The sequence below is a fragment of the Bombina bombina genome, chromosome 3 (genome assembly GCF_027579735.1).
Source record: "Bombina bombina isolate aBomBom1 chromosome 3, aBomBom1.pri, whole genome shotgun sequence".
NCBI classification, from domain to species: Eukaryota; Metazoa; Chordata; class Amphibia; order Anura; family Bombinatoridae; genus Bombina; species Bombina bombina.
The window spans coordinates 438,880,842-439,025,020 of NC_069501.1; positions in this window are offsets into that span (position 1 = coordinate 438,880,842).

The window sequence follows — 144,179 nt, forward strand, 5'->3', positions numbered from 1 at the left end:
TAACAAACTGGGAACTACGCTTTACAGAAAGGCCACGGATCGAAACTCCATCTTACACGCTCATAGTTTTCATCAACCCAATCTGATCAGAAACATCCCAAAGGCGCAGTATCAGCGAGTGATACGGAACAATACAGATGAAAAGAGATGTTCAATTCAAGTGGAAGAAATGACACAGCGGTTCAAAGATAGAGGGTACGATCGTAAAGTACTAACAGAGATGTTAGAACTTGCTAATACTCATGAGTCAAGTGGGTTACCTGAGCATCAGCAGACACAACAAATGACATTTGTGACCACTTATACACCTGATAAAAATTTGATTGTTAAAACCGTGAAAAATTAGTGGAAATTGCTTAAGGCTGACCATACTTTGCCTTTTAAAAAATGGAACGCACCACATATTGGCTACAGAAGGGGTCGCAGCCTACGAGACCTGTTGATGAGGACTGACATAATGGATAACACACAGAAGACTTGGCTTGGAAGAAAAGCGGGATGTTATAGATGTCTTGGATGTGTTACTTGTAATGCAATGATCACTGGCACACAGTTCCAGCATCCTGAGCGAAGGAAGCAATATAGAATCAAACATGCAGTAACCTGCACTACCACACACATTATATATTTGCTGAATTGTCTGTGTGGCAAGTTTTACACTGGGAAGACCACCGATGACGCCAGAACGAGGATGGCCAATCACAGATATAGCATTAGATCTGCTATCAACAACAGAAAATCAGACCAACCGGTGGCCCGCCACTTTATGGAATCTGGACATTCTGTCACAGACATGAGATTTAGGATTATTGACCATGTCCCGAGATTAAGTAGAGGAGGTGATAGGGCAACTATCCTATTGTAAAAAGAGGCAAGATGGATCTATGAACTTGGAACCACACAACCCAGAGGTCTCAATGTCCATACTGGTTGGAAATGCTACCTTTTATATGATTAGGTCTTCATATGATTAGGTCTTCACTTGTACAGTCAATTTTGTTCCTATAGATTACATTTAATTTTAATTTTAATTTTTCAACGTTCTTTGGGTCCACTGTCAATTTGGTGGAGTATTGGATAGATACTATATTGGTCAATGATATCTGGATATTTTAAGCTACAAGTTTGTGATAAATAAGATTGGTAGATCGTCTTTTGGACAGATATAATATCTGTCAGTGATATCTGGGTATCTTAGATATACATTTGTGTTATATATGTTTTGAGGGTTGTTTTTAGGTTATATTCAATGATTGCCTTTTACACTTATTTGTGTACTACTGTATGGGCTGGACAATAGGGGGTTCGATTAGCACCTTTTAATATTTTTTTTGTCATACTATGTCACACTATGTTGTTTTTAAGAAGTGGCAAATCTTTTTTCAAAATGGCGAGTTTATTGCCATGCACGATGCACTGTTCTTTTGATCTTTGAATTTTTTTGGTTTACTGTTGCGGATGAGCGCTGCAAGATCACAGCAGTTTATATTTCTGACAGGGCAGGCCTGGATGCTGTGCTTTGTATTTTTCTGTGGTCTTGATTTACACTAGCCACTGACAGGTGGGAGGTAATTTTGCACTATATTTTACTATGTCGCTTATCGCATATGGTCTGACAGTTTCATCCCATTTGAGAATGTGGTTTGTTATTGGGTGTCTCGGCGGTTTTCTATTATTTATTATTTATATGTATTTGTATTTGCGTTAATGCTTATTTTTTATTTTTTCGTTATGGCAGATTTTGACAGATATGGTTGGTTTCTATGTTGGTTTTTCTGTTGGTGCTGTTAGGTGTAGTGGACTGGTACCGTTGTTGACGAAAATTTGACAGGAGGGATGACACATCACACAGCGCTTTATAGCTGATTGGTGTTTTTACGCTATGCGGTTTAATATTTTCATCCCATTGGGGGAGGTAATCTGGTTTTCAGTGCCGATATTGCGACGCTCCTATTGGTCAGTGGGCGTTGATACCCAGCCTATTAGGTATATGGGCGAGCAGTCTAAGTGCACACTATGATAGGCACACGAGGGGGTGTGTTGCTATAGTGTTATTCCATTGGCTGTTCGTGTCGTCATCAAAACATATGGCTCAGCTAACATAGCTTTATTTTTATTTTTTTGTTTTTCACATATGATTTGATCTTGATATTGTGATCCATATTATTCAAAATATACAATTTAAGTGTTGGTTGTGTTTGACTTTTAAACGATCTCTCATTTTCTGAATTATTATGTAGTTGATTAAGAAGGGGGCCGGATCAGTGACCGGTCTTTGTTTGGCCGCTGCTGATAGGTGGTTCCATAAGGGATTTTGTATGCACAGTTTTGATTGGTCAAATACGTTTGACAAACGTATAAGCTTATGTTCCATTTTTCATATTAATTATGTTTTAATTTTGGTCTGATTATTGATTAACATATTGTGGACCCAGAACGTTGATTTTAAACTTTATGCACACTAAGGTTATATTAATACATACAGTTTTACTCACTACTATCACTTATGTCCTTAGCCTATCAGGCGGGTTTTAACAGTATTACTGTCCTATCAGAAGACTTGGCTCTTCTGTCCTCACACATTCATTTTGTTCTTTGGTGCACTATTTGGGGGTGGGTTTCATTAGCCTTTATAAGGCTGCCATTTGTGTTTGTTGTTTGTCAGAGGAAGGGACTGTTTGGTGTCCTGAAACGTCATAGAATAAAAGTTTTTTTGTCACTGATTACTGAAGCCCAGTGAGTGCTTATTTGATCTTTGAAGTTATTTGCTACATTTAGAGCACCCTGGCAGTTGAAGACAGGTGGTGAGAGTGCATACACCTACAAAAACAAATATATATATATATATATATATATAAACAAGAGGTGGGATAACGCTACACAGGTATACTATCTATCGGCTAGATTACGAGTCTTGCGTTAGCCTTAAAAAGCAGCGTTGAGAGGTCCCAACGCTGCTTTTTAACGCCCGCTGGTTTTACGGGTCTGGCAGGTACAGGTGTACCACTCACTTTTATTCCGCGACTCGAGCTTACCGCAAATCCCCTTACGTCAATTGTGTATCCTATCTTTTTAATGGGACTTGCATAATGCCGGTATTAGGAGTCTTGGAAGAAGTGAGCGGTACACCCTCTCCTGTCAAGACTCCTACCGCATTTAAAAGTCAGTAGTTAAGAGTTTTATGGGCTAACGCTGTACCATAAAACTCTTAACTAAAGTGCTACAAAATACACTAACACCCATAAACTACCTATTAACCCCTAAACCGAGGCCCCCCACATCGCAAACACTTAAATTAAAAGTTTAACCCCTAATCTGCCGACCGGACATCGCCGCCACTGTAATAAATATATTAACCCCTAAACCGCCGCACTCCCGCCTCGCAAACACTAGTTAAATTTTATTAACCCCTAATCTGCCGTGCCTAACATCGCCGACACCTATCTACATTTATTAACCCCTAATCTTCCACCCCCAACGTCGTCGCTACTATATTAAATTTATTAACCCCTAAACCTAAGTCTAACCCTAACCCTAACACCCCTTAACTTAAATATAATTTAAATAAAACGAAATAAAATTACTACTATTAAATAAATTAATCCTATTTAAACTAAATACCTATAAAATAAACCCTAAGCTAGCTACAATATAAATAATAGTTACATTGTACCTAGCTTAGGGTTTATATTTATTTTACAGGCAACTTTGTATTTATTTTAACTAGGTTAACTAGGTGCAATAGTTATTAAATAGTTATTAACTAATTAATAACTACCTAGTTAAAATAACTACACATTTACCTGTAAAATAAATCCTAACCTAAGTTACAATTACACCTAACACTACACTATAATTAAATTAAATAAACTAAAGTACGAAAAAAAAATTACTAAATTACAGAAAATAAAAAAAATAATTACAAGATTTTTAAACTAATTACACCTACTCTAATCCCCCTAATAAAATAACCCCCCCCCCAAATAATAAAATTCCCTACCCTATACTAAATTACAAATAGCCCTTAAAAGGCTATTGCCCCAAAGTAATCAGCTTTTTTACCTGTAAAAAAAAAATACAATACCCCCCAACATTAAAACCCACCACCCACACACCCAACCCTACTCTAAAACCCACCCAATCCCCCCTTAAGAAAACCTAACACTAACCCCTTGAAGATCACCCTACTTTGAGCCGTCTTCACCCAGCCGGACACAAGTGGACCTCCAGAGGGGCAGAAGTCTTCATCTGATGGGGGCAGAAGAGGTCCTCCAAGCGGCAGAAGTCTTCATCCAGATGGCATCTTCTATCTTCATCCAACCGGAGCGGGTCCATCTTCAATCCAGCCGACACGGAGCCTCCTCTTCAAATGAAGTCCAAGCGAAGAATGAAGGTTCCTTTAAATGACGTCATCCAAGATGGCGTCCCTTGAATTCCGATTGGCTGATAGGATTCTATCAGCCAATCGGAATTAAGGTAGGAAAAATCCTATTGGCTGCTGCGATTGGAACAGCCAATAGAATGCGAGCTCAATCCTATTGGCTGATTTTTCCTACCTTAATTCTGATTTGCTGATAGAATCATTCATTCTTCGCTTGGACTTCGTTTGAAGAGGATACTCCGCATTGGCTGGATTGAAGATGGACCCGCTCCGCTCCGGATGGATGAAGATAGAAGATGCCGTCTGGATGAAGACTTCTGCTGCTTGGAGGACCTCTTCTGCCCGGATTGGATGAAGACTTCTGCCCCTCTGGAGGTCCACTTGTGCCCGGGTGGGTGAAGACGGCTCAAGGTAGGGTGATCTTCAAGGGGTTAGTGTTAGGTTTTTTTAAGGGGGGATTGGGTGGGTTTTAGAGTAGGGTTGGGTGTGTGGGTGGTGGGTTTTAATGTTGGGGGGTTATTTTTTTTTTTTTTTACAGGTAAAAGAGCTGATTACTTTGGGGCAATGCCCTGCAAAAGGCCCTTTTAAGGGCTATTTGTAATTTAGTATAGGGTAGGGAATTTCTTTATTTTGAGGGGGCTTTTTTATTTTATTAGGGGGATTAGAGTAGGTGTAATTAGTTTAAAAATTATTTTTTATTTTCTGTAATTTAGTGTTTGTTTGTTTTTAATTGTAGTTAATTGTAGTTAGTTTAGGTAATTAATTTAATTATAGTGTAGTGTTAGGTGTAATTGTAATTTAGGGTAGGATTTATTTTACAGGTAAATTTGTATTTATTTTAACTAGGTAGCTATATTGTACCTATTTAAAATAAATACAAAGTTGCCTGTAAAATAAAAATAAATCCTAAACTAGCTACAATGTAACTATTAGTTATATTGTAGCTAGCTTATGGTTAATTTTATAGGTAATATTTAGTTTTAAATAGGAATAATTTTAAACTTTAATTTCAAAAAAGTTATTTTATTTAGATTTATTTAAATTATATTTAAATTAGGGGGGTGTTAGGGTTAGACTTAGGTTTAGGGGTTAATAACTTTATTATAGTGGCGGCGACGTTGGCGGCGGCAGATTAGGGGTTAAGAAGTGTAGGTAGGTTGCGGTGATGTTGGGGGGGCAGATTAGGGGTTAATAAATATAATGTAGGGTTCTGCGATGTTGGGGGCAGCAGATTAGGGGTTCATAGGGATAACGTAGGTGGCAGCGGTGTCCGGAGCGGCAGAGTAGGGGTTAATAATTATAATGTAGGTGACGACGATGTTGGGGACGGCAGATTAGGGGTTAATAAGTATAAGATTAGGGTTGTTTAGACTCGGGGTTCATGTTAGGATGTTAGGTGTAGACATAAAATTCCTTTCCCCATAGGAATCAATGGGGCTGCATTAGGAGCTGAACGCTGCTTTTTTGCAGGTATTAGGTTTTTTTTCAGCTGAATCTGCCCCATTGATTCCTATGGTGAAATCGTGCACAAGCACGTTTAGCCAGCTTACCGCTACCGTAAGCAACGCTGGTATTGAGGTGAGATGTGGAGCAAAATTTTGCTCTATGCTCACCTTTTTGCGGCTAGCGCCAGGGTTAAAAAAACGTGTAATACCAGTGTTGTCTTAAGGGAGCAGTGAAAAAAAAAAGGCTCGTTAGCAACGCACCCCTGTTACCGCAAAACTCGTAATCTCGCCGTATGTGAATAGTATTACAAATAGTAATAGAACAAACAAAGTTAAGAACACATAAAGTCCACAATTTAAAATACAAAGAAGTGCTTCTGGAAAAAACACCCAATCTCAGAGAAGTGTCAGTTCGGATTCAAGCCCCGCTCAGATGTGCACTTACTTCAAAAACCCTCAATCAATATGAGATAAGACAGGTCGTATCGGTAAACTTGGCACCTCCCAGAATATGGAGCAGGATGTCTGTGTCGTTGTGGCTCCTCCGATTCAGTATGAGAAACTTTTAGCAACCAGTTGTAACTCCGCCCAGTATGTCTGTATTTTGATGGATCTCTGTTCTTGTCTTGCAGGTTGGAACAATGAAGAGGTCTTGTTGCGCTTCCAAGGCTCCAAGGTGGTTTGTTGAAGAGTAAGAGGCACAAGGCTCTATTCTGCTCTCCTGTAGCAAAGTAAGACAAGAAGTCAACTAACTAACAGCTCGGAATATTACTTATAACTCGGGTCTAAAGAGGTTATTCTTTGGACTTCTGCATCTAACTCCCTTTAGAGCAGGGACCCCACCTCTGTCAACCCTACTACTCCCTATATGCTTTTAAAATTTAAGAAACTTACAAACTCCTATAGCTCTACATCCATTACACTGGGGTAATAACTCTCTATAGTCCTAACCTAAATGTTTATCTATTGTATCTGTGATATTTGATATTTTCAATTGATAGTTACTCTTAAACATATACAATTTCCTTGCTATTAGCTTATATAACTTACTTAAACTGCAGCTATAAGAGCATGTTATATATCTTATAAAATGAGAAAATTAAGATTCCCCAGTTGAGACCCAAGAGTGGTCTCCTACTGTTGCTGGTTGGCTTCTTTAGCTTCATATTTTTTCTATAGCAATGAGAGGTCCAAGAGTGGCTTCATAGGTTACTTTAAAGGCTTATAGTCCGATGGTCAAAAATTGTGTATTCTAATTCTACAAATGTCTCATAACTATGCTATGTATTTCTTGCTTAAGATTGTATTGGTTGGGTGTATGGAAATGACTTATTTGTATCATCTGAACTGACATTTATGCTTTGTATGCCTCAAATTGAATCTCAATTAAAAGGAAAAAAAGTGAAATATAAATGGGAATATATTTCAAATATATTTTTCTCATATGAATTCATATGGGTGCCAATAATTGTGCCCCACATATATTTAACAAAGATTATTTTTGGGGGGATACATCTGTGTTGTGTTTGCCATTGCTTGATATCTATGAAAGCAGAATATTTTTTTTTACCAAGGGGGCCAATATTAGTGGAGGGACGCAGTAATCATTCTAGCATTAATCATGATTGTGCTCACAAGCTCGCATTTGCTTTTAACTTGTAATACAAGTGCTACATCTGACGTGCGCAAACAGCCATGATAAATTCAATATCACCCCCTCTCGTAACTGTTAGCACCAGGTGCGAAACTACCAGGGCCCAAGCAGGGCCGGACTGGGAATTAAAAGCAGCCTTGGAAAAATTGAAGACCAGCCCTATATTCCATCAAATGCATAGAATGGGCACACCTTATTTAGTGGCATTTATTTACACAGTCCTTATTTATTGCTATATTGCTTAATTATATCTAGATGTTCAACCTTGCAAAGGAGTTAAACACATATTTTCAATGAGCTCTGGTGCAGCAGTGGAATATTGGTCCAGAGCCAAACACAGCTACTGAGCCAATAAGGGGCGGCATATTTGCATAGCTGTGTTCAGCTCAGGATTTGCCAATCTGAACATGATTTTAATTATGGTTTTTTGGCTTTTTTTAAAGGTTAAACAGACAAGTATAGGCAAGCAATAGTGCAATATATCCCTTTAATATTTACTTCCACAATGGCTTATGTATGTAAGGCTGTGTATGCTTTTCTTGATGGGTGAAAATGACAGCCTATTCCACAATTTGGCTGCAGAATATAAACAGACCCAGAATGTTAACCTTTGAACAAACATCTTACACCAAAAGTAAAAAGAATTTTTACCAATTGCTCATTTACACAAAGAAAACGCTTACACCATTCAGCAATGTTTAGCTTAGCTTGTTATTATATAGTTGTTTTTACAAGTCCAAGAAGTTGCACTGACATCTTTTTGGTAATCTAGCAACACTTTGTATGGCATATGTGAAACCACCACAAATAAGTATCAGAAGCTTTTAATGCTTTTTTTCCCTCTTCATAATTTAGCAAATACATATCACAAACATACAGTATATAATTTATTTATTTTTTGTCACAAAAAAAGACTGTCTGGCTGCTTATTTGGAAAACACATACACTTAAAGGCCTCTATTTATCAAGGTCTGTCGGACCTGATCCGACAGTGCGGATCAGGTACGACAGACCTCGCTGAATACGGCAAGCAATACGCTCGCCGTATTCAGCATTGCACCAGCAGCTCACAAGAGCTGCTGGTGCAATGCTGCCCCCTGCAGACTCGCGGCCAATAGGCCGCCAGCAGGGGGTGTCAATCAACCCGATCGTACTCGATCAGGTTGATTTCCGGCGATGTCTGTCCGCCTGCTCAGAGCAGGCGGACAGGTTATGGAGCAGCGGTCTTTGTGACTGCTGCTTCATAACTGTTGTTTCTGGTGATCCTGCAGGCTCGCCAGAAACACGGGGCATCAAGCTCCATTCGGAGCTTGATAAATATGCCCCAAAGTCTCTTCTCAGGGAAGAATGTAAAACAACTGAAGCAAGTATACAAACAAGCAGACTTGCTCTGAGCAGGAAGAGTCCTCAGTCTGAGGCTGGGGATAAGGCTAAGAGTGTTCACCCATGCACGCAGCACACATGGGTTTTAACATAAGATAAATAACAGACCTGGCAAAACTCAGCTGCATCTGCCATCTTTTCAGTAGCTCATTTTGTGTGAGGTGTCAGTGCTCCTGCAGTGCTGCTTCATGGTAAACATACACTAACTGAACCGCGCAAGCGAAAAGAGAAGAGAAGGGGATGGAAGGGAGGGAGGGGGAAATTTCCTGTTAGGCAGTTTAAAAGATTACTGCTGTCAGACACTGTAAATATTCTGCAGCACCGCTCTGTGGTAGTTCTGTTATTGTATTGTTTCAGAGCTGCAGTAGAAGATCTGTGCTGCGCTCCGGTTTCCCGCCCACAAATGCTTCAAGCCTTAAAACAAAATCGCCTTAATAGAAAGCACCGCACCCCTTAGAAGTGCAACTTCTAAAAGGCTTTCTCTAAGGACTTTTTTTTATATATAGTCTTCGTAGCAGCCTCAGGCAAATAGCCAGATGCACAGCAAAGTGAGGCCAGAATCATGAGTGCGTCACTGCGTGTGAGTTTGCCTTGCACCTCCTTGTATGTGACCAGACAGTCTGATCCCCAGATGCTGCGGCCCACCGGGAAAAGTCCCGGCGTCTCAGTAGCCCAATCCGGCCCTGGGCCCAAGTCCTGGAGGGGGTCCATAGCAGTGATGAGTCTACACATACGCATGTGCAGAAAGTGTACTTTTCTTATACAGGGAAGCATTTTATTAGTGCACGTTCTATCTATCTTTCTATAATCAAAATCATAATATAGAACATCATGTACAGTATCCCACAAAAGTGAGTACACCCCTCACATTTTTGTAAATATTTTATTATATCTTTTCATGTGACAACACTGAAGAAATGACACTTTGCTACAATCTAAAGTAGTGAGTGTACAGCCTGTATAACAGTGTATATTTGCTGTCCCCTCAAAATAACTCAACACACAGCCATTAATGTCTAAACTGTTGTCAACAAAAGTGAGTACACCCCTAAGTGGAAATGTCCAAATTTGGACCAATTAGCCATTTTCCCTCCCCGGTGTCATGTGACTCGTTAGTGTTACAAGGTCTCAAGTGTGAGTGGGAAGCAGGTGTGTTAAAAAAATTTTTTTTTATCGCTCTCACACTCTCTCAAACTGGTCACTGGAAGTTCAACATGGCACCTCATGGTAAAGAACTCTCTGAGGATCTGAAAAAAAGAATTGTTGCTCTACATAAAGATGGAAAAGGTAGTAGCTTTAGCGCCAATTGATTGTACCTATAAGCCTTGGTGTAGTGACCCCTAGCTGTCACCGGTGTAAATTAATAAGAAGATGTGTATGTAACCAAAGCCCCTGTCCTAATGGAGGCAAAGGTACTTCTAGTAATAAAGTTTATTCATACATATAAACATATGTTAACAATATTCATGGATCCATGCTTAAAAATACTAAAACAAATTATTAAAAATAATGAGGTATATTACAATGTGTAAATGATGCAATACTGGAAATACAATAAAATCATCAATAAAAACTTGATATAAAACTGGGATATTCCTTAAAGGGACAGTCTAGTCCAAAATAAACTTTCATTATTCAGATAGGGCATGTAATTTTAAACAATTTTCCAATTTACTTTTATCACCAATTTTGCTTTGTTCTCTTGGTATTCTTAGTTGAAAGCTTAAACTAGGAGGTTCATATGCTAATTTCTTAGACCTTGAAGGCCGCCTCTTAAGAATGCATTTTAACAGGTTTTTCACCACTAGAGGGTGTTAGTTCATGAATTTCATATAGATAACACTGTGCTCATGCACGTGAAGTTACCTGGGAGCTATCACTGATTGGCTAAACTGCAAGTCTGTCAAAAGAACTGAAAAAAGGGGCAGTTTGCAGAGGCTCAGATACAAGATAATCACAGAGGTAAAAAATATATAAATATAACTGTATTGCTTATGCAAAACTGGGGAATGGGTAAAAAAGGGATTATCTATCTTTTAAAACAATAACAATTCTGGTGTAGACTGTCCCTTTAAGATATCAGTCCTCAACACATGATTTTTCACTTGGTTGGGTGAATATTTGTGTCCATTGTAATATACGTGGTGACTCCAATAGTAGTGGCCACTGATTCCAATAAGTGGTAAACAAGTGATAAAAATAAGTGATAAAAGATTAAATATATATATCTCTCTCACACTGTCCAAAAAATATATTAAAAAAATATATGTCCAAAAAATATATATCCAGAAAAATATCATTGTAGTGGTGGGTGCAGAAAACCAAAAATACAAATACAAAAAAGATAAAAATTAAAAAAAGAAAATAGAAAATATAGGGAATATCCTGTGACCAAACATGAATTTGGATGTGTTTCTTAAGCAGCTCCTAAAGTGAGTGCATGAGTGTCCTATTTAAAATGACATGATGTGTTCCCACAAATAAATTTCACAGTACCCTTTAAAGTTGAAAGTGATGTAAAAAATGCCCAATATCAGATATCGATTAGCCTCCTGTGGAAGAAAGATATAATAGTGTAGATCGTTTGGATAAATTAAAACAAATAAAATAAGGCTTACCAGTGCTTTGGTCTACGCGTTTTGGCCTTTAATAGGCCTTTATCAAGACTGCCGGGTCGAAACTGGGCCTCAGGGCAGTATTCCAACATAATGACCCCAAACACACCTCGAAAACGAACACTGCCTTGCTATAAAAGCTGAGGGTAAAGGTGATGGACTGGCCAAGCATGTCTCCAGACCTAAACCCTATTGAGCATCTGTGGGCCATCCTCAAATGGAAGGTGGGGGAGCGCAAGGTCTCTAACATCCACCAGCTCTGTGATGTTGTCATGGAGGAGTGGAAGAGGACTCCAGTGGCAACCTGTGAAGCTCTGGTGAACTACATGCCCAAGAGGGTTAAGGCAGTGCTGGAAAATAATGGTGGCCACACAAAATATTGACATTTTAGGCCCAATTTGGACATTTCCACTTAGGGGTGTACTGACTTTTGTTGTCAACGGTTTAGACATTAATGGCTGTGTGTTGAGTTATTTTGAGGGGACAGCAAATTTACACTGTTATAGAGGCTGGACACTCACTACTTTACATTGTAGCAAAGTGTCATTTCTTCAGTGTTGTCACATGAAAAGATATAATAAAATATTTACAAAAATGTGAGAGTTGTACTCACTTTTGTGGAATATTGTATATTATTATTATTGCTTATTACTGAGTTACTTTTTGGAGGCCCAAAAAAAGTTTGCACTAGAGCCCTCTGCTGAGTAGGTCCGCTACTGGTTAGCACGCCACTCATAATCTGGCCCAAGGTGTTTTTTTCTATCTTTAAGCTAGTGTTGAATATCTAGACACACTGCTTAATAAAGAATACTGAGAGAGCAATTATTTTTTGATTGCAAATATCCAAGCATTGCATGTGAGTAGTAGTAAGCAAAAGCGAAACCGTGGGTGTTACTTGCTCTTACTCTGAACCACCTGTTGCAGCCTCCCTCTACAGGTTTTTTGCATAACATTATTACATGCACTACTGCTACATAGTGCTCAAGAGGCACGCTCCAGAGCCTACTTCAGGGGCCAAGCTTCAACCAAGGAGAACATGTCAAATAGGTACATTTGATATCAGAAGTAAACTGGAAAAATCTCTAAAACTATTATCTCTATATTAATCATAACATTATAATTTGGACTTCCATGTCCCTTTAAACACTTACATATATTGTACATTCATACAAGCTTACAATCTATTTTATTCCGTTCAGTTCTGGGAATGTTTTGCCGGAAAATTATTTAGATAGCAGACATGTTCCGAATATTCAGGGTAATTCCTTCCCCCGAATATTCAGTGGCTTCAATATTTGGTATTTGTTTTTATAAAAACGAAACAAAAACAGAATTTCCGTTAAACATTTACATTAGTTTATTTTAAAACATTAGTAAAAGGTTTAAAGCTACAGGTGAAAAGTTTACCTGTTGCTATAATACTTACCCTAACGCGCTCTGGAGAGCATAGAGTGCATGCTAAGGTAAGTATTAACCACTTAAATAAATAAAGGAAATTAATGAATACTGATGATTTTTCATTTTCATTATTTTTGTTGGTGCATTCATTCGGATTTTCTTTTTGTTAACACAAAGCGAAAGTCCGATTTTCGTGACGAATGTGCCTTCCTATGAAAACGAATGCACATCTATAATAGATAGTGAGAGGAAGAATATTTAGGATATTTACTCAAAAGTCCATTTGAAATAAACTGATATAAGTCTTTCCCAAAACAAATTATAAAGAAGTTCAAAGAGAAACATTCGAAGAAAGTTTCTCAGACGCAGTGTTTGCCACAATCCTTTAAAGCTTCAGCTTCCGAGTTCTTTGTTACATCAGTTTCTAGACAGAAAGAGAAAAAGAAAAGACAGAATGAACTTATCTCACTTTGAGACGTTCAAAGAAACGGCTGTGTTGCATTTATTTGAACAGTTTATATGAAGATATGTAGTTTTTTTTCTCTTTTACAAAATTTCATGAAAAAATTATTTAGTTCAGGCAATTGTGTTTTCTGAATAATTCATTCAAATATGTTTTTGAAAAAAAAAAAACAGATAAATGAACTAACACTATAGTAACACATTCTTCTCTACATAATTAAAAGTTAAAAGTAGCCAATCTATCCCACATTCAGGTTTAAAGGTATTTTTTAAAAACATTGTTCATCCTACCAATAAATGAGAGCTTACTGTGTGAAAACCTTTTGCTCAACTTGGGCGATTTGTGGCTTAATAGGAGCACCGCTGTTGAAATTAGTTAAGTCACATGAAATGCATACATATTTCTGGGTAATCTGCATATTTTAACTTCAAACTGGTTAAAAACACAATTAATGGCCAGTTTTTAAGTGGCACGCTAATAATAGTGTGGGTTGCTATAAGCAATATTGCTGGACCACTTTAACATTGCATGCAACTTGATATTATAAGTCCATGTTAAATCCCATTTACCAGAGAAGTGTTAGCGTGGCCTACAGGTGAAACTCGAAAAATTAGAATATCGTTCAAAAGTTCATTTATTTCACTAATGCAACTTAAAAGGTGAAACTAATATATGAGATAGACTCATTACATGCAAAGCAAGATAGTTCAAGCTGTGATTTGTCATAATTGTGATGATTATGGCTTACAGCTCATGAAAACCCCAAATCCACAATCCCAGAAAATTATAATATTATGGAAAGGTGCAATATTCTAGGCTCAAAGTGTCCCACTCTAATCAGTTAATTAAGCTATAACACATGGGTTCCTGAGCTTTTAAATTGTCTCTCAGTCTGGTTCAGTATGAATCACAATCATGGGAAAGACTGCTGACCTGACAGTTGTGCAGAAAACCATCATTAACATCCTCCATAAGGAGGGAAAGCCTCAAAAGGTAATTGCAAAAGAAGTTGGATGTTCCCAAAGTGCTGTATCAAAGCACATTAATATAAAGTTATGTGGAAGGGAAAAGTGTGGAAGAAAAAGGTGCACAAGCAGCCTGGAGAGGATTGTCAGGAAAAGGCCTTTCAAAGGTGTTTGGGACTTTCACAAGGAGTGGGCTTAGGCTGGAGTCAGTGCATCAAGAGCAACCACACACAGACGGATCCTGGATATGGGCTTCAAATGTCGTATTCTTCTTGTCAAGCCACTCCTGAACAACAAACAACGTTAGAAGCGTCTTACCTGGGCTAAAGAAAAACAGACCTGGTCTGTTGCTCAGTGGTCCAAAGTCCTCTTTTCTGATGAGAGCAAATTTTGCATCTCATTTGGAAACCAAGGATCCAGAGTATGGAGGAAGAATGGAGAGGCACACACTGCAAGATGCTTGAAGTCCGGTATGAAGTTTCCACTGTCTGTGTTGATTTGGGGAGCCATGTCATCTGCTGGTGTTGGTCCACTGTGCTTCATTAAGTCCAGGGTCAACGCAGCCGTCTACCAGGAGATTATGGAGCACTTCATGCTTCCTTCTGCAGACAAGCTCTATGGGGATGCTGACTTCATTTTCCAGCAGGACTTGGCACCTGCCCACACTGCCAAAAGCACCAAAACCTGGTTCAATGACCATGGGATTACTGTGCTTGATTGGCCAGCAAAGTCGCCTGACCTGAACCCCATAGAGAATCTATGGAGCATTGCCAAGAGAAAGATGAGAGACATGAGACCGAACAATGCAGAAGAGCTGAAGGCCGCTATTGAAGCATCCTGGTCTTCCATAACACCTTAGCAGTGCCACAGACTGATAGCTTCCATGTCACGCCGCATTGAGGCAGTAATTGCTGCAAAAGGGGCGCAAACCAAGTACTGAGTACATACAGTATGCATGCTTATACTTTTCAGAGGTCTGATATTGTTCTATGTACAATCCATGTTTTATTGATTGCATGTAATATTCTAATTTTCTGAGATTGTGGATTTGGGGTTTTCATGAGCTGTAAGCCATAATCATCACAATTATGACAAATCATCGCTTGAACTATCTTGCTTTGCATGTAATGAGTCTATCTCATATATTAGTTTCACCTTTTAAATTGCATTAGTGAAATAAATGAACTTTTGCACGATATTCTAATTTTTCGAGTTTCACCTGTATATCACTCTAGCACTACCTATACTTTTAATGGATATTGCTACCTCACTAAATAGCACTGGTATTACAAGTTGAAAGTTTCAGGTTGCGCTTGAGCAAAAAGCAAAACTGTGCTAGAATATTTATTTCAGACCTGAAAAAAGTGTGAGTTGAAAAAATAAAAAAAAAACACATCAAAAACATAACAAAATAAACCATTACACTAATAATTTAAGAATGTGTCTTTTTTTTTTTTTGAGACCCGGCTTTAATAATATAAGTGCATAGTCTGACTCTGTCAACAGTCATGTGCTGCTTTTGACTGATGAGTGAGCCAACCAAACAACTATGGTACAGACACTTAACGGGTAGGGCTGAGTTTGTCTCCTTAGGCACTGAGTAGAGTAGCCGTCACTTGCACCACGCTTGCAGTAGTGGAAAACAGGAGTGAGCCCCTGGATTCAGAATGACTTTTCAGGTGGGTCATGGTCTGTTAAGTGTTCTTGTTTTAAAGTTTTTTGTATACAAGGTAATGATATACTATGCTGGTGCACCACCATCAGTGTTTTTTATTTTTTTAGTAGACGCCGGCAGCGGCAGATAACAGAGGCTGCTACACAGCTTGTTTCCCACTCAGCCGCGTGGCCCTGGCCTGCCTGACTCTTATGGAAAGGTGCAATATTCTAGGCTCAAAGTGTCCCACTCTAATCAGTTAATTAAGCTATAACACATGGGTTCCTGAGCTTTTAAATTGTCTCTCAGTCTGGTTCAGTATGAATCACAATCATGGGAAAGACTGCTGACCTGACAGTTGTGCAGAAAACCATCATTAACATCCTCCATAAGGAGGGAAAGCCTCAAAAGGTAATTGCAAAAGAAGTTGGATGTTCCCAAAGTGCTGTATCAAAGCACATTAATATAAAGTTATGTGGAAGGGAAAAGTGTGGAAGAAAAAGGTGCACAAGCAGCCTGGAGAGGATTGTCAGGAAAAGGCCTTTCAAAAGTGTTTGGGACTTTCACAAGGAGTGGGCTTAGGCTGGAGTCAGTGCATCAAGAGCAACCACACACAGACGGATCCTGGATATGGGCTTCAAATGTCGTATTCTTCTTGTCAAGCCACTCCTGAACAACAAACAACGTTAGAAGCGTCTTACCTGGGCTAAAGAAAAACAGACCTGGTCTGTTGCTCAGTGGTCCAAAGTCCTCTTTTCTGATGAGAGCAAATTTTGCATCTCATTTGGAAACCAAGGATCCAGAGTATGGAGGAAGAATGGAGAGGCACACACTGCAAGATGCTTGAAGTCCGGTATGAAGTTTCCACTGTCTGTGTTGATTTGGGGAGCCATGTCATCTGCTGGTGTTGGTCCACTGTGCTTCATTAAGTCCAGGGTCAACGCAGCCGTCTACCAGGAGATTATGGAGCACTTCATGCTTCCTTCTGCAGACAAGCTCTATGGGGATGCTGACTTCATTTTCCAGCAGGACTTGGCACCTGCCCACACTGCCAAAAGCACCAAAACCTGGTTCAATGACCATGGGATTACTGTGCTTGATTGGCCAGCAAAGTCGCCTGAACTGAACCCCATAGAGAATCTATGGAGCATTGCCAAGAGAAAGATGAGAGACATGAGACCGAACAATGCAGAAGAGCTGAAGGCCGCTATTGAAGCATCCTGGTCTTCCATAACACCTTAGCAGTGCCACAGACTGATAGCTTCCATGTCACGCCTCATTGAGGCAGTAATTGCTGCAAAAGGGGTGCAAACCAAGTACTGAGTACATACAGTATGCATGCTTATACTTTTCAGAGGTCCGATATTGTTCTATGTACAATCCATGTTTTATTGATTGCATGTAATATTCTAATTTTCTGAGATTGTGGATTTGGGGTTTTCATGAGCTGTAAGCCATAATCATCACAATTATGACAAATCATCGCTTGAACTATCTTGCTTTGCATGTAATGAGTCTATCTCATATATTAGTTTCACCTTTTAAGTTGCATTAGTGAAATAAATGAACTTTTGCACGATATTCTAATTTTTCGAGTTTCACCTGTATATCACTCTAGCACTACCTATACTTTTAATGCATATTGCTACCTCACTAAATAGCACTGGTATTACAAGTTGAAAGTTTCAGTTTGCGCTTGAGCAAAAAGCAAAACTGTGCTAGAATATTTATTTCAGACCTGAAAAAAAGTGTGAGTTGAAAAAATAAAAAAAAAACACATCAAAAACATAACAAAATAAACCATTACACTAATAATTTAAGAATGTGTCTTTTTTTTTTTTTTGAGACCCGGCTTTAATAATATAAGTGCATAGTCTGACTCTGTCAACAGTCATGTGCTGCTTTTGACTGATGAGTGAGCCAACCAAACAACTATGGTACAGACACTTAACGGGTAGGGCTGAGTTTGTCTCCTTAGGCACTGAGTAGAGTAGCCGTCACTTGCACCACGCTTGCAGTAGTGGAAAACAGGAGTGAGCCCCTGGATTCAGAATGACTTTTCAGGTGGGTCATGGTCTGTTAAGTGTTCTTGTTTTAAAGTTTTTTGTATACAAGGTAATGATATACTATGCTGGTGCACCACCATCAGTGTTTTTTATTTTTTTAGTAGACGCCGGCAGTGGCAGATAACAGAGGCTGCTACACAGCTTGTTTCCCACTCAGCCGCGTGGCCCTGGCCTGCCTGACTCAAAGGGAGGGAGAGGGGGGCAATTGCACACCTAATACATGTTAGTTCAAACATGTTTTCAAGTTTTTTACTTACTGTTACTGGAAAGTGACAAGAAAGCCAAACCGCTTTAAAGCGGTTTTCCATTTACATCAGCACCCTGGTCCCTAACCTGATGTATCAGCGAGGTCTATGTATATTTATCTATATATGTATCATATAGATATAAAGTTTTAAAGAACATAGGAATATAAAGTATTCCTCACCCACCTTCGGTTTTAGTGCAGTTGATTGTAATAGGCTGTTCTAATTTTTACTTTGAGTGCAGTTAGCACGCAAGCGGGAAAAACAATAGCTGTCACTTGTAATCTGGCGCTATATGTGTAAATGCCCCTTTCTTTGTCTTTTGATTGGTTTTCAATGTGTTATAGGACTTGTTACAGGTTTTAATGGAAGAAGGTCCTAAAGAAGCCAATAGTAATTAAATGGTGTAGCTGTTTAGTTAAGAGCTTAACTATAGCTCTCCACTCTGGCTAGATTATCTAAACAGTCTCATCAGTGCTGCAACATCCCTTAAATAATTTTAGAAAGGCATTTTAGCTTGAGAGCTGTTTATCTAGCTGTGCAGGATTCTGCATGTATGTACAGACAGTGGGGCATATTTATCAAGCTCCGTATGGAGCTTGATAAATATGTTATGAAGCAGCGGTCTTAAGTCATGTCCGCCTACTCTGCTCTGATCAATAATTGGGTTGATTGACAACCTCTGCTAGCGGCCGATTGGCCGCGAATCTGCAGGGGGCGCATTGCACCAGCAGTTCACCAGAACTGCTTGTGCAATGCTGAATGCGGAGAGCTTATGCTGTCCGCATTCAGCGATGTCTGTCGGACATGATCCACTGATCGGATCATGACGGACAGACATTTGATAAATAGGCCCCAGTATATGTTCTACATATATTACAATATAAGGCTCTAAAAAAAGTTCCACAAACATTTTTCATGATTTCTCTTCATGCTGGTGAGTTTTGGTCCTGGGACCCCTATAGAGTGAGGAATATGTTTATTTATTTGTATATTAATTTTAGAGATTTATTTTACACACATTTCATATGCATGTATAATATAACAGTCCATAAAGTTTTGTTTGTACAGCCTCAGGTACATATTCCCAAATCCAGAATTCTAAAATCCAAACTTATTCTAAAATCTAAACTTATTCTAAAATCCAAACTTATTAATTCATATTTTTTTTAAAAAATAAACTTTTTAAAAACTACTATTTTCCCTGCCTGTAAGACACAAAAGTATTAAAATGATAAAAAAAACTACCTTTAGGTTGCATCTATAAGCTGTATTTTGACATTTAAATGTTGCCTAAATGACATAAGGTATGGTCCCATCCCTTCCCCCAACTATAAAGATGCAAGTATTCCAAAATACAAACCTTTTCATTCCCAAGCAGTGTGGATAAATTGTTTTCTACCAGCATATAAAGTCGTGAGCGGTGTTGTGAGAGAGTGTAAAAGAGATGTAGAGAAATGGGAAAGGTAGTTCCGTAGAGAGATGAATTACAGAGAAGGAATGACAGAGGTAGTAAGAGATAAATAAGGGGGCACTGAGATAATGAGCAAGAAGAACAGTAAAATGGGGAAGAAAGGAGAAGAGGGCAAAAGATTTAACGTTGGCAAAAATGCATGTTTATTTAAAGATTTTATCAAACACTGAACATATTGTTTGGTGCACCAGAAATGTTAGCTATCAGTGCAAAAGGAAATGCTGTAAGAAGGTATATAATAGATTGTGGGCTAGATTACAAGTGGCTCATTTATTGCGCAAATGGGCAAATAACTAGCCCTTACAAGTTTATATATATATATATATATATATATATATATATATATATATATATATATATATATATATATATATATATATATATAATGTATATATATATATATATATATATATATATATATATATATAATGTATATATATATATATTTATATATATGAGAATATACAGTGAGGAATTCCTCCCTTTCATGGCCATCTGTGTTTATGGACTGCAGTCTTATCTCGCCATCACTCACTGGCCCAACCTCTAGTATCCAGTCACCACCTCTATCTATATTCTGGACCCCTCACTCTCTCCATTTCACTGGCCCAACTGCAACAGTTTTATTTTCCCTCCCAATTTATGTATTAAACACTGTGCAAATGGGGTTCTCATCTTGAAAACCTGTTTGCACGGCTTTGTGCTATACGAGCAATGGACCCTGTACATCCACTGCCATATGTACAATTACACACACAAGCAAGTGGGTAATGTTGCCCCCTTTCCTTGCGTGACCAATCTTGAATAAGAAGGTCCTGTCATTCACCCTGAGCGCATGTGTTCAGGGTGATATCTCTCCACCAACTCAGAGGTGGCAGAGATTGTAAGAAGCAGTGGTCTGGCGACCACTGTTCCTTACATTGCGGGAAGCAGGCTCGCAATGCACAGGGTTCCAAAGCAGCTTACTCTGCTTAGTACATACAGCTCCATCTCTTATTAGATTAGTCCCTGCTACTTACTGTCCTCTCATGCTTACAAACCAAGCTCCACTAACAAAAAGGACTCTAAAAACTCTGCTCTGCTTTAATGATTAAACTCCAAACAAAAGCTAAGCCTCAAAGAAAGCTGTCATTGAAAATAGCACAGGCCCACTCATTGGTTCTACCCCACTCAATCTCATTCTCACAGACTAAGCCATTGATATATGTTGGAACCTGCATGTTCTACTCACTAGCTCTAGCCCAACACTTGCTCTAGGCCACAACAGTACATAACAACCATAGCTATATACAGCTTGTCCATTTAACTGTTGTTTTTTTATAGTGTCTTAGGGCCGCATGTATTAAATGGATCTCCACTTGAGAAGCTGTCTGCACACCTTCGCTGCATATGGGCAGTGGATCTATTTTTCCGCTGGCCCATATGCATCATTACACACTCCACTGACCAATTGCCTGAGAGAAGGGACTGTCAATCACATGGAGCAAGCAAGCTCTCAGTGATTTCTCTTCATCACTTCAGAGGTGGTGAAGAGTGTAAGAAGCAGTGGTCTAATGACTGCTGGGTCTTATATTGCTCGTATTTGTGCAAACCTGCCCAGCAAGGGCTCCGGAGAAGCTTATGCTGCTTCGTATATAGAGCCCTCAATATGTACACTAGATAAAAATATGTGCAATATAAAACGAATTCAATTTTGTGACATTAATATTTTCAAGGAAATAAATCGAAGACTACCAAATGTCAGATTGATACATTTTGCTATAATTTGCTGTCGAAATGTCATTTTCTCTGCCTGGAAGTAAAAAAATGGTCCTGGTTTTGTACAATTTATAGATAAAATGAAGACTAAAATGTTAGTTGAACAATTTGATTACTTGCTTTTTTTTTTTTTATTTATATCCAGCAATATATACCATTATACAATTCTTTAACTTTCCGCACCACGCAGGGTGCTGTATTATATACAAAATAACATTTAACACATACAATTAATTACTTATCGTCATTGTGTTATACATATTGTGTGATTACTTGCTAAATTCAGAATTCGATATTAGTTTTTGTTTTCAAAAATGGGGAAACTATTAAGAGCTATATTACGAGTTGCGTTCTAGTGAAAATAGGTTTACAGTGGCGGTTTGTTTGCGTCTGCGCCTGTTTTTCACTCATATTACAAATTAAAAGAAACATATATAATGAAAAAATACAATACAATTAGTATATCCCTGAGGGGGAGGGGTAAAGTCCTCAGAAACATATATAATGAAAAAATACAATACAATTAGTATATCCCTAAGGGGGAGGGGTAAAGTCCTATCCATCAGGTGGTGCTGGATGCAAATATGAAATCAATTAATCAAAAGAAAGTAGCATCCCCAAAGCACTCAAAAAAGAGTCAATATTTACTAGGTTTCTAAGGTCTCACCCCACAGTTAGAGGAAAAAATATTAATTTAAAACTTAACTTTAAATGTAAATAAAACATAGGCATGTGCGATCAGATAGACAATTAGTATCCTAATCATGATTCATTAACAATCATCAAACATCAGTCAAGTACAAGGTGGATAACTATCCCCATTAACCTGTGTTACACGAAACAAAAAGACCCTTAACTATGGTCTAGCTGAGACTCATAAGCCTCCTAAAGGAGCAAAATGGGGGGCGATCTGCTAAGCTCACATGTAACCACCAGTGCAATTATTTAAAAAGAACAGGTGTTCCCGTACTAGCCTGAATAAAAAACATAATTTTTAGCAAAAAAACATATTACCAAACAGGTGTAATTCAGAGATACCGTTAATTAGGACCTGACCATGCCATAAACGCCTGCCGCATGTTTCGCCTTTGATAAAGCTAAAGTAACGTATTTTACCAAAATACCATCAAATATGTATATATATATATATATATATATATATATATATATATATATATATATATATATATATATATATATATATATATAAAAATAAACAGAACATATTCTGTTATGTACAGAATATTGGAATGGGAAATATTCATATTTTCATGTCAGTTTAGCACAGTTAATGCTTGAGCGGGAGCCTTGCGCCACTTGTAATCTGGCCCTAAATCATTGTCAGCTAATTTACAGAAGCAAACTATTGCCCTCCTTTATAACTCAGTTTATTTACAAAATGACATTTTTTTTAATATTTTTATTTGTGATCCAAAACATGTTTAAAGACAAAGTAATACATTTATTATCATGCACACTGAGAAAATAAAAGATATTAAAGCATAATATAGTCTGGCAATTTTACATAAATTAATTTACACAGTACTGTGTTGATTCACTTTAACATACATGCATAAAGTTATATTTTATACTATTCAGTGTATTAATACAACATAATCGTTTATTCTTTAACAGTGCTTTGGGGGTTTACTTTTTTTCCCCCTACCCCCTTCCCCCTCCCCCTGTGTGGAGCAAGCAATCGACAGAAAACAAAACAAAAAACTTGTTCCCATTTACTCCCTTCCTCCCTCCCCGTTACCAGTTCCCTAATAAAACAATTTCTGTATTTCTAAAAGGGAAGATTATATGGTTTATTTCTGTAGGAGAAAATATTTTTAAAAATACTGCCCAGTTGTTAAAGAATTTTTTAATATCATGCTCGTTATCTATATTCATTATTTTTTGTTCTAGTATATATTGCTTTTTCATGCAATTTTTAATTTCGGAGATGCTTGGTATTGCTCGGCTCTTCCATTTTTTACAAATTAAATATCTGGTGGCAAGAATAGTAGAGATTACTTCTTTTTCACTATTTTGTTTACCAGGCTCCTCCTTTAAGCAGAGTATTATCTGATATAGTGTCAGCGAAAGAGGGGCTATCTTTAATACGTTCTTTAACCAGTATTCCACCTTGATCCAGAGATTTTTTACTTTTGGACAATGCCATACCATATGTAGGAAATCAGCTGCAGGATATGAACATTTGGGGCATTTATTGAATCCTAGATTAGCACATCTGAAGCCTCTCTCGGGGGTGAAGTATGCCCCATGAAGGAGTTTAACATGGGCCTCTCGCCAAGTAGCAGAAAGTGTAACTTGGGCAATTGTTTTGATTGATAGTTGAATAATTTTTGATTCAATATTGCTCTGGGTAATTAATGTACTCCAGTAAGATACCAGTTTTGTTAGGACAAAGGCTCCTTTGTTTATACCCAGAAAATTATAACATGGGGCAATCGACATATGCCCATTCCTAGTTAGTACAAGCCAGTCCTCTAATTTACCCAGTCCCCATTTCCAGCCTGCTTCTTTAACTAGCTCTAGGGCAAAATGTCTTAGTTGCAAATATGCAAAAAAGTCATTATTGGACAGACTGAATTCCACTTTCAGTTCCTGAAACGTTTTAATACATCTCCTCTCTTTGTCTATTATTTGATATACCCTATTCAATCCGGCAGTGTGCCATTTTCTAAAGACCTCAGAATGTATACCTGCTTGAAATTTGGGGTTTCCCAGTACAGGTAAATAAGAGGAGGCACCACTATTAATTGAAAGAATATTCGTAACTTTGTGCCATGCCTTGAGTGGATTAAGAATTGTTTTAAGTCTCTTAGGCCTAGATTTAGAGTTCGGCGGTAGCCGTCAAAACCAGCGTTAGAGGCTCCTAACGCTGGTTTTGGGCGCCCGCTGGTATTTGGAGTCAGTGATTAAAGGGTCTAACGCTCACTTTTCAGCCGCGACTTTTCCATACCGCAGATCCCCCTACGCCATTTGCGTAGCCTATCTTCTCAATGGGATCTTTCTAACGCTGGTATTTAGAGTCGTTTCTGCAGTGAGCGTTAGAGCTCTAACGACAAGATTCCAGCCGCCTGAAAATAGCAGGAGTTAAGAGCTTTCTGGCTAACGCCGGTTTATAAAGCTCTTAACTACTGTACCCTAAAGTACACTAACACCCATAAACTACCTATGTACCCCTAAACCGAGGTCCCCCCACATCGCCGCCACTCGATTAAAATTTTTAACCCCTAATCTGCCGACCGCCACCTACGTTATACTTATGTACCCCTAATCTGCTGCCCCTAACCCCGCCGACCCCTGTATTATATTTATTAACCCCTAACCTGCCCCCCACAACGTCGCCGCAAGCTACTTAAAATAATTAACCCCTAATCCACCGACCGCAAATCGCCGCCACCTACGTTATCCCTATGTACCCCTAATCTGCTACCCCTAACACCGCCGACCCCTATATTATATTTATTAACCCCTAATCTGCCCCCCTCAACGTCGCCGACACCTGCCTACACTTATTAACCCCTAATCTGCCGAGCGGACCTGAGCGCTACTATAATAAAGTTATTAACCCCTAACCCGCCTCACTAACCCTATCATAAATAGTGATTCAGAAAAAAGTGGAGTCAGAAATGTGAGTTTCTGGCTCCAAGAGCAGATTGCATGTATTAGCACTTACTGTCCCCTACATTAAGTATCAGAAAACCTTGAAAAGGAAGAAAATGTGGGTGGAGCAGCGTGTATCTATAATTAAAACCTAACTTTTATTTCAACACTTAAAAAAAGGAAATAATAACATACAATTAAAAACACAAATTCGCGTAGAACTTGAGAATTGGGGTTAAATTGTACCCTTAATTTAGTATTAGGGTGAAGTAACGAAATGAAAGAGGGGTATCAATGTTCAGATATTAAGATACTGAAATACGTTTATCTGAAGGGCTGATATATGTGTGGATTCTCTTGTCTCTAACAACTACGTTACTGTATCAAATTATTGATGTGCATACGTATGGTGTTGCTCTGGGTATTATATCTCTCTAATAAAACTAAATGGTGTACACTTCCTTTAATGAGCTTGTATATTCGATTGAGAAAAATATAGTATCTTATTTAATTGAATTGATAAGAGAATAAACTTTTATGATTTATGATTTGAGTGTTGTGTACACGTGCAGATGTAATTCTGCTGAATAAGCTGGAATTCAAGTATAGAGAAAGAATATATATATATCTGGCTACAACATGCTATAAGGGAAAAAGCCTTTAGATAGTGTTTAAACAGCAAATTTTATCTTAGTCCATTATAAGCGCAATAGGAGCATATATATATATCTGGCTATAAAGCGCTATAGGGATAAATGCCTTTAAATGATGTTTAAACAACAAATTTTATCTTAGTCCTTATAAGAGCAATGGGAGCATTCCCCTTATTTCTGGGGCATTGAGGTCTGTACACAAGCTGTTGTATCTTATCTCTTAATCTTGTTTAAGTAAATATATCTGCAGAATTAGATCGTGCATATAAACACATACATACATATGCAGTTTGTTATTTTAACTCGTTAGTGCAGATACTTTGTATCAATAGATGGAGATTATATAGGTTGATACTTATGAAATATATTCTAAAGTAGCAATGTCGCTTAATTGTTATTGTGCTTCTTTTTCAACCTCTTTTTTCTATTACATATGAGTATTTGTAAAGTGTTGTGATTACAAACTTAGAACAGAGTAGTTCTTGGTTGTTTTATTATTGTAGAATCAAGTTAATGTGGGGCTGATTACGCTTTCCCCTTAGTATATAAATATATATATTGACTTTGACTTAATTATAGCTTGGTGTGATTCAGTGTGTTGTATATCTTTGTGTATTTTTCAGAAATTTTCTTGAAAGTCACTACACTTGGCCTTATGTATTATTGCTTGATTTACTGAAATTATTGTGTATATTTGGTACATTCAGTAATATATCCTGCCTGCTGGTGCAATATTTGTTCACATTAGCGTATATACATTCTTGAAGTTCGCTTGTATTATTCGGTAATACTGCTAACTATATAATACTGTAATAGTTTTATATAGCTTGCTTAGATAATTTCACTCATTTTTTCGAGCTCTTAATACTTATATTGTTGGGTGGGCTGTACCAATATGGGTCTTAGTTTGTTAACCGTAATATCTAGGCTATGTTTGCAATTGTCACCCGATTTCCAGCAGTGCTGCTTGGGAGCCGGTATATTTTAAATATAATGGTTTTATGGTTTTCAAAATATTGACTAGCGTCTGATAAATTGTATAATGCTGCAACTTATAGGCCAGCGGTTACTTAGTAAAGTTCTGAGTCACACTTTTTTTCTCATTCACACTGTATTGTTTGTTTGATTATCCTGCATTCACATCGTTTGTTTGTATTACTGACTGTAGAAGCATCCACATCAGCCTTCCCCAGCTTATTTTAAATTATTCCCCAATACTTATTCATGCATTCATATTGTTAGCTAAGTTCTACGTTCTTTTGCAACTTTAAAAAAAAAACTACAAATAGGTTGAAATCGAGATGTCAACCTCTCCCTAACATGTTTCGCCGTTTGTGATTCCGGCTTTTTAAAAACTGATTGGCTGTTCCGATCAGCCAATAGAATGCGAGCTCAATCTGATTGGCTGATTGGATCGGCCAATCGGATTGAACTAGATTCTGATTGGCTGATTCCATCAGCCAATCAGAAAATTCCTACCTTAATTCCGATTGGCTGATAGAATCCTATCAGCCAATCGGAATTCGAGGGACGCCATCTTGGATGACATCCCTTAAAGGAACAGTCATTAGTCGGGAGACATCGGAAGAAGAGGATGGATCCGCGTCGCCTGCTTCAAGATGGACCCGCTCCGCACCGGATGGAAGAAGATCGAAGATGCCGCTTGGAGAAGATGTTTGCCGGTCCGGATGTCCTCTTCTTGCCGGATAGGAGGAAGACTTTGGAGCACCGGATTATGGATCGCCAACCCCCGCTTGGGTTGGATGAAGATCTTGGAGCCAGGACGGATCGGTGATACCTGGATGGTGAAGACAAGGTAGGAAGATCTTCAGGGGATTAGTGTTAGGTTTATTTAAGGGGGGTTTGGGTTAGATTAGGGGTATGTGGGTGGTGGGTTGTAATGTTGGGGGGGGGTATTGTATGTTTTTTTTTACAGGCAAAAGAGCTGAAATTCTTGGGGCATGCCCCGCAAAGGGCCCTGTTCAGGGCTGGTAAGGTAAAAGAGCTTGTAACTTTTTTAATTTAGAATAGGGTAGGGAATTTTTTATTTTGGGGGGCTTTGTTATTTTATTAGGGGGCTTAGAGTAGGTGTAATTAGTTTAAAATTGTTGTAATATTTTTATTATGTTTGTAAATATTTTTTTATTTTCTGTAACTTAGATCTTTTTTATTTTTTGTACTTTAGCTAGTTTATTTAATTGTATTTATTTGTAGCAATTGTGTTTAATTAATTTATTGATAGTGTAGTGTTAGGTTAATTGTAGGTAATTGTAGGTAGTTTATTTAATTATTTTATTGATAGGGTAGTGTTAGGTTTAATTATATCTTAGGGTAGGATTTATTTTACAGGTAAATTTGTTATTATTTTAACTAGGTAACTATTAAATAGTTCTTAACTATTTAATAGCTATTGTACCTGGTTAAAATAATTACAAAGTTGCCTGTAAAATAAATATTAATCCTAAAATAGCTATAATATAATTATAATTTATATTGTAGCTATATTAGGATTTATTTTACAGGTAAGTATTTAGCTTTAAATAGGAATAAGTTATTTAATAAGAGTTAATTTATTTCGTTAGATAAAAATTATATTTAACTTAGGGGGGTGTTAGTGTTAGGGTTAGACTTAGCTTTAGGGGTTAATCCATTTATTAGAATAGCGGTGAGCTCCGATCGGAAGTTTAGGGGTTAATAATTGAAGGTAGGTGTCGGCGATGTTAGGGAGGGCAGATTAGGGGTTAATACTATTTATGATAGGGTTAGTGAGGCGGATTAGGGGTTAATAACTTTATTATAGTAGCGCTCAGGTCCGCTCGGCAGATTAGGGGTTAATAAGTGTAGGTAGGTGTCGGCGACGTTGTGGGGGGCAGATTAGGGGTTAATAAATATAACATAGGGGTCGGCGATGTTAGGGCAGCAGATTAGGGGTACATAGGGATAACGTAGGTTGCGGCGGTTTACGGAGCGGCAGATTAGGGGTTAAAAAAAATATGCAGGGGTCAGCGATAGCGGGGGCGGCAGATTAGGGGTTAATAAGTGTAAGGTTAGGGGTGTTTAGACTCGGGGTACATGTTAGGGTGTTAGGTGCAGACGTAGGAAGTGTTTCCCCATAGGAATCAATGGGGCTGCGTTAGGAGCTGAACGCTGCTTTTTTGCAGGTGTTAGGTTTTTTTTCAGCTCAAACAGTCCCATTGTTTCCTATGGGAGAATCGTGCACGAGCACGTTTTTGAGGCCGGCCGCGTCCGTAAGCAACTCTGGTATCGAGAGTTGCATTTGCGGTAAAAATGCTCTACGCTCCTTTTTTGGAGCCTAACGCAGCATTTGTTTTAACTCTCGATACCAGAGTTAAATTTATGGTGCGGCCAGAAAAAAGCCCGCGGAGCGTTAACAGCCCTTTTACCGCCGAACTCCAAATCTAGGCCTTAATTTCTACCGTAATTTCCTTTGGCACTGAATGTATCAGTGCAGATAGAAAATACGGATTGCATACATTAGTCTCAAGTTCGTTATTTAAAACATAGTTGTTAGAGGAGATCCAGTCTGCTACTATACTGGCAAGAAAACAAAGATTATATAGCCTTATGTCAGGTAATGCAAGCCTTCCACACTCTCTTGGTACTGAGAGTTTCAAAAAAGAAATCTTTGATCTTTTCTTCTGCCAGAGAAACTGTATCAATGAACTATTGATTGAATGAATGTCTTTCCCTAGAAGAATTATTGGTGTATTTTGAAGAATATAGAGCAGTTTTGGAATCAGGGCCATTTTAAATAATGCAATCCGACCAGAGAGTGATAATGGTAAGTTTTGCCAGATCCTAAGTTTTTCTTTAATCAGTTTCACTACTGGGGGGATATTAAGGTTATCAAATCTGCAGTTTTAACCGGGATATAGATCCCTAGATATTTGAAAAAAAATCTGTGACTTGTCGGAAAGGGGTACTTAATATAGAGTTATTATTTTTCCTACACCAGAATATTTCAGATTTTGTCATATTTACTTTATATCCAGAGAAAGAACCAAATTGGTCCATTATCTGGAGAAGTTTTGGCATATTCAGTTTGGTGTTTGCCATATATAAAAGCAAATCGTCCGCATATAACCCAATTTTTATTTCAAAGTTACAAATTTTTATGCCATCGAGATGATGCCTTATTTTTATTGCCAGAGGTTCGATTGCAATGTCAAACAGAAGCGGGGAGAGAGGGCAGCCCTGTCGCGTCCCTTTACCCAATGAGATGGGGAGGGAGACATTATTGTTTACTATCAGTCTAGTGGAAGGTTGGCTGTATAAATTTCCTACAAAATTAAAAAAATTACCCCCAATGCCAAAACACCTTAGTGAGGTATTTATGTGCTCATAGTAGATTGAGTCGAAGGCTTTTTCGGCATCTATTGATATAATGGCAAGATCAGGTGCGCCCTCTCCCCTGCTATCTGATCCAGACAAAGCCTCAAAATATTCTGTCACAACCAAGACCTCTCTGATTTTTGCAGCGGAGTTGCGTTTGTTTAAGAATTCTGATTGATCAGTATGGATGATTTTTGAAAGAGCCCCTTGAAGTCTAAATGCTAAGATTGCGGTTAAAATTTTGTAATCGGAGTTCAGAAGAGCTATTGGTCTGTAAGATTCCTTGCAGGTAGGATCTTTTACTCCTTTAATTATCAAAGTTGTATAAGAATTGGAAAATGAGGGAGGGATCACTTTACCATTGATGTAGAAACTATTAAAAAGAGTACAAAGATGCGGGGCGACTTCACTAGACAAGATCTTATAAAATTCACTAGGAAGACCGTCCGGGCCTGCTGCTTTATTTGAGGATAGCTTAGATATTGTTTTCTCAATCTCTTGCATAGTAATAGGAGCATTAAGACCATTAGACATTTCTGATGTCAGTGTAGGACACGTGATTTCACTCCAGAAATCCATAAATTTCTGCATATCACTTGTTTTAGACATGTACAGCTCCCGATAGTATTCATAAAATGCATCCAAAATATCGTCAGATTTTAAAAGATGATTCCCTTTGTGTTGAACTTTATCTATAACTGACTGTTTTTTCTCACTTTTAACTAGTTTGGACAGCATTTTGCCAGATTTATTGCCAAACCTATACATTTTGGCCTGGATTTTTAACTCTCTTTGTGCTTTTCGGGATAATACAAAAGTATCTATTTCATTTTTTGCTCTAACATACTTTGCCCAAATTAAAGGGGTTTAATCAAGCAAATATTGGTTGTAGGAATTAATAAGAAATTTACACAATTCCTTTTCTCTGGACCTGATTTTCTTGAGTAAGGCACCGCTGTATGCAATCATTTTCCCGTCTCATCGGCGCTTTCGCAGTTTTCCAGAATACTTCAGGATGGTTCAAATAATATTCGCTGAATTGTGTATATTCCTTATATTTGTTTGTAAGCCATTTTTTAAATTTTAAATCCGACACCAGATAATAGGGAAAAAAGAAGCGTGATGAAGTAGAGTGTGAATGTAGGGGCTGGAGCTCAAGGAGAATAGGTGCATGATCTGAGAGTAAAATTGGCATTATTCCAGATTTTGCCCCTGTTGTAGATATACGTTCGTCAATTAGAAATATGTCGATTCTGGAGAGTGTTTTATTCGCCTTAGAAAGGCAAGTAAGATTCTGAACAGAGGGGTTCTGAAGTCTCCATATATCACGTAGTGCTAGATTCTGCATAATTTTTTTAAACCTCTTGAATTCCAAATTGTCTTTTTTTTTGTTTCAGCTGCTTGACATCCCAGCTATTGGACATTGTGGTGCCATATTGAAATCACCACCAATGATCAAATAGCCCTCCGTATATGGTAAGAGTTTAGACTGGAGAGTGTTCCAGTATTTTGGATCAAATACATTGGGGCCATATGTGTTGCACAGCGTATACATCCTCTGTGCAATCTTCATCTTCAGCAAGACATATCTCCCCCCGGATCAGCCTCAAAGTGTACAACTTCAGTGTTGATCTTTTACCCTACTAATATTGCTACCCCCCTCTTTCTCTTGACACTAGACGCATAATATACTTCTTTTATTGAGGCTGTTTTTAATTTGAAAGATTCTTCTGTGGTTAAGTGAGTTTCTTGGATGAAGCCTATATCAGTTTGCATTTTCCGTAACTGAGTAAGAATCGCCTTCCTTTTAATTGGCGTAGATATACCTCCTACATTCCATGACACTATTTTACATTTATCACCCCCCTCGGCCATTTATGTAATAAAGGAGGGAGAGAAGAGAGAGAGAGAGAGAAAAGAAAAAAAAATAATACTTCTCCACGCAGGGGGAAATTTAGACCCATGACTCGTGCCTGCCAGAGGGCACGGGCCTTCCCTAAAGTAAAGACCTGCATTTTTATTTGTTCTTCTATTATTCTTTCCAGGGCTATATAGTTCAAATATTTTATTATTGAGCTGATGAGTCTAGTGTATTATAATTTTTTTCAGCCATATGGGCTTCTTCAAAGAAATGTGTTACCTCCTTTACTGTGACCTTAAGTTTATAGGGATATATTATAGTTGCTTGATAACCTTTTTGTATAAACTTAGAACAAATAGGGGCTAGCTCCCTTCTTTTTGCTGCTGTATCAGCTGAAAAATCTTGGAACATAAGAATTGTAGCCCCCCCCCCCCCCGACACTGACTGGCTGTTGTCTACGGTAGTGCTGAAATAGAGTAAGTTTATCCTGATAGTTTAATAACCTAGCTATAACAGGTCTAGGTCTAGTTGTGCCTTTATTGTCTGCACGGGGTGGACCCAATCTATGTGCTCTCTCAACCAAGATAGATTAATAGGTAGATGGTATCTTTAAAATTTTAGGTAGTCTTTCTGATATGAAAGATACAATATTTTCATATTGCTGTTCCGCTGGAAGACCTATGATTCTTATATTGTTCCTTCTGGAACGATTTTCTAGGTCCTCTAACCTATTTTGCATTTTTTGTATATTAGTATTTGCAACCTCGAGTTTAGAACTATGCAATGTTATTAGGTCTTCCAGGTCCGACACCCTTTGTTCGGCTTCTTGTAATCTATTAGAGAATTGTCGAACTTCCTGCGTTAATTAAAGAATATCTTGTCTAATTTCAGTTCTGAGAGCATAAAATTTGGGAGAGAGAGCATCGGAAATACTAGCAACCAGATTTTGAATATTAGTTACTTCTTGCGTTGCTGATGTATTTGCCAATGTTGATTGTGCATCCATGACAGTCTCTTGATTATTCTGCTATTTCCTGTCCCTCTGTCTGGCTGCCATGGCTGGAGAAGGAATCTTAGGTGCGGTGTGAAGGAATTTGTCCATGTGCCAAGGAAGGAAAAAGTGAAAAAAAATATTGCTGTAGCGTGTGAATTGATACAATTAGTTGTACAGTGAGGGAAATGGTGAGGTTAAGTTAGAAGAGGTAGATGAGACCTCAAATTAGACAGGTGGGGACGGGTACATGTCAGGTGACAATCAAGTGAGGGAAAAAAAAAGTGAAGAAATGGGGGAGTGTTTAATTGACTATGTGAGAGGTCCAGCCACGGAGGCAAGGGGGAGGAGATGCTCTTTATTTAGAGCTGTGTAAACGCTGTCACGTTGAAAATGTACAACAATATCAGCAGAATAGACACTTGAGGTTTCTGAGGTAAGATACATATGTTTTATAATTTATAAGAAATTAGACCACAAAGAGGTTATAACTTTAAATAGCTTTCTGTTTATCTCAGCAGATAGTAGAGTAGGCCGAGTAGGCCTATTAATAGATATAGTGCATAGGCTATTTATTTCAATAGACCCTTAATATTAAACAACTAGAGTGATAGCAATATACTTTAAAGACAGATAGGTATACTCAGACAATCTATCTAAGTCCTTCAACAGCTGGACATTCTTTATTATAACTCATTATCCTCAGAGAGGAGGAGGATTCTATTTTTGAAAAAAAACTAGTAGATAATATAGTTACAGTTCTAAGTTTAAGATATTTTTATATTTATTAATGACTGTAGCTGTACCTTTATGCATATGTATTTGCATTTGAAATCTTAGATTTATCTTAGGTAATTTCTCTCTTTCTTCCCCCTCCTTTCCTTTCCTCCTTCCCCCCTACCCTCCCTTTCTCCTTGCCCAAGGGTGAGGATATATAGGCGCGCGGGCAATGCAAGGACTGTTTTCCACTGTTACAGGTTTTTAGCTCTTTAGCAACAGAGTAGAGAGGCAACGTTAAGAATTAAACAAAGGCAAGCGAAAACAAAGAGTTATTATACACCTATCTTGGTCTGCCACATGTATATCTCTATATAAAACCATAGAATTAATTTTTAAACAACTGAGTTGATATGTTCGTGTTTTTTCTCTTTTTTTTTTTCTCATTCTTATCCCCCTTCCCTCTCTTCTCTTCTATCCTTCCCTTCCCCTTTCTTCCCCAAACCCCTCCTTTCCTTTCCCCTACCTCTCTTTTCCTTTTCTATGTATATTTTTTTTTATTTATTTTTTTCCTCTTGCTTTTTACCACAATGTTAAAAGAGAAAGAAAATCATAGGTTTAGATTCACTTGGAGAAAAAGCTTAAGCTAAAATTTGCCTAAAATTTAAGCAGAGGAAGCAAATCCAACTGAGAAACAGATACAATATCTCCAAATCACATTTATGCAGGTTAGACTTCTCTCTTTCCAACTTCCCCTTTTTTTCTTTCTTCTCCTTCTATTTACATAGACCCCAGCATTTTCTTGTAAGGATGAGCTGGATAAGTTGATAAACCATCTAACATAGTCCTCCAACAGTTTCTCAGCCGACTTTATTGTCGGTACATACCAACTCCTCACCTCCCATCTCAGAGGGCGTCCCAGTTTAAGAGCGAGAAAGTAATATCAATATTGTATAACCTGGGAGAGCAGGGAAAGGAAAGTCACTGTCGTTATGTAGCAGCCATATAGGATTGTCTCCGTGAGAAGTAAATTAAGTGAATTGAATGACACCACTTCTTTGATCAGCTCACAGTATGTGGTCTGTCAAATTCAAACATCTCCCTCACTCACACTCCTTGTCACCTTACCTGGGTTCCCAGCATACCAGCATGCAACTAGAGGGTAGGTGGTCGAGAAAGTCCCAGGGCTCAGGAAATGTCTGACTGCAGCCTCCACGGCAAACACAGCACCAGCAGACAGCAGTGAAGGGCCGCCAGCCACCGCAGCTCTCACTCGGTGTCAGGAACGATATCTCTCCAGGGCAGCAGGCAGCGTAGGCAGACCTCCGGAAGCCTCCATCCCTCCTCTCATGCAGCACCGGTGGGAGAGGAGGAGACCACAAACTAAGCACCAGAAGAGTCCACACTAGGCAGCCGTCGGTCTCGCCTTCTTTCCACGACTCAGCCCCAGCAGCCTCTGAAGGGGATCGACAAGTGGCTTGAAAATACACAGGTTAGAGTTCAGAGTGCCTCTCTACTGAGTCGGGAGGGTGTATGAAAGTAGCCTCTGCCTCCCACGCAGCACCGGTGGGGGAGGTAGAGGGTTTGCAAGAGATCGACAGCCGGCTTGGAAGTACTCACAGCAGGATTCAGAATGGCTCTCCAGTAAGTCAGAGGGGTGTGTGCAAGTAGCCTCGACCTCCCGCGCAACACCAGTGGGGGAGGGAGGGAGACGGAAAACCTCCGCAAGCCTCCTTAAGTGTCTAAGTCAAGAGTTAGCAAGCCGTCTGGTTGAGTAAAAAACTTTTGACAGTATGGTTATCTCTCCTCTCCTGCAACACCAGTGAGAGAGGTGGAGATTTTAGATATATTAGCATAGGAATGCAAGTCTTTACAAGCTGACTTGTAGTGTCAGCACAGTGGGATAGATATCCACTGTAAGGCTCAGAGAGCGATAGAATCAGCTGTCCAGGTAGCTACCCAAGGTTCTGGGCTCGGCACGAGAGAAAAGAGAGCTCCGCCAACAGCTGGATAGAATAAGAGCTACTGATATTCTATTGGCTGATTTAATAGCCAATAGAATTACAGTAGCTCGTATTCTATTGGCTATTCAAATCAGCCAATAGAATTACAGTAGCTCTCATCCGATTGGCTGATTTGAATTTGAAGGCTCAAATCAGCCAATAGGAATTCAAAGGACCCCATTTTTAATCGCGTACCTTGCATTCCTATTCAGTGTACGGCGGAGATCGTATGAAGAGGATCCTCCACGCTCCATGGCTCCGTGGTCTTCAGTTCCAGCGTCGCCGATCTTCAGTTCCTGCATCGCCGGTCTTCAGTTCCAGAGTGGACGGTCTTCAGCTCCGCGGTCATCGGTCTTCAACTCCTCCGCTCCGCGCCGGCTGGTTCCTGGAAGAAGAAGATGTCGCCGCTTGGATGAAGACTTCACCGCCTGGAACAGGACCTTCTCCGCCGGTCTTCAGGACAGGTAAGGAGCACTTGGGTGTTAGACTTAGGTTTTTTTAAGGGGGGATCGGGTGGGTTTTAGAGTAGGGGTGTGTGGGTGGTGGGTTGTAATGGGGGGGTTGTTCTTTTTTTTACAGGTGAAAGAGCTGATTACTTTGGGGCAATGCCCCACAAAAGGCCCTTTTAAGGGCTGGTAATAGAGCTGATTACTTTTGTAATTTAGTTTAGGGTAGGGAAATTTTATTATTTTGGGGGGCTTTTTTATTTTATTAGGGGCTTAGATTAGATGTAATTATCTTAAAATTCTTGTAATCTTTTTTAATTTTTTTTTTAATTTTTATTTTTTTGTAATATAGTTTAGTGTATTTAATTGTATTTTAGTTGAGATAATTGTAGTTTATTTAATTAATTTATTGATAGTGTAGTGTTAGGTGTAAAGGTAGCAGGTTAGGATTTATTTTACAGGTAATTTTGTAATTATTTTTACTAGGTAGCTATTAAATAGTTATTAACTATTTAATATCTATTGTACCTAGTTAAAATAAATTCAAAGTTACCTGTAAAATAAATATAAACCCTAAAATAGCTACAATGTAATTATTAATTATATTGTAGCTATCTTAGGGTTTATTTTATAGGTAAGTATTTAGTTTTAAATAGGAATAATCTAGTTAATAATATTAATATTATTTAGATTTATTTAAATAATAATTAAGTTAGGGGGTGTTAGGTTTAGACTTAGGTTTAGGGGGTAATATAGTTAATATAGGCTGCGGCGGTGTAGGGGGCTCAGATTAGGGGTTAATACATTTAATATAGGTGGCGGCGGTGTAGGGGGCTCAGATTAGAGGTTAATAAATTTAATATAGGTAGCGGCAGTGTAGGGGGCTCAGATTATGGGTTAATAAATTTAATATAGGTTGCGGCGGTGTAGGGGGATTAGATTAGGGGTTAATATATTTAAAATTGGTGGGGGCGGTTTAGGGGGATCATATTAGGGGTTAATATATTTAAAATAGGTGGCGGCGGTGTAGGGGGATCAGATTAGGGGGTAATATAGTTAATATAGGTGGCGGCGGTGTAGGGGGATCAGATTAAGGGGTAATATAGTTAATATACGTGGCGGCGGTGTAGGGGGATCATATTAGGGGTTAATATATTTAATATAGGTGGCGGCGGTGTAGGGGGGTCAGATTAGGGGGTAATACATTTAATGTAGGTGGCAGCGTGGTCCAGGAGCGGCGGTTTAGGGGTTAAGCACTTTATAAGGGATTGCGGTGGGGGTTTGCGGTTGACAGGTAGATAGACATTGCGCATGCGTTAGGTGTTAGGTTTTATTTTGCAGGCAGTTTAGGGAGTTACGGGGCTCCAATACTCAGCGTAAGGCTTACTACGCCTGCATTTTGTGGCGAGGTGAAAATGGAGTAAGATTTCTCCATTTTTGCCACGTAAGTCCTTACGCTATATATTGGATACCAAACTGCACAGGTTTGGTATACCAGTCTATGGGCCAAAAAACTATGGCCGAAGGGTGAAATATATGAGCGTAACTTCTATGTTACGCCGTATATAGGATACCAAACGAGCGCAAAATTTGGCATCGCCGGCTTTTGCGGGCGACGCTGCATATCGGATCGGGCCCAATATGTAGGAATTACCTTTTTTTGTATTTTACTGGATATTGTGTCACTTCCATTACAGTGAGTATTTTATTCTACTTTTTAATTTTTAAATGTATTTCTAAATTCCAAAATGTTTGAAATGCTTAAAAGGGCATAATACCACAACATTAACATGATATGTTATTCTACCGAACAAGCAGATTATAGATCCACCCTCTGTCAATTTGAAAAATTAATAATTGTGTCCTCAAAGCTGAAGGCCAGGACAGTCAAGGAAATTAAAGTGGTTAAGAATCTCTTTGGAAATTCTTAAAGGAGTTTGTTTCTGTCATAACATGTTAAATGTATAACCTATATATATGGTGTATATATATATATATATATATATATATATATATATATATATATATATATATATATATATTGAATCCATGCTCCTTTTTTCAGTTCTTTTGCAGAGTAACCAGACTTAAAGGAACATGAAAACCCAAAAAAATAATTTAATGATTCAGATAGAGAATATAATTTTAAACAACTTTCTAATTTACTTCTATTATCTAATTTGTTTCATTATTTTGGTATCATTTGTTAATGGAGCAGCAATGCACTACTGGTTTCTAACTTAACACATAGTTGAGCCAATGACAATCGTTATATATGTGCATCCACCAATCAGCAGCTAGAGCTTAGGTTCTTTGCTTCTCCTGAGTAGGGATGGGCGAATGTTTCTAAAAAAAAAAACATTCTATTTTCGAATTTTAATTTTCGAATTTTTCAATAAAATTCAAAAATATTCGTTAGAATAATAGAATGTTTAGCTATGTATTCATTCAATTTCGAAATGTAATATTCAAATTCGAATTTGACATTCAAATTCAAAATAGTATTTCTAGTCTACAACTGTGTTTAATAAATGTAATATTCGAATTCGAATGCTATATTCGAATGTCACATTCGAATTTGAAATAGTATTTCTAGTCTTATACTGTGTTTTGAATGTAATATTCAAATTCGAATGTGACATTCGAATTTGAATGTCACATTCAAATTCAAAATAGTATTTCTAGTCTAATACTGTGTTTAATAAATGTGATATTCGATTCCAATGTGACATTCAAATTCGAAATAGTATTTCTAGTCTAATACTGTGTTTTATAAATGTAATATTCAAATTTGAATGTGATATTCATTTTGAATGTGATATTCGATTCGAATGTGACATTCGAATTCGAAATAGTGTTTCTAGTCTACAATTGTGTTTTATAAATGTAATATTCAAATTTGAAAGAGACATTTGAATTCTAATGTGACATTCGAAAACTGTAAATAACATTCAAAAATCAATTTTTTTAGAATAATCGTTCTTATCAACATTATATTATGTAAGTCGAATTTCTACAATAACATTCGTTCTAACATTCGATTCGAATATAAACACATTCGCCCATCCCTACTCCTGAGCTTACCTAGATAAACCTTTCAGCAAAGGAGAACAAGAAAAGGAAGCAAATTAAATAATACAAGTAAATTGGAAAGTTGTTTAAAATTATACTATCTATCTAAATCATGAAAGAAATTTTTTTGGTTTCATGTCCCTTTAAATGGAAACGTCAGTTTTGCTAAAAAAGTATGAAATTTTGGTGCATAGTCGAACCCATTATAAGATTCCTGAAAGGCCTTGCATAGGTTTTAGAGGACTCTTCACATTTGACATGTGTCAAGTTCATAAGAAAACTCGATTTTCACATCTTAAAAATCATTTTACATTTTTTCAAATGGCTTATATTGTTTTACACAATTCAAGCACTATTAAAGTTTCACACATGCTCACTGCAATGTATAGCATACATATCTAGACCATAGATTCTAGATGAATAAAGCAATTAATTAAGAGATCTTTTCATCGTCCCTCCCACAGCTCCCCAGGGCTGGACAAATATCTCAATATCTGGGGACTTCCCAGCCCCACCCACACATTCCTGATTCTCCCAACCTTGTCCATCATAAACCCACAGACCTGACCCTACTGCCATGGCTGTAGAAAGCATGTAGGACATTTTGGGCGTATTCATTTTTGTCCAAGCTCAGAATGAGATATAGTCATATGTGTGCAGTCACCTATCCGCACCTAGTTTCCAACAGTGCATTGCTTCTCCTAAACCTGCCTAGGTTTGTTTTTTAACAAAGAATACCTAGAGAAAAAAAAATATATGATAACAGAAGTAAATTAAAAGTCTTTTAAAATGACATGCTATAAGCTCAATGTACTAAGCAGCATATGCTACTTTTGATCCCTTGCAGGGTACGGTCATTCAGAGTGATTCACAGGCCCTTCTCTCGCACAACCATTGGGTAATGATACATACAAGCAGTGGGCACTTAGGGCTAGATTTATCAAAGCTGAGGCATACAGGGGCACGTATACATGCCCCTGTATGTCTCAGCTCACCTGTGGCGGGACGAAATTACCCGCAGGTAATCAACATTGCACACGAGCGCAATTTTGCGCTCGCATGCAATCCCGCCCCCTGCCTGCGCACAGCCAATCACGGGCGGGCAGGAGCTGTCAATCTCCTTGATCGGATTCAACCGCGGAGATTGAATTTCACCACCTCAGAGGTGGCGAAGACTTTAGGGAAGCAGCGGTCTGGTGGCCGTTGCTTCATAAATTACGGCGAGCAAGTTCTTGTGAGAACTTGCAGCCGTAGAGGCTTGATAAATTGAGCCCATAGTCTGCTGCCCATTCACCTAGAAAAAGCCGGGAGACAGACAGATTCTCAGCAACCTTGTTTCCCCCGGTGTCTTAAATGGAGCCCTATATCAGAACCACGACATCTAGACTTTCATGTCCATTTAAAGCGATATGGAAGGAAACTATCCATACATTTTTTAAGGAATAAAATTTGTATCTGTTAAAATTTGTTCAAAAGGAACAAAAAGGTAAACAGATTATAATAATACCCATTATAATATCATATCATTGCTAGTTGGACATCATATCATTGCTAGTTGGATCCTTTTGCCACTGGTGCTTTAAATCCAAAATAGTCCACATTCCGTTACTGTAACTTATCGTTAAAATGTAAACATCTCTAAAATTCAAAGCAGCACTCCCATGTAACACATTTACAAATATTCCATTAAACAGAAGGTTTCACAGTTGGAAGTAGAGACAGGGTCCCATGTTTCTAATTATGTAAAATAAAATTGATTTAAAATATTGCTAGGGTTGCTGATTTAAAGGAATACATGTCTAATCCATTTGGATGCAGTCCAAAGCAATTTATTTGCTCATTGTTAATGCATAATGACAAAATAGAATGATCTCTAATCTAAGTTTCACTTATTTTAAACTATAAATCCTGGCTAGTAGATGTGGAGTTGTGTAATGGTTTATCACAACAGAGAAATATAACAATATAAAATATATAAAGACTGTTTAGGACTTGTCTTTTTTGCCACTCCTTTACCATAATTTAAATATTTGCATACATTGCATTGTTTGTTAATTGCTCTTTCTTTCCCAAAATGCATCTGAAAGAAAACAAAGATTAAAGTGCCCTTCCAGTTAGCACTCTTATTAAACTGCATGGCTGTGTTCCCCCAAAACATATATATGTTGTTTTATTCATAATTAACATAACATCATACCTTTGCTCTCTACTATCACATTTACACACAGGCATACACTCAAGCACACGCACACACATACACATGCGCACACACAAACTCACACGTGGATGGTATACTATGGTACTTTGATTTTTTTTTTTAAAGCAAATTCCTGTGCTGCATAAAGTCAGTTGTCTATTAGCCAGTAAGCAATAGAATCCCAAATGAATATGCACTTCCTGTTTCCTTCACTTTAAATTTAAACAGTTTTTCCATAACTTTTTTTCATGAAAAACATATTTTAACAGCTGTCTGTATCTAACTATCTATCATCTATCTAGCTATCTGTCTGTTTGTCTGTCCAGCTGTCTGTATCTGTCTGTCTGTCTTCTTTAGTTAAATAATTCTACCATTTATTTCCTTCTAATGCTTGAATTGTATCTTTTAAATGAGAAGGAAAAAGGAGAATCAAATAACATATAGATTAAACACATAGTTAAAGTCATCCTCAGAGCAGCAATGCATTACTGTGCTCTTACTGAACACATTCAGTGAGCCAATAACAAGAGACAAATGTGTGTAGCCACCAATTACCAGCTAGCTCCCAGTAGTGCAGGAACATTCTCCATAGCTTGTGTATGAGAATGGCAGAAACATACATATTTCTCCATCCCTTAGATATAATTTAAAGATGTGCATTTGTTTCGTTACGAATGCAAATTTGTAAAGAAAAACAAATATTAATTTTGTTTTAATGAAACGAATATCAAAATAAAAGCGCCAACGAAATTTAAAGAAAACTTTAAAATACTGATGAAATTTGTCAGTATTCATTTGTTTTCTTTATATTCCATTTAAGGGGTTAAATACTTACCTTTAGCGTGCTGGAGAATGAAGCTTTGGAACATTTATATTCATTTATTGAAAAATGAATGTAAATGTTTTGCGAATATTCAGTATTTGTTTAATTTACAATGAAAAGAATACTGAATAGAGCAGCCAATGCATATTCTGGGAATTTCCCAAAATATTTATTACAAAATTTTCCCTATCCAGGAGCCCATAGATTCTGGCAATTACTAATTTTATTGCCCTAAATAGCTACACAGTGAGGCATCTCTGCTGCCTTGAAAAGCTATTCATGCCTAGGTGAAGCCTAAATCTGAACTTGCAGATACACCTAGCTGAGCAAAGACCTAGAAAACCCTAATAACTGGGCAGCCCTATCAGATGTGCAAGGTTGTGTCCCCAGTACCAGCAAAGAGGCAATGTCAATGGAAAATTGTATTGAGCTTGCAAGAGACAAGAGGCCAACACATAAGTACGTTATAGCTCATAGACCATTACACAATAGACAACAGTGCGCTTACAGTTAATCACTTGCTTTCTGTCATTGTGTCTGAATTAATAACCTATATACAACACAAAGCACTAGGGAGCGCTGAAACCAGCTTAAGAGTAAAGAATATAGACTATATATAATAAATGTAAAGTAAGACACCTAACCTGATAATAATAAAAAAACTACTATAATAAGCAATATGTATAATACATGTAAATATAAATGATGAATTATGAATTATATGTGAAAAAAAAACATTCAAATTGGAATAAATTATATAAGAGAAAAAAATTCTACGTGAAAAAAATTCAATTTTATAGAAGATGCCAGCAACAAATACTAGAATCGCATATCTATATATAACAAACTTTATTACAATATAGGTCGACCTATTTAAGACATACAACAATAAATCACAAAAAAAATTTCTTTTTTTTTTTTTTAAAAAAAAGGAAGAAAGAAAATTAGTATAAAAAACTCCTAAAGCCAAGACTTCATGCACAAGAAACAGTTTCCAGGAGTGGACGATTTTTCGGCTTGTTACTATGGGGACCCACGCTCATACAAGGGTGCTGTTCTGTGTATAGTTGTAAGAGGAGCGTTCCCAGGGACAAAAGAGGCAGTTGCAGCCAATGGTGGTATTTCCCCTACGGACAAGGAATCCTCTTAGTATATGTCACACAGCAAATAGCAGGGGAAGTTACATCTGTACTTACATAATAATAAGCAGCAACCGGCCTCCAAACTTGGACCAACGATCTGTGGACACACCTTCCAATAGTAACCAATGGCCACTGGAAACAGAAAAGCTTTAGCAGGGAAAAACAATTAGATATACTAGGCTAGAAACCCGGTGAATATTTGGCAGCTTTCTTTTACAGGATATGCATTCTCGCTCCCAAGGCCTGTTTATAATGGCCAATACTGCACAAAAAGCACCTAGCAGAGGGTTATTCAGCCACAAGATATCTACACAAATAAAAAACTCCAAAGGTGTAGGAGTTAGTTTAAAATAGAGCAAATAGAGCAACGCGTTTCAAAATGTAATATCTTTTACATGAGAGCTTGAAAAAGATATTACATTTTGAAATGCGTTGCTCTATTTGCTCTATTTTAAACTAACTCCTACACCTTTGGAGTTTTTTATTTGTGTAGATATCTTGTGGCTGAATAACCCTTTGTTAGGTGCTTTTTGTGCAGTATTTGCCATTACATACAGGCCTTGGGAGCGAGAATGCATATCCTGTAAAAGAAAGCTGCCAAATATTCACCGGGTTTCTAGCCTAGTATATCTAATTGTTTTTCCCTGCTAAAGCTTTTCTGTTTCCAGTGGCCATTGGTTACTATTGGAAGGTGTGTCCACAGATCGTTGGTCCAAGTTTGGAGGCCGGTTGCTGCTTATTATTATGTAAGTACGGATGTAACTTCCCCTGCTATTTGCTGTGTGACATATACTAAGAGGATTCCTTGTCCGTAGGGGAAATACTACCATCGGCTGCGACTGCCTCTTTTGTCCCTGGGAACGCTCCTCTTACAACTATACACAGAACAGCACCCTTGTATGAGCGTGGGTCCCCATAGTAACAAGCCGAAAAATCGTCCACTCCTGGAAACTGTTTCTTGTGCATGAACTCTTGGCTTTAGGAGTTTTTTATACTAATTTTCTTTCTTCCTTTTTTAAAAAAAAAAAAAAAAAAAATTTTTTTGTGATTTATTATTGTATGTCTTAAATAGGTCGACCTATATTGTAATAAAGTTTTTTATATATAGATATGCGATTCTAGTATTTGTTGCTGGCATCTTCTATAAAATTGAATTTCTCCAACATTGGTGTGTCCGGTCCACGGCATCATCCTTACTTGTGGGAATATCTCTTCCCCAATAGGAAATGGCAAAGAGTCCCAGCAAAGCTGGCCATATAGTCCCTCCTAGGCTCCGCCCACCCCAGTCATTCTCTTTGCCGTTGCACAGGCAACATCTCCACGGAGATGGTTAAGAGTATGTGGTGTTTAGTTGTAGTTTTTTTATTCTACTATCAAGAGTTTGTTATTTTAAAATAGTGCTGGTATGTACTATTTACTCTGAAACAGAAAAAGATGAAGATTTCTGTTTGTGAGAGGAATATGATTTTAGCAGACAGTAACTAAAATCGATTGCTGTTTCCACATAGGACTGTTGAGATGAAGTAACTTCAGTTGGGGGAAACAGTTAGCAGACTTTTCTGCTTAAGGTATGACTAGCCATATTTCTAACAAGACTGTGTAATGCTGGAAGGCTGTCATTTCCCCTCATGGGGACCGGTAAGCCATTTTCTTAGTCTCAAACAGAATAAAGGGCTTAATATGGGCTATAAAACTGGTAGACACTTTTATGGGCTAAATCGATTGCTTTATTTGGACATTTTATACATGTTTATGCTGATAATTCACACTTATAAACTTGGGGAACGTTTTTTAACGTCAGGCACTATGTTAGACACCTTTTCCAGTCAGGAAGGGCCTTCCCAGTTGTAGGCTGAGCCTCATTTTCGCGCCATTACTGCGCAGTTGTTTTTGAGTGCAAGACATGCAGATGCATGTGTGAGGACCTGAAAGTAGTTGGAAAAGTTCCTAGAAGGCGTCATTTGGTATCGTATTCCCCTCTGGGCTTGGTAAAGTCACAGCAAAGGCTGTAGCTGGGACTGTATAGGGGTTAAATCTGTAACCGGCTCCGGTTTCGTTATTTTAAGGGTTAAAGCTCTGAAAATTGGTGTGCAATACTTTTAATGCTTTAAGACACTGTGGTGAAATTTTGGTAAATTTTGAATAATTCCTTCATATATTTTCACATATTCAGTAATAAAGTGTGCTCTGTTTAAAATTTAAAGAGACAGTAACGGTTTTGTTTTAAAACGGTTTTTGTGCTTTATTGACAAGTTTAAGCCTGTTTAACATGTCTGTGCCTTCAGATAAGCTATGTTCTATATGTATGAAAGCCAATGTGTCTCCCCTTCAAAATTGTGTGATAATTGTGCCATAGCGTCCAAACAAAGTAAGGACAGTACTGCCACAGATAATGAAATTGCCCAAGATGATTCCTCAGATGAAGGGAGTGGACATGGTTCTACATCATCTCCTTCTGTGTCTACGCCAGTTTTGCCCACGCAGGAGGCCCCTAGTACTTCTAGCACGCCAATGCTTATTACCATGCAACAATTGACGGCTGTAATGGATAACTCCATAGCAAATATTTTATCCAAAATGCCTGCATATCAGAGAAAGCGCGATTGCTCTGTTTTAAACACTGAAGAGCAGGAGGGCGCTGATGATAATTGTTCTGTCATACCCTCACACCAATCTGAAGGGGCCATGAGGGAGGTTTTGTCAGATGGGGAAATTTCAGATTCAGGAAAAATTTCTCAACAGGCTGAACCTGATGTTGTGACATTTAAATTTAAATTAGAACATCTCCGTGCACTGCTTAAGGAGGTGTTATCTACTCTGGATGATTGTGACAACTTGGTCATTCCAGAAAAATTATGCAAGATGGACAAGTTCCTAGAGGTTCCGGTGCACCCCGACGCTTTTCCTATACCCAAGCGGGTGGCGGACATAGTGAATAAGGAGTGGGAGAAGCCCGGCATACCTTTTGTTCCCCCTCCTATATTTAAGAAATTATTTCCTATGGTCGACCCCAGAAAGGACTTATGGCAGACAGTCCCTAAGGTCGAGGGGGCAGTTTCTACTCTAAACAAGCGCACTACTATTCCTATTGAAGATAGTTGTGCTTTCAAAGATCCTATGGATAAAAAATTGGAAGCTTTGCTTTAAAAGATTTTTGTACAGCAAGGTTACCTTCTACAACCCATTTCGTGCATTGTTCCTGTCACTACAGCAGCGTGGTTCTGGTTCGAGGAACTAGAAAAGTCGCTCAGTAGAGAGACTCCATATGAGGAGGTTATGGACAGAGTTCACGCACTTAAGTTGGCTAACTCTTTTATTTTAGATGCCGCTTTGCAATTAGCTAGATTAGCGGCGAAAAATTCAGGGTTTGCAATTGTGGCGCGCAGAGCGCTTTGGCTAAAGTCTTGGTCAGCAGATGTATCATCCAAGACAAAATTGCTTAACATCCCCTTCAAGGGTAAAACTCTCTTTGGACCAGAATTGAAAGAGATTATCTCAGACATCACTGGGGGAAAGGGCCACGCCCTCCCACAAGATAGGCCTTTAAAGGCCAAGAATAAGTCTAATTTTCGTTCCTTTCGTAATTTCAGGAACGGACCGGCCTCTAATTCTGCATCCTCTAAGCAAGAGGGTAATGCCTCACAGTCCAAACCAGCCTGGAAACCGATGCAAGGCTGGAACAAGGGTAAGCAGACCAAGAAGCCTGCTCCGCTAACAAAACAGCATGAAGGAGTAGCCCCCGATCCGGGACCGGATCTAGTGGGGGGCAGACTCTCTCTCTTTGCTCAGGCTTGGGCAAGAGATGTTCAGGATCCCTGGACGCTAGAAATAGTTTCTCAGGGTTATCTTCTGGAATTAAAGGAACTACCCCCAAGGGGAAGGTTCCACATGTCTCACTTATCCTCAAACCAAATAAAGAGACAGGCGTTCTTACATTGTGTAGAAGACCTGCTAAAGATGGGAGTGATACACCCAGTTCCAATGACGGAACAAGGAATGGGATTTTACTCAAATCTGTTCGTAGTTCCCAAAAAAGAGGGAACCTTCAGACCAATTCTGGATTTAAAGATCCTAAACAAATTTCTCAGGGTACCATCGTTCAAAATGGAAACCATTCGAACGATTCTACCCACTATCCAGGAAGGTCAATTTATGACTACCGTGGATCTAAAGGATGCGTACCTGCATATTCCTATCCACAAAGAACATCATCAGTTCCTAAGGTTCGCCTTTCTGGACAAACATTACCAGTTTGTGGCCCTCCCATTCGGATTAGCCACTGCTCCAAGGATTTTCACAAAGGTACTCGGGTCCCTTCTAGCGGTTCTAAGACCGAGGGGCATTGCAGTAGTACCATACTTGGACGACATTCTAATACAAGCGTTGTCCCTTTCAAAAGCAAAGGCTCATACAGACATCATTCTGGCCTTTCTCAGATCTCACGATGGAAGGTGAACATAGAAAAAAAGTTCTCTGTCTCTGTCAACAAGAGTTCCCTTCCTGGGAACAATAATAGATTCCTTAGAAATGAGGATCTTTCTGACAGATGTCAGAAAGTCAAAACTTCTAAGCGCTTGTCAAGTTCTTCATTCTGTTCCACGTCCTTCCATAGCTCAGTGCATGGAAGTAGTAGGGTTGATGGTTGCAGCAATGGACATAGTTCCTTTTGCGCAAATTCATCTAAGACCATTACAACTGTGCATGCTGAAACAGTGGAATGGGGACTATACAGACTTGTCTCCAGTGATTCAAGTAGATCAGAAGACCAGAGATTCACTCTGTTGGTGGATATCCCTGGACCACCTATCCCAGGGAATGAGCTTCCGCAGACCAGAGTGGGTCATTGTCACGACCGACGCCAGTCTAGTGGGCTGGGGTGCGGTCTGGGAATCCCTGAAAGCTCAGGGACTATGGTCTCGGGAAGAGTCTCTTCTCCCGATAAACATTCTGGAACTAAGAGCGATATTCAATGCTCTCAGGGCTTGGCCTCAGCTTGCAAAGGCCAGATTCATAAGATTCCAATCAGACAACATGACGACTGTTGCGTATATCAATCATCAGGGGGGAACAAGGAGTTCCCTGGTGATGAAAGAAGTAACCAAAATAATACAATGGGCGGAGAATCACTCCTGCCATCTATCTGCGATCCACATCCCAGGTGTGGAAAACTGGGAAGCGGATTATCTGAGTCGTCAGACATTCCATCCGGGGGAGTGGGAACTCCACCCGGAGATTTTTGCCCAGTTGACTCAATTATGGGGCATTCCAGACATGGATCTGATGGCGTCTCGTCAGAACTTCAAGGTTCCTTGCTACGGGTCCAGATCCAGGGATCCCAAGGCGACTCTATTGGATGCACTAGTAGCGCCTTGGACCTTCAACCTAGCTTATGTGTTCCCACCGTTTCCTCTCATTCCCAGGCTGGTGGCCAGGATCAAGCAGGAGAGGGTCTTGGTGATCTTGATAGCTCCTGCGTGGCCGCGCAGGACTTGGTATGCAGACCTGGTGAATATGTCATCGGTTCCACCATGGAAGCTACCTTTGAGACAGGACCTTCTTGTTCAGGGTCCATTCGAACATCCAAATCTGGTCTCCCTCCAGCTGACGGCTTGGAGATTGAACGCTTGATTCTATCAAAGCGTGGGTTTTCAGATTCTGTGATTGACACTCTGGTTCAGGCCAGAAAACCGGTAACTAGAAAGATTTACCATAAAATATGGAAAAGATATATCTGCTGGTGTGAATCCAAGGGATTCCCTTGGAATAAGGTAAAAATTCCTAAGATTCTTTCCTTTCTGCAAGAAGGTTTGGATAAAGGATTATCTGCGAGTTCTCTAAAGGGACAGATTTCTGCTTTATCTGTCTTACTACACAAACGACTGGCAGCTATGCCAGATGTTCAAGCATTTGTTCAGGCTCTGGTTAGGATCAAGCCTGTTTACAGACCTTTGACTCCTCCCTGGAGTTTAAATCTAGTTCTTTCAGTTCTTCAAGGGGTTCCGTTTGAACCTCTACATTCCATAGATATTAAGTTGTTATCTTGGAAAGTTTTGTTTTTGGTTGCTATTTCTTCTGCTAGAAGAGTTTCAGAGTTATCTGCTCTGCAGTGTTCTCTGCCCTATCTGGTGTTCCATGCAGATAAGGTGGTTTTGCGTACTAAGCCTGGTTTTCTTCCAAAGGTTGTTTCTAACAAAAATATTAACCAGGAGATAGTTGTACCTTCTTTGTGTCCGAATCCAGTTTCAAAGAAGGAACGTTTGTTACACAATTTGGACGTAGTCCGTGCTCTAAAATTCTATTTAGAAGCTACAAAAGATTTCAGACAAACATCTTCTCTGTTTGTCGTCTATTCTGGTAAAAGGAGAGGTCAAAAAGCGACTTCTACCTCTCTTTCCTTTTGGCTTAAAAGCATCATCCGATTGGCTTACGAGACTGCCGGACGGCAGCCTCCTGAAGGAATCACAGCTCACTCCACTAGGGCTGTGGCTTCCACATGGGCCTTCAAAACGAGGCTTCTGTTGATCAGATATGTAAGGCAGCGACTTGGTCTTCACTGCACACTTTTGCCAAATTTTACAAATTTGATACTTTTGCTTCTTCCGAGGCTATTTTTGGGAGAAAGGTTTTGCAAGCCGTGGTGCCTTCCGTTTAGGTAACCTGATTTGCTCCCTCCCTTCATCCGTGTCCTAAAGCTTTGGTATTGGTTCCCACAAGTAAGGATGACGCCGTGGACCGGACACACCAATGTTGGAGAAAACAGAATTTATGCTTACCTGATAAATTACTTTCTCCAACGGTGTGTCCGGTCCACGGCCCGCCCTGGTTTTTTAATCAGGTCTGATGAATTATTTTCTCTAACTACAGTCACCACGGTACCATATGGTTTCTCCTATATTTTTCCTCCTGTCCATCGGTCGAATGACTGGGGTGGGCGGAGCCTAGGAGGGACTATATGGCCAGCTTTGCTGGGACTCTTTGCCATTTCCTGTTGGGGAAGAGATATTCCCACAAGTAAGGATGACGCCGTGGACCGGACACACCGTTGGAGAAAGTAATTTATCAGGTAAGCATAAATTCTGTTTTTTTTCACATAGAATTTTTTTCTCTTATATAATTTATTCCAATTTGAATGGATTTTTTTCACATATAATTCATAATTCATAATTTATATTTACATGTATTATACATATTGCTTATTATAGTAGTTTTTTATTGTTATCAGGTTAGGTGTCTTACTTTACATTTATTATATATATTCTATATTCTTTACTCTTAAGCTGGTTTCAGCGCTCCCTAGTGCTTTGTGTTGTATATTGATTAGTCCTGTAGGTCTTTGAGGGTAACCGATTTTTTCTAGTTGGAGTTTGTAGTAATTTATATTTTTTGGCGCTGGTCACTTAAGTCTATCTTTTTTGGTGTGAATTAATAACCTAGCATTACCTCCCATGTTTTCATGTAACTGAATTTAAGGAATTTTATGCAGTCTAACAGTCAATTATCATGTGCTGACAGGGGCCTAAGCATATGCAGATTACCTCACAAATACTTAAGGCCTGAAGTGTAGGTTATAATAGATCCCAACTCTTTATCAATACACAAAGGAAAAATATCTCACAATGCAACCTCTGAGGGAAATTGTATAACTGTATGAGGTCAAATCATGTTGCCAATGAGTTCTCTTGATAGAGATCACCTAGGGTTCAATTTATCAAGCTCTTCTCTCACCTTTACCTGCAGATTTGCAAAAACGAACCTGCAGTCAGGATTTACCAAGCAACAGCCATTAGACTGCTTCCCTGTCCTGATCTCCACCTCTTAGGTGGAGTATTTCAATCTCCCCAGTCTCTTCCGACCGGAGAGATTGACAGCTCCTCCCTGAGCGTGATTGGCTGTACATGGGCAGGGGGCGGGAATACACGCAAGGACACAGGAGCACTTGGGGGCCTATCTATCAAGCTCCGAATGGAGCTTGATGCCCCGTGTTTCTGGCGAGCCTGCAGGCTCGCCAGAAACAGCAGTTATTTAGCAGCGGTCACAAAGACTGCTGCTCCCTAACCTGCCCGCCTGCTCTGAGCAGGTGGACAGACATCGCTGGAATGCAACCTGATCGAGTATGATCGGGTTGATTGATACCCCCCTGCTGGCGGCTGATTGGCCGCGAGTCTGCAAGGGGCGGCGTTGCACCAGCAGCTCTTGTGAGCTGCTGGTGCAATGCTGAATACGGAGAGCGTATTGCTCTCTGTATTCAGCAAGGTCTGGCGGACCTGATCCGCACTGTCGGATCAGGTCCGCCAGACTTTAGTAAATAGAGGCCTTGGTGTGCAATGGTAAATGTGACCAGTGGATTGCTGCCCGCCAGAGGAAAAGCCTGGTGGACAAGGGCGAATATGTATACCCCTGTCTGCCACGGGATGAAAAATTGAGTCCCTAATTCTTTAAAAACATTTAGAATTGACACTTAAGTAAGCAGAATTTGCATTTTTTTTAGACAAACCCCTTGAAAAGCCTCTTGGGTATTATCTCTTTTACTGTGGTCATTTAGTGACAGATATAGGTTAACTACATTGCATACAAATAAATCACTGTACACCATGTAGGATGCTCAGTAGTCTGAATTCCATAGAATTAACCCCAGTGGAAAAAATATAAGTTTCATGAATTATTTGTAAGATAACAAGGAAGATAAATAATTAAAGAGCATTTTCACTATGAATAATTAGAATGTTTTTTTAAATACCATTTTCAGTTTAATGTCCATTTAATCTTTACCCAGAACAGTGTTTCTCAATTCTAGTCCTCAGGACACACTAACAGGTCAGAGTTACAAGATAACCTTTCGTGAGAGATCCTGATCAGCTGATTATTTCACCTGTGCTCTAATTCAGATATCCAGGAATTTGTGCCTTTTTGTGTGGTTAGAGACGAGAAGCACTACTTTTAAAAGGAGGGAGTCATCACAATCTTTATAACAGTTTAACATATCAGCTAATAAATGGATAAAATGAAGATAAACCAACTAACACCTAAAATACACTTCCAGTAACAATAATAGGCCTGATTACAAGTGGAGTGCAAACGTTTGCGCTCGGGTTTTCGTGATTGTTTGCGCGCAGAATATGTTCTTCATAGACAAATATTTCTCCTAATGAGATTAAAAAAAAAAAAAATGTTTTCACTGTTGTTTAATGCAACATTAGCCAGATTTGAGAGAACAATCTAATTTTGAATCTTCTCCATGTTGTTCTTTAATAGTTCTATTTTATTTATCTACTTTGTGAGCAAGGGGTTAAAGCTTTTCCTGCTATTTTGTTGTCATTGTCTATAAACAAATCAATTAACCCAATGGTATTTTTCTGCCTGTACATCTCATATTTTCTTTTTCTTTTTTTTCCATTCATGATATTTATAAGCTGAAAATATCATCCATTACCTTAGCATGACAAAGCTGTCTTTATGAGACCCCAGGAATCCCATTAAAAGGTCTTTTACTGACAAGACTACAGCAAAGCTGTATTATTCAAATTGCATATCAGTCACAAAAATGGAAGGGTAATTTGTCAAAGTCACAGCGGTGCTCAATAACTATTTGAAGATGGCTCGGTAATTAATCATTAATATATTCTCACCCTTTCATTTTCCGAGTAGCATACTCTGATTATTGTTTTAAATAATAACACAGGATGTTTGAAGTTTGTAAAAAGGACTTTTGACGGTTCTGTAGCACTCACGATTTGCCCCTGACGTGTCTTATCTTTTAGCAAGAAGAACGCGTGTGCTCCTTTTTATGTAGAATTCTCCCTCCCCCCATTTAAATATCAAATATTGCTAGCTCTGCAGTCCCATTTAGTGGTTTATATATTTCTGCATATGCTTTATCATTGACTATTACAAGGATTTTTAATTAATTTTTAATTAGTCAGATTAACTAGTGCTCATAAGATTCAAGGTAACAATGACCTAATATCAAATACAATATATTACTGTAATGTGGCTGAGCAATTCAACCGATAATATGACAAAATCAATAATGCTGTTACTTTCATATTAATATAATATTAATTGTAGGTTCTTTTAGATTTTTTTCAATATTCCAGATCACAATTTATGAGTTATAGTCAGCTGAGGTAGTTGGGTCAAAGTATAAAGAGCTTAGTATAGGGTCATGTCTGTCATGAAACAAGAGTACAGTGAAATACCAAAAGTCATAAGGATTCATGAGGACAGATCACTGAATTAAAGATGGCAATACATAATAGAGGAAAGTTGGCTGTCATGAGCTCTCATTCTTAGCACCGCCGGGTCTGTACATGTCAGATTTAATTTAGTTAGCATGCTAATTATTTGTGAGTGCGCTATTTAAGGGATGATTCATTTTTCCTTTTGCCCGTGTATTGGATATTTCTCCTTGGTGCACTTGTCTTAACGATTGCCTTTTGATACCAACTTATTTACCTGGATCACTCTGTGATCACTCTTTTTGGATTGTGCTTCTGATCGTTGTTCTGATACCTTGAACTCTGTCTTATCTCTGACTACGCTATTGTTTTGTTATTTGGCTGGTTTCTCTTCACCTGGTTACCAAACTCTCTGCCTGAACTGACCATTCTTATTGTATTGTGATTTGATTCCTTAGCCTGTCTGTACGACTACACCTTGGCCAACTATTACTTGTCACATTCTGGGTAAAATCCTTTGTGCTGAGATGCTGTGTATTCATATTACTCCTTACTGAACTAATATTATTATACTAGGACTTGATAGTATACATGGACCAACAAAATGGACCCAGAGGAAGTTACTAAGGCCGAAATCCATTAGGGTCAATTACTTGAAGCACATGCAGCCCATCTTAAAAGTCTGAGCGTGAAATTTGACCAGCTCACAGAAATGCTCAGAAGATTCTGTCAAGCATCTCAAACGCCTGAAGTGCATACACCTACTTTATTCATCCTCCTTCCCCTAATCTTATGACTTAAGCTCTTAAACTGCAGTTACAAGAAAAGTTTGATGGTTCACCTGATGAATGCAAGGGATTTTTCAATCAATGATGACTTCATTTTTTTTTTCTTAAAATCATAGATTTTTATGAAGGTTTTTAGACATAGCAACATATGTCAACAATTGCATGAGTATACAGCATAAATATACAAATTTGAATATAGGAAGACATGCGTCAATCATGAGGTCAAATAGTAGCGGTATGGACAACATAAATAGGCACTATATCCCAGGAATAAACTACAATAGATACATACCTATCTCTGAAGTATATGTATATGCATATCGAGTGACCTTATAAATACACGGAACAATAGCAAATTCATCTGCCTTTCAGACTAAACACGTAGCAATGAAACCTCAATTTTTTTTTAATTTTTTTTTGGTTGTATATACCTCCCAACTTATCTATAGGCCACTCTTGGACCTACATACAAAGGCTTAGATCTCTGGAGGAAACTAGGATGATATAGAGCCACTCTTGGGCATGATAGATTAACATATATATGTAAACAAGTTAAGTAGAATAATAAGGATAAACAACTGAGATAAAATTTTAAAGCATATTATGTACAACTGAAACTATATGGCTCTCTTATGTGGATAAATAAAGATAAAAACAAACAGATGTTTACTATCCATGATGAAGCACCAGCCAAATGAATAAACAATATTTCTAGTATCAAAGGGTAAACTGCCACATTAGATATTTTAGCTAAGCTTCTGGATAGGGCAAACATAGTTGTGAATGCAAGCCATCAGGAAGTGACTGGGAGTGTGTAAATGCTATGGTGGATATATTCCCTTATGGAGTCAAAATGTCTGATAGTGAATTATGCTAAATTGATAATAAAGGAGGAGGAGGTGGGTTCAGTTAATAGGTGCTAATAATGTATTGCTCAATTGTGTAGATTGTAACTCAAAAGTTATACTAGAGTATACTGCCCCGGCCGCAGACAACACACTGAGTACAGGAGTTATGTTAATGCAATTCCACAAGATGGTTGAGCAGTTGTTGTCTAATGAGTCATTAACAAGACACCTAGAGGGTATAAAATATTTGTGCAGTATATGCGCGTATTTAAAGCTACATGATAAAACATATCTCACTATGACCAAAACCAACACATCACATCTCTAATAGACACTAGTTCTCTGACATATTATAAATAGCTTATAGAAATCAAATATAACAGAATCTGTCAGAAACGGAAACATAGAAGACAAAGCAAATACATTAAAATTACAGACATCTGGAGAGAAACTGTCTATAAACAGCAGTATAACATAAAAGTCTCATTGTGTGACATAGCTTGAAACATCAGCCCCATGTTCTCTGTCCAGCTAAAATGGTTTATCAGCCAACTACAGATTTCGGAATACCAGTCAAAACTTGATGAGAGTTTATTGCAGAGCTCAAAACTCTGTGATCGTGATACATATTGATCCCTGTCCATAGTCTCTTAACATGAAAGCAATCAACTAAGAGAGCACAGTTGTTTCGAGTAGGCTCTTCCCTTGTGGCTATTCTATCTTTCTCAAACTCAGATCTGAAGCTATACAGTGACTCAACCGCCTGTCGTTGAGGGAGCTGAACCAGCGTTCTACTCTTCACCCTGGTAGGTATGTTAATGCCGTTGGGAATGCTATGACTTGGTAGAGTGGCCATCCTACTGTGTGAATCTACTGAGAGTCCTGTTGGTACAGTGGTAAGAGCTTGAATAGCTCGATGAGGGATAACTTTCTGTTGATTTACTTCTTCCTGATGTTCACCTAATCTGGTGACATCTGCTGCATCATCTGCATGTAGGGATTAGAAAGTTCAAGCTGCAGCAGCACTGTGTAAAAAGATTTTTATTATAGCCAAAAAGTTAATACAACGTTTCGGACCAACTGTCCTTAATCATGGATATACATGATTAAGGACAGTTGGTCCGAAACGTTGTATTAACTTTTTCGCTATAATAAAAATCTTTTTACACAGTGCTGCTGCAGCTTGAACTTTCTATATATTATTGGGTTTTTGGTATGGACCCAGGCAGCTTGACATGTAGGGATTAGAGAAGGCCATCATAATGTACACATAGCTTCCGTTCAAGGCCATCCAATAAGACCTTCACTATGTGATAAAACGCTTGCCGATCCATATTGTGGCTAAAGGAATACTAGATGGCTGTAGTGCTGAGTAGTTGATGCTTCACCTGTAAGCAGTAGTAAGAGAGATAATAGCAGACCAGGAACTGCACAACCCTGATAAACAGGGGTAGGGGTGCCGAGGTTTCTTGTAAAGGCAGCCTCCCAAGGACTCAGAAGCCCGGATCAGGTCTCAGGGGGTAGAATACATTTATTTTGATATCATATAGATCAGCATGACATTTGGAAGTTGTATCATGTACTGTCATGTGGAGATGTTGGATTTAGTTGAGGATAATCTGCGGTTTATCTACATGATGACTTCATTTTAAAAATGATCCATGACCTTTCATTCATCATCTAATAAAGTTACGTTCATCATCTCACTTCTTAAAGGAAAAGCACTTGCTTGATTATCTTTGTTAGAAAAAGACAGTCCAATTTTACATGACACTAAAGCCTTTCTTTCCACTCTTCAGATGGTATTTGACAAGTCTGGAAGAGAGGCAGCAGCAGAATTTAATTGTCGCAAACAAAATTGTAGCAATGCTGCCAGTCTGTGGCTCAATACTCTTTGAATTCCACACTCTTGACACTTAGAATTAAGGATTAACTGGTTTATAGAAAAGTACATGATTCTCTTGAAGAATATATCTCCATATGTTCTAAGCTGGATTCTAGAAATCAAGAAGAGCTACAAGAGAAAGATCATGCTAGGAAATATCATCGAAAATTGGTGAAGTTGATCACCAGATTTCACCCTTCTAAAACATCTCCTCCTACTCCTCCTCCTGAGGAACCCATGGAGGTGGGAGCCTTATGTTTATCTGATGTACTCTTGAACTTTGTCTTTATTGTAGGGTTAAAGTTCATCTCCTTAGAGATTGTCTAACTCGGCTGGGAAAAGCTAGGACTCAATTCTTTTAAGAGGGCAGAATTAGTGGTCGGAATCTCAGCTCAGGATTAATTTTATACCAGCCTGCTCAGTGCTTTCCATTCATTCAGAACAATTGAACTTTGACTTTGTTGCATTACCTTTCCTGCCCATTATATTAAGATTGATTACCTTTGCTTTAAAGTAGACATGTGCTCTTCGTTTCAGACAAATTCAGCTGAATTTTGGCCAATTCGGCGATTCGGATGCATCCAAATTTCTGAATCAGCACATCCCGAAAAATTCAGAAAAATTCAGAAAATTAATAAATATGTTTCTGAATTTTCTGATTCATTATTCATATTCAGAATTTTTCATTGTTCCTTCCTAAACCGCAATTTCCCGACACTAACTCTAAGTCTATATTAAACGTATAACCCCTAAACCACCGTTCCCCGACATTGCTGAAACTAACTAAACCTATTATCCACTAATCCGCTTTCCCGAAACATCACCGACACAAACTAAACCTATTAAGCCCTAAATCACACCCCCCACATCGTCGACACTAACTAAACCTATTAACCCCTAAACCACCGTTCCAAAACATTGCCGAAACAAACTAAACCTATTAACCCCTAAACCGCAACCCCCCACATTGCCGACACAAACTAAACTTGTTAACCCCTAAACCTTTGTTCCGAAACATCGCAGACACAAACTAAAGCTATTAACCCCTAAACCACACCCCCCCACATCGCCAACACAAACTAAACTTATTAACCCCTAAACCACACCCCCCACATTGCCAACACTAACTAAACCTATTAACCCCTAAACCACCGTTCCAAAACATCACCAACACTAACTAAAGCTATTAACCCCTAAACCGCTGTTCACAAACAGCGCCAATACTAACTAAACCTATTTACCCCTAAACCACCGGCCCCCACATCGTAACAACCTAAATTAAACTATATTAACCCCTAAACCCCCTAACCCTAAACCTAACCCTAGCCCTAAACCTAACACCCCCTAACTGTAACATAATTAAAATATAACTAAATTAAAGTTACAATTATTAACTAATAATACATATTTAAATCTAAATACAAAGTAACTTACCTATGTTAACCCCTAAACCTAACATCCCCTAACCCTAAACCTAACACCCCCTAACTTTAACATTATTAAAATATAACTAAAGTTACAATTATTAACTAATAATACCTATTTAAATCTAAATACAAACGCCTAGATTTAGAGTTCTGCGTTACCCATCAAAAGCAGCGTTAAGGGGTCCTAATGCTGCTTTTGGCTGCCCACTGGTATTTAGAGTCAGGCAGGAAAGGGTCTAACGCTCACTTTCAAGCCCCGATTTTTCCATACCGCAGATCCCCTTACGCCAATTGCGTATCCTATCTTTTCAATGGGATCTTCCTAACGCCGGTATTTAGAGTCTTGGCTGAAGTGAGCGGTAGACCCTCTACCGACAAGACTCCAGCCACAGAAAAAAGTCAGTAGTTAAGAGCTTTATAAACCGGCGTTAGCCCATAAAACTCTTAACTACTGACTTTTTTCTGCGGCTGCTCTAAAGTACACTAACACCCATAAACTACCTATGTACCCCTAAACGAGGTCCCCCCACATCGCCGCCACTATAATAAATATTTTTAACCCCTAATCTGCAAACCGCACACCGCCGCACCTACATTATCCCTATGAACCCCTAATCTGCTGCCCCTAACATCTCCGACACCTACATAATATTTATTAACCCCTAATCTGCCCCCCCCAATGTCGCCGCTACCTAACGACACTTATTAACCCCTATTCTGCCAACCGGACCTCGTCTCCACTATAATAAATGTATTAACCCCTAAACCACTGCACTCCCGCCTCGCAAACACTATAATAAATAGTATTAACCCCTAATCTGCCCTCCCTAACATCGCCGCCACCTAACTTCAAGTATTAACCCCTAATCTGCCGACCGGACCTCACCCCTCTCTAATAAATGTATTAACCCCTAAAGCTAAGTCTAACCCTAACCCTAACACCCCCCTAAGTTAAATATAATTTTAATCTAACGAAATAAATTAAATCTTATTAACTAAAGTATTCCTATTTAAAACTAAATACCTGTAAAATAAACCCTAATATAGCTACAATATAACGAATAATTATATTGTAGCTATTTTAGGATTTATATTTATTTTACAGGCAACTTTGTATTTATTTTAACTAGGTACAATAGCTATTAAATAGTTATTAACTATTTAATAGCTACCTAGTTAAAATAATTACAAAATTACCTGTAAAATAAATCCTAACCTAAGTTACAATTAAACCTAATACTACACTATCAGTAAATTAATAAAATAAATTACCTACAATTACATACAATTAAATAAACTAAACTAAATTACAAAAAAAAAAAACACTAAATTACAAAAAATAAAAAAAGATTACAAGAATATTAGGCTAATTACACCTACTCTAAGCCCCCTAATAAAATAAAAAAGCCCCCCAAAATAATAAAGGTCCCTACCCTATTCTAAATTAAAAAGTAACCAGCTCTTTTACCAGCCCTTAAAAGGGCTGTTTGCGTGGCATGCCCCTAAGTAATCAGCTCTTTTGCCTGTAAAAAAAAATACACCCCCCCCCCAACATTAAAACCCACCACCCACATACCCCTACTCTAACCCAAACCCTCCTTAAATAAACCTAACACTACCCCCCTGAAGATCTCCCTACCTTGAGTCGTGTTCACCCAGCCGGGCACCGATGGACCAAAAGAGGACATCCAGACATCTTCATCCTATCCGGGCAGAAGAGGACATCCAGACCGGCAGACATCTTCATCCAAGCAGCATCTTCTATCTTCATCCGTCTGGAGCTGATCGGAACAGCCAATAGAATGCAAGCTCAATTTGATTGGCTGATTGGATTAGCCAATCGAATTGAACTTGAATCTGATTGGTTGATTTAATCAGCCAATCAGATTTTTCCTTCCTTAATTCCAATTGGCTGATAGAATCCTATCAGCCAATTAGAATTCGAGGGACCCCATCTTGGATGACGTCATTTAAAGGAACCTTCATTCGGCGAGTAGGCGTCGGTTGAAGAGGATGGATCTGCGTCGGCTGAAAGAAGATTGCTCCGCTCCGCTCAGGATGGATGAAGATAGAAGATGCCGCTTGGATGAAGATGTCTGCCGGTCCGGATGTCCTCTTCAGCCCGGATAGGATGAAGACTTCTGCTGCTCCGGATGTCCTCTTTTGGTCCATAGGTGCCCGTCTGGGTGAACACGACTCAAGGTAGGGAGATCTTCAGGGGGGTAATAAAAGTTTATTTAAGGGGGGTTTGGGTTAGAGTAGGGGTATGTGGGTGGTGGGTTTTAATGTTGGGGGGGGTTGTATTTTTTTTTACAGGCAAAAGAGCTGATTACTTAGGGGCATGCCCCGCAAAAAGCCCTTTTAAGGGCTGGTAAAAGAGCTAGTTACTTTTTAATTTAGAATAGGGTAGGGACCTTTATTATTTTGGGGGGCTTTTTTATTTTATTAGGGGGCTTAGAGTAGGTGTAATTAGCCTAATATTCTTGTAATCTTTTTTTATTTTTTGTAATTTAGTGTTTTTTTTTTTGTAATTTAGTTTATTTTATTTTATTGTATGTAATTGTAGGTAATGTATTTAATTAATTTATTGATAGTGTAGTGTTAGGTTTAATTGTAGCTTAGGTTAGGATTTATTTTACAGGTAATTTTGTAATTATTTTAACTAGGTAGCTATTAAATAGTTAATAACTATTTAATAGCTATTGTACCTAATTAAAATAAATACAAAGTTGCCTGTAAAATAAATATATATCCTAAAATAGCTACAATATAATTATTCATTATATTGTAGCTATATTAGGGTTTATTTTACAGGTAATTATTTAGTTTTAAATAGGAATACTTTAGTTAATAAGATTTAATTTATTTCGTTAGATTAAAATTATATTTAATTTAGGGGGGTGTTAGGGTTAGGGTTAGACTTAGCTTTAGTGGTTAATACATTTATTAGAGTAGCGGCGAGGTCTGGTCGGCAGATTAGGGGTTAATACTTGAAGTTAGGTGGCGGCAACGTTGGGGGGGAGAGATTAGGGGTTAATACTATTTATAATAGGGTTTGTGAGGCGGGAGTGCGGCGGTTTAGGGGTTAATAACTTTATTAAAGTTGCGGCGAGGTCCAGTCGGCAGATTAGGGGTTAATAAGTGTAGGTAGGTGGCGGCAACGTTGGGGGGGCAGATTAGGGGTTAATAAATATAATATAGGGGTCGGCGATGTTAGGGGCAGCAGATTAGGGGTACATAGGTATAATGTAGGTTGCGGCGTTGGCCGGAGCGGCAGATTAGGGGTTAATAGTATAATGTAGGTGTCAGCGATAGTGGGGGCGGCAGATTAGGGGTTAATAAGTGTAAGGTTAGGGGTGTTTAGACTCAGGGTTCATGTTAGGGTGTTAGGTGCAGACTTAGAAAGTGTTTCATAGGAAACAATGGGGCTGCGTTGGGAGCTTAACGCTGCTTTTTTGCAGGTGTTAGGTTTTTTTCATCCCAAACTGCCCCATTGTTTGGGGATATCGTGCACAAGCACGTTTTGCCAGCTTACCGCTACCGTAAGCAATGCTGGTATTGAGGGTTGAAGTGGCGGTTCATTCGGCTCAACGCACCCTTTTTGGAGCCTAACGCAGCCCTTCAGACAACTCTAAATACCAGCGTTGTCTTAAGGGAGTGTTGGGAAAAAAAGCTGCGTTAGCTACGCGGGTCTTTACCGACAAAACTCTGAATCTAGCCGAAGGTAACTTACCTGTGAAATAAAACCTAAGCTAGCTACAATATAACAAATAGCTACAAAACAAAACAAACACCCCCTAACAGTATACAAACCCCACCCCAAACCCACAAAATAAAAATAAAGTAAAACCTATTCTACCCATTGCCCTAAAAAATGGGCATTTGTATGGGCATATCTCTTTTGCTGCCCAAGCCCTAATCTAAAAATAAAAACCCACCCCAAAACGAAAAAAATACATTACACAAAATAACAAACAAATTATCAAAAATAATACAAATTATTCCTATTCTAATACCTATTTTTAAAAAAAACACCCCAAAATAAAAAACCTAATCTAGAACTATCAATAGCCCTTAAAGGGCCTTTTGTAGGGCATTGCCCTAAGTTAAAAAGCTATTTTGCTCAGAAATAAATATAAAGACCCACTAACATAACAAACTCCCACCCCCCCAAAACCATTAAAAAAAAACAAAAAAACTATCTAAAAAACCCTGAATAGGGCATTTGTATGGGCATTGCACTGAAAAGGGCATACAGCTCTTTTGCTGCCATTAAAAGGGCATTCAGCACTTTTAAGAGTGCCCACCCTAATCTAAAAAAAAAACCACCCCAAAAAACCTTAAAAAAATCTAACACTAACCCCTCTTTAGGTACTCACAGTTCTTGAAGTCCCGCTTGAACGATCTTCATCCAGGCGGCTCCATCTTCATCCAGGCAGGCTCCATCTTCTTCCATCACGGGACCGGCATCTTCTTCATACCTGCGGAGGCGGAGGTCCAGGCGAAGGTCCAAGGCGAAGGAGGTCCATCGATCCAACATGGAGGTCCTCTCCATGCCATTGTCCGCCGCACACTGAGGATTGAAATGCAAGGTACCCTTTTATACTGGGGGTACCATTGCATTCCTATTGGCTGAAAAAAATTGAATCAGTCAATAGGAATTAGGGCTGCTATTGGCTGTTCATCATCCAATAGAATGAGAGCTGCTTAAATCCTATTAGCTGATTTGAACAGACAATTGGATTTTAGCAGCTCTAATTCCTATTGGTTGATTCAAATTTTTCAGCCAATAGGAATGCAAGGGACGCCATCTTGAAACACGTACCTTGCATTGAAGATTCAGTGTACGGCGGAGACCGTATGAAGAGGATGGTCCACGCTGGATGTCTTCAGGATGGACCCGATCCGCGCTGCCGGGATCAAGATAGAAGATGCCGCCTGGATGAAGATAGAAGAGGCCGCCTGGATGAAGATAGAAGAGGCCGCCTGGATGAAGACTTCTCGCCGCCTGGATGAGGACTTCACTGTCTGGATGAAGATAGAAGAGGCTGTCTGGATGAAGACTTGTCGCCGCCTGGATGAAGATCGTTCAAGCGGGACTTCAAACACTGTAAGTGGATCGTCTGGGGTTAGTTAGTGTTAGTTTTTTTTAAGTTTTTTTTGGGTGTTTTTTTTTTAGATTAGGGTTTGGGAAGCAAAAGAGCTAAATGCCCTTTTAAGGGCAATAAAAAGCCCTTTTAAGGGCTATTGGTAGTTTATTCTAGATTAGTTTTTTTTGTTTTGGGGTGTTTTTTTATAATGGGTATTAGAATAGGAATAATTTGTATTATTCTTGATAATTTGTTATTTGGTGTAATGTATTTTTTTGTTTTGGGGTGGGTTTTTATTTTTAGATTAGGTCTTGGGCAGCAAAAGCGCTAAATGCCCTTTTAAGGGCAATGCCCATACAAATGCCCTTTTCAGGGCAATGAGTAGATTAGGTTTTACTTTATTTTTATTTTGTGGGTTTGGGGGTGGGGGTTTATATACTGTAAAGGGTATTAGAATAGGAATAATTTTTATTGTTTTGGATAATTTTTTAAAATAATAAACCCCCAAAATAAAAAAAATTCCCTGCCCTATTCTAAATTAAACAAATTTCAAAGCTCTTTACCTTACCAGCCCTTAAAAGGGCCTTTTGTGGGGCATGCCCCAAAGAATTCAGCTCTTTTGCATACAAATACAATACCCCCCCCATTACAACCCACCACCCACATCCAATCAGCCAATCAGATTGAGCTCGCATTCTATTGGCTGTTCCGATCAGCCAATAGAATGCGAGCTCAATCTGATTGGCTGATTGGATCAGCCAATCGGATTGAACTTGAATCTGATTGGCTGATTCAATCAGCCAATCAGATTTTTCTAACTTAATTCCGATTGGCTGATAGAATCCTATCAGCCAATCGGAATTCGGCGGATGCCATCTTGGATGACGTCATTTAAAGGTACCTCATTCCAAGTTCAGTAGTCGTCCGGGATGGATGCTCCGCGGCGGCGGAGCGAAGAAAGAAGATTGAAGATGCCGCCGGAAGAATGAAGACTTTGCTGCCGCTTGGAGGAAGACGTCGCCGGAGGAAGAATTCTTCTTTGCCGCTTGGAGGAAGACATCGCCGGAGGAAGAATTCTTCTTTGCCGCTTGGAGGAAGACATCGCCCGGATCGGATCAGGAGTTCGGCCCGGTGTGGTGAAGACAAGGTAGGGAGATCTTCAGGGGGGTAGTGTTAGGCTTTTTTAAGGGGGGTTTGGGTGGTTTTAGAATAGGGGTATGTGGGTGGTGGGTTGTAATGGGGGGGGTATTGTATTTGTATGCAAAAGAGCTGAATTCTTTGGGGCATGCCCCACAAAAGGCCCTTTTAAGGGCTGGTAAGGTAAAGAGCTTTGAAATTTGTTTAATTTAGAATAGGGCAGGGAATTTTTTTTATTTTGGGGGTTTATTATTTTATTAGGGGGCTTAGAATAGGTGTAATTAGCTTAAAAATCTTGTAATCTTTTTTTATTTTTTGTAATTTAGTGTTTGTTTGTTTTTTGTAATTTAGTTTAGTTAATTTAATTGTATTTTTAGATAGATGTTTGTAGTTTATTTAATTTATTGATAGTGTAGGTGTATTTGTAACTTAGGTTAGGATTTATTTTACAGGTAATTGGGTAATTATTTTAACTAGGTAGATATTAAATAGTTAATAACTATTTAATAGCTATTATACCTAGTTAAAATAATTAACAATTTACCTGTAAAATAAATATTAACCCTAACATAGCTACAATGTAATTATTAATTATATTGTAGCTATCTTAGGGTTTATTTTATAGGTAAGTATTTAGATTTAAATAGGAATATTTTAGTTTATAAATGAATTAGATTAATTTAATATAAATTTAGTTAGGGGTGTTAGGGTTAGATAGAGTTAATATAGTTAATATAAATACTATAGTAACTATATTAACTATATTAACCCTAATATAATTAGGGTTAATATAGTTAATATATATAATGTAATACCTATATTAACTATAATATACTTAGGGTTAATATAGATAATATAGCTGGCGGCGGGGTAGGTAGATTAAATAAGGGGTTAATCATTTTAATAGAGATGGCGGCGGTGTAAGGGGCTTACATTAGGGGTTAATAATATTAATATAGCTGGTGGCGGTATAGGGGGATTAGATTAGGGGTTAATAATTTTTATATAGGTGGCGGCGGTGTAAGGGGTCAGATTAGGGGATAGATAAGGTAGATGACAGCGGTGTAAGGGGTTCTAATTAGGGGATAGATAAGGTAGATGGCGGCGGTTTTAGGGGCTCACAGTAGGGGGTTAGTTTATGTAGATGGCGGCGGGGTCCGGGAGCGGCGGTTTAGGGGTTAATAACTTTATTAGGGATTTCGGGGGGGGGATCGCGGTTGACAGGTAAATAGACATTGCGCATGCGTTAGGTGTTAGGTTTATTTTAGCAGATCGCGGTTGACAGGGAGATAGACATTGCGCATGCGTTAGGTGTTAGGTTTATTTTAGAAGATCGCGGTTGACAGGGAGATAGACATTGCGCATGCGTTTATTTTAGCAGCCAGTTTAGGGAGTTACGGGGCTCCAATAGTCAGCGTAAGGCTTCTTACGGCTGCTTTTTGTGGCGAGGTGAAAATGGAGTAAGTTTTCTCCATTTTCGCCACGTAAGTCCTTACGCTGCATATTGGATACCAAACTGCGCGGGTTTGGTATAACTGCCTATAGCCCAAAAAACTACGGGCGACGGCAGAAATATACGCGCGTAACTTCTAGGTTACGCCGTATATGTGATACCAAATCCGCGCAAATATTGGCGTCGCCGGCTTTTGCGGGCGATGATTTTTATCGGATGGACCCCTGAGTGTCTTCCTCCCCACAGGGAATATAATTGGTCAATACCACTACTTCCTGGAGCACTGATACCCAAAGGCAGGACCTTCCTCATATCCCAACTGGAACGGAAAGCTTTAGAGGAAAACCATCTTCTTCTCCAACTGCTGCTGGATTCTTTGTAGAGAAGAAACAGAATAATTGTCTTATAATTGACTTATATCCACTACCTCCTATCCTGGAAATCTTTGATTATATTTGTGGAGCTACAATTTTACCAAGCATGATATCAGAGAGGTTTACAACCTCATCAGGATAAAAGAGGAAGATAAGTGAAAAATGACTTTTAACACCAGATTTGTCAATTTTGAATATTTGGTCATGCTATTCAGGTTATGTAATGCCCCAGCTATCTTCCAGAGATTTGTCAATGACATTTTCAAGGATTACCTGAACAAATTTGTTAAAATATATCTGGACGACTTTCTAATCTATTCTAACTCATTCCCAGAACATCTCCAAGGCTGTTCTCAAAAGGCTACGTCAAACCAATTTATATGCCAAGACTGAGAAGTGTCTGTTTCACTAAGAATCAATACATTTTCTCGAATACAAGCTAAGGTTGCATTTATTTTGCCCCTTCTAGTTTATGATGCTTTAGCCTGAGCATCACTATTACTTGAGAAGGATAGCCCATTCTTAGGTAATCTAAATAACTTTACAAATGATTTGCGTCTGGTTTTTGATGACCCCAATAATTGTGCTACAGTGGAGGCAACATTACTGAATCTAAACCAAGGAAGATGTTCTGTAACAGAATATGCTGCTGAATTAGTCAATGGATAGCAGACACAACTTGGAATAATTTCTTACAGACTCCAGTAAAGAAGAATTGGTTCAAGTAGATATTTTTGAAGATATGGATGCTTTTATTTGACTAGCCATTCGCATTGATCAAATGCTTTCAGAGCAAAGGATTCAAAGACAAGTTTTTCTACTCAAATTTCAAATTCTAGGGTTAAGTCAAATTTTCCTGCTGCTAAGTTTCTTCGTGTATCAGCTGATACAGAAACTGAACAATCCAGAAACAACTTTTGTTTGAAGAAAAATAGCGTTGTCTTTCTCGAAATCAGTGTCTGTATATTGGTAATTCAGGACATTCTGCCATTACTTGCCCAAAAAAGGCTAAGAGAATTATTGTAATTACTGCTCAACTACTGAATGATCCCTATGTTTGGCTTTTAGACTTAGTCACACAATGCTAGATTTAAATCAAATCAGGTATTAAACCCTGGTCTCTATGGTATTAACCTTTTGCTCTTTCAATCTGACACGTCAGAACTAAAATCTGTTTGCTCTCATACCTTACTTACCTTGAACTTGGTTTCTGCATTGTTATATTGAACTCTTTTAAACTGACTTAGATCATGTAACTAGTTTTGTGCCTATAAGAGAACTCTTCTAGCCATCTTCCTGTGCCTGATTATTGTGGTTGTTTGCTCATCCTTAATCTAGTTGTTATTTGTGGTTTGCCTTCCTGTGTATCGACTTCAGCTTGTTTGACTAGTCTCACCACTTCTCCAATACCTGACAGCTTGTTTTTGGATTACGCAAATTTCTTCAAGTTTTAAAACTAGCCACCTGTGTTTCTGCTTTTTCTGTTACAGCTACTGGATTCAGTAGTATTACATTGCTGAGTATCAGTATCATTACACCAGACTCTCCAACAGCTCCATTGTTACACCTCTTAGCTAAAGGGCGATAATGCTTAGGCTTTACTTATGATGCAATTTGCTTTACCAGCTTCTTCATGCCTTTGCCTTGCATGGTAACTACTCCAAAAATGAATCAGTTCAAAAATAACCAAAACATCTCTTTGTTCTTTTTGACCAGCTCCTCCAGGCTTTAACTTTCACATAGCCTGCTTACAACAAATCTTAATTTTGCTATCAGCCTTTTATCAAATTTTTTGGAATTCTGTGAAGGTAGACAATTACCTGGAAGAAGATATAATTTCAGCAGACAAAAAAATGTGGACAGAAACAAGTCAGCATGGTGGATTCCTATTTAGATGGAAGTGGAAGAGTTTTTTTTTTTTATTATTTTTTTTTACAAAAACCTTTTAGTTGTTGATAAAGCGGACTAGCAGAGTAGGCAGTCTCCAATGATTTGATCACAATGTTGAAATAACATGAAAGCATTGACCGTGTGATTTCAATTTTCCAGGAAATGTTTGCATCTGAACTTCTTTCTGGTCTAAGCACTGCCCCCCCCCCGGCATAATGGGGTTAAAATAAAATAAAATTCTCGCCCCCTCTTCATGCTCCATCCCCTGGGGACCCAAACAAGCCTTAAATATATATATATATAAATATGTATATATATATATATATATATATATATATATATATATATATATTAACTATACCAAACTCTGCACCAGATCTTCTTGGTATAACATATCTAAAAATCTAGGTTCCATTCTCCTCTTTTTTTTTTTTTTTTTTTTTTTAAATAGTTTTTTATTGAAGTCATAAACAAATATAACAATAATGAAACGTCCAACAATAGTAACAAAGGAGAAAAGTACAGTACTAATACCATGATCTTGCCAGGTAAACAGCACAAGTTATGCCAACATCGTATACATTCATAAATTTAAAGAGTAGTACTCTATGGTGAGTAGTAAAAGAATGGAGAAACTATAGCTGGTTAGTGTTATGAAGGAGCATTGAGGTTAACTAGGCAATTAATCTAGATAGAAGGGGCATATAAATCCCGTTTATTAAAGGTATTAGTAAAGAGTTTGGACTATCCAAATTAAGACCTCAGTTTTATATTTTATATGATATGTAGACTAGAAGTGACCCCACCTTGTGATGGATAAATACACCATAAAATATTAATTTAGAAAATATAGAAGCAAGGAAGGGTTGGTTTTATGGGGGTAGAGGGAGGGGGGGAGATAGAGTATATTCTCCACATTATCATGAAAAGCATTTATAGCGTTATATAATCTAGTAAAAGTAGGATAAATGTGGATTAGCTTGTGTTTGGCCACTTATGGACCAATTTAGCGGGGAGAGGGACAAGGGGACGCAGCGGGCAGGAGCCGCTCAAAGTGGAGTGGGGGGGGATGGGGGGGCGGAGCCAAATAGGACATGAGAGCAGGTATGGAAAGACTTATTGGGTGGATATAAGGGTGGGCTTCACAGGGGGGACCTGTTATTTACATGACTACTGGGATGGGCATGGCTCCATCAGAGCGAAGTAATTATCTAAATATAGTGTTATGCTCATATAATGAGAAAGTAATGACAAATGCGTGGAATATGCGACCAGGATAGAACCAGAGCTCAATTATGGGAAGAAAGGGGTCTCAACAATCACTCAGTAGTATTATGTGGAGATGGGGGCTGTAGAATGTTCGGGGTATAGGGAATCTCCGGAGGAGCCCCTCTTCTAGGGGAGTGTCATCTATAGACGAAGCTGGAAAAAGGAGTGGGGATATGACCCGCCGGCAATAAGCTCCGGCGGGAAAGGGAGGAGAGAGGCTTATCATGGACAAGTAATGTATACTAATAATGTGGAAAAAACTATGAAAGAGCTAGTAATGACAGTTCTACAGTCACTAACAATTATAGCATTTACATATACATATATAGACGTTCATACATACATTAACTGCTATACACGTGGGCGACGAAAGTAATTAGTATTAAGTAATAAATATTACCTATATGTTGAAACTAACTTTCAGCCTATGAGAATCTGATAACTGCGAGCCCCAATCACTGCACTATAAAACTGGTATGTGGGGGTATAACTAGAACTAAAGCCAGTATCACATGGGACCAATTCTGGCTTAAGGCCCAAAATCAGAGAAGATAGGCAGTATAACCAGTGTATCAACAATGTATATATAACCGATAAGTAGGAAGGGGCTATCAACTGCAGTCAGTGTGTCCCAAATATTATTATGGGAATACCACAAATATAATTTAGTTCAGGGTATGAGCTCCATAAAATCAGGCGGAGACAGACTCAGGTCAGTCTTTAATATAAATGGGGATGTAAAACTGAACCCCTGAGGTATTAGTAACTCCAATAGGCTTAAGTAAGGTAGCTTATTCGGCTAATGATAGAGCAGGGTGACTTGACTTAGGTTTAAAGACTAAGTTAACTTAAAATTGGATCATTTGAGATAAAGGCTAATGGCTGTGTGCTAATTAGGGCTAAGTACATTGTGATATGTCCTACGCACTGGGGGACATCTAAAAATGGTTAGTAGGACACATGCTCAACGTTAATTTGTCAATACAAAATATACTGCTAAAATATTATAGCCCAACATGCGCAAATCAAATCTGCCCATCTTCAAAATATTAGAGGTATACATCAAAGAGTTAGCTTAAGATAGCAATAATAAAGCTACAACTGTATTCATTATCCAAAGAATATTATGTCAAGATGAGAATGCAGTACCATGTGTAGTTAGAGTGCTAAGCGTTGCAAGTGACTATTTATATATATAAAAAAAAATAATAATAATAATAATAGAAAAGAAATATTAATATATATTTCTATGGCTTGAAGGAGAAGCAGTGCTGTGTATATTTAAGGTGTGGAGTACTGTAGGATATAAGTTTAAGAAAATAGAATACACAACAGAACTGCTTATAGAAATAAGTTTCCTTACTAACATGGAATGAGGTACATACTAAGGAGGTTATACATTACAGATTATTATATAGGTGAAGGTTAACCCAAAGTTCTTCAGTTCACATCCGTGCAGTTTTATCTATACTCATAACGTCCCATAATAACTAACAGTCTCTGCTACTTAAAAACATAAATAAAACAGGTGAGCTAACCTGAACCTAGGCAACTTGAAAATGACATGTACTGTCTAACAGTGGGTTACATTATGAGCCGTGTGCTCACTGAAAAAGATTGGTGCGGCTGTGTATTGACCGCTGTATGATAGCAAGTGACACTTCTCTAGTAAGCTTAAGGGGACAAAGTACATAATAATAACAAGTCCCTATTATTTGAGACATATGCCCCATTCTCAGTGCCCCGAAAATAGAAAGGTACCAGCCTTGGATTGAAAGCATGTAGGACAGGGGAAACAAAGTGTTAGAGCTATAGGCAGACAGTACATGCGTTATATTGGTCTCTTAATAGAGGCTTGTGGGGTTTGATCAGCAGCGAACCACTCAAGAGAGCATGTACCCACTACCATGAGGCTCCAATCTGCCACTGAAGATGTAACAGTCATCCCACTCCAGACGGTAACAAACAGTCTGGATGACTCGGTTTGCAAAAAGGTGCCCAAAAAATAAGCAGCGTCGGGCCAGTCTGCTCCACATCAAAGTGTCTCAGTCTGTTTGCGGCTACATTAGTCAAAGCTGTCTGACCCGACTGCTTCCTTAGATTGGGATAGTCTATTCTCTGAGGTATCCCTGTATGACAAGTTTCCTCTCGCCCAGTAGCTATCTGGTTATCATGGCACCCGACACTTGAGCCGGCATCGGAATCCGAACAGAGGCCGGCCGCATCATCCTGACTGATGCACAGGAGCAGCACCACACAGAGTTCCACGTCCCGCGCAGGGGAATCAGGGCTACAGGAGGTGGGTTCATCCAGGGGAAGAGAAGTATTTTGCTTTTTCGGCATCACTGTGTCACGAACATAAAGCTGGGTTTCCGGAACGTCAGTCGAGGGGTAGTAGGGATTTGCGACGGGTTGAGGCTCTGCACTTGGTAAATAGCGAACACTGTTCTCCGCCATTTTGGGTGCGCAGCCGTCTCCTACTTCCATGGAAGTTTTGAGAGTATGCATTAGATCTTGGAAGTTGCTAGAGATCTGCTGATCCAGCCCGTCGAGTAGCGCCTTTAGTAGTTGATAGTCTGCCTCCATATTTCAGCCTATGTATAGTATCGTGGGCTCAGTCTGTGATAGAGCTATCTCCGTTCTAGCCCGGGAGGCCGTAGAGACTAAGTGTTGTGAGCTCTAATTCGGGCCCCTAGTTGCGCTCTCAGCAGACTGGGTTGGTACACAGAAGATTCAGTTATAGCCAATGAATTAGGACATCAATTCAGGAATCGCCCATAAATATTTACACAAAATTATGTATTTTCTTGTCAAATATATAGGGTTATTTGGCTGCAAAACAGGGAGCTCCAGAGGTACACGTCTTGTTGCGTTGGCTGTTGGCTCCGCCCCCCTTCCATTCTCCTCTTAATTGTGCAGATAAAATATAGTTTCTGAGAGGAAACAATACTTGTTTTTGTGTATGGTTAGGCAGAGTAAGAATATAGGATTCCCATTACTTCATACAAATGGACGTTCTGAACCTTATGTCACCTCTGTCTGTCCACAGTACAGTTGCTGGAGAAAAGCATGTTTCAGTAAAGTGAGAATGGAGGTTTCCTCTCTAACCCTCATTTGAAAATAAATTTTCTTGCTAACAATATTACATTGCCAACAAGGGACATTTTTGGCAATGTAATATTGTTAACGAGTGGTACGTCAACAGTTACGGGCGAGCGAAAAGGGGTTTATCAAAGGTGTTTGCATGCATCGAGTTTGCAGTTCATATTACAAGTTGAAAGTAAACATGATTGCTTGAAAGCAATTGAAATTTACGCTAGAATGATTAGCGTGTCTTAAGAGCTCTGATTATATGTTTCACGAAAAAAACAAAAAGTGTCACAAAAAACATATAAAATACATTATAAAGTACAGTTACACTCATAATAATATTATCTAATAACTTATTTATTTGCTCAAAATTGCACAAAAATGTTATAAGGGATATGAGGTCTAAGGTGTTGGGGGGGGAGGCTGCAAAGGGCTTTAACATCTAAGTATATATATATATATATATATATATATATATATATATATATATAAAATTTCAGCAGAAAAAGTAAGGATATGAGAAAGTAATATTATCCAGTCTCAAAACAGATAGGGATTTCAGCACTTCATATAATTTTATTAATCATATCACTAAATTATTGGTAGACATATATTATCTTTTATTTTATTTTTATGTCAGAATTGTATAGCTCTCCACACATGGGGTGTCACTAAAGGTAAACACCAGTATGCATTGGTAGCATACCCAAAACCTTAAACAATACTCAGTTTAAAGCATGGCCAGCTCTCATTTGTAACACGTGGAAAACCAAACAGTTAAAACAGCTTCAACACCTTTACCAGAGGGTAGCCCTACCTACTGTAGGAATCTGTCAACTTGTTACTCCAATAAGGATCCATGCAGTGCAAACGTACTAATTCAAAGCACACAGTATATTCTTATATGACATGGCACATGTATGTTACACCCATACACCATAGATGAACAAGACCTGCCAGAGGATAACACTGCAATGCTTAGTGGCTATATGTTATCAGTGGTAAATCATATGGATCTATGTTCATCTAAATACAAGCCTATGGTATCATATAGGAAAGACATACAGTTCTGTTGTATATTATAGTTCAAGTTTATGAACCAATGTTTATCCAGACATATCCCTTAAGAAAGAGATACTGTGATTTCCTAAGGGCACATCAGTTATGCGTTTCATATTTAGCCCAGTAGTGGTACTTCCAAAATTCACTTTCTCCTTAACATGAGGCAAATATTAGGCAAAAGTCTGCAAAGTATGAAAACAGTACTTTCCTTAGTTGGTGTTTTGATGGGTCCTCCATTCGTTTAGAGAGAACTGTGTAACATGTTTGAAGCCATCATCAATATCAATAGCGTTCAAGGTAACAATCGACTAATTCTTCCACATGTGCCGGCCAAGTAGCACATCTATGACATCACACGCCAGCGGCCATTTCACCCCACACGTGACTAAGTGTCCTAGGGGGTTCCTCAGGACATATCTCCCAGCAGGGATAACACAAATATTTAAGTCCCACCCATGCATTGGATTGGTGAAATTTTTAGCAGCAATATTTAAAGCAATATCGTACATCTTTTTCAGACCCATATTTTCATGTATTGTTTTATTTCAATATTAAGCATTTATAAGCATCTTTATCATATCAATCAATGTACATCAATAACTTGAGCAATTTCAGAAAGCAAATGTATGTTTATTATTGACCAAGAAAGGGAGCATATCCAAGTTTTTCATTTTGCCCATTTGATGACAATGTATTAAGTCTATATATCCAGACTGTCTCCTTTCTAAGCAATACATTGTCAATATCTCCACCTCTACCATATAAGGACTAATTACGTTATGACACAATTGAAGTGTAGAGCAATGTTACTATTAATTTCCCCTTCCTTATCCTTATTTATGTTGTTTCTATGTTTAGGTACCCTGTCTTTCAACATTCTTTTTGCCAGTATAGAGCATAGGGCATGGGCAATAGAGTAAATATATCATATTTTCAGTTTTACAATTTATAAATTGTCTTATTTTAAATATTTTTCTCCCAGTAGAAAATTGTTTAGTTTGAACGATATATTTACATAATACACAGTGGCCACACTGAAAACGTCTCTATATCCTACGCTGTCTTTCCAGCTAGTCATTTTCTGTTAGCCTTTTACTATAATTGCTCTTGACTAATTAATATTTTAAATTAGGAGCCAGACGAGCTACAAGGATGTTGACTCACCTACCATTTCCTTTATCTTTTTATCAGTCATAAAAAAATTACATTTCTCCTTTTAGATTTTTTAATCTGGATCCAAAGGCTATTATATTGTGTCACATATCTTATTGTACTGTCTTTTGTATTCTCTTTCTTTCTGTAAAGAAGGGTATGTCTATCTACTTTTCAAGCTCTATTAATAGCAAAATGTAGATTCATTAAGGAATAGCCCCTGGCACGAAACCTGCCAAACATTTCTGTAGCATGATTTTCAAATTTATTCTTACTTGAGCAATTGCTGCGCAAACGCAGATATTGTCCAGCTGGAATACCTTTAATTAAAGATTGTGAATGGTGGCTAGAGGTTAGTAGCAAGTTATTGGTTGCTGTCCCTTTTCAAATGATCTCATTTGTAACCGATGTTGTAATCAATTCACTAAATTCCTCAAAAACTACCAGGAGTTCCCAAAGTCCCAGATGTAAGCAGGCATATGAGGGCGCACAAGTATGTAGCTCGTATTCCTGTCTTGTGTGGGATAGAGGAAAATATTGCCTCAACATTTAAAGAAACCAATAAAGTATTAGAATCAACTTCAACTCGTCGATAATGCAGAAACAAACTAAGCTATCCACATAGTTATCAATACGTTCGGTAGTACTCCCTATCCCTGAAATAATGGGATGTCCTGGAGGGTCCCTTAGATTTTTATCTAATTTGGGAACGCAATAAAAGGACAAAACTGTTGGGAACTGTGTGTTACCATTTAAAATGCCTTTTTTTCTTGCTATATGTAGTAATTCTCCCTGAATTTTTGATATAGGGTTAAATGAGAGAGCTTGATACTGTCCTCTGTTATGCAACTTTCTTCTAACCTCCACTACATATTTTTCTTCATTCATCACTACCAAATTTCCTCCTTTGTCCGCTTGCTTGATAATAATGCCCAGAGTACTCATGAGTTAGTTTATCAGATTATGTTTGACAGATTATCTTGCACTATTTTAGATTGTATTTCAATATCCAAACTTTCTTCTGATAGAATAGTTAATATGTCTAGAGCATCTGTATCCCCATTATATTATCTTATTATACAAATCTGTAATTGTAGTGCTCTTATTTTTATTTTTACCATAAAACTTGATTAACAAATTGTATCTCTCTTTGCGCTTGTGGTTTGTTGCTGGCTTTGGATACACAGTAACAATGGATTTTGTAATTTCAGATGAGCAATGGGAAGCAGAATTAGGCTACACTTGGTACTGATTCTGATAAAGATGAAACTACTTATATATTTAGTGCTTTAAAAAAAATCATACCAAGAGGCCTTAGATTACACCTTGACCCAGGGTCTAAATTTAGGGATGATGAAGATGGGGATGAGTTTATGGAAGGCATTTAAGTCTCTGAGTGTTCTAAATGCTTAATGCAGAAAGATGGTTAACAAGGACAAAATTAAGATGGATATAAAAAACAGAATTTAGCGACACTTTAAAGATTGTTAATAGTTTTGAGAAGGTTCAGTAAACTAAATGATGAAACTTAAGATAGCATCTCAAAGCTACAATAAGAGATTAAAATAAGAAAAATGGTAGATCAGGAAGATTATAAGAAAAATCAGGTGGTTATGAAATTCTTATGACTCAGGTATGGATGGATCTGATATGGAAGGTGACTAAAAAACAAAAAATGGGTCAAGCCAAAATGTAAAAAGGAAAGAAGGAGAGGGGGAAGGAAGAGAAAAAGATCCAGGAATAGAACAAGATATAAATTTGAATACCTCCAGATTAGCACAGAAAGCAATAAGATCAAGACACCCAGGGAGGAACAGAGGAGGGAGAGGTGCCGCAGAGATGAGGATGAGGACCAGAAGAGATTATCAGGGGGGATTCTAGATGAATATCACCCTGATGATGAGTTACAGATTGTGAATTTATCCTCCTTCCCTTTAAATCAAGCGCATGTTAGCCTATTAACGAATGGCTTGTCTTTTTGTCCTTCATGGAAGCTGGACAAATTCACAGTCATGAAATAAGAGCACTCCAATTGCAAATTTGGATAATAAGCCAACAAAAGAGGAGAAAGATAATCTAGAAATATTAACTATCTATCAGAATTAAGTGGGGATATTGAAATATAATAAATATTTATCCAATAAGGATCTATGTCCTACTATTACATCAGAATAAAAATAAAAAAAATTGAGTTATATGCCTCCTCTCTCCCTCCTCTCTCCCTAGTACCGGTGGCACAGTAATTCATCAAAGAAGTTGAGAAGGAAGTTGATGAGATAGTGATTGATAAAATAGTGCAAGATAATCTGTCAAAAAATGAGAGAATTGCGCTAAACAAACTCTTGCCTTGAGTACCCCGGGCATTATTATTAAGCAAGCGGACAAGGGAGGGAATTTGGTATTGATGAATGAAGAAAAAAAAGACAGTTGCATAACAGAGAACAGTATCAAGCTCTTTCCTTTAACCTTATATCAAAAATTCAGGGAGAATTACTACATATACTTAATAGAGCAAGAAAAGAGGGCATTTTAAATGGTAAGGAATTTGACTATCTATCCACATGGTTCCCAAATGTGCCATTTTTTTAATTGCATTCCCAAACTACATAAAAATCTATGGGACTCTCCAGGACGTCTCATTATTTCAGGTATAGAGAGTATTACCCAACGTATTGGTAACAATGTGGAAAGCTTCTTAAAATAATTTGTTTCTGCATTACCGATGGTTGTACAATATACAATCGATTTATTATGTAAACTGGATGGAGATAAAGTTGATTCTGATACTTTATTGGTTTCTTTAGATTTTGAGGCATTATATTCCTCTATCCCACAAAAGACAGGCTTAAGAGCAGCAGGACATTTTCTTGAAATTAGAGGAGACCTCTTCATGAAGTACACATATATTGTAATTGAGCTATTGCTGTTCATTTTGCAAAATAATGTGTTTAAATTTGAAAGGAAATTCTATAAACAAATAAGAGGTACCGCAATGAGTGCTACTTATGCACCCTCATATGCCTGCCTACATCTAGGACTTTGGGAACTCCTGGTAGTATTTGAGGAATTTAGTGAATTGATTACAACATTGGTATCACCATGGTTCTGCTATGTGGATGATGTGTTTGTCCTTTGGAAAATCACTCCTGATACATTGAAAACATTTGTAAGTGTGTTGAATCAGAACTATCTGAATATCTTCTGACATATGATTTTAGTGAATCAAAATTGTCTTTCCTTGATGTTAAAATAAGAAAAGAACGGACAAAATTAGCAAATGAGATCTTTCGAAAAGGGACGGCAACCAGTAACTTGCTACTAGACTCTAGCCACCATAAACAATCTTTAATTAGAGGTATTCCGGTTGGAAAATATGCATTTGGGCAGAAATTGCTCAAGTAAGAATACATTTAAAAATCATGCTTCAGAAATGTTTGGCAGGTTTCGTGCCAGGGGCTTTTCTAAAAGGAATCTACATTTTGCTATGAATAGAGCTCAAAAAGTACATAGAGATACCTTTCTTTACAGTAAGAAAGAGAATAAAAAGACAATACAATAAGATGTGTGCACAATAATATAGCTATTGGAACCAGATTAGAAAGATCTTAAAAGTGAAATGGCAATTTTTGATGACTGATAAAAATATAAAGGAAGTGGTAGGTGAGGCAAGGAAGGAACTGTTATCATACTTTGTTAAGGAGAAAGTGAATTTTAGAAGTACCACTACTGGGCTAAAACAAAACGCATAAATGATGTGCCCTTAGGAAATCACAATATCTCTTCCTTGACTATGTGGGAATATGACTGAATAAACATTGGTTCATGAAATTGAACTTTTAATATACATCAGAACTGTATGTCTTTCCTATATGATGCCATAGGCTTGTATTTAGCTGAACATAGATCCTTATGATTTACCCATGATAACATATAGCCGCTACGCATTGCGGTGTTATCCTCTGGCAGAGATGTTGTTCATCTATGGTGTTTTGGTGTAACTTACATGTGCCATGTCATATAAGAATATACTGTGTGCTTTGATTTAGTATGTTTGCACTGCATGGATCCTTATTAAAGTACCAAGGTGACAGATTCCTACAGTAGGTAGAGTTACCCTCTGGTAAAGGTGTTGCAGCTGTTTTAACTCTTTGGTTTCCACATGTTACAAATGAGAGCTGGCCATGCTTTTAACTGAGTGCTGTATATAAGATTTTGGGTATGCTACCAATGAGTACTGGTGTTTACCTTCAGTGACACCCCATGTGTGGAGAACCATACAATTCTGACATAAAAATAAAATAAAAGATATATGTCTAACAATAATTTAGTGATGTGATTTATGAAATTATATGAAGTGCTGAAATACCTTTCTGTTTTGAGACTTTATAATATTACTTTCTCATATCCTTTCTTTTTATGCAGTTTTATTTTGCAATGTAAAGGGTCTGCGCCATCAATATACTAACTTGATACTCTATTTCCTCTTACCCGTCTTCTTTGTATATTTATATAGATATATACTGTATGTATATGTATATATATATATATATATATATATATATATATATATATATATATATATGTGTGTGTGTGTACAAATGTAATTATGTATTTATATGTGTATATATGTATTTAGACATATATATACACATATATACAAATGTATATATACTGTATATAGACATATATAAAAGTGCATTTGAGCACTTTACAGGCAAGTAGATGACAAAATATAAAATCATATTTATGCAATATTCATATTTAAAAGGATATTAAACACTAAATAAATGCTAGATATAATGATGTTTTCAAAGAAAAGATTAGCCTGAGAATAAAGTCTTGATGTTTTTTTAAAGTTTCATTAGTTGTTTAAATAGTGACAAAATATGTGTAAAGTTTTAATGTGTATAAAACAATGTTAGCTGCCATATTGTAACTTTGGTTACCTTCTCTGCTGTGGCCAATTAGAGACAGTTATAAATAGGTCACTAGAGTGTGCAGCCATTGGCTGTGTGGAATATAACAGTGTTCCGCACTTCCATTTCTAAATTTGCTCACAAATTCAGAATGGAATTACAGGAAAAGGGGACAATATAAATAATGAAGGTATATTGTAGAGTTTATATATATATATATATATATATATATATATATATATATATATATATATTTATCATGTTCATATTACCATCTCAAAATGTTTAATGTCCCTTTAATAAAGTATTTTACTGTATATTTACTGTAAATATTTCACATTCCAATGTTCTGCACATAGCAGAATATGTTCTAGGTATTTATAAATAGATATTATATAAGCATCTATATATATATATATATATATATATATATATATATAGGTATAGATAGATATTTTAACAAAATACCATCAGATATATGTAGACATATGTATTTATGAATAAATTAAATATATTCTTCTATGTGAAGAACATTGGAATGTGAAAGATTCATATTTTCATGTCGAGTTAGCTTCTTACGCACATGGGGTTAGCGTGCAAGCAAAATCTTACTTCTAGCAGATTTTGCACTTGAGTGGGAGTGTTAAATACTACTCCACTTGTAATGTAATACAGCCCAAAATATTAATATTTCTTTATTTGATTTTCAAAGGTAATAAAGAGTATTGTTTCCAATGTAAACTTCAGGCTTGTATTTAATGTTACAAATTCTTTAGACATGTGCAATTTGTTTCGGCCGAATTTTGGCCGATTCTGAGATTCTTGTGAACTGCTTGTGCAATGCCGCCCCCTGCAGATTTGCAGCCAATCAGGGGGTGTCAATCAACCCGATCGTATTGGATCCGGTTGATTTTCGGCGATGTCTGTCTGCCGACTCAGAGCAGGTGGACAGGAGCGGCGGTCTGAAGGCTCGCCAGAAACACGGGGCATCAAGGTCCCTACGGAGCTTGATAAATAGGCCCCACAGTATATAATCAACTTCAAATGTATATACCAATATATAACATATAACATTTGAGGCCAATTAATATATATACTGTATCTCCATCATAGATCAATGAGAGATTACAAAATAAATACAATTAGTGTATCAAGCTGCCTTGTATCCATACATACAGAATCATTTCAAAATCAACTACTAAAGTAAAAAGGAAAGGCTGCTAATAATACCAGTGCTGTAATTATGGGAGATTTTAACTACACCAGCATAAACTGGGCCAATGAAACTAGTAATACAGCTAATGGAGATAGATTTTTAAATGTTCTCAAGGATAAATTCATGTTGCAATTAATAGAGGAGCCAACAAGGAATAAAGATATATTCGATTTAGTGCTATCAAACGATACAGATTTAATATCAAACATAGAAGTCAAAGAAAATTTGGGTAACAGGGATGATAACATGGTCACGTTTGAAATCACTTTCCATAAGCAGTGTTATAAGGGTTCACCTAAGACTTTTCATTTTTAGAAAGCAAAATTCAATGATTTAAGGAAATCGTTAAATAACATAAATTGGGATAAAGTATTCTCTAATAAAAATACAGAGGATAAATGGATAACATTTGAAACTTTGTTAAATGAATATAAATATCAACACATACCATATGGTTATAAAAGTAAAATAAATAAATCCAAGCCAATGTGGCTACACAAAAATGTTTCAAAAGAAATAAGAAAAACTTACCTTGCTTCAGAGAACAGGCATACTTACCCTGTACCTGCGTATGCTAACCTGGTTCTTGAAAGTCAAACAATCTTGCTTGATACCTGTGCCTGCAGTACCTATCTGGTATCCCGGGACAGTCTCACTAATAGTATCCACTGGGTATCCTGCCCTGTAAATGCTGAGAAACCTGTGTCTACCATACCAGTGACAGCCTTCCTCAAATCAGTTGTGCTTGCTGTACCTATCTGGTATCTCGTAAAAGTCTCACCAACAATACCCGCTAGGTATCCTGTGCCTGCTGAGAAACCTGTGTCTACCATACCAGTGACAGCCTTCCTCAAATCAGTTGTGCTTGCTGTACCTATCTGGTATCTCGTAAAAGTCTCACCAACAATACCCGCTAGGTATCCTGTGCCTGCTGAGAAACCTGTGTCTACCATACCAGTGAATTCAAAGTTGCAGAAAAACAGCAGCACTGCAAACTGTATAATCTTTCACAGATTTATTAGCAGCAGCAGCAGCAAAAACAGCTGTTTTTTCTGATGCTGCATTATTCCATTCTGAAGTTTAGAATAGAATAATGCATATGAATAAAGAATGGATCCGAAAAAACGATTTAATTTAACACATCTAATAACCAAATTTTTTTTATTTAAAACTGACGCCACCCACATAGCTGCCACTAAATAAAGCTATTAACCCCTAAACTGCTGTCCCTCCACATCGCAACCACTAAATTGCACCCCCCACATCACCAACACTAAATAAAGCTATTAACCCCTAAACCGTTGTTCCCCGACATCACCGACACTAACTAAACACTAAATAAACCTATTAACCCCTAAACCGCCGATCCTAAACATCTCCAACACTAACTAAACCTATTAACCCCTAAACGCAGTTCCCAAACATCGCTGACACTGACTAAGCCTATTAACCCCTAAACCGATGTTCCCATACATCGACAACACTAATTAAACCTATTAATCCCTAAACCACAGTTCTCTGACATCGCAACAACCTAAATTAAACTATATTAACCTCTAAATGTAACACCCCCTAATTTTAACATAATTAAAATAGACCTAAGTTACAATTATTAACTAACTACCTATTTAAAAATAAATACAAACTTACCTGTGAAATAAAAATAAAACCTAAGCTTACACTAATAAAACCTAACATTCCAAAAATAAAAAACTAACATTACAAAAAAAATTAAAACTACAATTACAAAAAATAAAAAACACTAAAATTACAAAAAATTAAAAAACTACCATAACAAAAAATAACAAACGAAATGATCCAAAACAATAAAAATTATTCCTATTCTAATACCCTGTTTAAAAAAACAAAACAAAAAAAAAACACCCCAAAATAAAAAAATACTAATCTATAATAAACTACCAAGGGCGCACAAAATAAAATAAAACCTAATCCACACATTGCCCGAAAAGGGCATTTGTATGGGCATTGCCCTTAAAAGGGCATTCAGCTCTTTTTCTGCCTATTAAAAATAAAAAATGCTTAATCTAAAAAAAAAAAGACACCCCAAAAATAAAAAAAATATCATTACAAAAAATAACAAACTAAATTATCCAAAATAATAAAAAAATATTCCTATTCTAATACCCCGTTTAAAAAAAAAAAAAAAACCTAAAATAAAAAAAAACTAATCTATAATAAACTACAAATAGCCCTTAAAAGGGCCTTTTGTAGGGCATTGCCCTAAAGTTAAACAGCTCTTTTGCTAAAAAATTAAAACAAACACCCCCTAACATTAAAAACCTCCACCCCCTAAACCCACAAAATAAAAAACCTAAAATCTAATCTACCCATTGGCCCCTATTTAACAAAGTCTGGCGGACCTGATCCGACAGTGCGGATCAGGTCCGCCAGACCTCGCTGAATACGGAGAGCAATACACTCTCCATATTCAGCATTGCACCAGCAGCTCACAAGAGCTGCTGGTGCAACGCCGCCCCCTGCAGACTCGCGGCCAATGGGCCGCCAGCAGGGAGGTGTCATCCGGCGATGTCTGTCCACCTGCTCAGAGCAGGCGGACAGGGTTATGGAGCAGCGGTCTTTGTGACCGCTGCTTCATAACTGCTGTTTCTGGCGAGCCTGCAGGCTCGCCAGAAACACGGGGCATCAAGCTCCATTCAGAGCACGATAGATAGGCCCCATTGCCTTACAAAGGGCATTATGTAATGCTTGTGGGATATTCCACTATCAGACCAAACTTGGCCAGTAGTCTTCTTATCCCGGCGTCAAGCTGGAATGATAGGGAATATCCCAGAGCAGAGAAAGTTCGCAAATTGAGGTAAGCAGTACTCACACTTTGCAGGGCAGCAGGTAGGAATCAGTGGTTAGGCAGTTCAAGGGTAAACCACTTGAAGGACTGAAAACAAACAGGATAGCCTCTGACAGCAATATTTAAGGAATTCAGCGGTTAGACAGTTCAAGTGTAAATCAATAGAAAGGTTAGGCAGGCAGACTTCTGCAATAGAATGGCAATCCAGTATTTTAGGGTTAAGGCAAGAAGATAAGTCAAAACAGGCAGAGTTCATCAACAGTAAAGCAGTCCAGCAATTCAAGGGGTTAAGGCAAGCAGAGTAGTCAAAACAGGCAAAGTTCATCAACAGTAAAACAGTCCAGCAATTCAGCATACAGAAATACAGCATCCAGGAGCACAAGAAGTAACACCTATACATGGGCACAGGTGAGAGAGACTGAGGCCTTTACATAGGGAAGACAGGGTGGGCGGTGATGATGTGATCACCGTGCTGCAGTTACACTGCCGTATCCCTAGAAACAGGAGGAGTGCCTGTGTTCATGGCAATGGCCACAGCAGAGAAGAAGAGCAGCGTGCCACATTCAGCTCTTTTACTACCCTTAAAAGGGCATTCAACCTATTAAAGCCCTAATCAAAAAAAAAAACTAAAAAAAAAAACTAACCTCAAAATCGGTAATCACAGTTGCTTAAGTCCGGTGAAAGATCTTCATCCCAGCGGCGAAGCATCTTTATCCAGGCAGCTCCATCATCATCCATCGTGGGATCGGCATCTTCTTCATCCCTGCGGAGGCAGAGCGGTCGATGCACACAGGTCCAGGCAGAGGTCCATTGGTCTGATGTGGAGGTCCTCTTCATGCGATCGTCTGCGGCACACTGAGGATTCAAAGGAAGGTACCCCTTTTATAGTGGGGTACCGTTGCATTCCTATTGGCTAAAAAATTTAAATCAGCCAATAGGAATTAGAGCTACTTAAATCCTATTGGCTGATTTAAACAGCCAATAGGATTTAAGCAGCTCTCAGTTTAGTGTAAACGTAGGTTTTATTTTTATTTCACAGATAAGTTTATATTTATTTTAACTAGGTAGTTAGTAAATAGTTATATTGTAGCTAGCTTAGGTTTTATTTTTTTTCACAGGTAAGTTTGTATTTATTTTTAAATAGGTAGTTAGTTAATAACTGTAACTTTAATTTAGGTCTAATTTAATTATGTTAAAGCTAGGGGGTGTTAGGTTTATGGATTAATATTGTTTAATTTAGGTTGTTGTGATGTTTAGGGGTTTATAGGTTTAGATAGTGTTGGCGATGTGTGTATGGCGGTTTAGGGGTAATTAGATTTAGTAGTGTCGGCGATGTTTGGGAACTGCGGTTTAGGGGTTATTAGGTTTAGTTAGTGTCGGCGATGTCAGGGAACTGCGGTTTAGGGGTTAATAGGTTTAGTTTGTGTCAGCGATGTTTGGGAACTGTGGTTTAGGGGTTAATAGGTTTAGTTAGTGTCGGCGATGTCGGGGAATGGCGGTTTATGGGTTAATAGGATTATTTAGTGAGTTAGTTAGTGCCGGCGATATCGAGGAACTGCGGTTTAGATTAGAACAATGAAAAATTCAGAATATGAATAAAGAATGAATCCGAAAATTCGGAACTGATTTATTCATTTTCTGATTTTTCGGGATTTTAGTTATGGTGCCTATTCTGAAATTCTGATGCATTCGAATCTCCGAATCGCCCATAATTCTGCAACTTTGGATCCACTATTTCAGGGTTTGTTTAGTACCCTGTTTCAAACCAACTGTGCCTGCTGTACCTATCTGGTATCCCATTACAGTCTCACCAACCTTACCCGCTGGGTATTCTGTGCCTGCTGAGAAATCTGTATCTACGATTCCAGTGATAGCCTTCTTCAAACCAGCTGTGCCTACTGTAGCTAGCTGGTATACCATTACAGTCTCACCAACAGTACCCGCTGGGTATCCTGTGCCTGCTGAGAAACCTATGTCTACAATTCCAGTGATAGACTTTAACTGACACTGTGCTTGAACTTCCCTTATCTACTGGGAAAACATTTTCATATTTGAACAATGCAATAAAGTTTGCTTGCATTATCTGTCTGAATACAAACTGTGTTTGAATTGCTATGAAAATGTTTGTCTAAACTAAACAATCAGTTAGAATAGAAATACATTCTCTAGAAAAACTCCCACAACTACTGAATCATTCTATATTCTGCAATAAAGGAATTTTATCATTTTTTATATGTGTACCTTAAATAAAGTTATCCTGCAATATTTATATGTATGTTTAATTAAAGTTCTTCTGCAATACCTAAGATGAATAAATATGTTTAGTGGAATTAAAATACTAACAAGTGATGTTACATGATTTTGTGTACTGAAACCTAAGATGGAGGTTTATTCAACCTTGTACAGTATTAGCAAATCCTAAGATGGATGCTCATTGCAATAATTACAAATGCGTATGTCCAACTCTTGTATTAACAGATTTTCAAGGCTACGTTGTTTATGTACAAAACTGTTGATGCTAGAAAAAGTTATGTTTTGTTGATGTTATATTGATGCTAAAAATACATATAAAAAGAAAACATTAAATAATGACGTTATCCAATAAAAACACTATAAATACACCTTGTTGTAAACAGTGGGTAGGTGGCTCTGACAGGATGTTATAGAGCATCTCAAAGGATAGGATTTGGTTGCTAAAACTCAATTTGAATGGTATGTAAACAATTGTTATTGAAAGCAAGCTTAAAGGGACAGTCAACCCAACAATAGTTTTAAGTTATATCTATAAAGTTTCCATAGATCGTTTTTTAAAAATGTAGCCCAGTTTTTACATATATTCCATTTTTAAGTTACATATATTGTAATTTTATTTACAATCCGTTATTAGTATTCGATTGCCATAGAGACGATTTTTAGTCACGTCAGTACCGGCATTGTGATTGACAGTCATTCCAGCCAATCACAAAGTTGTATTCAGTTATTTAAGCTTAAGGTTGTGTAATGGATTTATTATACTTAACTGTAAGCTTAAATAGCTGAATCCAACTTTGTGATTGGCTGGAACGACTGTCAGTCACAATGCCGGTATGGAAATTGAATACTAATAACGGATTGTAAATGAAATTACTATATATGTATATAGTGTCTAATGTTCCGTTTATAATTAAATGCTTTTGGCAAACCACACAGAGAATGTGAATCAACATAATTTGGGCAGACTCGGTCTGTGTTTATACCAAAGGAGAAGTGACAAAATGTACTGAATTTATTTATTCACATGATAGGTACTGTGAAGGGTATAAAATCCAATCATTATCAGAGGTACAGCAACCACTCGTGGGGAGCTGTTAAAGGGTTTGCATGTGTGAAAAAGTTCCCCTTCAGTACAATAGGCGCATTGTGCATGAGCTAAAGCCAGATATGAGGAAGATAGAAAAATTATAGGGATCACAAGAAGATCATGATGTTACTGATGACAAAAAAGGGGCGGAGCCAGACAGACATTTTTAAATGGCAGAGGCTCCAAAAGTCAGTGCTTTAACTTGATAACGGAATATATGTACAAACTGGGCTACATTTGTAAAAAACAATCTATGGAAACTTTATAGATATAACTTAAAACTATTTTTGGGTTGACTGTCCCTTTAACTGATAGACTATTTAGCTTTGTGGAGTTGATTTATCAAGCTCACCGAAAACAGAAGTTATGAAGCAGTGGTCCATAACTTGTCTGCCTGCTCTGAGGCCGCGGACAAAAATCAACCCGATCGAATACGATCGGGTTGATTGACATCCCCTGCTAGCGGCTGAACTGCTGGTGCATTAATAAATGCAGACAGTGTATGCTGTCAGCATTTATCGATGTGCAGCGGACATGATACTCTATATTGTATCTTGTCCGCACAAACTATGTTAAATATACCCCTGTGTGTAAATTTTGGATTAAAATAAATTTCATTTTTTGTTACTTCTGTAAGCTAATTTTTCTGCATAATAATGTGCTCAGAAACGTTCTTTATAAGAAATGAGACCTGTTTCACTTGTATAAATATTTCAAGGTCAGTGCTTGGAAATTAGTTTTCAACATAACTGTGCTTTAAGACCTTATGAGTGAAATAGGTGTGAACCACTACACTGTGCCTGCTGAGAAACCTATGTCTACAATTCCAGTGAGAGACTTTCTCAAACCAGCTGTGCCTGCTGTACCAATCTGTGACAGTCTCACCAACAGTATCCGCTGAGTATTCTGTGCCTACTGAGAAACCTGTGACGGCTTTCTTCTCACTAGCTGTGCTTGATGTACCTACCAGGTATTCTATGACAACCTCACCCTTTACTGATCAATCTAAGCACCAGTGCCAACTGGACTTTGTTATTGCAAACTTCGTAAAGTATTCAGAACCTTGTGTGGTGACATTTTATCACAGGAATATTAAAATATAGCTCACAGATTTTATACCTGGCAATTCACATTGCTGGTTTTCTTTTGTCTAGTGTCTGTCTAAGTAGGACACTCCCAATAGCCTTTGAGTGACATTTGATAAACCACTCCCTATTGAATTGGGGTATAAATACTGTAACACCAAAACCTCTCTCTCTCTTTCTTCTAATCTTGTGCATGCTGGAAAAATTGTTGATGGTGAACACGCTGAAGAATGTGGCTAAGTATATTCCTATAATTATTTTAGTAGTGTTGGACAAACTGGGGTTATTGTAGTAAAGTTGCCCTGTATTAAATATGTGGACTGTGTTGCTGTAAAATAGATGTGTGTATATATATATATATATATATATATATATATATATATATATATATATACCTGTAAATATTTATCTTATTATTAACATATATTGATTCCAAATAAACTGTTTGGAAAAAATGGAGACCCTCTCATAGAGTTTATTTCACAACTTATTTGTATTGGTTTTAGAGGTTACCATAGAGATTTAGTATAGTATATTTAGTATAAAGTAAAGATATTTTAAATTAATAAATAACCACATTTTGGCGGCCATGAAGTTGTAGACAAATCCATATGCAAATTAGTTTTGCAGGAATTAAAAAAATATGCTGATTTAATTTTAGAATATTATTGCAGGATATATCTTTTAAATATTTCTCAAGAAAAGCATGGTTTTAAAAACCTGTATTTCTGGTCTGTATAAATTTGCATTTGCATAGAGTTACATGGGGGGAAGCACATAATGGTTGGTTTCAGCAGGCCTGTTGTATAAGATATTACGCCTAGATTACGAGTTTTGTCGGTAAAAACTTGCGGGGCTAACAAGCCTTTTTTTTCCAGCGCTCCCTTAAGCCAACGCTGGTATTACGAGTTTTCTGAATGGTTGCGTTAGCCTCAGAAAAGTGAGCGTTGAGCCAAATTTAGCTCCACTTCAACCCTCAATACCATCGTTGCTTACGGTAGCGGTAAACTGGAAAAACGTGCTTGTGCACGATTTCCCCATAGGATACAATGGGGCTGAGCTGGCTGAAAAAAAACCTAACACCTGCAAAAAAGCAGCGTTCAGCTCCTAACGCAGCCCCATTGTTTCCTATGGGGAAACACTTTCTAAGTCTACACCTAACACCCTAACATGAACCCTGAGTCTAAACACCCCTAATCTTACACTTATTAACCCCTAATCTGCTGCCGCTGCTATCGCTGACACCTGCATTATACTATTAACTCCTAATCTGCCGCTCCGGACACTGCCGCCACTTACATTATCCCTATGAACCCCTAATCTGCTGCCCGAACATCGCTGACACCTATATAATATTTATTAACCCCTAATCTGCTGCCCCCAACATCGCCGCCACCTACCTACACTTATTAACCCCTAATCTGCCAACCGGACATCGCTGCCACTATAATAAATGTATTAACCCCTAAACCGCCGCAATCCCGCCTCGCAAACACTATAATAAATTGTATTAACCCCTAATCTGCCATCCCTAACATCGCTGCAACCTACCTACAATTATTAACCCCTAATCTCCCGCCCCCAATGTCCCGCTACTATAATAAAGTTATTAACCCCTAACCCTAACACCCCCCTAAGTTAAATATAATTTAAATAAAACGAAATAAATTTACTATAATTAAAAAAAATATTTCTATTTAAAAATAAATAATTACCTTTAAAATAAACCATACGATAGCTACAATATAACTAATAGTTACATTGTAGCTATTTTAGTATTTATATTTATTATACAAGCAACTTTGTATTTATTTTAACTAGGTACAATAGCTATTAAATAGTTAATAACTATTTAATAGCTACCTATTTAAAATAATTACAAAATTACCTGTAAAATAAATCCTAACCTAAGTTACAAATACACCTAACACTACACTATCAATAAATTAATTAAATAAATTAACTACAATTATCTAAACTAAAATACAATTAAATAAACTAAACTATAGTACAAAAAACAAACACTAAATTACAAAAAATAAAAAAATAAAAAAATAATTTTAATCTAATTGCAACTAATCTTAGCCCCCTAATAAAATAAAAAAAAGCCCCCAAAATAATAAAATTCCCTACCCTCTACTAAATAACAAAAGTAATCAGCTCTTTTACCAACCCTTAAAAGGGCTTTTTGCGGGGCATTGCCCCAAAGTAATCAGCTCTTTTACCTGTAAAATAAAATACAAGACCCCCCAACATTACAACCCACCACCCACACACCCCTACTCTAAAACCCACCCGATCCCCCCTTAAAAAAACCTAGCACTACCCCATTGAAGTTTACCCTACCTTGAGCCGTGTTCACCCAGCTGGGCACCGATGGGCCAAAAGAGGACATCCGGAGCGGCAGCAGTCTTCATCTGATCGGTACAGAAGAGGTCCTCCATCCAGCAGAAGTCTTCATCCAAGCGGCATCTTCTATCTTCATCCATCCGGCGTGGAGCGGGTCCATCTTCAAGACATCAGACGCGGAGCATCCTCTTCTTCCCGACGACTAACGACGAATGAAGGTTCCTTTAAATGACGTCATCCAAGATGGCATCCCTCGAATTCCAATTGGCTGATAGGATTCTATTTAGGGCTACATCAGTAGTTTTTTTTTGTTTTTTTGTTTGTAATCAAATAGCAGTCATATCTGGTGTAATATTAGTGTAAATTTTAAAAAAAAACTTTTACATCAGTCTGCTAGTGTAATCTAATTTCAGTTGCCAGGCCAGCCTGCCACTGCCAGCCTGTGTGTCAGGCTCACAGCATATACTGTGCCTACTTACTCAGTGCACCAGTCATATCTGGTGTAACAGTAGTATAAATTAAAAAAAAAAACTTTTACATCAGTCTGCTAGTGTAATCTAATTTCAGTTGCCAGGTCAGCCTGCCACTGCCAGCCTGTGTGTCAGGCTCACAGCATATACTGTGCCTACTTGCTCAGTGCCACCACTCATATCTGGCTGATGTAACAGTAGTGTAAATTAAAAAAAAAACTTTTACATCAGTCTGCTAGTGTAATCTAATAGCAGTTGCCTGCCTGCCACTGCCAGCCTGTGTGTCAAGCCCACAGCATATACTGTGCCTACTTGCTCAATGCCACCACCAGTCATATCTGGTGTAACATTAGTGTAAATTAAAAAAAAAACTTTTACATCAGTCTGCTAGTGTAATCTAATTTCAGTATACAGGCCAGCCTGCCACTGCCAGCCTGTGTGTCAGGCTCGCAGCATATACTGTGCCTACTTGCTCAGTGCCACTACCAGTCATATCTGGTATAACATTAGTGTAAATTAAAAAAAAACTTTTACATCAGTCTGCTAGTGTAATCTAATTTCAGTATCCAGGCCAGCCTGCCACTGCCAGCCTGTGTGTCAAGCCCACAGCATATACTGTGCCTACTTTCTCAATGCCACCACCAGTCATATCTGGTGTAACATTAGTGTAAATTAAAAAAAACTTTTACATCAGTCTGCTAGTGTAATCTAATTTCAGTTGCCAGGCCAGCCTGCCACTGCCAGCCTGTGTGTCAGGCTCACAGCATATACTGTGCCTACTTGCTCAGTGCCACTACCAGTCATATCTGGTGTAACAGTAGTGTAAATTTTTTAAAAAAAAAACTTTTTTGACTGTGAAACATCAGTCTGCTTGTGTAATCTAATTGCAGTTGCCTGCCTACCAGCGTGTGTGCCAGACCCACTTGCCCAGTGCCACACAACTCATATCTGGTGTAACAGTAGTGTACATTAAAAAAAAAAACTTTTACATCAGTCTGCTAGTGTAATCTAATTTCAGTTGCCAGGCCAGCCTGCCACTGCCAGCCTGTGTGTCAGGCTCACAGCATATACTGTGCCTACTTGCTCAGTGCCACCAGTCATATCTGGTGTAACAGTAGTGTAAATTTAAAAAAAAAAACTTTTACATCAGTCTGCTAGTGTAATCTAATTTCAGTTGCCAGGCCAGCCTGCCACTGCCAGCCTGTGTGTCAGGCTCACAGCATATACTGTGCCTACTTGCTCAGTGCCACCAGTCATATCTGGTGTAACAGTAGTGTAAATTTAAAAAAAAAAACTTTTACATCAGTCTGCTAGTGTAATCTAATTTCAGTTGCCAGGCCAGTCTGCCACTGCCAGCCTGTGTGTCAGGCTCACAGCATATACTGTGCCTACTTGCTCAGTGCCATAGTCACTAACACCCCCCCCCCCCGGTAATCCGGGTAGTGCAGCCTAGGTATGGCTGCAGATCAGGAGGAAATCTACCTACTTATACAAGCTTACTCGCAAAAATTTGAGCTCCAGATGACTGCCAGATTTGAGAGACTTACATCCCATCTTGAGGCTACAGCAGCATTGTGCAAAGCCTCCAGGGCTAGGGAGAAAAAGGGTGACAACATTTCACTTTTTCAGAAACCACTGCTACCCTTTCCTGCAGAAAAGACCCCCGTTGGAGTCCTTGGCGATGCTACTCTGCTGAACAACAGTAGCGGATCTCCTAGTCCAAGTTGTGCCCCTGACTGTGGGGATGTGGCCAGCCCTGCAGTGAGGGAACAACAGAGTTTGCCTATCCGGGGTGAAGTTTCAGGTAGAGGGAGCATGCAAAAGGATATTTGGATCTGTGACCAGCGCATCAAGGTTTTACCGTGTTTCAAATGCCCCCAGGAAAATAAGCTGTTAGCTGTGGGGGTTGATCTTTATTTGGTCACTCGCATGTGTCTATTACCCCTGCAGGACGAGAGGGAGCAAAGAGTGCTTAAAGTTACTGCTAACCTGTGTCACACAGTGCAGAGGATTAACTACCTGTCAGAAGTTTGTGCCCGATGCGGTTTCCTCCCTAAATGCTTTGATGGCTGGCTATGCTTCAGTGATCCCTGGGAAGCTGACACTCGGACTGGTGTTGGGTAAATTGTAACTGTGCTGTTGAACTTCTGAGGGACCTTACACAAATTCCTTTGCTCATATAAATGACGATCCTGGGATCTGACATGCAACATAACAAATGGGCAGTTTTTTTTTCAGTTAGTTGATTGAAGAATTTCACTCTTTAACAATGTCTGTTTGGTAGTATAACTGCATTTAGTTATTTATGCATATTTAATATTCTCTGTATTGCACTTTTCTTTTTCTTTTTTTCTTTTATCTATGTACTGTTTGTTTTTTTGTGGGGGATTATGGACTGTGAAAATCCAATGTGAGTTGCATGCAGTGGCTTTTACAGTATCATGAGACTACAGGATCTGTCTAGCTATATTTAATGTCAACTTTTAATACCCCTATGAGACCCTTGGCAAGTGATAACAAGAGTCCTCTTTATGGTTAGTTTATATTGCCTTATGGGAATTAGTTTTGCTAGACACTCGGTACATGAGGTTGCTATTAAGTGGATAGTATAATTATGTGTTTAGAGGCAGCCTGTGGTCCTTAGTGCTAATATAAGGGAATACACAAACCTTGGCAGTATTTACTACCTCTTATGCTAATATTTAATGTACAGTAACTACTATGGAAACAAAGTGTGTTCAGTTTTAACCTTGGTATACTTATCTCTTAGGTGCCTACCTATATTAGTTCTCCAAATTTACTGACCCATAGTCTTTACATTTTGTGCTTTTTCTAAAGAGGTGTTATGACAATGTTATCTGATTAGCTGCTGTAATTATATAAGCCCCCTATGTTATGTAAATAGCTGTGTAAGGCCCAAGAGAGGCATTTACAGGGTTAGGAGACCAGAATAAACACCATTCTATTTAATCCCTCACATCACATCACATAATACGCTTTAAGTTTTTCTGAAGTTGTGTTAGTCAGGATAATATATATAACCCTCCTATGTTATGTAAATAGTTGCGTAAGGCCCCTACAGGGTTAGGAGGCCAGAATAAAGACCATTTAATTTAATCCCTCATTTGTGCATCTAGGCAATGTGAGGCCCAAGAGTGGCCTATAATATCTTAGAGTGCAAAATCAGAGGTTTATTTGCTTGCACCTTAAATATTTTCCTGGCTGTCCCCCAAATTATATGAAGATATGTATTGTTGTGTGTAAATATAAAGGGGTTTGTGTTAGTGTAGGTATATGAACCTCCTGAGATTTGTAAGTAGTGGCCTAAGGCTTTGGTAAAGAATGTGCAACCCCTTGCATTAGGTATATGTGCAACCTGAGGCCTATAGACGCCTATAATATAATATTTTGGAGGCATATTATGTATATTTGTCTTAAAAGATGTTTATTTCCTAACTTGTTTGTGGATATCTGTATTGTATTGTGCATATTGAGTGCTTATTACTCTTTGTATTGTTCAAACCTCAATAAAAATATAATTAAAAAAAACAAAAAACTTTTACATCAGTCTGCTAGTGTAATCTAATAGCAGTTGCCTGCCTGCCACTGCCAGCCTGTGTGTCAGGCTCACAGCATATACTGTGCCTACTTGCTCAGTGCCAACACCAGTCATATCTGGTGTAACATTAGTGTAAATTTTAAAAAAAAACTTTTACATCAGTCTGCTAGTGTAATCTAATTTCAGTTGCCAGGCCAGCCTGCCACTGCCAGCCTGTGTGTCAGGCTCACAGCATATACTGTGCCTACTTGCTAAGTGCCACCACTCATATCTGGTGTAACAGTAGTGTAAATTTTAAAAAAAAAATTTTACATCAGTTTGCTAGTGTAATCTAATAGCAGTTGCCCATCTGCCACTGCCAGCCTGTGTGTCAGACTCACAACATATACTGTGCCTGCTTGCTCAGTGCCACCACTCATATCTGGTGTAACATTAGTGTAAATTTAAAAAAAAAAACTTTTACATCAGTCTGCTAGTGTAATCTAATTTCAGTTGCCAGGCCAGCCTGTGACTGCCAGCCTGTGTGTCAGGCTCACAGCATATACTGTGCCTACTTGCTCAGTGCCACCACTCATATCTGGTGTAACGGTAGTCTAAATTAAAAAAAAAAAAACTTTTACATCTGTTTGCTAGTATAATCTAATAGCAGTTTCCTGCCTGCCGCTGCCAGCCTGTGTGTCAGACTCACAGCATATACAGCATATATTTTAAATTAATAAATAACCACATTTTGGCAGCCATGAAGTTGTAGACAAATCCATATGCAAATTAGTTTTGCAGGAATTAAAAAATATGCCAACGCTGGTATTACAAGTTTTTTGAATGGTTGCGTCAGCCTCAGAAAAGTGTAACATTAGTGTAAATTAAAAAAAAAAACTTTTACATCAGTCTGCTAGTGTAATCTAATTTCAGTTTCCAGGCCAGCCTGCCACTGCCAGTCTGTGTGTCAGGCTCACAGCAAATACTGTGCCTACTTGCTAAGTGCCACCACTCATATCTGGTGTAACAGTAGTGTAAATTTAAAAAAAAAAAAAACTTTTACATCAGTTTGCTAGTGTAATCTAATAGCAGTTGCCCGTCTGCCACTGCCAGCCTGTGTGTCAGACTCACAACATATACTGTGCCTGCTTGCTCAGTGCCACCCCTCATATTTGGTATAGCATTAGTGTAAATTAAAAAAAAAAACTTTTACATCAGTCTGCTAGTGTAATCTAATTTCAGTTGCCAGGCCAGCCTGCGACTGCCAGCCTGTGTGTCAGGCTCACAGCATATACTGTGCCTACTTGCTCAGTGCCACCAATCATATCTGGTGTAACGGTAGTCTAAATTAAAAAAAAAAAAATATTATATCTGTTTGCTAGTGTAATCTAATAGCAGTTTCCCGCCTGCCACTGCCAGCCTGTGTGTCAGTCTCACAGCATATACAGCATATATTTTAAATTAATAAATAACCACATTTTGGCAGCCATGAAGTTGTAGACAAATCCATATGCAAATTAGTATTGCAGGAATTAAAAAATATGCCAACGCTGGTATTACGAGTTTTCTGAATGGTTGCGTTAGCCTCAGAAAAGTGTAACATTAGTGTAAATTAAAAATTTTTTTTTTTACATCAGTCTGCTAGTGTAATCTAATTTCAGTTTCCAGGCCAGCCTGCCACTGCCAGCCTGTGTGTCAGGCTCACAGCATATACTGTGCCTACTTGCTCAGTGCCACCACCAGTCATATCAGTTGACTCACAGCATATACTGTGCCTACTTGCTCAGGGCCACCACTCATATCTGGTGTAACATTAGTGTAAATTAAAAAAAAACAAAAAAACTTTTACATCAGTCTACTAGTGTAATCTAATTTCAGTTGCCAGGCCAGCCTGCCACTGCCAGCCTGTGTGTCAGGCTCACAGCATATACTGTGCCTACTTGCTCAGTGCCACCACCAGTCATATCTGGTGTAACAGTAGTGTAAATTTAAAAAAAAAAAAAACTTTTGTGACTGTGAAACATCAGTCTGCTAGTGTAATCTAATTGCAGTTGCCTGCCTACCAGCGTGTGTGCCAGACCCACTTGCCCAGTGCCACACCACTCATATCTGGTGTAACAGTAGTGGAAATTTTTTCAAAAAAACTTTTACATCAGTCTGCTAGTGTAATCTAATAGCAGTTGCCTGTCTGCCACTGCCAGCATGTGTGTCAGGCTCACAGCATATACGGTGCCTACTTGCTCAGTGCCACCACCAATCATATCTGGTGTAACAGTAGTGTAAATTAAAAAGAAAAAAAATTTGACTGTGAAACATCAGTCTACTAGTGTAATCTAATTGCAGTTGCCTGCCTGCCAGCGTGTGTGCCAGACCCACTTGCCCAGTGCGACACCATTCATATCTGGTGTAACAGTAGTGGAAATTTTTTCAAAAAAACTTTTACATCAGTCTGCTAGTGTAATCTAATAGCAGTTGCCTGTCTGCCACTGCCAGCATGTGTGTCAGGCTCACAGCATATACGGTGCCTACTTGCTCAGTGCCACCACCAATCATATCTGGTGTAACAGTAGTGTAAATTAAAAAAAAAAAAAAATTTGACTGTGAAACATCAGTCTACTAGTGTAATCTAATTGCAGTTGCCTGCCTGCCAGCGTGTGTGCCAGACCCACTTGCCCAGTGCGACACCATTCATATCTGGTGTAACAGTAGTATACATTTTTTAAAAAAAACTTTTACATCAGTCTGCTAGTGTAATCTTATTTCAGTTGCCAGGCCAGCCTGCCACTGGCAGCCTGTGTGTCAGGCTCACAGCATATACTGTGCCTACTTGCTCAGTGCCACCACTCATATCTGGTGTAACATTAGTGTAAATTAAAAAAAAAAACTTTTACATCAGTCTGATTGATCTAGCTGCTACTCGATGATAAGGCTCCTGTTACTATGAAGATCAGGTACAATACACATCACTGTGTTTGCCAGTAAAGAAGAAACATTATAAGAATATCTGACAAATTCAGTTGCTGAACAAGACAATGTCTGACAAGACCGAGATCCAAACCTCAGACCTTTTTGATGCACACAGAGCCTCTGGATCTTGGGTGTGAGCCTTATTTGACACTGATTTGCTCCCACTGCACCACTTTTGGGCTTCCTGGACTCTCCCTGGTGAGACGAGGAATTCCATCTAAAGACACCCCTAAAGAGGTCTACCGGACGACGTGTGGTTTCGGACTGTGAATACTGCACATTGGTGCTTTACACTGTGTGAGTAGGATTCTTGTGATCTAATTGTTGCCTCTATCTACTTTGTATGATCTGCACCATGTGGCGCCCTCTATTCTTTCCTTCATTAATCGAATTTCAGTTGCCAGGCCAGCCTGCCACTGCCAGCCTGTGTGTCAGGCTTACAGCATATACTGTGCCTACTCGCTCAGTGCCACCACTCATATCTGGTGTAACAGTAGTGTAAATTTAAAAAAAAAAAACTTTTACATCAGTTTGCTAGTGTAATCTAATAGCAGTTGCCCGCCTGCCACTGCCAGCCTGTGTGTCAGACTCACAGCATATACTGTGCCTACTTGCTCAGTGCCACCACTCATATCTGGTGTACCATTAGTGTAAATTAAAAAAAAAAAAACTTTTACATCAGTCTGCTAGTGTAATCTAATTTCAGTTGCCAGGCCAGCCTGTGTGTCAGGCTCACAGCATATACTGTGCCTACTTGCTCAGTTTCACCACTCATATTATCTTGTTTAATAGTAGTGTAAGTGTACATTTAAAAATAAAACAAAAGATTTTGACTATGAAACATCAGTCTGCTTTTTTGTGTCAGGCTCACAGCGTATACTGTGCTCACTGGTCAAGTTCCACCACTCATATTATCTTGTTTTATAGTAGTGTAAGTGTACATTTTAAAAATAAAAAAACTAGTTTGACTCTGAAACATTAGTCTGCTTTTTTTGTGTCAGGCTCACAGCGTATACTGTGCCCACTGGTCCATTGCCACCACTTATATTATCTTGTTTTATAGTAGTGTAAGTGTACATTTTAAAAATAAAAAAACTATTTTGACTCTGAAACATCAGTCTGCTTTTTTGTGTCAGGCTCACAGTGTATACTGTACCCACTTGCCCAGTGCCACCACTCATATTATCTTGTTTAATAGTAGTGTAAGTGTACATTTAAAATTAAAAAAACTATTTTGACTGTGAAACATCAGTCTGCTTTTTTGTGTCAGGCTCACAGCATATACTGTGCCCACTGGTCCAGTGCCACCGCTCATATTATCTTGTTTTATAGTAGTGTAAGTGTACATTTTAAAAATAAAAAAAACTACTTTGACTCTGAAACATCAGTCTGCTTTTTTGTGTCAGGCTCACAGTGTATAGTGTGCCCACTTGCCCAGTGCCACCACTCATATTATCTTGTTTAATAGTAGTGTAAGTGTACATTTAAAAATAAAAAAAATATTTTGACTGTGAAACATCGGTCTGCTTTTTTGTTTCAGGCTCACAGCGTATACTGTGCCCACTTGCCCAGTGCCACCACTCATATTATCTTGTGTAATAGTAGTGTAAGTGTACATTTTAAAAATAAAAAACTATTTTGACTGTGAAACATCAGTCTGCTTTTTTGTGTCAGGCTCACAGCATATACTGTGCCCACTTGCCCAGTGCCACCACTCATATTATCTTGTTTAATAGTAGTGTAAGTGTACATTTTAAAAATAAAAAAAATATTTTGACTGTGAAACATAAGTCTGCTTTTTTGTGTCAGGCTCACAGCGTATACTGTGCCCACTTGTCCAGTGCCACCACTCACATTATCTTGTTTAATAGTAGTGTAAGTGTACATTTTAAAAATAAAAAAACTATTTTGACTGTGAAACATGTCTGCTTTTTTTGTGTCAGGCTCACAGCATATACTGTGCCCACTTGCCCAGTGCCACCACTCATATTATCTTGTTTAATAGTAGTGTAAGTGTACATTTTAAAAATAAAAAAAATATTTTGACTGTGAAACATGTCTGCTTTTTTGTGTCAGGCTCACAGCGTATACTGTGCCCACTGGTCCAGTGACACCACTCATATTATCTTGTTTTATAGTAGTGTATGTGTACATTTTAAAAATAAAAAAACTATTTTGACTCTGAAACATCAGTCTGTTTTTTTGTGTCAGGCTCACAGCGTATACTGTGCCCACTGGTCCAGTGCCACCACTCATATTATCTTGTTTTAAAGTAGTGTAAGTGTACATTTTAAAAATAAAAAAACTATTTTGACTCTGAAACATCAGTCTGCTTTTTTGTGTCAGGCTCACAGCGTATAGTGTGCCCACTTGCCCAGTGCCACCACTCATATTGTCTTGTTTAATAGTCGTGTAAGTGTACATTTAAAAATAAAAAAACTATTTTGTCTGTGAAACATCAGTCTGCTTTTTTGTGTCAGGCTCACAGCATATACTGTGCCCACTTGCCCAGTGCCACCACTCATATTATCTTGTGTAATAGTAGTGTAAGTGTACATTTTAAAAATAAAAAAACTATTTTGACTGTGAAACATCAGTCTGCTTTTTTGTGTCAGGCTCACAGCATATACTGTGCCCACTTGCCCAGTGCCACCACTCATATTATCTTGTGTAATAGTAGTGTAAGTGTACATTTTAAAAATAAAAAAACTATTTTGACTGTGAAACATCAGTCTGCTTTTTTGTGTCAGGCTCACAGTGTATACTGTGCCCACTTGCCCAGTGCCAACACTCATATTATCTTGTTTAATAGTAGTATAAGTGTACATTTTAAAAATAAAAAAACTATTTTGACTGTGAAACATCAGTCTGCTTTTTTGTGTCAGGCTCACAGCATATACTGTGCCCACTGGTCCAGTGCCACCACTCATATTATCTTGTTTTGTAGTAGTTTAAGTGTACATTTTAAAAATAAAAAAACTATTTTGACTCTGAAACATCAGTCTGATTTTTTGTGTCAGGCTCACAGCGTATACTGTGCCCACTGGTCCAGTGCCACCACTCATATTATCTTGTTTTATAGTAGTATAAGTGTACATTTTAAAAATAAAAAAACTATTTTTACTGTGAAAAATCAGTCTGCTTTTTTGTGTCAGGCTCACAGCATATACTGTGCCCACTTGCCCAGTGCCACCACTCATATTATCTTGTTTAATAGTAGTGTAAGTGTACATTTTAAAAATAAAAAAAATATTTTGACTGTGAAACATAAGTCTGCTTTTTTGTGTCAGGCTCACAGCGTATACTGTGCCCACTTGTCCAGTGCCACCACTCACATTATCTTGTTTAATAGTAGTGTAAGTGTAAATTCTAAAAATAAAAAAACTATTTTGACTGTGAAACATAAGTCTGCTTTTTTGTGTCAGGCTCACAGCATATACTGTGCCCACTTGACCAGTGCCACCACTCACATTATCTTGTTTAATAGTAGTGTAAGTGTACATTTTAAAAATAAAAAACTATTTTGACTGTGAAACATCAGTCTGCTTTTTGTGTCAGGCTCACAGTGTATACTGTGCCCACTTGCCCAGTGCCACCACTCATATTATCTTGTTTAATAGTAGTGTCAGTGTATATTTAAAAAAAAAATACATTTTTGACTGTGAAACATCAGTCTGTTTTTTTGTGTCAGGCTCACAGCGTATACTGTGCCCACTCACAGTAGCTTGCACGCATAGTAGCACTAATTGAAAAAAAAAATGACAGGCAAAGACAGGCCAACCCGCAGGGGCCATCGTGGTCGTGGTGCTGTGATTCCCTTTGGCCATAGAATAATGCCCAGTGTTAGGCCACGTACCATGAACACAAAAAGTTCTGATGAAATAGTTGACTTTATAACACAGGACACCCAATCTTCTACAGCTTCCGCTCGTAACCTTGACGCACCATCCTCCTCCTCTAGCTTAGCTTTGGGCACCTCTCAACTTACCACTCGCCCGCCTGCCGCCACCACCAACACTAGCACCACAGCCGCCTCACTTGATCTGTCAGATGAGTTATGTACACCTCAGTGTGAAGAAATGAGTGATGCCCAACCATCATTGACAGAGGATGTAGATAACTGTGATATGTCTCAGTCAGGCAGCATTACAAACATGGATGATGCATGGTGTGATGATGATGATGTTGTACCCGCCGTTGCTTCCGTTGTTGAGTTGTCAGATACAAGTGAAGGGGTTGATGATGAAGATGCGTCCGTGGATGTCACGTGGGCGCCCGGTAGAAGAGAAGAAGAACAGGTGGAAAGTTCAGATGGGGAGACAGAGAGGAGCAGGAGGAGGAGACAAGTTGGAAGCAGGGGGAGGTCGTCGCAAGGAGCTAGTGGCACAGTCAGACAGCATGCATCGGCACCAGGGGTCAGCCAGACAGCACGCCAATCAACGCATGCTGTTGCCACAACCAGAATGCCGTCATCGCAGAGCTCAGCAGTGTGGCATTTTTTTATGTGTCTGCCTCTGACAACAGCAATGCCATTTGCAACCTGTGCCAAAAGAAACTGAGTCATGGGAAGTCCAACACCCACCTAGGTACAACTGCTTTGCGAAGGCACATGATCTCACATCACAAACGCCTATGGGATGAACACATGAGGACAAGCAGCACACAAACCCAAAGCTGCCATCCTCCTCCTGGTCCAGCATCTTCAGCCACGTCAACCACTGCTGTTCTCCTTGACCCCTTTCAACCATCCGCCAATCCGTCTCTCTTCCGGAGCAGTTCCTGGTCATCTGCCCACAGTCAGGTGTCTGTCAAGGACATATTTGAGCGTAAGAAGCCAATGTCCCCAAGTCACCCCCTTGCCCGGCGTCTGACTGCTGGCTTGTCTGAATTGTTAGCCCGCCTGCTTTTACCATACAAGCTCGTGGAGTCTGAGGCGTTCAAAAAATTTGTAGCTATTGGGACACCGCAGTGGAAGGTACCCGGCCGAAATTTCTTTGCACAAAAGGCAATCCCCAACCTGTACTCGATTGTTTGAAAGGAAGTAATGGCATGTCTGGCTCACAGTGTTGGGGCAAGGGTCCATCTGACCACTGATAGCTGGTCTGCGCATTGGGTAAACCTGCTGATGGCTGCCAAGCATGGAATGCCTGGCTCTGCAGAGGAGTTGGTGACACTTCCACGACTTGCAGGCAGTCCTGCTGCCACCTTCTCTTCTCCTCCTACTCCATCCTCTTCCATAACCTCCTCGGCTGAGTCCTCTTCTGCTGCTGCGTCTTGATCCACATCAACGGCACCCCCCCCAAATCCCCAGGTACTATTCCACATCCCGGATACGGTAGTGTCACGCCGTCTTGGGGTTGACTTGCCTGAAAGCAGAGAGTCACACCGCACCAGCACTCCTGTCCGCCCTGAACGCAAAGGTGGATCAGTGGCGGACTCCGCACCAACTGGAGATTGGCAAAGTGCTTTCTGACAACGGAAGTAATTTGGTGGCGGCATTGAAATTGGGCAAGTTGACACATGTGCCGTGCATGGCACATGTGTGTAATCTGATTGTACAACGCTTTGTGCATAAGTACCCAGGCTTACAGGACATCCTGAAGCAGGCCAGGAAGGTGTGTGGCCATTTCAGGCGTTCCTACACAGCCATGGCGCACTTGTCAGATATCCAGCGGCGAAACAACCTGCCAGTGAGGTGCTTTATTTGTGACAGCCCGACACGTTGAAATTCAACACTCCTAATGTTCAACCGCCTGCTCCAACAAGAAAAAGCTGTTAACGAGTATTTGTATGACCGGGGTGCTAGGACAGCTTCTGGGGAGCTGGGGATTTTTTTGCCACGTTACTGGACGCTCATGCGCAATGCCTGTAGGCTCATGCATCCTTTTGAGGAGGTGACAAACTTAGTCAGTCGCACCGAAGGCACCATCAGTGACTTCATACCATTTGTTTTCTTCCTGGAGCGTGCCCTGCGAAGAGTGCTGTATCAGGCCATAGATGAGCATGAAGAGGAAAGTTGTGGTCTCCATCACCACCAGAAACAGCCTTATCAGCATCGCTTGCTGGACCAGCGGCAACGCAGGAAGAGGATTGTGAGGAAAAGGAGTCAGAGGAGGAATGTGGCTTTTAGAAGGAGGAGGAAGACCAAGCACAATAAGCATCCCAGGGTGCTCGTTGTTGTCACCTATCTGGTACCCGTGGTGTTGTACGTGGCTGGGAGGAAGAAGATACCTTCAGTGAGATCAGTGAGGACGAGGAACGGGACATGAGTAGCTCAGCATCCAACCTTGTGCAAATGGGGTCTTTCATGCTGTTGTGCCTGTTGAGGGACACTCGTATAAAAAAGCTGAAGGAGAACGAACTGTACTGGGTGTCCATGCTACTAGACCCCCGTATAAGCATAAAGTGACTGAAATGTTACCGAATTCCCGCAAGTCGGAAAGGATGGAGAAGTTCAAAAATAAATTAAAAAGTATGCTTTACATAGCATATAAGGTTGATGTCACAGCACAACGGGAATCTAACTGGGGAAGAGATGAAAGTAATACTCCTCCTCCCACGACCATGCCGGCAAGGATAGGACGCTTTCCAGACGTGTTGTTGATGGAGTACATGCGGACCTTTTTAACTCCAATGCATCGCCACAGCCCTTCGGGATCCAGCCTCAGAGAACGACTCAACCAACAGGTAGCAGACTACCTCGCATTAACTGCAGATCTCGACACTCTGAGGAGTGATGAACCCCTTGACTACTGGGTGTGCAGGCTTGACCTGTGGCCTGAGCTATCCCAATTTGCAATCGAACTTCTGGCCTGCACCGCTTCAAGTGTCCTGTCAGAAAGGACCTTCAGTGCAGCAGGAGGTATTGTCACTGAGAAGAGAAGTCGCCTAGGTCAAAAAAGTCTTGATTATCTCACCTTTATTAAAATGAATGAGGGATGGATCCCGAAGGGACTGACATTGGGCGATACATTCAAGTAAAAAAGGCCTGATGAGATGAGCTGCCTTGGGCTAAAAATGGTCCATACGCTGCTGTATTTTATCTTCAAATGCCGGATGACTTTTGTGACTTATCCGCCAACAACTAAGGTTCAAGCCGCAATGTTTTAGGGTACTTTCTAACTGTCAAACAAATATCAATTTTTCTGGCCGCTGCTACAGCAGCGGCTGCAACAATAGCTAATTTTTCAGGCATGTGTACATGCCTAATTTTTCTGGCCTCTGGTGCTGCACTGTGGCTTCAAAACCCAAACCAAAAAAAGGCACATAACAGGGATTAAACTGCTAAAAATAGTACTACTTAACACACCACTCATGTCTGGTGGCACAGTAGAGTGCATGCACGGTGCCCCAAATTTGAAGTAGGAGGACCGACCAAGCATCTTTTTCCATCTCCCGGTTCCTAAAAATTATCTCCGGGTTCCTAAAAACGATTCCATACCTGTACTCGATTGTACAAAAGGAAGACATGGCATATGGGGTCTTTCATGCTGTCGTGCCTGTTGAGGGTCTGGGACCCTCGTATAAAAAGTCTGAAGGAGAACAACCTGTACTGGGTATCCAAGCATCTTTTTCCATCTCCCGGTTCCTAAAATCCATGCCATATACACGTCCCCTGATAGGGGACGTAACAGGGATTAAACTGATAAGAATAGTACTAGTTAACACACCACTACTATCTGGTGGCACAGTAGATTGCACGCAGTGCTCTGACAAAATGCAGAAGCACATTTGGCAGACGGATATTTGGCAGACAGACATTTGGCCGACAGGCAGAAAGCTAAAGAATGTTCAGATTTCGGCCGAGGGCAGATACACAGAGTGCTCTGTTCTAATCAGAGCCTTGGGCGCCGCAACTGCCTCTGGGAACCTTACCATGGGTCCCAGACTGCCCGTCTTGTAATTCTCTGTCTGGGAAATTATCTATCTATCAAATCTATCTATTTATCTATCAAATCTATCTATCTATCGTATCTATCATCAAATGTATCTATTGCATCTATTGATCTATGGGGAGTTTGCGGTTGTGCAAATGGACTGTTTGCGGTTGTTTGCGGTGCGTTAAATGGGGAGTTTGGTCTGTCACTGTGAAGCGGGCATAACCCTTACACTACATGAACGATACAACATCATACCTGATGTTTTAAAGCACGTTATTCCAAACAATTTAGGAATTTTAGGTGATTTATGCCCTTTATGGATTAAAAACAGACTCTGCATCAACTATGTAATTTTCCATGGGAGTTTTGTCATGGATCCCCCTCCGGCATGCCACAGTCCAGGTGTTAGTCCCCTTGAAACAACTTTTCTATCACTTTTGTGGCCAGAAAGAGTCCTTGTGGGTTTTAAAATTCGCCTGCCTATTGAAGTCAATGGCGGTTCGCTTGGTTCGCTGGTTCCCAAACTTTTGCGGAAGTTCGCGTTCGCTGTTTGCGAACGCAAAATTTTAGGTTTGCGACATCACTAGTGATAAGAGGCAGCCCTCAAAGGCTTAGAAATTAGCATATGAGCCTACCTATGTTTAAACTAAGAATACCAAGAGAAAAAAAAGCAAATTTGATGATAAAAGTAGATTGGAAAGTTGATTAAAATTAAAAGTCCTGTCTGAATAATGAAAGTTTATACTAGACTGTCCCTTTAACTCTTGTATTGTTCTTGTTTTTGGAAACTGGATACTTTTTATTGTTGAGACAGTTTTCTATCAGTTGTCCCAGCTAGACATGTTGTGTGTGTTTTTTTTCTTCAAATGTTTTTATTGGTCACCGCATGGATTTTAAACAATTAATTTGAGAGTAAAATAGTTTAGAATTTTTGTTTTCTGTAAAAATCTAATGAATTTTAGAGACATGTGTTGTGTTGGTCCTATCTAAAAAAAATTTACAAACAAAAGCTTTACAGTACTATGTAATAGTTGCCATAGTCAGGTTAAAGTGATTGACTTCTGCTCCTTTATAAATGGAATATAATGTACATTTTATAAAGATAGTCATTTTCTTACACAATTTTTTTTTTTTACAAAGGATTAATTTCTGTGAATGTGTTACACCCAGAGCTGTAGCTTGCTCTATACATATGTTAATGTAAATTCCTTCCTGTTGGGGGAAGGTGCAAGAGGTTGATGGCAAGATAAATTGTGAGTGTGTGACACACTACTTGGATTTAAAAGCACAAACATTTTTTAACATGTTTCACTGTTTAAACTAAAAACATCTGAAGGGTGTTTAATTTAGCCTGCATTTTCAATTTGGTCTATATTTTAGGACTACAAATGTTTTTTATGTTTTTTTTTTTGCTTTTTAAATGCTTGATTTCTGCTCCTTATATACAAAGTTATCTCCTTTACAGAAAGTCTAAGTTGCCTAACTTCTGTTTAGTCTGATGTTTCATTGCCCTATAGATATGATAATTCCTTGCATTTGGGGCAGGTAAAATAGTCTGGCAAACTATGCTGTGAGAGACACACTATTCAAAGTCTGTTCCCCAGATTTAAAATAAAGAATACTAAGCAGTGGTTAGGAAAACTAAATTTAACTATATTACCACCTCTGATGGAATGCTGACCTGCTTATAAACAGATCTAATTACTACCTTTTCTAGGTGGCTTGACTGCTATGTCCTTTGTTGTGTAAAATTAGCATCTCAATGGTATCTTGTACATCCTGTGATAACATGTTAAAACTACTATGCTTTGAGAGACACACTATTCAGAGTCTGTTCTAGTACATGTATTTATAAATATATATATATATATATATATATATTTATTTTATTTTTAATTTAGTTATAACGGCTATCTGTTAAAAATGTCTGGAGAAAACTATATTTCACAGGAAATCTGTGATTATTTTAGCAATTACATTCATAAATACAACGGTCCATTCCTCATCCCAGAAGTTAAGAACCAAAAATGTGAAAGTGTTTTAGAGATTCTAACACAGGAAGTATCTAATAAAAAGATTAATAATAATTAAAGAAAATGTATGATAGCGCAGACAGTGATTTGAACAATAAGGGGACTAACAAACATTATTGGAGACCTGACAGAGCAAAATAAAGACCTTAAATTAAAGTTATCTAACACACAGACTGAAAGAGATTGTATTAAGCTTTCTGTTTTAACTAACACCATACAGATCAGTAAATTACAACGTCAATTAAAATTAACAGAACACAGCAGAAACGAATACTCAAACAAAATTACTGAGTTACAAATGAAAATAAAACAAGAAGAAAAAATAATTAATGATATTTCTGGGAACAATGCAGATAGTGATCACTTACTGCCACAAAGGAAAGAGCCAAAACAAGTAATAAAACAAGATAAAATGCAAGTGGGCCCCACTAAAAACCCAAGTTCTGTTCCAATTGCCCCTGTCATAATATCTGAGAATTTTAACACCCTGTAAGTTCCTACAGGTTTTTCAAAACAGACCAGGCCAATGACTGTAGCAGATAAAGACATTTTTCAGAAATGGTGGGCACAATCCCCACATACAGCTTTAATAACTTTTCACATTGGTTTTACAAGGGATCTGAAAAAGCCATGAAATTATGTATGAGCATGCAGGAATGGACAGAATTGCTTCAAGATGCCATGGGCCCCTATGCCAACAGGTTATTAGGATTCACCTCAAGCATATTTGATCAGGCTGGTAGAATAGTTAAAACCTTTTTCAATGTTACTAATCTAGAAGAAGAGATTAGGGAAATTACCATGAGACCTCTAGATGGTCCATTTGAAGAAGCAAAAAGAGTTTTATTCTGGTGTGTGCTGCGCCAGCCACAGACCCAAATGGTCTGGGGGTCACTAGCTCATATACAGAGGGTACTTGAAGCTCTCCCCAGAAAATATCAGGAGTTTGTAAAGCTGTATGATCCAAACTCCACAAACTTAGATATGGTGCTCACTAGAGCTGAGAAGTGGTGGAATTATCACCCATACACCATTAAGGCAATTTCTGCAGTGAAGCAGTCAATGGAGAATAATCTTAATATTCACAGGCAGGAATCAGAGAGGGGTAACAGAAGGAATGTTTGTGGATATCAGAATAGTAGGGTATCAAATACAGGAAACTGGAGAGACAGGAATTTAAATGGCGATATTAACAGAGGAGAAAATAAGTATAAAAATTGGAGGCTGAGGTCAAATGAGATGAACAATAAGGCCAACTTAAGTTATTGGGAACTCAAACAAAAAAACAGGAGAATGAGAGATGAAATTGGGTTTCTAAAGAAACAACTGACAGAGCTGGAGGGCTCAAATTAAATAATTCATTTTTGTTTATAAACATATTTGTTTGCAGTACATTTGTATTGTGTAATGTGTACTTTAGTTTTAAGTTCAATTAATAATTTTAAGTGTTTTTCATTATTAAGTTTTAAATGCCAATATTTAGAATGTATAGTTAATTGATGCATTCTCTTTCTAAAAAACAATAACAGATACCTTCATTGTGATTAGTTTTGCGAGGCCACATGCAATAACATTTCTATGTAAACTGTCTGAAGTCTTATCTTGCAGGAAGAAAACCAATGAATCTCCCCTTTCCTTCCAGTTTTTCCCCAATAACACATATTATAGATTGTTGTTTTTCAGGTGTCTTCAGGACTGATCTTACCATGAAGCTATGATGATGGCGTTGGACAAATTAAATAACGTATCACAATAGAGATGTAAACTGGGCATTAGGCCAAAATAATATATATATAGCATAAAGGGGTAAATACTCATATAGGACAAACAACATAAGTTTAAGTAAGGGGGCGAGTGGGATGATGCAATGATAGAGGCCCATCCCAACTTGAAGTTAAAAACTGTGAATGTGGTTTCTACTGTAGATGGAGTGTTGTAGTGTGAAGTAAATATATGCCTGCTTTTAATCTCTTTTCATTCCTTTGAGGGTCTTGGAAAAAACAAAGTGGTTCAAAGAGAGAGATTTGGTAAAGCAAAAGCAAGGACCAGATGCCAAAAGCAAGGAGCAGATGCCAAAAGATGAAAACTAAGAACTTCAGTGAACCATTATAACTTTTGTTTTACAGGCACAATTCACACTTTATTAATAAAGATTTTACTACACGCATACCCATCTAGTGTACCCACACTCACACACTCACACACTCATACATGAACTTTTAATTTTTCCCAATTTTAAGATCATTGTATAAATGTTGCTAATGGGGTTTATCATAGGATTTGTGTTTCTATGTATAATTTTAAATTCATTTTTGTAAATGAATTGTATAAAGTTAGACTAGGAATTGACAGTCCTAGGAAAGTACAGAAGAGCTCATATCACCAAGGGAATGATATTCCTAAGGGATGGTGGGAGAATTTTACCTGTAAGGTTTTTGCTCCCACTGTGTTCTTCTGTACTAGTTGGTATAACTAGAAATGGGGCAACATAGGAGAAGAAAAAGTGAGGGAATGTGACATTTTATCACAGGAATATTAAAATATAGCTCACAGATTTTATACCTGGCAATTCACATAGCTGGTTTTCTTTTGTCTAGTGTCTGTCTAAGTAAGACACTCCCAATAGCCTTTGAGTGGCATTTGATAAACCACTCCCTATTGAATTGGGGTATAAAATAATTTAACACCAAAACTTCTATCTCTCTTTCTTCTTATCTTGTGCATGCTGGAAAGATGGCTGATGGTGAACACACTGAAGAATGCGGCTAAGTATATTCCTATAATTATTTTAGTAGTGTTGGACCAACTGGGGTTATTGTAGTAAAGTTGCCCTGTATTAAATATGTGAACTGTGTTGCTATAAAATAGATGTGTATATATATATATATATATATATATATATATATATACCTGTAAATATTTCTCTTATTATTAAAATATATTGATTCCAAATAAACTGTTTGGAAAAAATGGAGACCCTCTCATAGAGTTTATTTCACAACTTATTTGTATTGGTTTTAGTGGTTACCATAGAGATTTAGTATGTTATATTTAGTATAAAGTAAAGATATTTTAAATTAAAAAATAACCACACCTTGTATTGCACTTTAAATAATCTGTATAGAGTCTATGTTCAAACTTGCTGTTTTTGTAATCTTCAATCTGAATTACTAACTGTTCTTTGCTTATCTATCAGTAAAGCTTTCAAAATGACTTTCATTGTTCTTTGTATCTGTTCCTGCATTCTGAGTTCCACACACCCTAACCACGTCACACTTAACAGGATTATAAGGGATAATATTGATGAGTATATTTGTGTAAACAAGATTATGAGTTCAAATCAGCATGGTTTTATGAGAAATAGATCATGTCAAACTAATCTAATTTGATTCTACGAGGAAGTAAGTAACAATATGGATAAAAGGGAATCAGTTGATGTTATGTACTTGGATTTTGCAAAGGCGTTTGATACAGTGCCACATGAGAGATTAATGAACAAAATTAAGTGACTGTGAATAGCTGAAAATGTTAGCTCATGGATAAATAACTGGATAAAAGACAAGGAGCAATGCGTAGTAGTAAACGGATCATACTCAGATTGGGATAAGTACTGGGCCCTGTTCTTTTTAATATCTCTATTTTTCAGTTGATACAAAGTTATGTAAGGTCATTAAGTTAGTTTAAATTATTTAAATAGGAATAAACTTAGCACAACAGGGAAAGAAAGGGGTTTGAGGGTAGTAACAGATAACAAGCTGAAGATTGGTTCACAATGCAGGACAAGGCTTCTAAGGCTAAAAAGGTACTAGCATGTATTAAAAGAGGCATTGATTCAAGGGAAGCATAATTCTGTCAATATATAAATTCCAGGTAATACCTCACCTTGAGTATGGAGTGCAGTTTTGGGGACCAATCTCAAAAAAATACATTGCAGATTTAGAAAAAGTTCAAAGAAGGGCCACAAAACTAATAACAGGAATGAAGAATTAAAGCTATTAGGAGAGGTTAGCCAAACTGGGTCTGTTTTCTCTAGAAAAATGGCGCTTGAGAGGTGACATGATTACTTTAAATTGTTTGTAACAAGAGGTCACAATGTAAGGCTGGAGGAAAGGAGATTTAGGGCTAGATTACAAGTGGAGCAGTATTTTGCATTTTCGCTATAGAAAAAATTGTGCTAGTATTTTATTTTTTGTGCAGATTGCGCTCGTATTACGAGTTGAAAGTAAATAGTTTTTTCTCCAGCGGTAACACAAATCGCACTTAAAGTCAAAATTCGAAAATCGCAATCATCTTTTCACATTCCCAATAGAAGTCAATGGATAAAAAAGTTGAAAAAAACAACCACTCTCTTGCGCAAACACCATGACATATTCTCATTAGCGCAAACCTGACATGAAAATAAGAATATTTCCTATTCCAATTTTCTTTAACATGTTTATTTGTAATATGTGCATACCCGATCGAATACTGAAATTTGCGCAAAAATGATTGCATACTGTAATATGCACATACCCAACATGAATATATGAATATTTCATATTCCAATGTTCTTTACGTAACAGAATATGTTCTATTTACTCATAATTAAATATTTCTTCATATATCTGATGTTTTTTTAAACAAATATATATTTAAACCTATATATATATATATATATATATATATATATATATATATATATATATATATATATATATATATATATATATAAAAAGTGTAACAATTAGCACTCGCTGGTCTTCGGACATCTGTGTCAACCAAAATCATTATTTCGTGTTGTAACGTTTTGGGACCAAGCACTGTCCCTTCCTCTGACAATCAAAAAGTGAACAAAAGCAGCCTTTTAAAGACTCCAAACACCTTTCCCAAAAAAAGCAGCCAATCAAGGCAGTCCATTAAGCACACCCCTTCATAGATGATCCCTCATTGGATAATCAACAAAAATGTTAAAACGTTAATTGCTTAGTGCATATCAGTAAAATAACATTAACACATTATTGCTAACATAAGGGTCCTCAGTTAGAACAATCGGTAGGCAAGAGTGGTCTGGTCTGAATTGCAAATACAAAAAGAAAAATTACGCTCAAAACAAGAATCAAAAGGGAGGAGTGGGGTCACACCCACAATGGCCCAATCAGCACCCGAAACCAAACATGATGTCAGAGTGGTCCGCCCATCACATGGGTCAACCTGCCAACCATGGTCCACAGTAAAAAACAGCATAACATACAGTGTCATAAACTAGAACCGTAACCAAATCATTCCCCCCAGTTAAACACTAAAAAGCATATAATCTGCAATATGCACACACACTCTCTCAGCTCTAAGAGACCGGAGTAGCGGAAGGCAAAGACCACTGTCATGTGGCTGAAAACATCTATACACAAGCAGAGATGTTATCCATCATTACAGAGATAAAGTAGTGCACCCGGAGTTCCCCACAGATCCCACATATACAACAACCTACAGGAATTATTGTACTTTGGCACTTACTGGTTTAACTTTTCCATGATGAGGGTTGCCCTTTCAATCTCGGATCTGTCAGTATATGATCTAGTTATGTGAATTGGGTAGCTTGATAGTTTTCTGCCGATATGAGATAACAGTGTGCTATATGTGCATGATTGGTTCCTGTTATTAGACACACCTCCTAATTCCCCATTAGTTAGAGATTGGGACCTTTTGTATAAGGTTGATGACAGTGGTTGCAACAGATGATGTTGTATAAATGTTATTTTTTCTGACAGGTGTCAGCTGATAGGCATGGGTTCCACCTATTATGGGCAATAATGTCCCTGCCCTTTAGTGACTGCTGGACTTTTTTTATTGGATCATATGTGGGGTGGATGGATGTTGGGAGTCCACCCCCTGCCCATCTCTATGTGTTTACTCTTTATACCTTGTTTTTCGCGTTCACTATGTAGGTTGTTGTGTATGTGGGATCTGTGAGGGACTCCGCGTGCACTACTTTAGTTCTGTAATGATGGATAACGTCTCTGCTTGTGTATAGATGTTTTCAGCCACATGACAGTGGTCTTTGCCTTCCGCTACTCCGATCTCTTAGAGCTGAGAGAGTGTGTGTGCATATCATAGATTATATGCTTGTTAGTGTTTAATTTGGGGGGATGGATTAGGTTACGCTTCTAGTTTATGACACAGTATATTATGCTGTTTTTTACTGTGGACTATGGTTGGCAGGTTGATTATTTGTAAAGTCACTGTGATAAGAAAATTGACTTATCTTAAAAAACAGTCAAATCCAATATAGAGCCTTTTCCTCTTGTTTAAAATGATGATCCACGAGAAGTACTGGCTGCTTGACAAAGAACCCCTCAGGTATTAAATCCAAGACCAGTAGTAATTGTAATCCAAAAGATCGAGCGCACAAAAGCACTTCTCATAGTGCAATACATTTTATTACCAAAAAAAAAAAATATATACACAATTTTTCTCCCTCAGGCTTGCAAGATACTGAGATCACAGTTCTGACATAATGGCCATATATTAAAGGGTAGAATACCTAGGCTTACCGGATTCACCCCCAAAAAAAGCCTCTGATGAAGCGGAATCTCTGTGAAATGTGTTAGGCCATGCCCACCTTATGTCACGTAACATCAACGCTTATCGCCTGGCGGTTTCTTCAAACATTTGTGTATTCAGCGACTGGGTAAATATACCGATTAGGCATACACTGGAGACACACTATACTACCAATGAATGTGTGGTGAATCCGGTAAGCCTAGGTATTCTACCATTTAATATACGGCCATTACGACAGAACTGTGATCTCAGTATCTTGCAAGCCTAAGGGAGAAAAATTGTGGAGAGCAACAAGCCTGAGGGATTTGCACCTTTAATCTGCATAACTGTGCCTGTACCTTACCTCATTTGATTGAGGGTTTCTTTGTGAGTACCCATCTGCATGGGAATTTTATTGTATATATATATATATATATATACCGAGATCAGAAGAAAAGGCACTCCATAAATAATAGCAGCTCCCAGGGTGCACTTCAGAAAATATCAAAAATATCCAGCACAAAAAAGGCACTCACTGGTTAGGTAAACCATAACATTTAATAAGTTACATTAAAAAACATGACGTTTCGGAGGCATTTCGCCCCCTTTATCAAATGCACGATACAGCTTGAAAAAAATACAAAAGCAGTATACCCCCTTAGTAATCCCATCACCTTATATACATATGTGTAGCTCCATTAGATGCCGAGCCACGAGTGCGGCCCGTCTGCCGTGCCAGGCGGAAGTGACGTCATCAGCGTGAGTTACGCTCAGACGTCGGTTGCCTAGGGGATATACAGACGCGGTGTAACGGCCAATGGCATGGCCTAGATACCTAATTGTAAACAAAACATAGCGATCAGTATAGATACCGCAGTAAATCTGTATATTCCAGGTGCCGCATAATGGATACTAACATTAAAAACATAAATTTAAAACAGGTCCAACGATCCAATTATACATATGGAGGACAAATACAAACAGTGCAGGACATGATTAGTATAACGTATACTCTGTAATCAAACTTCAACTATATCCGAAATTGAGAATAGCATATTTAATATAGCATATTTAATATAGCATATTTAATATAGTCTGCTATCATCCAATGCATATGCTTAAATACTCAATTAGTATACATTCACTATGATCATGTATCCCAGAGTATGGCAGAAACCCAGATACCAGAGTACATGAGCCAGAGACTTGTAAGATATGAAATGGAGTATATGGCACATCAATTCAAAGCATATAATATGTGTAAGCAAGGTTAGAGTCATCAGGTCAATGTAAAGAGTCCAGAGCCACATTGATAGGACATTTAGGATTCCATGTAGAATGGTGAAAAGTCCAGCATGGTGTTCAACCCCTTTGGTGCTAGGGTATCCAGCATGTATATCCACCTGGTCTCAAGTCTGAGCAGTCGATTGCCCCTATTGCCCCCCCTTGTTAGTGGTGGCACATGGTCTATAAGCATAGTTCTAAGACTTGAGACACTATGCTTACAACGGGCAAAGTGGCGCGCTACTGGCTGATCGGAGTTACCCTTATCAAGGGCATCTCTAATCGCACAGCGGTGATTGGCCATACGTTCCCGAAATGTAGTGACCGTCTTGCCTATGTAAACAAGGGAGCATGGGCAAATCAACATGTAAATTACATAAATGCTCATACATGAAAGTCTATAGTTGATTTTATATCGCTTGTTGGTGTGTGGGTGTTGGAATGTTTCTCCTTTCAGCATGCTGTCACAAGTCACACAGTCCCCACATTTAAAGCAACCCTTCTTGTTTGATTTTAACCAGGTGGTACCCTCATAGCACTTCATGGGGTCAGTTTTAACTAGTAGGTCTCTCAAGTTTTTGGCTCGACGATAGACAACCCTAGGGGGCTGTTTATGCAGAAATGGTAGTGTTTTGTTGGTGTTAATCAAGTCCCAATGTTTTGAAACCATGTTCTTTACATCTTGGTGCATAGGATCAAAAGTGGTGATAAAATTAAGACACTCATCCGGCATGGTGTTGTCCTTCACGGTGACTACTGCGCCCTCTGAGCGTTTCACCACTTTTTCCTTAATTTCCCTAACCAGCTCATCATCATATCCACGTGCAATTAACTTATTGGACATCTCGTCCAATTGAGTCTCTCTATAACATGCCTCGGTATTATTACGTAGGACTCGAGTGAGCTGAGAGGCGATTATCCCATTATTTTGATGTATCGGATGATAGCTATGGGCTTCCAATAGGGAGTTTCTGTCTGTAGGCTTGGTATATAAAGATTTACCAAACCTACAGACTCCTTCATTAGTCACTTTGAAGATGTTGAGGTCCAAAAAATGGACCATATCAGCATCATATTCCATTTTAAATTTGATTGGAAGTGTCAAACTATTTAATCCATTAACCCAAGAGTTCAAACTGTCAACGGTGCCCCGCCAGATGAGAAAAACATCATCAATGTACCTGGTATAATATGCCACCTCTATCATGTCCTGGGGTCGCATAACAAACTGTTCGTACCAGGACATGTAGAGGTTGGCATATGTAGGGGCCATATTTGACCCCATAGCGGTCCCCGAGATCTGCAGGTAAAAATCCTTTTCGAATTTAAAATAGTTTTTCTCCAAACAAATTTGTAAGAGTTCCAAAAGAAACTCGATAGGGGGGCCATTATATTGCTGAGATCCTACCACCATGGACCTGACAGCCTGCACACCTCCCACGTGAGGAATGGAGGTATACAGACTGTCAACATCCATGGTAACCAGGATGTCACCAACCTGTAACTGATCAAATTTGGTAAGAAATTTTATAAGACTAGGTGAGTCTTTCAAATATGCAAAAGTATCCTTTACCACTGGCTGTAAGTGATGATCAATGTATTTAGCGATATTTGAAAACAATGAGCCCCTAGCAGAGACAATTGGTCTGCCAGGGGGATTAGTTAGTGTCTTATGGACCTTGGGTAACAAATACAGGACCGGTGTTATTGGAAAATCAACCGTAAGGAAAGCTAATTCATTCTCATTCAGAATACAGGCCTCACCTGCAGACCTCAGGGACTGATCAACTAGTTTTTTGAACATTTTTGTGGGATTACCTCTAAGGCGTGTGTATACATTCTCATCGGCAAGTTGGCGTTTGGCCTCTTGGCGGTAATCGTCATAGTTCATAATGACGATTCCGCCGCCTTTATCCGCCGGACGTATAATGATGATAGTTTGATCATCACTAAGATCCTTGATAGCCCTGAATTCTTTAGGTGTCAAGTTGGGAAAATGGGGTTTTTCTTGATCTTTATCAATGTCATGGCAAATCATACGGGTGTACCCTTTTATAGAAGAGTGTGTGATGGCAGGTTCAAAAGTGGATCTAGGTCTAAATATGTGTTCATTGGAAGTGTCCTGTACTTTGTCCTTGAAAAAATATTTCAATTTCAACTTCCTCTGTAAGTTGTGTACATCAACAATCTTATGAAATTTATCATGGTTAGGAGTTGGTATGAAGGAAAGGCCACGATTGAGTACACTATGTTCCACCTCAGTGAGACGCCTGTCACTGAGGTTGAACACAATGTCTATTTCTTCTTGTAATTTCGCTTTTTTGTTGTGTCCCCCCCTTCTGATGTGGGGTCTCTTATTTCTCTGTCTGTGTTTGGCATCAGTGGTGGTTTTGCGGCTGCTCTGGTCATAACCCCAGAAAAAGAAGCCGCATTAGACTTAGGGGCCTGTGTGGTACTTAAATCATCAGCTATGTCCCCTTCAGAAGAGTCCCCACCACTGGTGTCAATAGTACCAGCAATATTTTTCGGTTTAATATATCTACGTCTAGTTCTAGGTGCATCCTGGTCCTTGCCATATAGCCATCTATAGACCCGTTTTTCTCTGTAATCACTCTCCACGGAAGCCAATTTTCTATTTTTAAAGGAAATAAGATCATTTTTATACTTTTTGACCTGTGTATCCAACTTCGTGACCCAATCCTGAGTTTTGTCATCAACCATGGTCTCATAGCTACGTGATTTAATAATCTCAATCTCTACTTTCATTTTGTTCTCTAACCTGGTAACCTCTTCAATAACTAATAGAACCAAATCGTATGAGCATTTGTTGAGTATTGAGCACCATTTGCGACAGAACTCAGGATTGGATCGCCCAATAGTGGGAAAAAAGGGAGATTGACTTCCACTTGCATGCAGTGTACCTATCTAATTACTATAGAGGTAAACAGATTCCCAGAGGTTTTAGGGTTAAAAATATTCCCACTATTGGGCGATCCAATCCTGAGTTCTGTCGCAAATGGTGCTCAATACTCAACAAATGCTCCCCAATACTCAACAAATGCTCATACGATTTGGTTCTATTAGCTATTGAAGAGGTTACCAGGTTAGAGAACAAAATGAAAGTAAAGATTGAGATTATTAAATCACGTAGCTATGAGACCATAGTTGATGACAAAACTCAGGATTGGGTCACCAAGTTGGATACGCAGGTCAAAAAGTATAAAAATGATCTTATTTCCTTTAAAAATAGAAAATTGGCTTCTGTGGAGAGTGATTACAGAGAAAAACGGGTCTATAGATGGCTATATGGCAAGTACCAGGATGCACCTAGAACTAGACGTAGATATTTTAAACCAAAAAATATTGCTGGTACTATTGACACCAGTGGTGGGGACTCTTCTGAAGGGGACATAGCTGATGATTTAAGTACCACACAGGCCCCTAAGTCTAATGCGGCTTCTTTTTCTGGGGTTATGACCAGAGCAGCCGCAAAACCACCACTGATGCCAAACACAGACAGAGAAATAAGAGACCCCACATCAGAAGGGGGGGGCACAACAAAAAAGCGAAATTACAAGAAGAAATAGACATTGTGTTCAACCTCAGTGACAGGCGTCTCACTGAGGTGGAACATAGTGTACTCAATCGTGGCCTTTCCTTCATACCAACTCCTAACCATGATAAATTTCATAAGATTGTTGATGTACACAACTTACAGAGGAAGTTGAAATTGAAATATTTTTTCAAGGACAAAGTACAGGACACTTCCAATGAACACATATTTAGACCTAGATCCACTTTTGAACCTGCCATCACACACTCTTCTATAAAAGGGTACACCCGTATGATTTGCCATGACATTGATAAAGATCAAGAAAAACCCCATTTTCCCAACTTGACACCTAAAGAATTCAGGGCTATCAAGGATCTTAGTTATGATCAAACTATCATCATACATCCGGCGGATAAAGGCGGCGGAATCGTCATTATGAACTATGACGATTACCGCCAAGAGGCCAAACGCCAACTTGCCGATGAGAATGTATACACACGCCTTAGAGGTAATCCCACAAAAATGTTCAAAAAACTAGTTGATCAGTCCCTGAGGTCTGCAGGTGAGGCCTGTATTCTGAATGAGAATGAATTAGCTTTCCTTACGGTTGATTTTCCAATAACACTGGTCCTGTATTTGTTACCCAAGGTCCATAAGACACTAACTAATCCCCCTGGCAGACCAATTGTCTCTGCTAGGGGCTCATTGTTTTCAAATATCGCTAAATACATTGATCATCACTTACAGCCAGTGGTAAAGGATACTTTTGCATATTTGAAAGACTCACCTAGTCTTATAAAATTTCTTACCAAATTTGATCAGTTACAGGTTGGTGACATCCTGGTTACCATGGATGTTGACAGTCTGTATACCTCCATTCCTCACGTGGGAGGTGTGCAGGCTGTCAGGTCCATGGTGGTAGGATCTCAGCAATATAATGGCCCCCCTATCGAGTTTCTTTTGGAACTCTTACAAATTTGTTTGGAGAAAAACTATTTTAAATTCGAAAAGGATTTTTACTTGCAGATCTCGGGGACCGCTATGGGGTCAAATATGGCCCCTACATATGCCAACCTCTACATGTCCTGGTACGAACAGTTTGTTATGCGACCCCAGGACATGATAGAGGTGGCATATTATACCAGGTACATTGATGATGTTTTTCTCATCTGGCGGGGCACCGTTGACAGTTTGAACTCTTGGGTTAATGGATTAAATAGTTTGACACTTCCAATCAAATTTAAAATGGAATATGATGCTGATATGGTCCATTTTTTGGACCTCAACATCTTCAAAGTGACTAATGAAGGAGTCTGTAGGTTTGGTACATCTTTATATACCAAGCCTACAGACAGAAACTCCCTATTGGAAGCCCATAGCTATCATCCGATACATCAAAATAATGGGATAATCGCCTCTCATGTTATAGAGAGACTCAATTGGACGAGATGTCCAATAAGTTAATTGCACGTGGATATGATGATGAGCTGGTTAGGGAAATTAAGGAAAAAGTGGTGAAACGCTCAGAGGGCGCAGTAGTCACCGTGAAGGACAACACCATGCCGGATGAGTGTCTTAATTTTATCACCACTTTTGATCCTATGCACCAAGATGTAAAGAACATGGTTTCAAAACATTGGGACTTGATTAACACCAACAAAACACTACCATTTCTGCATAAACAGCCCCCTAGGGTTGTCTATCGTCGAGCCAAAAACTTGAGAGACCTACTAGTTAAAACTGACCCCATGAAGTGCTATGAGGGTACCACCTGGTTAAAATCAAACAAGAAGGGTTGCTTTAAATGTGGGGACTGTGTGACTTGTGACAGCATGCTGAAAGGAGAAACATTCCAACACCCACACACCAACAAGCGATATAAAATCAACTATAGACTTTCATGTATGAGCACTTATGTAATTTACATGTTGATTTGCCCATGCTCCCTTGTTTACATAGGCAAGACGGTCACTACATTTCGGGAACGTATGGCCAATCATCGCTGTGCGATTAGAGATGCCCTTGATAAGGGTAACTCCGATCAGCCAGTAGCGCGCCACTTTGCCCGTTGTAAGCATAGTGTCTCAAGTCTTAGAACTATGCTTATAGACCATGTGCCACCACTAACAAGGGGGGGCAATAGGGGCAATCGACTGCTCAGACTTGAGACCAGGTGGATATACATGCTGGATACCCTAGCACCAAAGGGGTTGAACACCATGCTGGACTTTTCACCATTCTACATGGAATCCTAAGTGTCCTATCAATGTGGCTCTGGACTCTTTACATTGACCTGATGACTCTAACCTTGCTTACACATATTATATGCTTTGAATTGATGTGCCATATACTCCATTTCATGTCTTACAAGTCTCTGGCTCATGTCCTCTGGTATCTGGGTTTCTGCCATACTCTGGGATACATGATCATAGTGAATGTATACTAATTGAGTATTTAAGCATATGCATTGGATGATAGCAGAATATATTAAATATGCTATATTAAATATGCTATATTAAATATGCTATTCTCAATTTCAGATATAGTTGAAGTTTGATTACAGAGTATACGTTATACTAATCATGTCCTGCACTGTTTGTATTTGTCCTCCATATGTATAATTGGATCGTTGGACCTGTTTTAAATTTATGTTTTTAATGTTAGTATCCATTATGCGGCACCTGGAATATACAGATTTACTGCGGTATCTATACTGATCGCTATGTTTTGTTTACAATTAGGTATCTAGGCCATGCCATTGGCCGTTACACCGCGTCTGTATATCCCCTAGGCAACCGACGTCTGAGCGTAACTCACGCTGATGACGTCACTTCCGCCTGGCACGGCACACGGGCCGCACTCGTGGCTCGGCATCTAATGGAGCTACACATATGTATATAAGGTGATGGGATTACTAAGGGGGTATACTGCTTTTGTAATTTTTTCAAGCTGTATCGTGCATTTGATAAAGGGGGCAAAATGCCTCAGAAACGTCATGTTTTTTAATGTAACTTATTAAATGTTATGGTTTACCTAACCAGTGAGTGCCTTTTTTTGTGCTGGATATTTTTATATATATATATATATATATATATATAATTTTTTTTAATAAAATGTATTGCACTATGAGAAGTGCTTTTGTGCACTTGATCTTTTAGATTAATATATATATATATATATATATATATATATATATATATATATATATATATATATACGTAAAAAAACACACACACTGTGCCTCCAAGGATGATCCTGCATCAGGACCCACAATCTGAGGCTAAATATATATGAATGTCATAGGCATAAGATTACACATATATAGCTGGCCAGTAACATGAATCTTTCACCATCTCAGGTTTTTTCAATTGTGAATCTCATTTTGTGATTTATTTAATTGAATACATATGCGGCCTACAATATGTAGGTCACACGTCTAGAAAAATTAGAACTAGATTGGTTGAAAACCATCGGAACTGTAAAAACTGTAAAAAAAAATAATCAAACATAGTATTCCCAATCACTGTTTATACAAACACAATAGTAACCCCTACATATTCAGATATCATCCTATTGATTTCATTCCAAAATCATCTGATTACAATAGGTTAACCAAATTAAGACAACATGAAACTTATTGGATCTTAAAGTTGAAGACTCTTTATCCTTCTGGTCTCAATGCCAAATTAGATCTGTCAGCTTTCAATTGATCAATATCTTTGACTTATGACAAGTTCTTAAACTTTGTTGTAGTATATTAATTTTCACTATACAGTTATACCCTCCTCTTATATTATACACACTAACATTTATTAAACTTTGTCATACATATACCTTATCCATAACTTGTTTATTACCCCCCTTTTTTTTTTCCCCATGAGTAACATACAACTGGAAATTGTATTGATTACACAGGAACGCCATATACACATACATAGACTTTACACACTCACTATACACATACATCACATACTGAGTATTACCAAATACCAGATCTATTCTCCAAGTTTTATCACACAGCTAGCTCCCACTGATCACATACAGACTCCACACGCATACCATACATCCAATATTCACATTACGCACTATCATGTCCATATACACTCTCTAAGCTCTTGTCATTACACAGCTAGCTCCCACTGATCACACCTATATCATATTGTAAGGTATGTTTTGGAATCTAAGATGACACTTTTGTCAACACACCCTTTAGACCTCAAACTGGCCGTTACAATAGATTATTATGCATCACTATATAATGTATTAGTTTAGTTACTGTGCTTTTATATATATTCATTGTCGGATGTCATCATATCACATCCGTACAACCTCACTTTTTAATCCAATGGGCAATATAATTTACAAGATTTTAACCATGTTCAAATCCAATAGAAAGCAAAGACAATATGATTCTAATTATATACTTGGATTATATGTAACATTTTTTATGTTTAGTAAATCATATACACACATTTGACACACTCATCTGACTGGCCAGCTATATATACGTGTAATCTTATGCCTACGACATTCATATATATTTAGCCTCAGATTGTGGGTCCTGATACGGCATCATCCTTGGAGGCACAGTGTGTGTGTTTTTTTATGTATATATATATATATATGTATGTATATATATATATATATATATATTTACAGTATATATAAATATATATATAAATATATGTATATATATATATATATATATATATATATATATATATATATTTACAGTATATATATATATATATTTACAGTATATATATATATATATATATATATATATATATATATATATATATATATATCTTCAGGGGAACCCAGCACTCACTCACTAATCCAACTCTCAGGGTGCCAACCAACTCCAGCATACAATAATCCACAAAGGTAGGCATTCGCTGGCGTTTTTGGCAAACAGATATTTACTGGATTTTAAAACATACAGTTAACGTTTTCGGGCCTAAGCCCATCCTCAGACATACATAGCATATTCACTTACCACCTTATATGTGCTACCCTTCTACTCCCCAAGTGCAAACGCTCTACCGCATCCGGGTCCCTTTTCTATACCCTACCATGGGACCATTAAAATTGTTAAATTGTAAAGATGTATCCGATTTTACAATGTCCCAGTTGTTCCTAAGAATATTAGATATATCCAATTTATCAGGCGTATACTCAGTAGAGCAGTGATTTTTAACCTTTTTTTTGCCGTGGCACACTTTTTTACATAAAAAAATCCTGTGGCACACCACCATCCCAAATTTTTTAAAAAAAATCACACATTTTAGCCTAATACAGCATATATATATATATATATATATATATATATATATATATACACATACACACAAACACACACATACTGTATGTATTGTGCTGTTATGCCATGCCTCCTACAAACTACCCCTGCACTGGGAGTAAAAAACAGCAAAGTTTAAAAAATATGTCACACTGTTGTCAGTCTGCCGTGGCACACCTGAGGATCTCTCATGGCACACTAGTGTGCCACGGCACACTGGTTGAAAAACACTGCAGTAGAGAATACAATTCTCTCTCACTCTTCATTAAGGCCTGTTCCTGTGTCATGGACAAGGACTCGCTCAGTGGCTCCTGTAGATATTTAATGTCATATCCCCTCTCTTGGAATTTATGACACATCTCCTCCAGTTGTAGGGCTTTCTTAGTGGGATCACTATTATTTCTCACTACTCTTTTAAACTGCGATTTAGGTAATGCCATTTTTAAACTTGGATGATGACAACTTGTGTGGTGGTCAATCTATTCCCTACTTTAATTAAACTGAGATCAAGAAAGTCGATTGTAATCTTGTTGCAGTTCATTTTGAAAGCCAGATTGGGATTCTGTAAATTTAACATCTGAAACCATTCATCAAGTTCCTGCTTGGATCACCCCCAGATTAGAATGAGATCATCAATGTACCTCTTAAATAATTTAATCCTAGGGTCTTTGAATGCTATTGTGTCCCCCTCTTCAAAACATGCCATGTACAGGTTGGCATACGATGTGGCCACGTTAGAGCCCATCGTTGTACCTGCAATTTGGAGGTAATAGCCATGTTTGAATTTAACTACAGAGAATGAAGAGAAACAGAGGGGCGCCTCATGTGTATTATCGTCAAGTGAAAACACAAAGTAATGACAGTATAGCCAAATGAGTACTCACATACTCCAGGAGCACACTTATGTGCTGGTAGGGACAGGCTGCAGACTTATGAAGGTGTGACAGCTCACCCGTCCAACAACGCTCTCAATGCTGTAATGCTGGAAATGGAGTGGAGACACAAAAAGCTATGGCCTAGATTTGGAGTTTGGCGTTAGCCGTGAAAACCAGCGTTAGAGGCTCCTAACGCTGGTTTTAGGCTACCGCCGTTATTTGGAGTCACTCAAAATAGGGTCTAACGCTCACTTTTCAGCCACGACTTTTCCATACCGCAGATCCCCTTACGTCAATTGCGTATCCTATCTTTTCAATGGGATTTTTCTAACTCCGGTATTTAGAGTCGTTTCTGAAGTGAGCGTTAGACATCTAACGACAAAACTCCAGCCGCAGGAAAAAAGTCAGTAGTTAAGAGCTTTCTGGCTAACGCCGGTTTATAAAGCTCTTAACTACTGTGCTCTAAAGTACACTAACACCCATAAACTACCTATGTACCCCTAAACCGAGGTCCCCCCACATCGCCGACACTCGAATAATTTTTTTTAACCCCTAATCTGCCGACTGCCACCTACGTTATCCTTATGTACCCCTAATCTGCTGCCCCTAACACCGCCGACCCCTGTATTATATTTATTAACCCCTAACCTGCCCCCCACAACGTCGCCTCCACCTACCTACACTTATTAACCCCTAATCTGTCGACCGCAAAGCGCCGCCACCTACGTTATCCTTATGTACCCCTAATCTGCTGCCCCTAACACCGCCGACCCCTGTATTAAATTTATTAACCCCTAATCTGCCCCCCTCAACGTCGCCTCCACCTGCCTACACTTATTAACCCCTAATCTGCCGACCGGACCTGAGCGCTACTATAATAAAGTTATTAACCCCTAATCCGCCTCACTAACCCTATCATAAATAGTATTAACCCCTAATCTGCCCTCCCTAATATCGCCGACACCTAACTTCAATTATTAACCCCTAATCTGCCGACTGGAGCTCACCGCTATTCTAATAAATGTATTAACCCCTAAAGCTAAGTCTAACCCTAACACTAACACCCCCCTAAGTTAAATATAATTTTAATCTAACGAAATTAATTAACTCTTATTAAATAAATGATTCCTAATTAAAGCTAAATACTTACCTGTAAAATAAATCCTAATATAGCTACAATATAAATTATAATTATATTATAGCTATTTTAGGATTAATATTTATTTTACAGGTAACTTTGCATTTATTTTAACCAGGTACAATAGCTAAAATAGTTAAAATAATTACAAATTTACCTGTAAAAGAAATCCTAACCTAAGTTACAATTAAACCTAACACTATACTATCAATAAATTAATTAAATAAACTACCTACAATTACCTACAATTAACCTAACACTACACTATCAATAAATTAATTAAAAACAATTCCTACAAATAAATACAATTAAATAAACTTGCTAAAGTACAAAAAATAAAAAAGAACTAAGTTACAAAAAATAAAAAAATATTTACAAACATAAGAAAAATATTACAACAATTTTAAACTAATTACACCTACTCTAAGCCCCCTAATAAAATAACAAAGCCCCCCAAAATAAAAAATGCCCTACCCTATTCTAAATAACTAAAGTTCAAAGCTCTTTTACCTTACCAGCCCTGAACAGGGCCCTTTGCGGGGCATGCCCCAAGAAGTTCAGCTCTTTTGCCTGTAAAAAAAAAAAATACAATACCCAAGCCCCCCAACATTACAACCCACCATCCACATACCCCTAATCTAACCCAAACCCCCCTTAAATAAACCTAACACTAAGCCCCTGAAGATCTTCCTACCTTATCTTCACCATACCAGGTTCACCGATCCGTCCTGAAGAGCTCCTCCGCTGATGGAATCAGCCAATCAGAATCAAGTTCAATCCGATTGGCTGATCCAATCAGCCAATCAGATTGAGCTCGCATTCTATTGGCTGATCGGAACAGCCAATAGATTGTGAGCTCAATCTGATTGGCTGATTGAATCAGCCAATCGGATTGAACTTGAATCTGATTGGCTGATTCCATCAGCCAATCAGAATTTTCCTACCTTAATTCCGATTGGCTGATAGAATCCTATCAGCCAATCAGAATTCGAGGGACGCCATCTTGGATGACGTCCCTTATAGGAACCGTCATTCGTCGTTAGTCCGTCGGGCCAGCAGGTTGTTCTGCGTCGGAGGTCTGCAAGATGGATCCGGAAGAAAGAAGATTGAAGATGCCGTTGATAGAAGACTTCATCCGGATCATGGACCTCTTCAGCTCCCGCTTGGATGAAGACTTCATCCGGATCATGGACCTCTTCAGCCCCCCGCTTGGGCTTGGATCAGGACATCGGAGGAGCTCTTCAGGACGGATCGGTGAACCTGGTATGGTGAAGATAAGGTAGGAAGATCTTCAGGGGCTTAGTGTTAGGTTTATTTAAGGGGGGTTTGGGTTAGATTAGGGGTATGTGGGTGGTGGGTTGTAATGTTGGGGGGCTTGGGTATTGTATTTTTTTTTTTTACAGGCAAAAGAGCTGAACTTCTTGGGGCATGCCCCGCAAAGGGCCCTGTTCAGGGCTGGTAAGGTAAAAGAGCTTTGAACTTTAGTTATTTAGAATAGGGTAGGGCATTTTTTTATTTTGGGAGGCTTTGTTATTTTATTAGGGGGCTTAGAGTAGGTGTAATTAGTTTAAAATTGTTGTAATATTTTTCTTATGTTTGTAAATATTTTTTTATTTTTTGTAACTTAGTTCTTTTTTATTTTTTGTACTTTAGCAAGTTTATTTAATTGTATTTATTTGTAGGAATTGTATTTAATTAATTTATTGATAGTGTAGTGTTAGGTTTAATTGTAGGTAATTGTAGGTAGTTTATTTAATTAATTTATTGATAGTATAGTGTTAGGTTTAATTGTAACTTAGGTTAGGATTTCTTTTACAGGTAAATTTGTAATTATTTTAACTATTTTAGCTATTAAATAGTTCTTAACTATTTAATAGCTATTGTACCTGGTTAAAATATATACAAAGTTACCTGTAAAATAAATATTAATCCTAAAATAGCTATAATATAATTATAATTTATATTGTAGCTATATTAGGATTTATTTTACAGGTAAGTATTTAGCTTTAATTAGGAATCATTTATTTAATAAGAGTTAATTAATTTCGTTAGATTAAAATTATATTTAATTTAGGGGGGTGTTAGTGTTAGGGTTAGACTTAGCTTTAGGGGTTAATACATTTATTAGAATAGCGGTGAGCTCTAGTCGGCAGATTAGGGGTTAATAATTGAAGTTAGGTGTCGGCGATGTTAGGGAGGGCAGATTAGGGGATAATACAATTTATTATAGGGTTAGTGAGGCGGATTAGGGGTTAATAACTTTATTATAGTAGCGCTCAGGTCCGGTCGGCAGATTAGGGGTTAATAAGTGTAGGCAGGTGGAGGCGACGTTGTGGGGGGCAGATTAGGGGTTAATAAATATAATATAGGGGTCGGCGATGTTAGGGCAGCAGATTAGGGGTACATAGGGATAATGTAAGTAGCGGCGGTTTACGGAGCGGCAGATTAGGGGTTAATAATAATATGCAGGGGTCGGCGATAGTGGGGGCGGCAGATTAGGGGTTAATAAGTGTAAGGTTAGGGGTGTTTAGACTCGGGGTACATGTTAGAGTGTTAGGTGCAGACATAGGAAGTGTTACCGCATAGCAAACAATGGGGCTGCGTTAGGAGCTGAAAGCGGCTTTTTTGCAGGTGTTAGGTTTTTTTTCAGCTCAAACAGCCCCATTGTTTCCTATGGGAGAATCGTGCACGAGCACGTTTTTGAGGCTGGCCGCGTCCGTAAGCAACTCTGGTATCGAGAGTTGAAGCTGCGTTAAAAATGCTCTACGCTCCTTTTTTGGAGCCTAACGCAGCCTTTATGTGGACTCTCAATACCAGAGTTATTTTTATGGTGCGGCCAGAAAAAAGCTGGCGTTAGTTTTTCGGGTCATTACCGACAAAACTCCAAATCTAGCCGTATATTTTCTTAGTTGTATAAATGGGTACTCACATACTCCAAGAGCACACCAATGTGCTGGTAGGAACTGGCTGCAGATTTAGGCAGGTGTGACAGCTCACCCAAAGGGAAGGTCTCTTGATGTTTGTAATGTTGTGAAACAGTCGGCACAGTAATCCAAATGAACTGCACTAGGTATCAGGAATATCTCTTGTATATCAATAAAGGCAATAGGTAGGTAGAGAGATCCACTCAAGAGTAAAAGTGCAAGTATTTATTAAAAACGCGTTTCTCGGCATCCTGATGAAAGGGTTTATAAACAGAGAAACGCGTCACAATTATTGGGGTAACATTGGCAACCCTGTTATCCACTTTTTATAACAACTGTTGTGTTGTTTATTTTAACTTTTGTTTTTAATAAATACTTGCACTTTTACTCTTGAGTGGATCTCTCTACCTACCTATTGCCGTTATTGATATACAAGAAATATTCCTGATACCTAGTGCAGTTCATTTGGATTACTGTGCTGACTGTTTCACAACATTACAAACATCAAGAGACCTTCCCTTTGGGTGAGCTGTCACACCTGCCTAAATCTGCAGCCGGTTCCTACCAGCACATTGGTGTGCTCTTGGAGTATGTGAGTACCCATTTATACAACTAAAAAAATATTGTTGGTTTTATCTTTAATGGTCTGCACATGTAGTGCTTCCTTTTTGTGTCTCCACTCCATTTCCAGCATTACAGCATTGAGAGCGTTGTTGGATGGGTGAGCTGTCATACCTTCATAAATCTGCAGCCTGTCCCTACCAGTACATAAGTGTGCTCCTGGAGTATGTGAGTACTCATTTGGCTATACTGTCATTACTTTGTGTTTTCACTTGACAATACTACACATGAGGCGCCCCTCTGCTTCTCTTCATTCTCTGTAGCTATACCTGGACCAGCCGATAAGGAGGAGGCAGCCAATACAGGAAAACAATTCATGCAATCAAAAGGACATTATATCTATGTTTCTTCCTTTTAAAGGGAATTATATTAACTAAGACAACATTAATACATTTAAACTGTATATTTTCTTATTATTATTAATATATAGATGTAAATCATTTCACTGTCTATCATCTAGCACCCCCTCATTTGTGATTAGGTCACACATTTTATGTTCAAATTTAAAATAGTTATACTTCAAACAGTACTCAGTTAAATCCAAAATAGTGTCTATAGGTGGACCAATGTAAGGATATTTAAGCATTACAGTATAAAGGCTGGTAATGTCGAGTGTTACCAAAAAATCATCAGGCCCCACGTCTGGCATATTCTTTATGACCTTGATGGAATCCAATATAAATGAGGGCATGTGTCATACTAATGGCTGAAACAAAGTAACCAGATATGTGGCAATGGTTTGTAATATGGATCCTCTAGAGGAAACTATGGGATGACCGGGTGGATGATTTGGATCTTTATTTACTTTAGGCAGTGTATACATTACTGGTATGATGGGAAACTCTACCAACATATATTAACTCTTGGAAAGACAATTTGTTTCAACTGCTAGTTTTAAATAGCCACCCACCTTCTTCTTAAACTCCCTAGTAGGGTCACCTTCCAATCTAAGGTACATCCGTGCATCCCCAAGTTGGGACAAGATCTCATCTCTATAATCGTTATAGTCTTGTTGGCACTGCCTTTGTCTGCTTCACAGATAACCAATTGATGATTCTCTTTGAGGCCTTTTAATGCCAATCTTTCTTCCTTATTCAAGTTGTTCCTCTGGGTGTTATGTCTGGCGTGTATACTGTTGGTTACCTCCTGCTCCACAATTCTAGAGATCCACCTGCATAGAAAAGTCATCAGCATGTTCAGTTGGTATAAACTTCAAACCTTTAGTTAACACACTTCTCTCTGCATCAGTAATCTGGCGGCTGCTTAAATTAATTATCATGTCATCCATTATCGTCCCCGCCAATAATGCGGTGGTCTTCCTCTTGCACCTCTCCCCCCTCTTCTTGTATGTGGCCTCTTCCATGCCCATTTTTTGAGCGGGTGGCCATGCCATGGGGGGTTTAGTTATCCCCGCCTGGTATTGTAACTGTTGCAGGTTCCAATTGCTGCTATTGCCGGAACTGTCTACAGTATCCAAATTCCTGTGTTTCTGGGGTCTGGTTTGCCTATTCCTGAATTGTTGGCATCTCTCCTCTGGCCCCAGGAGCCATCTATGTACCCGTTTCTCCTTATAGTCGGTTGTAACAGAGTCCCATTAATTAAAGTAGGGAATAGATTGACCACCACACTTTTCCACAGTTCGCAACTTGCTGCTTTAGGCCACAAGTTGTCACCATCCAAGTTTAAAAAGGGCATTGCCTAAATTGCAGTTTAAAAGAGTTGTGAGTAATAATAGTGATCCAACTAAGAAAGCCATACAACTGGAGGAGATGTGTCATAAATTCCAGGAGAGGGGATATGACATTAAATATGGATTAATTAAACAGGAGCCAAGGAGCGAGTCCTTGTCCATAACACAGGAACAGCCCTTAATGAAGAGTGAGGGAGAATCTGTCAACAAGAGACTTGTATTCTCTACTGAGTATACGTCTGATAAATTGGATATACCTAATATTCTTAGGAACAACTGGGACATTGTAAAATCGGATACATCTTTACCATTTAACAATTTTGATGGTCCCATGGTAGGGTATAGAAAAGGGAGGTCTTTACATGATCTATTGCTATGTACTGATAATAGACAAAGCTACACCAATAGAACCTGGTTGGGCTCTGAGAGAAATGGATGTTACAGGTGTAATGGGTGTGTGACCTGTAATGGGTTGTATCAGGGGAAACAATTTGTGCACCCTTGGAGAAACAAACAATACAAAATCAATTACAGGGGCACATGCACCACTACACATGTGGTATACCTACTTCATTGTCCCTGTGGGATGTTCTACGTGGGTAAGACCCAAGATGATCTGTGGGTACATATGGCTAACCATCGTTCAGCCATATGTACCGCACTCCATATTGGCAGTTCTGAGCAACCGGTGGCCCGGCATTTTTTTGCTGCATAAGCACAATGTATCTGATCTTCGATACATGATTATTGATCATGTTCCGGCATCAGCCAGGGGTGGCAATAGGGCTAAAATGCTTCTCCAAAGGGAATCCAGATGGATTTTCACTTTGTAGACATTGGTACCCAGGGGCTTAAACACCAATTTTGATCTACATTGTTTTTTATAGTATCCTCTCTATATGGGGTTCTCTAATTTCTGAATAGTTTATTTATTTAACTTTTTGATTAAATGGTCCCTTATGTTATGGATGGAGGTGGGTTTAGGTGGTCCTGTTTTGTGGGAAGTTATTGTGCCTATATGTTTAGGGCACCATATAGGATGTTGCAATAAACATGTTTATATATTATTCACTAATTAACCATATGTCTGTACCCAACACATTTTTTCAGCTGTTTCAGCTGCAGGTATATATGTACATCATTTTTTAGTCATTTGGCCCCGGTCCCCATACCACTTATAAAGCATGCCTCTATGAAATACACAGAGGTTGAACATACAGTTTTAAGAAACTGTATGTCCAACCTCTGTGTATTTCATAGTCTACACTAATGGTCCATTATATTCATTTATTAACTTATGTTGTTTTAGAAGTTATTGATACAAATGCTGTGTAACATCTTTATTGTGTACTATGTGCAGTAACCGCATCTTGCAATTTGTTCTGTATTAATTTTAGGTTTGATTGACACGTTGGCCCAGATGGCGACCCGTAGTCCTACCGGCGCATGCGAGTAGCACTGTGTGTGTCCTGCGGGGACCCGGATGCGGCAGAGCGTTTGCACATGGGGAGTAGAATGGTAGCACATATAAGGTGGTAATTGAATATGCTCTGTATGTCTGAGGACGGGCTTAGGCTGAAAACGTTAACTGTATGCTTTAAAATCCAGTAAATATCTGTTTGTCAAAAACACCAGCGAGTGCCTACCTTTGTGGATTATATATATATATATATATATATATATATATATACTATCTTAAAAATAAGGTTTTCATTGAGACATAACTTGCTTACTTGGTTAAATTATAATATAATTTCAAATTTTGATTGATATATGTACATATAATGAGTTTACTGAGACAAAAAATTTCCCTATGACACTGTGAGAGTAATAGTCTCTTATGTAGATTACCCACTAGTAATGTTCAACTAAAACGTAGATTTGTCATTTGCACAATACATTTTAGAGGGTATATAGTACATCTAGAACTCCTTAATTAACAAACAACACCTGAGCTATGGCCAATTCAAGAATTCCTCTTGTTCAAATACACAGATCAAATTACTGCTACCATTGGTTCACCACAAACGTGACAACTTCCTTTTTTTATCATTACAAGTGTATTTAATGTTGCTAATTGAGATGCTTTGTATTCGTTTTTATTGCCTGAATGCGTTGTTTTTATCTTTGAAATATTGGAAGTTGTCTTTTTGGTTTTATGTCTTTCTACTGACTTCACCGGTGGGTACAGAGAGGTCTTGTACTCCCATCTGAAGCGCATCCAACATTGGATTTTAGCTGTTAACACCATTGGGGACACCTGGATCAGTGTACTAGCCACTGTAGAGTGCTAGCCTACTCACTGGCACCGGTCACAGTACGGTGCAACTTCATCTGGTAAGCCTTCTACCATTTATACTCACACACTCATTGGGGACATACCACACTATGAGGCGCCCTCATTTTCTTGTATCATTTCTGTAGATTACCCTTCACACTGGGTTCAAGTGGAGCTGCCTTTGTCTAATGTTCACAATATTGAACAACATCACAGACCCACACTCTTGGATATCTGCTGTCTTTATTTGGGGAATGAACTCTGGTAACATCTCATATATCATCCAATATTGTTTAATCGCGCTTCCATATGTTCCCCTCCTGGGATCTTTAATATCTTAAGCTGCTAGGGGTTAATAGTGTAGGAGGTTAATTGTGATGGGGTTATCACAGTTTAGGGGTTAAATAGTTTAGGTGATTTATAGTGTAGTTTGGAATACTTTATTTTCATGTTTTTTTTTTTTGTGTTTAGTGCAACTTTATTAAGCCCAAACCCTTGACGTGAGCTTTGAAGTTGTGTAAAAAGCTTGAGCGTAAAATGTGATTACATTTGATCACATTTACTTTCAACTTATAATATATGAGTAAGTTAGCACGGTTTTTATTCTTTTTCTTTAAATTTATAAATTACATATTTTATACAAATTCACAAGATTTCAATTTTACTACCAATGTGCGTCATAACTATTTTGCACTGTTACTACGTCATTTAGGAAGATACACGCTTTTGTATTTATTAAGGAAACAGCTCTCCAAGTCCTAGAATGTTAAATGTCTTTCTGGCTTTATGCAGATTGGCCAATTCTATTAATATGTTTTACTCCTCCTGCACAGACTGAAGCAGCAGGCAGCAGCAAGACTTCAGTGTCTGGGGTCTGAGATGTGTAGGGGATATAAAAAGAAGCTGTATATTAATTAACAAACAATTTTATTTAATATAATGCAAATTTAACACAATATAAAACAATAATATTAATATTCTCATCTCTGACCCTTAATAGAACTGAATGACATGGTTCACAAAGTCCCAATACCTCAATATTTCGCTTATAGTATGAGTCATAGGGCCCTTTGCTATCCACCAGATAGATTTGCACTAGGCCACATCTATTCAACCCAAGTCTACCTCCATTGTTTCAACAAACATGTTAGAGAAGCATTTCTACCAGATGGTTAACAAGTAATTTGACCTTCAGGAAAGAATGGTGTGGGAGGCCGGAGATTGGAGGGTGAAAGAAGAGGGAAGAAGGGAAAGAGTGTGGAGGCTCGGCAGGGAAGAGGTGGAAGGGGGGAGTGGCTAGTTTTGTATTCTCTTTATGGTGGTGGAATTGAGTGTATTGTGGATTCCCAGTAAAACTGGACATCCTGAAAGAAGGCTAAATTCCCATTTCTAAGATAGGAATATTCCTCACAGGTGAGGAGCTCCGATGTGTTACATACCCATTCTTGCATCGTAGGGATTAGTGAAGTCTGACTTGGGTTGAATAGTTGTGGCCTAGTGCAAATCTATCTGGTGGATAGCATAGGCCCTAAGACTCATACTCTAAGTAAAACATAGAGGTATTGGGACTTTGCGAACCATGTCATTCAGTTCTATTAAGGGTCAGAGATGAGAATATTAAAACTACATGATGGAAGAGGAAAATGCCTCCTTGAGACCCGGCAAAGACTATTATACAAGTAGAAGCCTCTGTTTAACTGCTGCACAAGCTGTGCAAATGTATTGAGCTATATTGTTGTTTCTTATGTTTATTCACTTGTAACATGCATAGTTTCGGAATAAAGCTTTTTAAACCAAAAAAAAAGAGAAGCTGTAAGATCAAAGTGTGATCTGAGGTCCAAGTGGGAGGGGGACATAGAGATTGCAGGGGCAGCGGTCTAATCTTATGTTGGTATGGGGCTGAAAGAGTCACTGCTGGGCCATGGGGCTTGACCTGAGGTCTGATATAGGGATGCTTCTGACAGAAGGGCTAGAAGGCCAGGGGGTCTTGAACTGGGGTCTGATCTGGTGTGATTATTTATTGTGGCTTTTAATGCAGCGCAAGGAAATGGTGTGATGTGAGTAATGAAATTTCAGCTGGAGTATGATGTGGTTGTGTGACTGACAGCATGCTTTAAAGGAACAGTAAACACTAAATACATTTAATTCACCTCTCTCTAATTATGAATGATTCCATTATGGAAACTAGGTTACACTACAGGAAATTTGCTGCACATGTTCAAACTCGACAGCACTGGAATGTAGTAAAAGATAGATTTGAACATGGCAACACCAATGGCTAGAAGAAGGCAGGGGAATAACCTCAATATTATGCTTATAAATTCTATAAGGATTCAATGTACCTTTAATGCCAGTAGTCTGATTTGAGGTGTGATGTGGATATGTGGTATAAAGAGTAACTGTAGGACCATATGTCTTATCTGATATCTGAAATCTGATAAATGTATGTGGCTGTTAAAGAGGCTAAAAGCTCTATAGTCTGATCTGAAGTTTGCTGTGAACTTAGTGAATATAGCTTTGTTTATACTCAACAAGCATTGCTATCCAAAATATGGAAAACAGTCCATTAATAGTGAGGAAGCTCTACAAACCTTACTAAGGACTAAATTACAAGTGGAGCATTAACTTTCCTTGAGGGAGACTTTTTGCCTCGGATTGCGCTGGTATTACACGTTGAAAGTAAAAGTTTTTGTGCAAGGGTAAACACGCTGTGTGCAAAAAAAATTTTTTTGTAACAGTTTACTTCTTCCACAAACTTCAATGGAGGGTGAAAACTGGAGAGAAAAAACAAACAACTAACAACCATATTCTTGCGCTAACCTTATTGTGTATAACAAAGAGCGCTAAACCCTACATTAAATATTAATACTTTGCATTCTAATGTTCTTCACATAGCAGAATATGTCCATTTTATTCTTAAATACACACACACACACATATATATATATATATCAGTATACACCTATAACTATATATCTATTCCTATAGGTTTAGATATTCATTTGATATGAACAGTATCAGATATATAAAGAAATATATATTTAATAATAAAATGTACATTCTTTTCTATGTGAAGAACATAGGAATATAAAATATGTGTTTCTTTCATGTAATTAGCAAGAGTCCATGAGCTAGTGACGTATGGGATATACATTCCTACCAGGAGGGGCAAAGTTTCCCAAACCTTAAAATACCTACAAATACACCCCTCACCACACCCACAAATCAGTTTTACAAACTTTGCCTCCCATGGAGGTGGTGAAGTAAGTTTGTGCTAGATTCTTCGTTGATATGCGCTTTGCAGCAGGCTGGAGCCCGGTTTTCCTCTCAGTGTGCAGAGAATGTCAGAGGGATGTGAAGAGAGTATTGCCTATTTGAATTCAATGATCTCCTTCTACGGGGTCTATTTCATAGGTTCTCTGTTATCGGTCGTAGAGATTCATCTCTTACCTCCCTTTTCAGATCGACGATATACTCTTATATATATACCATTACCTCTGCTGATTTTCGTTTCAGTACTGGTTTGGCTTTCTACAACATGTAGATGAGTGTCCTGGGGTAAGTAAGTCTTATTTTCTGTGACACTCTAAGCTATGGTTGGGCACTTTTTTATAAAGTTCTAAATATATGTGTTTAAACATTTATTTACCTTGATTCAGGATGTTCAACATTCCTTATTTCAGACAATCAGTTTCATTATTTGGGATAATGCATTTGAATAATCAATTTTTTCTTACCTTAAAATTTGACTTTTTTTCCTGTGGGCTGTTAGGCTCGCGGGGGCTGAAAATGCTTTTATTGCGTCATTCTTGGCGCAGACTTTTTTGGCGCAAAAATTTTCTTTGTCATTTCCGGCATCATACTTGTCGCCGGAAGTTGCGTCATTTTTTTGATGTTTTTGCTCCAAAAATGTCGGCGTCACCGGATGTGGCATCATTTTTGGCGCTTAAAGCATTTAGGCGCCAAATAATGTAGGCGTCTTTCTTGGCGCTAAAAAAATATGGGCGTCATTATTGTCTCCACATTATTTAAGTCTCATTGTTTATTTGCTTCTGGTTGTTAGAAGCTTGTTCATTGACATTTTTTCCCATTCCTGAAACTGTCTTTTAAGGAATTTGATCAATTTTGCTTTATATGTTGTTTTTTCTATTGCATATTGCAAGATGTCTCAGATTGACCCTGAATCAGAAGATACTTCTGGAAAATTGCTGCCTGATGCTGGATCTACCAAAGATAAGTGTATTTGTTGTAAACTTGTGGTAACTGTTCCTCCAGCTGTTGTTTGTAATGAATGTCATGACAAACTTGTTAATGCAGATAATATTTCCTTTAGTAATGTTCGATTACCTGTTGTTGTTCCATCAAAATCTAATATTCAGGGTGTTCCTGTTAACACAGGAGATTTTGTTTCTAAATCTATTAAGAAGGCTATGTCTGTTATTCCTCCTTCTAGTAAACGTAAAAGGTCTTTTAAAACTTCTCATTTTTCAGATGAATTTTTAAATGAACATCATCATTCTGATTCTGATAATGATTCTTCTGGTTCAGAGGATTCTGTTTCAGAGGTTGATACTGATAAATCTTCATATTTATTTAAAATGGAATTTATTCGTTCTTTGCTTAAAGAAGTCTTAATTGCATTAGAAATAGAGGAATCTGGTCCTCTTGATACTAAATCTAAACGTTTGTATACGGTTTTTAAACCTCCTGTAGTTATTCCAGAGGTTTTTCCCGTCCCTGATGCTATTTCTGAAGTAATTTCCAGGGAATGGAATAATTTGGGTAATTCATTTACTCCTTCTAAACGGTTTAAGCAATTATATCCTGTGCTATCTGACAGATTAGAGTTTTGGGACAAAATCCCTAAGGTTGATGGGGCTATCTCTACTCTTGCTAAATGTACTACTATTCCTACTGCAGATAGAACATTGTTTTACAAGGGTACAGAATAGGCTTCAAGATAAGGCCTCCTGCAAGAAGATTTTTTCTTTCCCGTGTCCCAATAAATCCAGTGAAGGCTCAAGCATTTCTGAAATGTGTTTCAGATCTAGAGTTGGCTGGAGTAATTATGCCAGTTCCAGTTCTGGAACAGGGGCTGGGGTTTTATTCAAATCTCTTCATTGTACCAAAGAAGGAGAATTCCTTCAGACCAGTTCTGGATTTAAAAATATTGAATCGTTATGTAAGGATACCAACATTCAAAATGGTAACTATAAGGACTATTGTGCCTTTTGTTCAGCAAGGGCATTATATGTCCACAATAGATTTACAAGATGCATATCTGCATATTCCGATTCATCCAGATCACTATCAGTTCTGAGATTCTCTTTCCTAGACAAGCATTACCAGTTTGTGGCTCTGCCGTTTGGCCTAGCAACAGCTCCAAGGATTTTTACAAAGGTTCTCGGTGCCCTTCTATCTGTAATCAGAGAACAGGGTATTGTGGTATTTCCTTATTTGGACGATATCTTGGTACTTGCTCAGTCTTCACATTTAGCAGAATCTCATACGAATCAACTTGTATTGTTTCTTTGAGAACATGGTTGGAGGATCAATTTACCAAAGAGTTTGTTAATTCCTCAGACAAGGGTAACCTTTTTAGGTTTCCAGATAGATTCAGTGTCCATGACAATGGGGGGTAGTTATCAAGCCGTCTACTTTTCTGGCTTCGCCGGCCCAATACGTCCGCCTAAGCTCGCCTACCTTCGCCGCCGCGGACCTTGAATACGTTCGCCTAAGTTATCAAATAAAGCTGTCAAAAAGCCGCGGGGCGATGAGCAGCGGATTGTGACAGTTATCACTCATCCGATCTCGCTGCCCTTCGGCTTTTTCCCAGCTTTATTGCTAGCCTGTCACTAAGCACTCACACTAAACTACACTGTTCTACCCCCTATACCGGCGCCCCCGGAGGCCCCCACAACTAAATAAAGTTACTAACCCCTAAACCGCCGCTCCTAGACCCCGCCGCAAGTCTTATAAATGTATTAACCCCTAAACCGCCGCTCCTAGACCCTGCCGCAAGTCTTATAAATGTATTAACCCCTAAACCGCCGCTCCCGGACACTGCTGCCACCTACATTATACCTAGTAACCCCTATCCTGCCCCCCTATACCGTCGCCCTCTATTATAAAATTATTAACCCCTATCCTGCTGATCCCGCACCTCTCCGCAACTAAATAAATAGTTTAACCCCTAAACCGCCGCTCCATGAACCCGCCGCAACCTATAATAAATTTATTAACCCCTATCCTGCCCCCCACTACGCCGCCGCCACTGTAATAAAATGATTAACCCCTAAACCTAAGTCTAACCCTAACCATAACGCCCCCCTAACTTAAATATTAATTAAATACATCTAAATAAATTAACTCTTATTAACTAAATGAATCCTATTTAAAACTAAATACTTACTTATAAAATAAACCCTAATATAGCTACAATATAAATAATAATTATATTCTAGCTATCTTAGGATTTATATTTATTTTACAGGTACCTTTCAATTTATTTTAACCATGTACAATAACTATTAAATAGTTATTAACTATTTAATAGCTTACCTAGCTAAAATAAACTGAAATTAACCTGTAAAATAAAAACTAACCTAAGTTACAATTACACCTAACACTACACTATACTTTAATAAATTATTCCTATTTAAAACTAAATACTTACCTGTAAAATAAACCCTAAGATAGCTACAATATAAATAATAATTATATTCTAGCTATCTTAGGATTTATATTTATTTTACAGGTAACTTTGTATTTATTTTAGCTAGTTAGAATAGTTATTAAATAGTTATTAACTATTTAATAACTACCTAGCTAAAAGAAATACAAAATTACCTGTAAAATAAATCCTAACCTAAGTTACAATTAAACCTAATACTACACTATCATTAAATTAACTAAATAAACTACCTACAAATAACTACAATGAAATACAATTACATAAACTAACTAAAGTACAAAAAATAAAAAAAGCTAAGTTACAAAAAATAAAAAATTAAGTTACAAACATGTTAAAAATATTACAACAATTTTAAGCTACTTACACCTAATCTAAGCTCCCTAATAAAATAACAAAGCCCCCCAAAATAAAAAAAATCCCTACCCTATTCTAAATTACATAAATTTCAAAGCTCTTTTACCTTACCAGCCCTTAAAAGGGCCATTTGTGGGGGCATGCCCCAAAAAGTTCAGCTCTTTTGCCTGTAAAAGAAAAATACAACCCCCCCCCCCAACATTAAAACCCACCACCCACATACCCCTAATCTAACCCAAACCCCCCTTACAAAAACCTAACACTAATCCCCTGAAGATCATCCTACCTTGAGTCGTCTTCACTCAGCCGAGCCACCGATGGAACTGAAGTGGACATCCGGAGCGGAAGAAGTTAATCCTCCAAGCGGCGCTGAAGAAATCTTCCATCCGATGAAGTCATCATCCAGGCGGCGCTGAAGAAGTCTTCGATCCGGCCGATGTCATCTTCAAAGAGGCGCTGAAGAGGTCTTCTATCCGGGCGAAGTCATCTTCCAAGCCGGGTCTTGAATCTTCCATCCGCCGACGCGGAACCACCTTCTTCACCGACGGACTACGACGAATGACGGCTCCTTTAAGGGACGTCATCCAAGATGGCGTCCCCTCAATTCCGATTGGCTGATAGGATTCTATCAGCCAATCGGAATTAAGGTAGGAAAATCTGATTGGCTGATGGAATCAGCCAATCAGATTCAAGTTCAATCCGATTGGCTGATCCAATCAGCCAATCAGATTGAGCTCGCATTCTATTGGCTGATCGGAACAGCCAATAGAATGCGAGCTCAATCTGATTGGCTGATTCCATCAGCCAATCAGATTTTTCCTACCTTAATTCCGATTGGCTGATAGAATCCTATCAGCCAATCGGAATTGAGGGGACGCCATCTTGGATGACGTCCCTTAAAGGAGCCGTCATTCGTCGTAGTCCGTCGGTGAAGAAGGTGGTTCCGCGTCGGCGGAAGGAAGATTCAAGACCCGGCTTGGAAGATGACTTCGCCCGGATAGAAGACCTCTTCAGCGCCTCTTTGAAGATGACATCGGCCGGATCGAAGACTTCTTCAGCGCCGCCTGGATGATGACTTCATCGGATGGAAGATTTCTTCAGCGCCGCTTGGAGGATTAACTTCTTCCGCTCCGGATGTCCTCTTCAGTTCCATCGGTGGCTCGGCTGAGTGAAGACGACTCAAGGTAGGATGATCTTCAGGGGATTAGTGTTAGGTTTTTGTAAGGGGGGTTTGGTTTAGATTAGGGGTATGTGGGTGGTGGGTTTTAATGTAGGGGGGGGGGTTGTATTTTTCTTTTACAGGCAAAAGAGCTGAACTTTTTGGGGCATGCCCCCCACAAATGGCCCTTTTAAGGGCTGGTAAGGTAAAAGAGCTTTGAAATTTATGTAATTTAGAATAGGGTAGGGATTTTTTTTATTTTGGGGGGGTTTGTTATTTTATTAGGGGGCTTAGATTAGGTGTAAGTAGCTTAAAATTGTTGTAATATTTTTAACATGTTTGTAACTTAATTTTTTATTTTTTGTAACTTAGCTTTTTTTATTTTTTGTACTTTAGTTAGTTTATGTAATTGTATTTCATTGTAGTTATTTGTAGGTAGTTTATTTAATTAATTTAATGATAGTGTAGTATTAGGTTTAATTGTAACTTAAGTTAGGATTTATTTTACAGGTAATTTTGTATTTCTTTTAGCTAGGTAGTTATTAAATAGTTAATAACTATTTAATAACTATTCTAACTAGCTAAAATAAATACAAAGTTACCTGTAAACTAAATATAAATCCTAAGATAGCTATAATATAAGTATTAATTACATTGTAGCTATCTTAGGGTTTATTTTACAGGTAAGTATTTATTTTTAAATAGGAATAATTTATTAAAGTATAGTGTAGTGTTAGGTGTAATTGTAACTTAGGTTAGGATTTATTTCACAGGTACATTTCTCTTTATTTTAGCTAGGTAAGCTATTAAATAGTTAATAACTATTTAATAGTTATTGTACATGGTTAAAATAAGTTGAAAGGTACCTGTAAAATAAAAATAAATCCTAAGATAGCTACAATATAATTATTATTTATATTGTAGCTATATTAGGGTTTATTTTAAAGGTAAGTATTTAGTTTTAAATAGGATTCATTTAGTTAATAAGAGTTAATTTAGATTTATTTAATTAATATTTAAGTTAGGGGGCGTTAGGGTTAGGGTTAGACTTAGGTTTAGGGGTTAATAATTTTATTACAGTGGCGGCGGCGTAGTGGGGGGCAGGATAGGGGTTAATACATTTAATATAGGTTGCGGCGGGTTCAGGGAGCGGCGGTTTAGGGGTTAATACATTTATTATAGTTGCGGTGGGCTCCGGGAGCGGCGGTTTAGGGGTTAATATGTATAGAGTAGCTTGCGGTGGGCTCCGGGAGCGGCGGTTTAGGGGGTAATAACTTTATTTAGTTGCGGCGGTGTAGGGGGGGTCAGATTAGTGGTGTTTAGACTCGGGGTACATGTTAGGGTGTTAGGTGTAGACAGCTCCCATAGAAATCAATGGGATGTCTGTCAGCAGCGAACTTGTACTTTCGCTATGGTCAGACTCCCATTGATTCCTATGGGATCCGCCGCCTCCAGGGTACGCTGAAAACCAGGTACGCTGGGCCGTAAAAGTGCCGAGCGTACCTGCTAGTTTTTTGATAGCTAGCAAAAGTAGTGAGAATGTGCCGCACTTGTGTGCGGAACATCTGGAGTGACGTAAGAATCGATCTGTGTCGGACTGAGTCCGGCGGATCGAAGCTTACGTCACAAAATTCTACTTTTGCCGGTCTCGAGCCTTTGATAACTAAGGTGAATCAGCCTCGCCACAAATACGCTGCGGAATTCAAGCGTATTTGAGGTTGACGGCTTGATAACTACCCCCCTCTGTCTCTGACGGACAAGAGACGTCTGAAATTGGTTTCAGCTTGTCGAAAACTTCAGTCTCAATCATTCCCTTCGGTAGCCTTATGCATGGAAATTCTAGGTCTTATGACTGCTGCATCGGACGCGATCCCCTTTGATCATTTTCACATGCGACCTCTTCAGCTCTGTATGCTGAACCAGTGGTGCAGGGATTATACAAAGATATCTCAATTAATATCTTTAAAACCGATTGTTCGACACTCTCTGACGTGGTGGACAGACCACCATCGTTTAGTTCAGGGGTCTTCTTTTGTTCTTCCAACCTGGACTGTGATCTCAACGGATGCAAGTCTGACAGGTTGGGGAGCTGTATGGGGGTCTCTGACAGCACAAGGGGTTTGGGAATCTCAGGAGGCGAGATTACCAAT